A 117609-nucleotide genomic window follows, 5' to 3' on the forward strand; every position below is an offset into this window, starting at 1 on the left:
GACACATTTTGATCCATGTATGGCTGGCTTAAGTGTTTCAGGATTCCCGGCAAATGTGTTTCACGATCACTTAATTACAGACAAAGGGGACTAGGGTGGATTTATGCACTGTAGCAATGTTTTTGCTCAAAATAAATTTACTTAGCAAGAAGGTGGTGCCATCTGTGTGCTCATTAAAGTTAAATTCCAGGGAAAAAATGGCCCTTACAGTGAGACTCCCCTAGCACAGCAAGATTTCAACTCTTCAACATAAAATTAACTATGATAACCTTATTTATCGCCTCCTCAGGCTTTCTCCCAGCGGCAAGAGTCACTACCAGTCCCCAAAGGCTGCTTTCAACATTCTGTTCAATGGCCATACTTTGACTTCATCATATACAATGCAGGAATAGCAGTCCTGCATTGTAAGTGAGGAAGCTGAGGGTCCACAAACAATGCTGAGTGTTGGAGACAAAAAAAGGAAACAAGAAATAATGTAAAAAAGTATAACTGCTTTTTATGTCCCCCCTTGATGAATGGAACATTTAAGCAAGGGTCACTTTCTTCCTTTTCTTCCCATCGTTCTTTTTCAATTTTGACTCCAGCATACTATTAAATTCTGCAGCAGCTCTGTTGATATTTTTGGTGATCAAAATCCTGTATATTAAATCATGGCAAAACAAATATACCATGCTTCATTTGATAAAATATAGTCTTTGAAATGCTGCTACACACTGTTAGAGTAAACCATAAAAGTGTATGGTTAATGATATCATTATTAAACAATTCATACACCAGAAGACCAACATGGAAGATTCATTTTATCTCCTCAGTTATAGGATCATCCTAAACCGTAGGTTTTTGAGCAGTGTTCATATGGGTGACATCTTGAGAAACTCTAGGATGACACCCATAAGATAGATAAGTTTGTCCCTTTTTCAGTTGCAATTTGGTTGATTCTTCCACGTATGCAATCAAGCGAAACTGATAAAAGTGTGCCATTTTCTACATCGAAGGATGAGCGGAGAGATATACTAGTCCATTGAGTACCTTCTGGCATTTGACCACCAATTTGTTGAGTAACTATGGATGGTTGTACTTGGTCACTTATCTTGGTGTTCAATGTCACCTTTATAACATTACATGAGTGGATTAATTTCAAGTTGAAAGAAACACTTACTCCGCCATTTTCGGTGAACTTAAAATATTTATGGGCAAATTGGCCAGTGGAGATGAGTTGGATAATTTTATCTTGTGGCAAATCCTGACTGAAGCTCAAGAGTTTGTTCTTAACCGCTCCTGTGGGTAATCCAGTTGCAGACACTGAAGCTGTGATAGCAGTGGAAATTGCGGTGGGAATCCATATTAAGCTTAGCATGCTGATTCCAGAGTTTTCTCCAAAATATCGAACATTGCATTGTGCAGGAGAAAGGACTTCAAAACTTATTATATCTCCAGAATTCACCTTGGCTGCACTGGATCCTGAGATAGATGTATCTCTATAATTAACACCAGACTTAAAGACCTGCATTAATTCTGAATTGGATCCATTTCTGTTGATGTAAGAAAGGAGAGTAAAACCCTCCCGCACACAGGTGGGACCCATGGAGTAGAGAGCTTGCTGAAAAACAAATTTAACAACACCAGATTCAGTAAACTTGATGCTTCTTCCATCATGAGACAAGCTGATCATGTACGGGTCAGAAACAGATATGATCCTAAATGTTGGTCTGTAGTTCGTTTGGTAATGCATTGCTGTAGACATTTGAGCACTCATGGCCACTGCACCTGTATCATGAGACAACCAAAACAAACTAAGTGGCATGTTCAAATCATAAACATGCAGGTCTTTGCTTTGATTGCAGAAATGGTTTGGGCTTTTAAGAACCACAGATAAAGTCTGGCTTGGCTCAACTTCGGCAGCAGAACTTATACTTGTGCTCTGAAAATATTTACCATCTGGCTGCTCTATCCGCGAGCCACTTAACTCGTAGCCTTCCTCACTGTTGTTGAGTTTTAAAGAAAGCTGTAGAAAATTCCTGCAGTTATGTCTTACGGCGAAGTTAAGATCAACCCATAGTAACCCATGTTGTTTGAAGACGATCTGGTTGTCATCTGGTGACAAAACTTCACACTGCATTTTTTCCCTGATCTTCAAGCTGAGACCTGGGTATATCTGGGAGTTAGCCATTTTAGGTGAGGGCACCGACAGGCCAGCAGACCATGATTCGAACAACTTGCTCTCGCTTGCCAATGTGCACACAGTATCGCTGTCTGCTGTGCATGAAAAAGCAACAACACCTTCTTCACACTCTGAGCAGGCCTGGCATTCTTGTAGCTCTTTATTGAAAAAGTATTGATCGCCACAAAGCCCCAAAGCAGCATCCTTTTCAGGAACCCCTAGGCATCTGAAGCCACCTAAAGAGAACAGAAATCATATATTAGACTCACTGTTTAGATCAGAAGTACAGCCCTAGGCAGAATTCCACAAATTAATAACATCATACTCAAAAGTGTTTATGTCACTTCGGCCACAATATCAACCATAACTGACCTTATTGTTTTTACCTGGAAAAAGAATAAAACCAATGGCTTCACAATTAAAACAATGAGTGCTGCCTGATCAGACTGGAACTCTCAGGACACAAAGGTGTACATTTATTAACTTCTTCCGGCCCGCGCTATAGCCGAAAGACGGCTACAGCGCGGGCTCTAATTTCCTGGAGGCCGTCTTTAAACGGCCTCCCAGTGACAGGCTCCCCGCGCGCTCCCGCGAGCGTGCATCGGGGAAAATCTGTGCCGGCCGTGTCCCTTGGACACAGCCAATCACAGATCGTGGTGAATGGCCAATCACAGCGGCCATTTACCACGTGATCGGACCATGCAATGAGAGATGATCTCATATGTAAACATATGAGATCATCTCTCATCACCAGCTCTCCTTCCTCACACAGAGACTGCAGTGTGAGGAAGAGGAGAGCCGATCGGCGGTAAGGGGACACAGATGAATGTAATCAGGGCACTAATCACTAGTGCCCTGATTACACAAGAGGGAAAAAAATGCCATAAGTGCCCACAGTGCCCGCCATCAGTGCCCCCCATCAGTGCCCAAAATCAGTGCCCATAGTGCTGCCAGTTAGTGCCCATCAGTGCCTGCTCATCTAGGCACTGATGGGCTCTGACTAGCAGCACTATGGGCACTGAGTGTGGGCACTGATGGTGCTGCCCATCAGTGCTCATCAGTGCCGCCCATCAGTGCCACCCGTCAGTGTCCATCAGTGCCACCCATCAGTGTCCATCAGCGCCACCTCTCAGTGCCCATCAGTGCCGCCTCTCAGTGCCCGTCAGTGCCGCCTGTCAGTGCCGCCTCACAGTGCCCAGCAGTGCCACCTCTCAGTGCCCAGCAGTGCCACCTCTCAGTGCTCATCAGTGCCGCCTATCAGTGCTCATCAGTGCCACCTATCAGTGCCACCTATCAGTGCTCATCAGTGCGGCATATTAGTACCTCCTCATCAGTGCCACCTCATCAATGCCCATAAGTGCCACCTCATCAGTGCCCATAAGTGCCACCTCATCAGTACCCATCAGTGCAGCCTATCAGTGCCCATCAGTGCCGCCTCATCAGCGCACATCAGTGAAGGAGAAAAATGTATTTATTTTCAAAATTTACTCACAGAAAATAAGAAAAACTTTTTTTTTTCAAAATTTTCTGTCATTTTTCTTTTTTTTTTTGTAAGAAATAAAAAACCCAGAGGTGATTAAATACCACCAAAAGAAAGCTCTATTTGTGTGAAAAAAATGATAAAAATTTCACATGGGTACAGTGTAGCATGACCGCGCAATTGTCATTCAAAGTGTGAGAGCGCTGAAAGCTGAAAATTGGCCTGGGCAGGAAGGGGGTAAAAGTGCCCAGTAGGCAAGTGGTTAAAGGGAGATAAGCTGTGACAGTTGCTATTGCTGCTTATCTCAGCTGTCAAGCGGTTTCAAGCTGCGCTGAGGAGTGGAAATGACGTTTTCTGCTTCTCCTCACAGCTGAGTGAGAAATTGCCACTGCACTCAATACAAATGGGCAGTTTAATAAGGTGTGCACAAACACTGTGCAAAAGTTTTAGGCAGATGTGAAGAAATGCTGTAAAGTAATAAAGCTTTCAAAAATATATGTTTAATTGTTTCTTTTTATCAATTTACAAAAAGCGAGCAAACTGAAAAAACATCTAAATAAAATCAATATTTGGTGTTACTACCCTTTGGCTTCAAACCAGCATCAGTTCATACACTTGCACACTTTGTACATTTGCACAAAGTCAGAGATTTTGTAGAAAAATGGCAGCAGGTGCTCTGAACTGAGGAATCAAAATTTTAAATTTGGCTGAAGTAGGAGGCTGTTTGTTTGCCAAAGGACTGGAGAGCGGTCCAATATTGATTGTCTGCAGGCAACAGTGAAGCATAGTGGAGGTTCCTTGGAAGTTGGGAGCTGCATTTCTGTGAGATTCTGGAGATTTGGTCAGGAGGATTAATGGTGTCCTCAATGCTGAGAAATACAGGCAGATACTTATCCATCAAGTCGTACCATCAGGAAGGAGTGTGATTCACCCCAAATTTATTCTGCAGCAGGACAATGACCCCAAACATAAAGTCCTTGAAGTGGGAATAGAAGGATTTGAGGCAGCCTACATCCACAGAAGATCTGTGGTTAGTTCTCCAAGATGTTTGGAACAACCTAGCTGCTGTGTTCCTTTAAAAAAATTATGTGCAAGTGTACATAGAAGAATTAATACTGTTTTGAAGACATGGTCACACCAAATATTGATTTAATTTGCGATTTTTCTGTTCATTTATTTCCGTTTTGTTATCTGTTAAAAATAATCTATTAACACTCCTGTCTCTAAAAGCATTCATAACGTTACAGCATTTTTCACACATGCCTAAAACTTTGAGGGTGACCCTGTATGTATGTATATATATATATATATATATATATATATATATATATATATATATATATTGTAACAGGACGTCAAGTAAATGTGACAGGAAGTCAGGTAAATCTGTGAGTGTTGTCACAGATCGGAGATACAATTCACCAATTACTATAGGGTGTCGGCTGCAGAAGCCAGCAGAAATGTCTAAAGACGTTGAACAGACTTCAGCTGTTCGGAATGAGGAAGTTAAGGCTTCTATAATTTGTCCAAAGGAAGTCTAAGGATTGCTGCCTCCGGAAGCTGTCTCCTGAAGCTGTGTGAGCTGGGTAGAGGAGGACAGTCAGATATGTGCCTCCCGACAAGCTGTGTGAGCATGGGAGAAGACCCCCTGAAGTGATGTGCGCTAAGGAGGGTAACCAGTTGTGAAGACTTCTCAAGGTGAGAAAACAAACTATTTCTATGTGGAAGAAATAAAGGAATGTTTGCCATGTGAAGAGACAAGCAAAGGGACATTCTCAATGTGAAGAGTAAAGGGACATGTTCAATGGACATTTGTTGTAGGAAGATAAAACATGGACTATTGAATGTACGCTGTAGGATAAGAAAGTCTGCCCAACAGTAGGTTGGAGACAGACTCTTAGGTAGGTTCCAGTGTGAGAAGGTAGCCGCCCACAGAGGCAAGGATTTATTTTGGTGTTTTATTTTATTTTGCTGGTTTTGACGCTTGCAGTCTGGTGAAGAAAATTGCATTAATAAACCAAACTGTTGTTTGCAACCACTTCTCGGATATCTTCTTATGAAAACGCACCCCCCCAAGGGGTCATCCACGCCTACCACTGAGCTAATCCCTTACAATATATATATATATATAGCACCCTCCTAGGTAGGTGCTAGTGAGAGAGTATAGTTTTGAGCCTTGTCTGCTTACCAGAAGGGCTGCAGGTAAATCGATATTGTTCTCTGCCTACTAGATAGCAGGACTGGCTAGTAAGGTCTGCTCGTTGTGCCTAATATGCGATTCATTGTGTCTAGAGAGAGTTTCACACTGGTCCAATAGGAAGGCATGTTGGACATTGTGAGGAAACCTGATGAATGGATGCATAGGCTTTGATAAAGTCCTGGTGATTGGCAGAGGGCAGGTTGCCTCAGTACTTAACCGGTTGCCGACTGCGCACAGTATATTTACTGCGACAGTCAGCCCCGGCCAGGCAGAGTGACGTAGATCTACGTCACTCGCCTGTCACTGGGATTTGAGCTAATAGCGGGCGAGCGCGCGCCCTCGGCTCGTTCAGGGAGGAGTGCGGGTGTGTGACACACTACGATCGCCGGTACAGCGGGAGAAAGGCAGAACGGCTTATGTAAACAAGCCGCCTGTCATTCTCCCCTGTGTAAAAATGGAGATCAGACGGTTCTACTATGTAGAACCGTTGATCTCTGTTTTTACACTAGTAGACCTGTCCCACTACAGTTAGAATCGCGCCCCTAGGATACACTTAACCCCTCCCTGTCCAATACAGTTAACCCCTTCCCTGCCAGTGTCATTTTTACAGTAACAGTGCATATGTATAGCACTGATTACTGCAGTAATGTCACTGGTACCCCCAAAAGTGTCAAAAATGTCAGTCAAGGGTCCGATCTGTCCGCCGCAATGTCGCAGTACCGCAAAAAAAAATCGCAGATTGCCGCCATTACTCGTTAAAAAAAAAAAACACCAAAAATGACAAAAATCTTTCCCTTTGTTAGTAAACGCGATAACTTTTGCTCAAACCAATCAAAATACGCTTTTTGCGATTTTTTTTTTTTTAACCAAACATATGTAGCATAAAACAATTTGGCCGAAAATGTTAAAAAATTTTGATTTTTACATTTTTTTGGGGGGGAATTTCATATAAAAAAAGTGAAAAATATTGTTATTTTTGCAAAAATTACGCTCTTATTTTGTTTATAGCGCATGATCAAAAAATCGCACAGGTGATCAAATACCACCAAAAGAAAGCTCTGTTTGTGGGAAAAAAAGGACGTGAAATTAGTACAGCGTCGCACGACCGCGCAATTGTCCGTTAAAGTCACGCAGTAAAAAATCGCTAAAAAACCCTGGTCAGGAAGGGGGTAAAATCTTCCGGGGCTTAAGTGGTTAAAGATAATTTCATGCTCACCAAGTCATCTTAGGAAAGATACTTAATTCCCAAATTCACCTATAGTGGCAGGGTGAATCAACAGCCTGGCTGTACATGAAGATAGAAGTCCTCTAATATTGTGCATAGTTTATTCGGAGTATCCCACTTTTCCCTTCTCCCATCCCTAATTTATAATAAACCACATAACAACCAAATACCCCTGGACTAGTTATTGGAGCGAGCCAAGGAGGAGAAGTGGAAAACTGTTCATGTCAAGGTTGCTGCTGGTAACTCAGGGGGGACCCGAAAAGTGTGAAATCTGGCAGTTCTTACGGGGGGCAGTGCTACATTTTGGGGCGTCGACCAGGATACGCCCCTGGGTTACAGCAATGGTTGCTAACAGCAGCGGCCAGGCAGTCCCCCTAAACAATTCAATGCTTTTCCCAAGTAATGTGCTGGAGTGAAGAAAGTAATGTCTGCTCTACAGTGACCAGTGAAAGTGTACTGACAAGTTGTGTTTGCAACGGTGGTTGCTACGGGCAACGAACTAACATTTACCCATGAAACAGTATGTTTTCTATCTTCATGTACAGCCAGGCTGTTGATTCACCCTGCCACTATAGGTGAATTTGGGAATTAAATCTCTTTCCTAAGATGACTTGGTGAGCTTGTAATTATCTTCAGGATACTCTCTCTAGCATCCTCTTTCTATCCACCGCCGACACCCATCCACTGACTATCCTACAAATGGGGTGGCCCCCCTCAGGTCAGGCCCCTCGACACGAGTCCCTGTACTCACAATACTGTGGTCCCAGGGTCTTCTTAGGTCAAGTCATCTTAGGAAAGAAACTTAATTCCCAAATTCACCTATAGTGGCAGGGTGAATCAACAGCCTGGCTGTACATAAAGATTGAATTAACTATGCACAATATTAGAGGACTTCTATCACAGAATAATACATGCATAACAATATACATGATATTCTAGAGGAATAGGTAAGTTCAGTTCTCTCAGCCCTGGGTGCATTAATTTAGCTAAAATTTCTTGGGTGCGCCTATTTTCTAATTAGTTCTAAAATTCTGGAACCAAAACAAACAGCTGGAACTAGTAAACAAATGTGAGCCAAAGGGATACCAAAGGATATTTTTTATACTGAGCTTCCATCACGGAACACAGAAAAATCCATTAAACACCCTAAGAAGTATCACTCCACACGAAAGAAGATAAAAAAATTGCCAGCTAAAATATCTCTGATCATTACTAGCACTTCTGTATTATAACAACATTTGCAAAGCAATCTGGGCACCCCAATAGTAAAAAGTAACTTTACTAATACCATCCAAAAATGATCAAGGCCAATTGTATACAAGGTACAAACACATGAAACAAAAGAAAAAAAACATATTCAATACATCTCTGAATCATTTCACCATGTTTTATTCTTTAAAAAACTACTGAAATGATATACAGTATCTCACAAAAGTGAGTACACCCCTCACATTTTTGTAAATATTTTATTATATCTTTTCATGTGACAGCACTGAAGAAATCAGACTTTGCTACAATGTAAAGTAGTGAGTGTACAGCTTGTATAACAGTGTACATTTTCTGTCCCCTCAAAATAACTCAATCCACAGCCATTAATGTCTAAACCACTGGCAACAAAAGTGAGTACACCCCTACGTAAAAATTTCCAAATTGGGCCCAATTAGCCATCCCCCCCCCCCCGGTGTCATGTGACTCGTTAGTGTTAAAAGGTCTCAGGTGTGAATGGGGAGCAGGTGTGTTAGATTTGGTGTTATCGCTCTCACTCTCTCATACTGGTCACTGGAAGTTCAACATGGCACCACATGGCAAAGAACTTTCTGAGGATCTCAAAGAAAGAATTGTTGCTCTACATAAAGATGGCCTTGGCTAAAGATGATTGTCAAGACCCTGAAACTGAGCCACAGCACAGTCGCCAAGACCAAACAGAGGTTTAATAGGACAGGTTCCACTCAGAACATGCCTTGCCATGGTTGACAAAAGAAGTTGAGTGTACATGCTCAGCGTCAAATCCAGAGGTTGTCTTTGGGAAATAGACATATAAGTGCTGCCAGCATTGCTGCAGAGATTGAAGTGGTGGGGGGGGGGGGTCAGCCTGTCAGTGCTAAGACCACACGCAACAGACTGCATTAAATTGGTCTGCATGGCTGTCGTCCCAGAAGGAAACCTCTATTAAAGAAGATGCACAAGAAAGCCCGCAAACAGTTTGCTGAAGATAAGCAGACTAAGGACATGGATTACTGGAACCATGTCCTGTGGTCTGATGAGACCAAGATAAACTTATTTGGTTCAGATGATGTCAAGAGTGTGTGGCCACAACCAGGTGAGGAGTACAAAGACAAGTGTGTCTTGCCTACAGTCAAGCATGGTGGTGGGAGTGTCATGGTCTGGGGCTGCTAACACAGGGGAGCTACAGTTCATTGAGGGAACTATGAATGCCAACATGTACTGTAACATACTGAAGCCGAGCATGATCCCCTCCCTTCAGAGACTGGGCCTCAGGGCAGTATTCCAACATGATAACTACCCCAAACACACCACCAAGCCAACCACTGTCTTGCTAAAGAAGCTTAGGGTAAAGGTAATGAACTGGCCAAGCTTGTCTCTAGACCTAAACCCTATTGAGCATCTGTGGGGCATCCTCAGATGGAAGGTGGAGGAGCGCAAGGTCTCTAACATCCACCAGCTCCGTGATGCTATCATGGAAGAGTGGAAGAGGACTTCAGTGGCAACCATAGAAGCTCTGATGAACTCCATGCCCAAGAGGGTTAAGGCAGTGCTGGAAAATAATGGTGGCCACACAATATACTGACACTTTGAGTCCAATTTGGACATTGTCACTTAGGGGTGTACTCACTTTTGTTGCCAGCAATTTAGACATGATTGGCTGTGTGTTGAGTTATTTTTAGTGGACAGCAAATTTACACTGTTATACAAGCTGTACACACACTACTTTGTAACTGTAATTTCTGTGTTGTCACATGAAAAGATATAATAAAATATTTACAAAAATGTGAGGGGTGTACTCACTTTGGTGAGGTACTGCACCTGTTGATTTGCCAAAAATCAGTTGGGTTTCTGTTTGAGTTACCAACACTGCCTCTGCTGCACTGAAATCCCAATCAGTGTTGTCAGCCTGTAGGCAGGTGCCTAGTTATTTGTATTTTTCTACAAAAGGGTTAATGGTTGGTAATTCAGAGGTTCATGTTGAGATTTGATCTGCCTTCTCTCTCATATACGTGAGATGTAGTCACTTATAAAGACTTGGTTTACCTACTGTGTACCACCTTTTCTTTAAGCCAAACCCAAACACTTTAACGGCTCATGGAAATTTTTTTTTTCGTAGTACGCATGTACAGTTTCATGTACACTATAGGATTGTAAAAGGCATGGGACACCTCTGGGTGCCCCAAGGAGAATTGTAATGTGGCAAACATAGCGCCCTGCAGTGAGAAATGGGTATGGGAAAATTGCGTTAACAGTGGGAGGAGCTTAAAGTGGCATGGTTAATGAAAACAAAAGCATTCTTGTTCCTATAAAATATGCTTAGATTGCTGTGCCACAAGTAAGAGTCTCACAGACCCTTTGTCACTTTCGACAGGTGTAGTGCAACCCATCCAAATTAATGGGGTGCTTTGTAAATGCCCTGCAACTGCATGCAATGCACTTGGTTTCTGTGTGCTGGTGCAGGGATCAAGGTGTTAAAGCAGGCAATAAGGAGGGGATACAAAGTCTCCTTACTGCCTGTCAAATGCTCTCTGAACACGGATTGCTCTTCAGAGATCAAAGCGTGTGAGAATGAGCCCTAAATGAGCCCATACAGTGTGTGCTGCAGAGCACAGTGCACAGGTGCCATTGTTCTGTTGGTTATGTTTTTTTTTAAACCTGGAAAAATAGAGAAGGACCTGATTTCTCATGAATCATCAAACCATTTACAATGAAAATAAGCGTGTTTACGTGTAGTGCGCTGTGGCATGAGCGAGTCCTTAACTCAATCAGCAAGACTGGAACTGACAATCTGATCACTTTGGTTCATCAATCTACAGGATCCACAAGACATAACACTTATCACTTGACCTGCCAGTCAGAAATAGTGATGAGGAAAAGTTTGTTCGAACAAGCAAACTCCATTGAAGTCTATGGGACTCGAATGTCAAAAATCAAACGGCCTCATTTTGAAGGCTTAACTGCAAGTTATTGCTCCAAAAAAGTGTATGGGGGATCCGGGTACTGACCTGGGGAACATGTAGTAAGTTTTTAAAAATTATAGTTTTTAAAGGAGCAGTGATTAACTGATTTTAATGCGGCTTATAGTGAGACTATAAAAATGAAAAATTCCTTTAAATATTGTTCCTGGGGGGTCACCTTAATTTGCCTGTAAAGTAGCGCATCTGTACGATGTATGTAGCCTGCTGCAGCAATACTGACATTTCTAAAGGAAAAAATGTCATATACAACTATACATACAAATTTCAAATCACATGAACTTGTCATACAGGTGCAGGAAAATCGGGCCTTGGTTGTTGGTGGTGCCTGAACACTGCAACCCCTCGCAGTTACTCTTGCTGGGCGCAGGAACAGGCCCTGCTGGTAGAAATTCCACACCAATTTGAAATCGCATGTGCTTGTCATACAGGTGCAGAAAAATTGGGGCTTGGTTGTGGGTGGTGCCTGAACACCACAACCCTTCAAAGTCACTCTTGCTGTGCACAGGGACAGGCCCTGCTGCTAAAAATTCCATACAAATTTGAAATCGCATGTACTTGCTATACAGGTGCAGAAAAATTGGGCCTTGGTTGCTGGTGGTGCCTGAGCACCGCAACCCCTCACAGTTACTCTTGCTGGGTGCAGGAACAGGCCCTGCTGGTAAAAACTCCATACCAATTTGAAATCGCATTTAATTGTCATACAGGTGCAGAAAAATTGGGCCTTGGTTGTTGGTGGTGCCTGAACACCGCAACCCATCGCAGTTATTCTTGCTGGGTGCAATTTTAAGTTGGCAAAGATCAAGTGCTGTATGTGTTCTTATCAGTGATCTAGTGGGGGCGCTGTGCTGTCATCTGACCTGGCCAAGGGTGGGTGTCAGCTATGGTAACCTGCTGGAGTGATGGGGACCTGGAAGGTTAGTATCGGCAGGAATTGAAATTTAAATTGGGCCTTTGGTTTTGGTGGTGCCTGAACACTGTAACCCTCACAGTTACTCTTGCTGGGCGCAGAAACGGTACCTGCTGGTAAGAATTCCATAAAAATTTGAAATCACATGTACTTGTCATACAGGTGCCAAAAATTGGGCCTTTGCTGATGGTGGTGCCTGAACACCATAACCAACTTCTCACAGTTATTCTTGCTGGGCGCAGGAACGGGACCTGCTGGTAAGAATTCCATACAAATTTGAAATCTCATGTGTTTGTCATACAGGTGCCAAAATTGGGTCTTTGCTGTTTGTGGTGCCTAAACACCATAACCCCTCACAGTTACTCTTGCTAGGCGCAGGGACGGGACCTGCTGGTAAGAATTCCATACAAATTTGAAATTGAATGTACTTGTCATACAGGTGGCAAAAATTGCACCTTTGCTGTTGGTGGTGCCTGAACACCGTAACTAACCCCTCACAGTTACCCTTGCTGGGTGCAGGAACGGGACCTGCTGGTAAGAATTCCATACAAATTTGAAATCTCATGTACTTGTCATACAGTTGGCAAAAAATTGGGCCTTTGGTGTTGGTGGTGCCTGAACACATTAACCCCTCACAGCTAGTGTTGAGCGAACACGGACTGTATTATTCGTGTTCGTACCGAATAATTGGATTTTTTTTACCCGAACACGGACACGGACACTTTACTGTATGTTCGGGTAAAAATCCGTGTTCGGTCGTTTTATTTCCGGGTTTTGCATGCTTTGGCGCTCTTTTCATGGCGGGCTTTCAACAGCCAATCAACAATCGTTTAACTGGTGTGCCTTAAGCCATCCCAGCCATGCCTGCAAATGTCTTAGTAGCTGTGATTGGCCGTCTGAAGCATGTGACCAAGTCTTTATAAGTTCGAGGCAGCCGCCGCAGCAGCGTCATTCTGCTGCTTAGCTAAGGGACAGAGCACACATCAATGTGCTGGCTGCTGATTAGGGAAAGATAGGCAGGAAAAAACCATTTGTGTCCGGATAGAATTGAGGGACAGGTCGGAGTGTTTAGGCAGGGCGAGTTGTAGGCATTTTAGGGATAGAGTCTGCTGAATTATAGGGTCAGTGTCTTCTACAAACTACAATCAATATTGCTTTGTGGGGGGTGGGGTGAATCTGCACTCAATCCTGATCTACGATCTCTTCTCAATCCTGTTAGGGACAGAGTCTGCTGAATTTTAGGGAAACTGTGTTCTACAAACTACAATCGATATTGCTGTGTGGTGTGGGATTGGAGATAGGCAGGTGTCAGTGATCCACATCCATTTTTCTGTGTGTGAGCTGCAGTGAACACAATCTTTTTGGGCTGCAGTGAACACAATCTTTTTGGGCTGCAGTGAACACAATCTTTTTGGGCTGCAGTGAACACAATCTTTTTGGGGTGCAGTGAACAAAATCTTTTTGGGGTGCAGTGAACACAATCCTTTTTGGTGTGCAGTGAACACAATCTTTGTGGGGTGCAGTGAACAAAATCCTTTGTGGGGTGCAGTGAACACAATCTTTTTGGGGTGCAGTGAACAAAATCCTTTTTGGGGTGCAGTGAACAACATCCTTTTTGGGGTGCAGTGAACACAATCTTTTTGGGGTGCAGTGAACAAAATCCTTTGTGGGGTGCAGTGAACACAATCTTTTTGGGGTGCAGTGAACACAATCTTTTTGGGGTGGAGTGAACAACATCCTTTTTGGGGTGCAGTGAACAAAATCCTTTTTGGGGTGCAGTGAACAAAATCATTTTTGGGGTGCAGTGAACACAATCTTTTTGGGGTGCAGTGAACACAATCTTTGTGGGGTGCAGTGAACACAATCTTTTTGGGGTGGAGTGAACAACATCCTTTTTGGGGTGCAGTGAACAACATCCTTTTTGGGGTGCAGTGAACACAATCTTTTTGGGGTGCAGTGAACACAATCTTTGTGGGGTACAGTGAACAGAATCTTTGTGGGGTGCAGTGAACACAATCTTTGGGGGGTACAGTGAACACAATCTTTTTGGGGTGCAGTGAACACAATCTTTGTGGGGTGCAGTGAACACAATCTTTTTGGGGTGGAGTGAACAAAATCATTTTTGGGGTGCAGTGAACAACATCCTTTTTGGGGTGCAGTGATCAAAATCCTTTTTGGGGTGCAGTGAACACAATCTTTTTGGGGTGCAGTGAACAAAATCCTTTGTGGGGTGCAGTGAACAGAATCTTTGTGGGGTGCAGTGAACACAATCTTTGGGGGGGTACAGTGAACACAATCTTTTTGGGGTGCAGTGAACACAATCTTTGTGGGGTACAGTGAACAGAATCTTTGTGGGGTGCAGTGAACACAATCTTTGGGGGGTACAGTGAACACAATCTTTTTGGGGTGCAGTGAACACAATCTTTGGGGGGTACAGTGAACACAATCTTTTTGGGGTGCAGTGAACACAATCTTTGTGGGGTGCAGTGAACACAATCTTTGGGGGGGTACAGTGAACACAATCTTTTTGGGGTGCAGTGAACAACATCCTTTTAGGGTGCAGTGAACACAATCTTTGTGGGGTGCAGTGAACAACATCCTTTTAGGGTGCAGTGAACACAATCTTTGTGGGGTACAGTGAACAGAATCTTTGTGGGGTGCAGTGAACACAATCTTTGGGGGGTACAGTGAACACAATCTTTGTGAGGTGCAGTGAACACAATCTTTGTGGGGTGCAGTGAACACAATCATTGTGGGGTGCAGTGAACTCAATCTTTGTGGGGTACAGTGAACACAATCTCATACTTCTGAAGATTTGAGGGTGCTGCCTGTTCCATACTCCCCCTACTCCTCATCTAGCCTTTTAGGGGTACAAACAATAGTAATTGGGGCCTAGTGTGGTTGTGTACGTGTGATATACATACACTTTTTTTGGATCATATTTTCTATTCCGCTATTTAATCAAAAACCTTTGGGGATCAGTTAAATTGGGGGATAGTCTGTGTTGGTACGTGTGAGAGAGATCCACCTTTCCAAGTTGTTGGGGTTCATCTCATACTTCTGAAGGTTTGAGGGTGCTGCCTGTTCCATACTCCCCCTACTCCTAGCCTTTTAGGGGTACAAACAATAGTAATTGGGGCCTAGTGTGGTTGTGTACGTGTGATATACATACACTTTTTTTGGATCATATTTTCTATTCCGCTATTTAATCAAAAACCTTTGGGGATCAGTTAAATTGGGGGATAGTCTGTGTTGGTACGTGTGAGAGAGATCCACCTTTCCAAGTTGTTGGGGTTCATCTCATACTTCTGAAGGTTTGAGGGTGCTGCCTGTTCCATACCCCCCCTACTCCTCATCTAGCCTTTTAGGGGTACAAACAATAGTAATTGGGGCCTAGTGTGGTTGTGTACGTGTGATATACATACACTTTTTTTGGATCATATTTTCTATTCCGCTATTTAATCAAAAACCTTTGGGGATCAGTTAAATTGGGGGATAGTCTGTGTTGGTACGTGTGAGAGAGATCCACCTTTCCAAGTTGTTGGGGTTCATCTCATACTTCTGAAGGTTTGAGGGTGCTGCCTGTTCCATACTCCCCCTACTCCTCATCTAGCCTTTTAGGGGTACAAACAATAGTAATTGGGGCCCAGTGTGGTTGTGTACGTGTGATATACATACACTTTTTTTGGATCATATTTTCTATTCCGCTATTTAATCAAAAACCTTTGGGGATCAGTTAAATTGGGGGATAGTCTGTGTTGGTACGTGTGAGAGAGATCCACCTTTCCAAGTTGTTGGGGTTCATCTCATACTTCTGAAGGTTTGAGGGTGCTGCCTGTTCCATACTCCCCCTACTCCTCATCTAGCCTTTTAGGGGTACAAACAATAGTAATTGGGGCCCAGTGTGGTTGTGTACGTGTGATATACATACACTTTTTTTGGATCATATTTTCTATTCCGCTATTTAATCAAAAACCTTTGGGGATCAGTTAAATTGGGGGATAGTCTGTGTTGGTACGTGTGAGAGAGATCCACCTTTCCAAGTTGTTGGGGTTCATCTCATACTTCTGAAGGTTTGAGGGTGCTGCCTGTTCCATACCCCCCCTACTCCTCATCTAGCCTTTTAGGGGTACAAACAATAGTAATTGGGGCCTAGTGTGGTTGTGTACGTGTGATATACATACACTTTTTTTGGATCATATTTTCTATTCCGCTATTTAATCAAAAACCTTTGGGGATCAGTTAAATTGGGGGATAGTCTGTGTTGGTACGTGTGAGAGAGATCCACCTTTCCAAGTTGTTGGGGTTCATCTCATACTTCTGAAGGTTTGAGGGTGCTGCCTGTTCCATACTCCCCCTACTCCTAGCCTTTTAGGGGTACAAACAATAGTAATTGGGGCCTAGTGTGGTTGTGTACGTGTGATATACATACACTTTTTTTGGATCATATTTTCTATTCCGCTATTTAATCAAAAACCTTTGGGGATCAGTTAAATTGGGGGATAGTCTGTGTTGGTACGTGTGAGAGAGATCCACCTTTCCAAGTTTTTGGGGTTCATCTCATACTTCTGAAGATTTGAGGGTGCTGCCTGTTCCATACCCCCCCTACTCCTCATCTAGCCTTTTAGGGGTACAAACAATAGTAATTGGGGCCTAGTGTGGTTGTGTACGTGTGATATACATACACTTTTTTTGGATCATATTTTCTATTCCGCTATTTAATCAAAAACCTTTGGGGATCAGTTAAATTGGGGGATAGTCTGTGTTGGTACGTGTGAGAGAGATCCACCTTTCCAAGTTGTTGGGGTTCATCTCATACTTCTGAAGGTTTGAGGGTGCTGCCTGTTCCATACTCCCCCTACTCCTCATCTAGCCTTTTAGGGGTACAAACAATAGTAATTGGGGCCTAGTGTGGTTGTGTACGTGTGATATACATACACTTTTTTTGGATCATATTTTCTATTCCGCTATTTAATCAAAAACCTTTGGGGATCAGTTAAATTGGGGGATAGTCTGTGTTGGTACGTGTGAGAGAGATCCACCTTTCCAAGTTGTTGGGGTTCATCTCATACTTCTGAAGGTTTGAGGGTGCTGCCTGTTCCATACTCCCCCTACTCCTAGCCTTTTAGGGGTACAAACAATAGTAATTGGGGCCTAGTGTGGTTGTGTACGTGTGATATACATACACTTTTTTTGGATCATATTTTCTATTCCGCTATTTAATCAAAAACCTTTGGGGATCAGTTAAATTGGGGGATAGTCTGTGTTGGTACGTGTGAGAGAGATCCACCTTTCCAAGTTGTTGGGGTTCATCTCATACTTCTGAAGGTTTGAGGGTGCTGCCTGTTCCATACCCCCCCTACTCCTCATCTAGCCTTTTAGGGGTACAAACAATAGTAATTGGGGCCTAGTGTGGTTGTGTACGTGTGATATACATACACTTTTTTTGGATCATATTTTCTATTCCGCTATTTAATCAAAAACCTTTGGGGATCAGTTAAATTGGGGGATAGTCTGTGTTGGTACGTGTGAGAGAGATCCACCTTTCCAAGTTGTTGGGGTTCATCTCATACTTCTGAAGGTTTGAGGGTGCTGCCTGTTCCATACTCCCCCTACTCCTCATCTAGCCTTTTAGGGGTACAAACAATAGTAATTGGGGCCCAGTGTGGTTGTGTACGTGTGATATACATACACTTTTTTTGGATCATATTTTCTATTCCGCTATTTAATCAAAAACCTTTGGGGATCAGTTAAATTGGGGGATAGTCTGTGTTGGTACGTGTGAGAGAGATCCACCTTTCCAAGTTGTTGGGGTTCATCTCATACTTCTGAAGGTTTGAGGGTGCTGCCTGTTCCATACTCCCCCTACTCCTAGCCTTTTAGGGGTACAAACAATAGTAATTGGGGCCTAGTGTGGTTGTGTACGTGTGATATACATACACTTTTGTTGGATCATATTTTCTATTCCGCTATTTAATCAAAAACCTTTGGGGATCAGTTAAATTGGGGGATAGTCTGTGTTGGTACGTGTGAGAGAGATCCACCTTTCCAAGTTGTTGGGGTTCATCTCATACTTCTGAAGGTTTGAGGGTGCTGCCTGTTCCATACCCCCCCTACTCCTCATCTAGCCTTTTAGGGGTACAAACAATAGTAATTGGGGCCTAGTGTGGTTGTGTACGTGTGATATACATACACTTTTTTTGGATCATATTTTCTATTCCGCTATTTAATCAAAAACCTTTGGGGATCAGTTAAATTGGGGGATAGTCTGTGTTGGTACGTGTGAGAGAGATCCACCTTTCCAAGTTGTTGGGGTTCATCTCATACTTCTGAAGGTTTGAGGGTGCTGCCTGTTCCATACCCCCCCTACTCCTCATCTAGCCTTTTAGGGGTACAAACAATAGTAATTGGGGCCTAGTGTGGTTGTGTACGTGTGATATACATACACTTTTTTTGGATCATATTTTCTATTCCGCTATTTAATCAAAAACCTTTGGGGATCAGTTAAATTGGGGGATAGTCTGTGTTGGTACGTGTGAGAGAGATCCACCTTTCCAAGTTGTTGGGGTTCATCTCATACTTCTGAAGGTTTGAGGGTGCTGCCTGTTCCATACTCCCCCTACTCCTAGCCTTTTAGGGGTACAAACAATAGTAATTGGGGCCTAGTGTGGTTGTGTACGTGTGATATACATACACTTTTTTTGGATCATATTTTCTATTCCGCTATTTAATCAAAAACCTTTGGGGATCAGTTAAATTGGGGGATAGTCTGTGTTGGTACGTGTGAGAGAGATCCACCTTTCCAAGTTTTTGGGGTTCATCTCATACTTCTGAAGATTTGAGGGTGCTGCCTGTTCCATACCCCCCCTACTCCTCATCTAGCCTTTTAGGGGTACAAACAATAGTAATTGGGGCCTAGTGTGGTTGTGTACGTGTGATATACATACACTTTTTTTGGATCATATTTTCTATTCCGCTATTTAATCAAAAACCTTTGGGGATCAGTTAAATTGGGGGATAGTCTGTGTTGGTACGTGTGAGAGAGATCCACCTTTCCAAGTTGTTGGGGTTCATCTCATACTTCTGAAGGTTTGAGGGTGCTGCCTGTTCCATACCCCCCCTACTCCTCATCTAGCCTTTTAGGGGTACAAACAATAGTAATTGGGGCCTAGTGTGGTTGTGTACGTGTGATATACATACACTTTTTTTGGATCATATTTTCTATTCCGCTATTTAATCAAAAACCTTTGGGGATCAGTTAAATTGGGGGATAGTCTGTGTTGGTACGTGTGAGAGAGATCCACCTTTCCAAGTTGTTGGGGTTCATCTCATACTTCTGAAGGTTTGAGGGTGCTGCCTGTTCCATACTCCCCCTACTCCTCATCTAGCCTTTTAGGGGTACAAACAATAGTAATTGGGGCCTAGTGTGGTTGTGTACGTGTGATATACATACACTTTTTTTGGATCATATTTTCTATTCCGCTATTTAATCAAAAACCTTTGGGGATCAGTTAAATTGGGGGATAGTCTGTGTTGGTACGTGTGAGAGAGATCCACCTTTCCAAGTTGTTGGGGTTCATCTCATACTTCTGAAGGTTTGAGGGTGCTGCCTGTTCCATACCCCCCCTACTCCTCATCTAGCCTTTTAGGGGTACAAACAATAGTAATTGGGGCCTAGTGTGGTTGTGTACGTGTGATATACATACACTTTTTTTGGATCATATTTTCTATTCCGCTATTTAATCAAAAACCTTTGGGGATCAGTTAAATTGGGGGATAGTCTGTGTTGGTACGTGTGAGAGAGATCCACCTTTCCAAGTTGTTGGGGTTCATCTCATACTTCTGAAGGTTTGAGGGTGCTGCCTGTTCCATACCCCCCCTACTCCTCATCTAGCCTTTTAGGGGTACAAACAATAGTAATTGGGGCCTAGTGTGGTTGTGTACGTGTGATATACATACACTTTTTTTGGATCATATTTTCTATTCCGCTATTTAATCAAAAACCTTTGGGGATCAGTTAAATTGGGGGATAGTCTGTGTTGGTACGTGTGAGAGAGATCCACCTTTCCAAGTTGTTGGGGTTCATCTCATACTTCTGAAGGTTTGAGGGTGCTGCCTGTTCCATACCCCCCCTACTCCTCATCTAGCCTTTTAGGGGTACAAACAATAGTAATTGGGGCCTAGTGTGGTTGTGTACGTGTGATATACATACACTTTTTTTGGATCATATTTTCTATTCCGCTATTTAATCAAAAACCTTTGGGGATCAGTTAAATTGGGGGATAGTCTGTGTTGGTACGTGTGAGAGAGATCCACCTTTCCAAGTTGTTGGGGTTCATCTCATACTTCTGAAGGTTTGAGGGTGCTGCCTGTTCCATACTCCCCCTACTCCTCATCTAGCCTTTTAGGGGTACAAACAATAGTAATTGGGGCCCAGTGTGGTTGTGTACGTGTGATATACATACACTTTTTTGGGATCATATTTTCTATTCCGCTATTTAATCAAAAACCTTTGGGGATCAGTTAAATTGGGGGATAGTCTGTGTTGGTACGTGTGAGAGAGATCCACCTTTCCAAGTTGTTGGGGTTCATCTCATACTTCTGAAGGTTTGAGGGTGCTGCCTGTTCCATACTCCCCCTACTCCTCATCTAGCCTTTTAGGGGTACAAACAATAGTAATTGGGGCCCAGTGTGGTTGTGTACGTGTGATATACATACACTTTTTTTGGATCATATTTTCTATTCCGCTATTTAATCAAAAACCTTTGGGGATCAGTTAAATTGGGGGATAGTCTGTGTTGGTACGTGTGAGAGAGATCCACCTTTCCAAGTTGTTGGGGTTCATCTCATACTTCTGAAGGTTTGAGGGTGCTGCCTGTTCCATACTCCCCCTACTCCTAGCCTTTTAGGGGTACAAACAATAGTAATTGGGGCCTAGTGTGGTTGTGTACGTGTGATATACATACACTTTTTTTGGATCATATTTTCTATTCCGCTATTTAATCAAAAACCTTTGGGGATCAGTTAAATTGGGGGATAGTCTGTGTTGGTACGTGTGAGAGAGATCCACCTTTCCAAGTTGTTGGGGTTCATCTCATACTTCTGAAGGTTTGAGGGTGCTGCCTGTTCCATACCCCCCCTACTCCTCATCTAGCCTTTTAGGGGTACAAACAATAGTAATTGGGGCCTAGTGTGGTTGTGTACGTGTGATATACATAAACTTTTTTTGGATCATATTTTCTATTCCGCTATTTAATCAAAAACCTTTGGGGATCAGTTAAATTGGGGGATAGTCTGTGTTGGTACGTGTGAGAGAGATCCACCTTTCCAAGTTGTTGGGGTTCATCTCATACTTCTGAAGGTTTGAGGGTGCTGCCTGTTCCATACCCCCCCTACTCCTCATCTAGCCTTTTAGGGGTACAAACAATAGTAATTGGGGCCTAGTGTGGTTGTGTACGTGTGATATACATACACTTTTTTTGGATCATATTTTCTATTCCGCTATTTAATCAAAAACCTTTGGGGATCAGTTAAATTGGGGGATAGTCTGTGTTGGTACGTGTGAGAGAGATCCACCTTTCCAAGTTGTTGGGGTTCATCTCATACTTCTGAAGGTTTGAGGGTGCTGCCTGTTCCATACCCCCCCTACTCCTCATCTAGCCTTTTAGGGGTACAAACAATAGTAATTGGGGCCTAGTGTGGTTGTGTACGTGTGATATACATACACTTTTTTTGGATCATATTTTCTATTCCGCTATTTAATCAAAAACCTTTGGGGATCAGTTAAATTGGGGGATAGTCTGTGTTGGTACGTGTGAGAGAGATCCACCTTTCCAAGTTGTTGGGGTTCATCTCATACTTCTGAAGGTTTGAGGGTGCTGCCTGTTCCATACCCCCCCTACTCCTCATCTAGCCTTTTAGGGGTACAAACAATAGTAATTGGGGCCTAGTGTGGTTGTGTACGTGTGATATACATACACTTTTTTTGGATCATATTTTCTATTCCGCTATTTAATCAAAAACCTTTGGGGATCAGTTAAATTGGGGGATAGTCTGTGTTGGTACGTGTGAGAGAGATCCACCTTTCCAAGTTGTTGGGGTTCATCTCATACTTCTGAAGGTTTGAGGGTGCTGCCTGTTCCATACTCCCCCTACTCCTCATCTAGCCTTTTAGGGGTACAAACAATAGTAATTGGGGCCCAGTGTGGTTGTGTACGTGTGATATACATACACTTTTTTTGGATCATATTTTCTATTCCGCTATTTAATCAAAAACCTTTGGGGATCAGTTAAATTGGGGGATAGTCTGTGTTGGTACGTGTGAGAGAGATCCACCTTTCCAAGTTGTTGGGGTTCATCTCATACTTCTGAAGGTTTGAGGGTGCTGCCTGTTCCATACTCCCCCTACTCCTCATCTAGCCTTTTAGGGGTACAAACAATAGTAATTGGGGCCCAGTGTGGTTGTGTACGTGTGATATACATACACTTTTTTTGGATCATATTTTCTATTCCGCTATTTAATCAAAAACCTTTGGGGATCAGTTAAATTGGGGGATAGTCTGTGTTGGTACGTGTGAGAGAGATCCACCTTTCCAAGTTGTTGGGGTTCATCTCATACTTCTGAAGGTTTGAGGGTGCTGCCTGTTCCATACTCCCCCTACTCCTAGCCTTTTAGGGGTACAAACAATAGTAATTGGGGCCTAGTGTGGTTGTGTACGTGTGATATACATACACTTTTTTTGGATCATATTTTCTATTCCGCTATTTAATCAAAAACCTTTGGGGATCAGTTAAATTGGGGGATAGTCTGTGTTGGTACGTGTGAGAGAGATCCACCTTTCCAAGTTGTTGGGGTTCATCTCATACTTCTGAAGGTTTGAGGGTGCTGCCTGTTCCATACTCCCCCTACTCCTCATCTAGCCTTTTAGGGGTACAAACAATAGTAATTGGGGCCCAGTGTGGTTGTGTACGTGTGATATACATACACTTTTTTTGGATCATATTTTCTATTCCGCTATTTAATCAAAAACCTTTGGGGATCAGTTAAATTGGGGGATAGTCTGTGTTGGTACGTGTGAGAGAGATCCACCTTTCCAAGTTGTTGGGGTTCATCTCATACTTCTGAAGGTTTGAGGGTGCTGCCTGTTCCATACTCCCCCTACTCCTAGCCTTTTAGGGGTACAAACAATAGTAATTGGGGCCTAGTGTGGTTGTGTACGTGTGATATACATACACTTTTTTTGGATCATATTTTCTATTCCGCTATTTAATCAAAAACCTTTGGGGATCAGTTAAATTGGGGGATAGTCTGTGTTGGTACGTGTGAGAGAGATCCACCTTTCCAAGTTGTTGGGGTTCATCTCATACTTCTGAAGGTTTGAGGGTGCTGCCTGTTCCATACCCCCCCTACTCCTCATCTAGCCTTTTAGGGGTACAAACAATAGTAATTGGGAAAAAGAGGGGCGCACCGACCTAGTGCATTACCATAAAAACTTTTATTAAAATATTAAAAGGTGTACAATATACTCACAAGACTGGTGTGGTACAACACACATCAAGAATAGCATATACAGTCTCCAAGGTAGCCAGGTCCCAATAGTGACAAATGGGCATACAGATAGTCGCATGGGGCTGCTGTGGCTAGGCTGACGCGTTTCAGGGGCGAGCCCCCTTCCTCAGAGCCAGAAAAGATGCTGCTAGATCACAAGCCGAACGGTCAAAGACTAAATGGAAGTAGGCCCCACCTCTTCCTGCTCCACCCCAACCCTAAGGGCGGGACAGAGGGGAGGGGGGAAGTGAGAAAAGGGAAGAAGAGGGGAGAAGAGAAAGGAGAAGAATAAAACGGACACAGCAGCAAGAAGGAGAAGGGGGGGGAAAAGAAAAATGGGGATGCTGGGACAGGGAAAGAACATGGAAGGGGGGAGGGGGAGGGGAAGAGGGGAGGACAGAGAGGACACTTGTCCAGTCCGAGCCAAAACACACCCACCTTCCAAGGCCAGCTCGGACTATGTGATCAGCGGCAAAAGAAATATAATAGATAAAATAAATATACAGCAAATGAAACACTTGTTCGAACAAGAAAGGAGATAACAAATCAAATGTGACGGGTAATGCATTGTGGTCAGAAGTGGTATACATATATACGTATATACATATACACATGTAATAACTACACACGTATATATATACATGCACACATACATACATATACATATACATGCACACATATACACTCACATCAACAGTCAGTACTTTAGGTCTCTATTGGATCAGATGAGAACTCCACTGCTTATCCTGTGCATATCCACTAGCAAGCAGAGCAGTGTCAGCCACCCCTGGCCTACAGCCATGCAGGGGGGACACTACCCGTAGGAGCAGAGCGTATACAGCTAGCCTGGCATGGTGCAAGAGGATCTCGCTGGCCTCCACACACAAATAGTACCTGTGATCATGATGTGAGGAGGGTGCCGCTGGCCGGGACTAAAAGGGGTCTGCTGTATGTTGAAACATCCCTATTTGGATGGCTGCGTCCCTTCTCTGGGACGCACGCCAACCCGTACCCGGAAGTGAGAAACCGGAAGTGCGGGTGGATGCGTTTCACCCGCATCACTTCCGCCATCACTACGGGGCGCCGCTCGGACCATTTCTCTGCAGAGAAGCTGTATACGCTCTGCTCCTACGGGTAGTGTCCCCCCTGCATGGCTGTAGGCCAGGGGTGGCTGACACTGCTCTGCTTGCTAGTGGATATGCACAGGATAAGCAGTGGAGTTCTCATCTGATCCAATAGAGACCTAAAGTACTGACTGTTGATGTGAGTGTATATGTGTGCATGTATATGTATATGTATGTATGTGTGCATGTATATATATACGTGTGTAGTTATTACATGTGTATATGTATATACGTATATATGTATACCACTTCTGACCACAATGCATTACCCGTCACATTTGATTTGTTATCTCCTTTCTTGTTCGAACAAGTGTTTCATTTGCTGTATATTTATTTTATCTATTATATTTCTTTTGCCGCTGATCACATAGTCCGAGCTGGCCTTGGAAGGTGGGTGTGTTTTGGCTCGGACTGGACAAGTGTCCTCTCTGTCCTCCCCTCTTCCCCTCCCCCTCCCCCCTTCCATGTTCTTTCCCTGTCCCAGCATCCCCATTTTTCTTTTCCCCCCCCTTCTCCTTCTTGCTGCTGTGTCCGTTTTATTCTTCTCCTTTCTCTTCTCCCCTCTTCTTCCCTTTTCTCACTTCCCCCCTCCCCTCTGTCCCGCCCTTAGGGTTGGGGTGGAGCAGGAAGAGGTGGGGCCTACTTCCATTTAGTCTTTGACCGTTCGGCTTGTGATCTAGCAGCATCTTTTCTGGCTCTGAGGAAGGGGGCTCGCCCCTGAAACGCGTCAGCCTAGCCACAGCAGCCCCATGCGACTATCTGTATGCCCATTTGTCACTATTGGGACCTGGCTACCTTGGAGACTGTATATGCTATTCTTGATGTGTGTTGTACCACACCAGTCTTGTGAGTATATTGTACACCTTTTAATATTTTAATAAAAGTTTTTATGGTAATGCACTAGGTCGGTGCGCCCCTCTTTTTTCTTTTTTTGTCTTCTCTACCAGTGGTTCTGGATACCCTTGATCCTGAAGGGGGCAGCAAGACCAAACAGCTCTCTTTACATCTGAGTTTGTAGTGCACCTCTTTCTACTCCATCAGACAGCACTTAAGCGCAGGAGGTTTTGTTTTTTACTTCAATAGTAATTGGGGCCTAGTGTGGTTGTGTACGTGTGATATACATACACTTTTTTTGGATCATATTTTCTATTCCGCTATTTAATCAAAAACCTTTGGGGATCAGTTAAATTGGGGGATAGTCTGTGTTGGTACGTGTGAGAGAGATCCACCTTTCCAAGTTGTTGGGGTTCATCTCATACTTCTGAAGGTTTGAGGGTGCTGCCTGTTCCATACCCCCCCTACTCCTCATCTAGCCTTTTAGGGGTACAAACAATAGTAATTGGGGCCTAGTGTGGTTGTGTACGTGTGATATACATACACTTTTTTTGGATCATATTTTCTATTCCGCTATTTAATCAAAAACCTTTGGGGATCAGTTAAATTGGGGGATAGTCTGTGTTGGTACGTGTGAGAGAGATCCACCTTTCCAAGTTTTTGGGGTTCATCTCATACTTCTGAAGATTTGAGGGTGCTGCCTGTTCCATACTCCTGCTCCTACTGCTCAACCATCCTTTTAGGGGTACAAACAATAGTAATTGGGGCCTAGTGTGGTTGTGTACGTGCGAGATACATACACTTTTTTGATCATATTTCCTATTCCGCTATTCAATAAAAACCTTTGAGGATCAATTGAATTGCGGGATAGTCTGTGTCGGTACGTGTGAGATCCACCTTTCCAAGTTTTTGGGGTTCATCTCATACTTCTGAAGATTTGAGGGTGCTGCCTGTTCCATACTCCTCCTCCTACTCCTCATCCATCCTTTTAGGGGTACAAACAATAGTAATTGGGGCCTAGTGTGGTTGTGTACGTGCGAGATACATACACTTTTTTTGATCATATTTCCTATTCCGCTATTCAATAAAAACCTTTGAGGATCAATTGAATTGCGGGATAGTCTGTGTCGGTACGTGTGAGATCCACCTTTCCAAGTTTTTGGGGTTCATCTCATACTTCTGAAGATTTGAGGGTGCTGTCTGTTCCATACTCCTCCTACTCCTCATCCATCCTTTTAGGGGTAGAAACAATAGTAATTGGGGCCTAGTGTGGTTTTGTACGTGCGAGATACATACACTTTTTTGGATCATATTTCCTATTCCGCTATTCAATAAAAACCTTTCTAGGGCAAGATCTTAAATTACAGAAATATGAGGAGACCGTCAAATAAGGGCCGTGGCCTGGGTCGTGGTGCTGCTGGTAGAGCTCCTGTTGCAAGGAGAGGACGTGGTCGATCTGTGCCAGCTACACGCACAAGTGAAACACCTTCCTCAAGTGTGAGTAGGCGACAGAACCTGCATCAGTATTTGGTAGGGCATCAAACGCCCCTAGAAGTGATGAGGCCAGAACAAGTTGAGGCGATAGTAGATTGGTTTGCTGCTGACAGTGCCTCCAGTTCCTTCACATTGTCTCCCACCCAGTCTACTGCAGAAAGGTCAGAGTTGGCACCTGCAGCCAATGTCCAACCGTCTTTCACCTCACCCCCTTGCAAATCAGGCCAGCAGTCTGAGCCCCAAGCCATACAGCAGTCTCTTATTCTTTTTGAGGACTCTGTCAGCAGGGTTTCCCAGGGCCATCCACCTAGCCCTGCCCCAGAAGTGGAAGAGATTGAGTGCAGCGATGCCCAACCACTTATTTCTCAAGATGAGTACATGCAAGGATCATCGCAGCACGTCTCCGATGATGACGAAACGCAGGTGCCAACTGCTGCGGCATTCAGCATTGTGGAGACCGACAAGGAGGGCAGGGGTGAAGACTGGGTGGAAGATGATGTGGAGGACGATGAGGTCCTCGACCCCACATGGAATGAACGTCATGCAGGTGACCTGAGTAGTTTGGAGGAAGAGGCGGTGGTCGCACAGAGCCACCAGCACAGCAGAAGAGGGAGCAGGGTGCAGAAGCGGAGCGGCCGTGCCCTAGACACTACGCCCGCTACTGCCCAACGCAGCAAGGGAACGAGCGCACCAAAGTCAGCTCAAAGGAGTTCTCTAGCGTGGAAGTTCTTTAGAAAATGTGCTGATGACAGGACACGAGTGGTTTGCACCCTGTGCAATCAGAGCTTGAAGCGAGGCATAAACCTTCTCAACCTGAGCACAACCTGCATGATCAGGCATCTAAGTGCAAAGCACGAGCTGCAGTGGAGTACACACCTTCAAAACCAAGAAACGTCTCTGGCTCATCCTGCTTCCTCTTCTGCTGCAGTCTCGGCCGCTCCAGCCACATCTGTAGTGATACCGGCACCTGCCACCCCGCAAACAGACGATCTGTCAGCAACACCACCACCTGGGTCACCAACAACCATCTCCACAATGTCCCGTGGAAGCGTTCAGCTTTCCATCTCCCAAACACTTGAGAGGAAGAGGAAGTACCCCCCTACCCACCCGCGATCCCTGGCCCTGAATGCCAGCATTTCAAAATTATTGGCCTTTGAAATGCTGTCATTCCGTCTGGTGGAGACGCACAGTTTTAAAAACCTTATGTCGGTGGCTGTCCCACAGTACGTCGTGCCCAGCCGCCACTACTTTTCCAGGCAAGCCATCCCTTCCCTGCACAACCAAGTGGGGGAAAATATCAGGTGTGCACTGCGCAACGCCATCTGTGCCAAGGTCCACCTAACTACGGATACGTGGACCAGTAAGCACGGTCAGGGGCGTTATATCTCCCTAACGGCACACTGGGTAAATGCAGTGGCGGATGGGCCTGAGGCGGATAGCAATTTGGCGCATGTCCTTCCACCACCGAGGATTGCAGGGCGCTTCAGTTTGCCTCCTGTTCCTAACTCCTCCTACTCCGCTTCCTCATCCTCTACCGCCTCCTCATCCGGACAGCGTAACACCTTCACCACCAACTTCAGCACGGCCAGGGGTAAACGACAGCAGGCAGTTTTACAACTTGCCTGTTTGGGGGACAAACCACACACCGCGCAGGAGTTGTGGAGGAGCATGGAACAGCAGACAAATGAGTGGTTGCTGCCAGCGAGCCTCAAGCCCGGCCTGGTGGTGTGCGATAACGGGCGAAATCTCATAGCAGCTCTGGGCCTAGCCGGTTTGACGCACATCCCTTGCCTGGCGCATGTGCTGAATTTGGTGGTGCAGAGGTTCCTTAAAAACTACCCCGATATGTCAGAGCTGCTGCAGAAAGTGCGGGCCGTTTGTGCGCACTTTCGGCGTTCTCACCCTGCTGCTGCTCGCCTGGCAGCGCTGCAGCGTAACTTCGGCCTTCCCGCTCACCGCCTCATATGTGACGTGCCCACAAGGTGGAACTCCACCTTGCACATGCTGGAAAGACTGTGCGAGCAGCAGCAGGCCATAGTGGAGTTTCAGCTGCAGCACGCACGCGTGAGTCGCTCTGCGGAACAGCACCACTTCACCACCAATAACTGGGCCTCCATGCGAGACCTGTGTGCCTTGTTGCGCTGTTTTGAGTACTCCACCAACATGGCCAGTGGCAATGACGCCATTCTCAGCTTAACTATCCCACTTCTATGCCTCCTTGAAAAAACAATTCGGGCGATGATGGAAGAGGATGTGGCACAGGATGAGGAGGAGGAGGAGGAGGAAGAGGTAACATTTCCAAGGCTTTCAGGGCAGTCATTCGCAAGGGGCTCCGAGGGTGGGTTCCTGCACACGCAAACGCCAGGGACGCAATTGTCCAGCAGGGGCACAGTTCTGGAGGATGAGGAGGATGAGGAGGAGGAGGAGCTGGAGGAGGAGATGGAACCATGTTCACAGCAGGGTGGCACCCAGGCCAGCTCATGGCCATCACTGGTGCGTGGCTGGGGGGATACAGAGGACACGGACGATACACCTCCCACAGAGGACAGCCTTTCGTTGCCTCTGGGCAGCCTGGCACACATGAGCGATTACATGCTGCAGTGTCTCCACAACGACCGCCGAGTTGCCCACATTCTAACTTGTGCTGATTACTGGGTGGCCACGCTGCTGGATCCCCGTTACAAGGACAACGTACCGTCCTTAATTCACTCACTGGAGCGCGATCGCAAGATGCGCGAGTACAAGCGCACGCTGGTAGACGCCATGCTGCTGGCATTCCCATCTGACAGCGGGGCCACAGTGGAAGCACAAGGCAGAGGAGGAGGAGGAGGAGGTCGCCAACGCAACCAGGGCACCGCCAGCACCTCAGAAGGCAGGGTTAGCATGGCCGAAATGTGGAAAAGCTTTGTCAGCACGCCACAACAAACAGCAGCACCAGCAGCTCAGATGGAACGTCTTAGCAGGAGGCAGCATTTTACCAACATGGTGGAGCAGTATGTGTGCACACGCCTACATGTAGTGAATGACGGGTCTGCCCCCTTCAACTTCTGGGTCTCCAAATTGGGCACATGGCCTGAGCTTGCCCTTTACGCCTTGGAGGTGCTGGCGTGCCCTGCAGCCAGTGTATTATCTGAACGGGTATTTAGCACGGCTGGGGGCGTTATAACAGACAAGCGCAGCCGCCTGTCCAGAGACAATGTGGACAAGCTCACGTTCATTAAAATGAACCAGGCATGGATCCCACGGGACTTTTCCGTACCTTATGCAGAATAGCAATGGATACCGACCTTACCCACCCATTGTTCCATTTTTGCTCTTTCTCACTCTTTTGGGGTGTACCCTCATTTAAAATTTTTGAAAAGAAGCAGTGTTGGCTACCTCGTCCTCCTCCTCAGGGCCAGATTAATGTAGGGGCTATTGGAGCTGCAGCTCCAGGCCCCTACCTTTTATATAGGCCCCGGGTTGGCCATATTCACTGTTACCGCTCTTCTGTCACTTGTAAACACAGAAGTCTGGCTTCTATGCTCGCTTCCCCAGGCAGCACCCTCAGAACCTCCCCACACAGCGTGAAGGCCGGACAAGGAGGGACAGTTGGCGATGCATGGATGTGTTTATGGGCTTCAGAGACAGCATCCCATGTTGAATTAGGCATGCATGGCTGCACCCTTCCTCCTCTGGGTGCATGGCAAGGCACGGCCCTTAAGGCCCTTCAAAATCCTCAGCACCAAGCCCATGATGCTGTTAATCCGGCCCTGGTCCTCCTCCACCGCCGCTTCCACCTACACCGCCCATAGGTGTGCGCAGCCTATTGCATTAAGGTGTGCACCCCAAAGTTGAAATACACATGCATGTGTTTGCCAGCAGGGAGAGTAATGTATCGGGGCCATGTACCTGTAGGCAAGGAGAAATAGAGCAGAGCAGGTCCCAGGGAGATCTTTCCCATCTCCTCACTGGCAATGCTATGTGCCCTAGGTGATTAGGGTGTGCCCAGGCACACCCAGCACACCCTGTGCGCACGCCTATGTCACCGCCACATCCACCACCACCTCAACCTCCCTCCTACTCCATATGGGCCTCGTCCTTCAGAGATGAAGAAGAACATTGTTTTATTTTTCTGTTTTTTTTTGTTGTTTTAAGTTATTTCCCTATCCACATTTGTTTGCAGAGCACTTGCCATGCTCTTAATTACGTTTTGCTGCCATTTGCAGCACTCTAGCCCTTTCCTTTGGTGTTTTAGAGCCATTTTAGTGCCTTAAAGTTCGGGTCCCCATTGACTTCAATGGGGTTCGGTGTCCGGGAAAAGTTCGGTAAAAGTCCGGGACACGGACCCGGACTTTTTTTTAAAGTTCGGCCGAACCCGTCGAACACGGACATCTAGGTGTCCGCTCAACCCTACTCACAGCTACTCTTTCTGTGCGCAGAAATGGGACCTGCTGGTAAGAATTTCATACAAATTTGAAATCGCAGGTACTTGTCATACAAGTGCCAAAAATTGCGCCTTTGCTGTTGGTGGTGCCTGAACACCGTAATCAACCCCTCACAGTTACTCTTGCTGGACGCAAGAATGGGACCTGCTGGTAAGAATTCCATACAAATTTTAAATCGCATGTACTTTTCATACAGGTGCCAAAAATTGGGCCTTTGCTATTGGTGGTGCCCGAACACCGTGACCAACCCCTCACAGTTACTCTTGCTGGGCACAGGAACGGGACCTGCTGGTAAGAATTCCATACAAATTTGAAATTGCATGTACTTGTCAAACAGGTGCAAAAAATTGAGCCTTTGGTAATGGTGGTGCCTGAACACCGTAACCCCTCACAGTTACTCTTACTGGACGCAGGGCACAGGGACAGGGTCATTCGACATTTAAATTGTATGCACCTGTCATACAAGTGCAGACAAATTAGGCCTTGGGGTTTGGTGGTGACCTAAACCAAAAACATTTTTGGAAGCTAGCAGAATCAAGGTTGAGGAATAGGATAGGCAGCATACGCAGTCTTCAAGGTATGGCAGACCCCTAGCAAATTCAATCAGTTACATCAGCATCAGGGGCTTGATAGCTGTTGTTTATCCAGGACTGATTAATTTTGATAAAAGTCAGCTGGTCTACAGAGTCTGTGGACAGACGCACGCTTTTTTCCGCCACAAAATCTCCAGCAGCACTGACCGTCTGTTCGGAAAGCACGCTGGGAGCAGGACAGGCCAGTAGCTTCATTGCATATTGAGAAAGTTCTGGCCAGTGGTCCATCCTCAAGACCCACTAACCCAGTGGATGCTCAGCTGGAAAGGTCTCCAAGTCTGAAATTGCGCCTAGATATTCATGCACCATATGATGGAGACGCTGCCGATGGTTGCTTAAACCTAACAACCCTGGGTGCTGCTGAGGACTCAGAAACATGTCCAGAAACTGTTAACCTCCTAGTGTCTGGAAAGGTGGTACACAGGAAAGTCCTCCTCAAGGTGTTTCATCCTCTGCTCCCTCTGCAAAGGCAGGATGAGCTCTGCAACTTTACCCTTGTAACGTGGATCACGAAGGGTTGCCAACCAGTAATTATCCCTCTCCTTGATAGCACGAATCCTCGGGACCTTTTGCAGGCAATGCAGAATCAGGGAGCCCATGCAACGTAAGTTGGAGGAGACATGAGCTTCTGAGTCCTCTGGGTCACTAAGAATAAAATTGTCTGGAGCAACCTCTCCCCAACCACGTACAACTCCTGGGGTTTCTGGGGAATCAAAACCATCCCTTAAGACTGCTGTATGCTATCCTCTACATCCATGCTGCCGCAATCCTCCTCCTCCTCCTCTTCCTCCTGTGTGTTTTGTGACCCTGCATGAATGATATCTGCATAAAGGGGGCCTTGGGAGGAAAGGAAGTCCTCCTCTTCCTCCTGCTGTTCTGCCTCAAGTGCCCTGTCCATGATTCCCAGAAGCATGTGCTCCAGCAGGTAGACTAGAGGGATAGTGTTACTGATGCATGCATCGTCCCAGCTCACCATCCTTGTGGCCTCCTCAAATGGTGACAGGACGGTGCATCCTTTATCAAAAGCCACTGGCGTGGCGAAAAAAAGCCAAGCTCCCCTGACCCTGGCCTTTGTGCCATACTCACACAGGTATTTATTGATGGCCCTCTGCTGTGTGTGCAGCCGCTGCAGCATTGCCAATGTTGAGTTCTACCTGGTGGGCATGTCACAAATGAGGCGGTTGGTGGGCAGGTTGAATTCCCGTTGAATGTCAGATAAGCGAGCACTGGCATTGTACGAACAGCGGAAATGGCCACAGACTTTTCTGGCCTGCCTCAGGAGATCTTTGAAGCCTGGGTATCTGGTCAAGAAACTCTGCACCACCAGATTCAGGACATGTTCCAAGCATGGAACATGTGTCAAGTGTCCCTGTCGGAGGGCGGAGAGAAGGTTGGTGCCATTGTCACATACAACCATTCCTGGCTCAAGCTGTCATGGTGTCAACCATCTCTGAGCCTGCCCCTGCAGAGCTGACAGAATCTCTGCACCGGTGTGACTCCTATCCCCTAGACAGACCAACTGCAGCATGGCATGGCATCTTTTAGCCTGACTGCTTGCGTAGCCCCTTGAACGCTTAGGGAGCACTGCTGCTCACTGCTGCTTGAGAGGACAATTGAGCAGAAGAGGACATGGAGGAAAAAGAAGAGGAGGAGGAGAAGGTGGTGGAGTAGTCAGATGTGGCAGAACCAGCACCAGCTTTTTGTAAGCGTTGTGGCAAAACAAGCTGCAACACTGAACCCTGTCCTGCATCTTTCCTAGCTGCCAGCAGAGTTACCCAGTGCGCCGTGAAGGAAATGTAATGTCCCTGTCAATGTCTGCTGGACCAAGAGTAAGCAGTAATGTGCACCTTCCTGCTGAATGCTCTGTCCAACGAGGCCAAAACACTACCTTCCACATGACGGTAGAGAGCTGGAATGCCCTTACGAGAAAAGAAATGTCTTTTTGGTACCTGCCACTGTGGAACAGCACATTCCACAAATTTGTGAAAGGTAGCAGAGTCTACCAGATGATAAGGCAGCAATTGTAATGCTAGCAATTTGGCCAAGCTAGCATTAAGACGCTGAGTATGTGGATGGCTGGGACAGTATTTCTTTCTACAGTTCAGCAACTGGGGTAGTAAAATTTGCCTGCTGCTCAAATGAAGCGGTGGTGTACTGCTAGCAGATTGGGTGCAAGTCTCTGTGGCACTCATTGCTATACCATCATTCCTCTCAATGCAGATATTTGAGAAGACATGAGGTATAGTAGGGTTAGAGATCCCAGATGAGGAGCAAGGTGAAGTATGCTTGTTTTTATCTTGTGGCTCTTTCAGGTGCTGTTGCCAATGGACTGCATGGCAGGTCATCATATGCCTTGTCAAGCATGTGGTGCCCAAGCGGCTTCAGTCAGATGTTGCAAACAGCAACGCTGCAGTCTACTGCGCATGTGCTGAAAAAAGGCCCACACTTATGAACTTTTTGAAGTCCTGTTGGAGTTTGCAGCACCCTGAACCTGTGGAGCTCTGTGCTGTTTTGCAATAGGTTAGCTACTCCTATGGCGGCCCCTGGAGCACATCCTGCCTCGTTGGAGTTGTACCTCCTACTCCCCCTCACTTTCCTCCTCTATCCTGTCAGGCACCCAAGTACAGTCAGTGGCCTCATCATCCCCTCCCTCCTCGTCACTGGAGCAAACTTAGCAGTATGCTGCAGCTGTGGGAACATGACTGCTAGTTTCTTGTTCGTCATTGTCACCCCCTCTCTCTAGGCTCACGTTATTCCCTTCATCAACCTAAGAAATCAACATCACAGCTTTCAAATTGCTGCGCATCCTCCAGCAGCATGTCACAGACACTATGATCGAATAGTTCAGGTGACTCCTCCGTGCATGATGGTGGGGATTTACAGAAGGAGTGGCTGTGGAGAAGGAGCCTGTGGAATGGGCTGCTTTGGCAGCTGCGGTGGAAGGCAAACTACCATGAGCGTAGGTGTCAGAGGACGAGAAGGATGAGGATGGCTTATTTATTCACTCCACCAACTCTTCTACATTTTGTGGCTGAATAACACGGGCAGCACTGGAAAAAAAGGATGGGTGTGTCCCTCCTGTAGAGGATGCACCATGTCGATTGTGACCACCACTTTTAACTGTGGACACAGAGGCTGCTTGCCCGCTTTTTGTGGCCTGTGAGCGTCTGCCTCTCCTTGTCGGCCTTTCGGACATGATGTGGATTTTGTGGGGGGTTTTATTTTATTATATATATAATGCACTGCTGATATGTACTGAACTGATCGATAGATACTCCATGGCCTGATATCCAATCAATTGCCCTATATATAGACAGAGATCACTATAGGGTAAATGGAACTGACCGATAGATACTCAATGGCCTGATATCTAATCAATTGCCCTATATATAGAGATCACTATAGGGTATACGGAACTGACCGATAGATACTCAATGGCCTGATATGTAATGGCCTGATATGTAATCAATTGCTCTATATACAGATAGAGATCAATATAGGGTATACAGAACTGGCCGATAGATACTCAATGGCCTGACATCTAATCAATTACCCTATAAATTGAGAGAGAGATCAATATGGGGTATACGGAACTGACCGATAGATACTCAATGGCCTGATATTTAATCAGTCGCCCTATATATAGATAGAGATCAATATAGGGTATACGGAACTGACAATAGGTACTCAATGGCCTGATATCTAATCAATTGCCCTTTATATAAATAGAAATCAATACATGTTATACGGAACTGACCGATAGATACTCAATGGCCTGATATCTAATCAGTTGCCCTATATATAGATAGAGATCAATGTATGGTATATGGTCTATATACTTCACTATCTGATCTCTTAACCTGTAAAAAGCACAACCTTCATCCCCCCCCCCCCCCCCCAACTCACTGCTAGCAATGTCTCTAATTAGACTACACTGCACTGTCTGATAAACTGCAAATGACTCTCCTCTCACTACCTCAAAACACAATCCTCTCCCTGCCTGAAAAACACGATCCTCTCCCTGCCTAACTCACTGCTAGCAATGTCTCTAGACTACACTGCCCTGTCTGACAAACTGCAAATGACTGTTCTCTCCCTGCCTCAATCACATTCCTCTCCCTGTCTCAATCACTTGCTATCTCGACACCCGCACAGTCACACTACAGGCTATGGCTGTGCGAGCAGCCTTTATATAGTGTGGGGCGTGTACTTAGCCCCTGAGCCATGATTAACTAAAGGCAGCCTGCCTTTGTCCAATCATGGCAAAGATGATTTGATTGGCCAAAGCATGGAGGTCAGGGTGCATGCTTTGGACAATCACATAAAGCACTGCACGTGCCACACGCGCAGTGCATTATGGATGCAGGCTTTTAAATTTCCCGCGAAGAAGCACATTTCTTTGTCATTCGACGAACGAGCGAAGCTCATCCCTAGTCAGAAATATCTTTGATATATATACACAGTATTTATATGTGTTTATACACTGCTCAAAAAAATTAAAGGAACACTTTGAAAACACATCAGCTCTCAATGGGAAAAAATCTCATGCTGTATATCTATTCTGATATGGACTGGGTAATACTGTATAAAGAACAAAAAGAGGGTGCACCGACCTTGTGCATTACCCAAATGGAGTATATTAAAATGAAAAAAGAAGAAATATACTCACAAACCCTAAAATAGTTAAAAGCATATGGATCCATAATAGACCCAAAGCAACCAGGTCATCAGGACAGTGTCCAGCACGCTGGAGGACCTTCCAAAATGGCTGACGCGTTTCGAGGGGAGACCCCCTCTTCTTCAGAGCCAGTCTACAGTGATGCACTCACACATATAATATAGAGGTATATATATATACAGTATCTCACAAAAGTGAGTAAACCCCTACCATTTTTCTAAATATTTTATTATATCTTCTCATGTGACAACACTAAAGAAATGACACTTTGCTACAATGAAAATTAGTGAGTGTACAGCTTGTATAACAGTGTAAATGTGCTGTCCCCTCAAAATAACTCAACACAGCCATTAATGTCTAAACTGCTGGCAACAAAAGTGAGTACACCCCTAAGTTAAATGTCCAAAGTGGGCACAATTAGCCATTTTCCCTCCCGGTGTTCTATGACTCGTTAGTGTTACAAGATCTCAGGTGTGAATGGGGAGCAGGTGCGTTAAATTTGGTGTTATTACTCTCACTCTCTTATACTGGTTACTGGAAGTTCAACATGGCACCTTAATGGCAAAGAACTCTCTGAGGATCTGAAAAAAAATAATTGTTGCTCTACATAAACAAGATAGGGACTGTAGGTTTGTTTCTTAGTTGAATTTGTTTGTATGTCGGTACAGGTACATTTTTTAAGTGTAGCTCCAGACAAAATAATAATTTTTAGGTTTTTTGGATAGCATAGGGAAGGGTTAACACCCCTGTAACATTTGTTTTGCTGTGTGTGCCCCTGTTCAGAAGATTTCACCTATTCACCAAATTTTGGGTTGTTGTGGAAACAAGGATTAGTGATAAAGCTTCAGTGGAGACACATTTTTCCCATAAGAACTCTTACAGGAGTAATTTTCCCTTCCTAGGGGGAGATTTCCTCTCACTTCCTGTTGTCTCCCTTCGTTTGTAAGTAGGAGTCATTTGTATGTCGGATGTTTGTAACCTGGGGGCCGCCTGTATATATATATATATATATATATATATATACACACACATACATATACACTGAACAAGATTATAAACGCAACACTTTTGTTTTTGCCCCATTTTTCATGAGCTAAACTGGGGGGGTGGGGGGGGGGCTGAAAACCAGTCAGTATCTGGTGTGACCACCATTTGCCTCACGCTGTGCAACACATCTCCTTCGCATAGAGTTGATCAGGTTGTTGATTGTGGCCTGTGGAATATTGGTCCATTCCTCTTCAATGGCTTTGCAAAGTTGCTGGATATTGGCTGGACCTGGAACACGCTGTCGTATATGCCCATCCAGAGCATCCCAAACATGCTCAATGGGTGACATGTCCAGTGAGTATGCTGGACACGCAAGAACTGCAATGTTTTCAGCTTTCAGGAATTGTGTACAGATCCTTGCAACATGGGGCCGTGCATTATCATGCTGCAACTTGAGGTGATGGTCGTGGATGAATGGCACAACAATGGGCCTCAGGATCTCGTCACAGTACCTTTGTGTATTCAAAATACCATCAATAAAATGCACTTGTGTCTGCTGTCTATAACATACGTCTTTTCATACCATAACCCCACCGCCCCCATGGGCCACTCAATCCACAATGTTGACATTGGCAAACCGCTCACCCACACAACGCCATACACGCTGTCTGCCATTTGTACAGTGAAAACAGGGATTCATCCATAGAGAGAAAACACTTCTCAAAAGTGCCAGACGCCTTTGAATGTGAGCATTTGCCCACTTAATTTGGTTATGACGACGAACTGCAGTCAGGTTGAGACCCCAATGAGGACGAGGAGCATGCAGATGAGCTTCCCTGAGACGATTTCTGACAGTTTGTGCAGAAATCCTTTAGTTATGCAAACCGATTGTTGCAGCAGAAGTCCAGGTAGCTGGTCTCAGACGATCTTGGAGGTGAAGATGCTGGATGTGAAGGTCCTGGGCTGCACACGTGGTCTGCGGTTGTGAGGTCGGTTGTACTGCAAAATTCTGTGAAACGCCTTTGGAGACAGCTTATGGTAGAGAAATGAACATTCAATTCACAGCTCTGGTGGACATTCCTGCAGTCAGCATGCCAATTGAACGCTCTCTCAAACTTGCGACATCTGTGGCATTGTGCTGTGTGATAAAACTGCACATTTTAGAGTGGCCTTTTATTGTGGCCAGCCTAAGGCACACCTGTGCAATAATCATGCTGTCTAATCAGCATCTTGATATGGCACACCTGTGAGGTGGATGGATTATCTAGGCAAAGGAGAAGCGCTCATTAACACAGATTTAGACAGATTTGTGAACAATATTTGAGAGAAATAGGCATTTTATGTGATAGAAAAGTCTTAGATCTTTGAGTTCAGCTCATGAAAAATGGGGGCAAAAATAAAAGTGCTGCCTTTCTAATTTTGATCAGTGTTATACTGTATACACACAATCAGATATACATATATATTTTACTAGAACAAGCCCCCCCCCCAGGCAGTGTGTGCTCCCTCTCCAGTGCCCGAAAGTCATTATTCTAGACCATTGCATTCAGGGGGTATTTAGCCTGGTAGTCATCCCCAGTGCACTTGGTGTCAACTGGTGTGGTCAGGCCTGGCAGGGAATATCCCCCTACAGATCACAGTAGACTATCCAATACAACTTTGCAAAACAGGGAAGTGGAAGACGTGCCACAAAGGACAGCTTTAGGGGGTGACACAAAGCACACGGCAAACACAGTGAAGGCGGCCATGATGCAATAAGGTCTGGCAGGAGCAGCATAGCCATGCAAGGGGGCACCACACCCCAGCCGACTCTCATCCCCTATATTACCAACACAACAGTGCAGCAGCTGCCACCATACCCTGTAGTAGGCTCTGCAGATGGTACAATCTAGCCATTGTCACTGGGAGGGGAGAGGCTGTCATTTTGTCATAAATTAACTAAAGAATGGAGCAGAGGGAAATGTGATCATCAACCAAATCTTGCAGCTGTTATTATAGGAACTCAGGCACACTCTGCCTATGCTGAGCTTGTGGAGCCACAGAGTGGTCTAAATATTGTGTCCAGACATCTGGACTTTGCAGGTGAATCCTGGACAGGTGGCAACCCTAACATTACCCTGTATTGGGATTCTGACACCGGATACTTACTACAAGGGAGAAGATAATGTTATGTTTTTCTGTATGTTGCACCATAATGTGTTCCCATGGAAACTAGTAACGAGCTAAATGAACAACTGAATTACTTCAGTAAAAAAAGTTCTGGTTAAGAACATTATTTGGTCTGATGAGAGAGAGACTGAAGAGAGAAGAGAGAGAAAACTGAGGAATGAAGTGTACATTTTCAGGTTAATCTTGGTTTTGTAAAGCAGCCTTTCTCAACCTTTTTAACATGGACAACCCCTTGAAATAACTTGGCTCCAGGGAACCTCTGCTAATAATTATTAAATTTACAGCTCACAGTACATTAGTGTGATGGTCAGTGGGAAAAATGCTCCTTAGTTGTGGTCATTAGGAATAATCTCCCCTTACAGATCCCTAAAAAGATCATTGGTGTCAGAGGTTACTCATCTGAAAAACAATAAACTCTTATTTCTTACCACTAGCCACATTTGGAGGAACTCTGGGGTTATCAAGAACCCTTGGTGAGAAACCCTGGTAAAAGGTAATTGGGAAGAAGGAGCAACCAGCTCAGGAAGGAGCGCTGTGGCTGGTAATGGAGGTTCCGTAGATGGGGGGACCTCAAGCAGCTGAGTCTGTATCTTAGGGCCCACTGCGGAGCAGAATCCTCCTAGGGACTGGGCCTGGAACCACAGTATCCAAGGCAATATGAACAATATGTGGTGGTTCTCCTCTTTGCCTTCGGGCTGAACATGACTAGATGTAGTAAGTGTGATGAGGAAATGGTGGAGGAAAATCAGTTCCAATCAAAATTATTCTGTAGTCAGTGCTGGTATTGATGTCACCAGCAAGTGAAAGGATGTTATCCTTCCATATGTGGGGCTTTGGTGAAGTAGTTTGGCCTCCGGCCATGAGGGGAGCACTGAACTCATAAGTAACAGTACAATATGATCAGCATGCAGTTATCCCATGCTAGCAAACCCTGGTGTGTTCTCTGTGTTGGATTACGGAACACTTCCCCCTTTGCTATGGATAAGGGAGAGGAGATGTCATGTAGTCTAAGGTTTGGTTCACACTGTGTGCGGAGTGGCTCACAGCAGGGGGTCTGGTGCGTCCCTGTTCACCGTTTCAGGTCCGAATTTGGTCAGAATTTTTGGCTGAATTCAGACCTGAAATGGACCAGAAGACACACAGGACCCTTCTCCAATTCGCTCCGCAGCTGACCTGAAGCTGTGTGAGCTGGTCACAGTCAGCTGGCATGCGAAACGGATGCAGGGAAACCTCATCCAATTTGCGCCAGTGTGAACCAGCCTAAATGAAAAGAATCACGTAAGGCTGAAAACACTGCTTGAGATTTCTGTGCAGCGCTGTTAGCTCATACTGTACATGTTAGGAGCTCCCTGAGTTTATGACAGATCGGCAGGTATTTTTATGTACTTGCTGTATTTTTAAAGAGACAAAACTTGGGGAAATGTGCATGTTTCGAAATATGGTGCATATAGTTTCATATTTCTTTTTTGCCCAAACACTTCATAGGGCTTTCAGAAAATAAAAGTCAGTAGCTACAAGTACTGTAGCTGCTGACTTTAAAGAAACACATGCTAACCAGCCTATTAAAAATCAACTCTGTCTTGGGATGTGTGATATTTATCCCAGGAGGCTGCACACAGGGCGGATGGCCCGAGGACTATTATCCATGTATAGGCAGGAAAATATCTATTAAAAAAAAAAAGGTACCCCCCACAAACAAAAATGATATAACATACAGATATATACAAAGAATTCCTGGCGCTGGAAACTGGATAATCAGAGATCCCAAAACCTGTGGTGTCAAGCTGAATAGGATGGACGGCCATAGGTAGAGTGCCAATAAGTCAATGTCAGGGGTGCAGCTGTCCCATACTCAGATCCAGCTGAGAAAAGTACAACACAACAAATTGATGGGTTTGTAAGCGCTCCCCAAAATAATGACAGGTGGGCACATGTGTGACATTTATCAATTGTGATCATTCATCATGAGTTTTTATCTGTGACCTCAGTGCCCACCTGTCATTATTTTGGGGAGCGCTTAAAAACCCATCAATTTGTTGTGTTATAACACACAGATACATTTGCCAAATTACAAGTCCACAAATAATTCCTACTTTTCAAAGAGGCTTTTATATTCCTTATTAGTAAACCAAGGGTAATTATTGCTGACTAAGGTCTCTCAAGAGATCAAGAAAAGCACAAACTGCAATAATAAAGGTTCTTCAAGTTCACTCTAGTATTATGCTTGAAGAAACACACCTATGTTTCTGTAGTTCTCTTTATGAATTAATTAAAAAGTTAAAGTGTGCATAAAGCAAAACAATATATTTTTTGTAGTTTTGGACAGAGTATTAGAACCACTGTCAGGTTTCCATTGCTGTTATTACAGATACTAAGAAGCCAATTGTCAATTGGCTTCCCCATTCTTGATCTTCAAATACCTATAACATATACAACCATAACAAGAAACCCTTCTATGAAAATCTGAATAAGAGTATATTTTACAGTATATTTCATACTGTATATTTTAATGGGTTTTTTTTTTTTTTTTTTTTAGACCCAGTTGCAGGGAATAAAAAAAAAATGATATCTTTCTTTATAAGGTTTATAAAAATCTTATGTATGTTGGGTATTAAACACAGACAGTAAAACAAGAAAAACTGATGGGTTTTAAACATTCTCTGTTCTATCCAAATCTTAAAAAATGGTTGTGGCTTTAGATACACTTAAACCTTTGTAATTAAAAGTGTATGGAAAAACATAACAATTTGGTCTCCTTGGGTAAACCATTTACAACAGCAAGATTTGTGTAATTCTAATTTGTAATGTGATAACCCTGAGAAGTTTTCCTTTTTTGATAAGTGTTTGAGGGAGGAGGACATAAGGATAACAGATTGTGGTTGGGAAAGGGAACGGTGGATTGCTTTGCCTTTTGTTTTTTAAAAACATTTTAATAAAGTTAAGCTACTTATAATAAAAAGAGTACCTGGAGTATTTAGGCATTTTATCCTCTCTCCGCATATACTTGGAGAATCCATGCATTCGTCCCTGTCCTAGAAAAGAGCACAGTAAATGTCAATGAATTTTTAACTTTGTTACATTGTGGAAACATTGCATGCAGGGCTGCTGCTAGAAATCCCAGGGCCCGTACAGCCTACCTGACCGCCCTCCCACCCCCGGCAAAAATATCAAAATTATATTATCATAAAAAATACACAAAAATCATCATGAGCGGTCACAAACATAACGTTACTTACAAAATTCCTGCTAAATCTAAAACATTAAAAGTTTATTAATAAAGCTGTGTGTGTAAATGAGGTCTTGGTCCTCCTTCACATGAGCTCTGTAGCCTGTACAGTATCAATCAGTGTTTATTTTTAAATGTGGCTATTGCTTCCAGCATCCTATCCCAGCATAAATCCCTCCCCCTCAAAAAAAAAAAAAATGCACTAATCAGCACATTTATCCTCTAAGCATAAATTCTGTCTATAAGCCAATACTCTCCCCAAACAAATCTTTGCCCTCCCATATCAATTCCCACCCCAATTCCCCCTCCTATCAGAAATTTCCCTCACCCCCCAAAAAAATTACCCGCCTAGCACACATCCTCTTTTTTCTCAAATTCCCTATCCTAGCACAAATCCCCCAATCCCTCCTTCTAGCACAATTTCCCCCCAATTTCTCCTAGCACAAATTTCCCCCCATCCCCCTCCCAGCAATAATTTCCCCCAATATCTCCTCCTAGCAACCCCCGAATACCCCCTCCCAGCACAAATCCATCCAATCCCTTCACTAAGCACCAATTCCCCCCCCCCCCTCCCAGCACAACCCCCCCAATCCCTCCTACTCACACAAATCCCTCCCAATCCTGCCCTCCATTCCTCCTTCTACCAAATCCCCCCCCCCCCTCCCAAATCTTCATTACACGTCCTAGCACAGAGATTGATAGATTTCTCTTAATCAGCACACAAGTGTATAATTTTAGCCCTTTACCAACCACCTACTGTGCAACTAATGGGTAACCTGGACTATATAAGATGTGTATTTGGAAAATACTATTCTTTACTTGCCTTCCCTAATCAGATGCTCTCATTATTCAATGCATTTCTGGCTTCAGATCACAGAACACTGGTGGGTATCCAGTTGCAGTTGTAACCAGCCAGTGACCCTTGTGATTAGACACAGTAATCACATGGAAAAAAAATGACAAAATGATGTAAATGCAAATCTGAGCCTTCTTTCTATATCACTTCATCTATTCTAAGGGAGACAGAACAATGTTAAAATTTAAATTTACATTATATTGTCAAAAGTATTGGTACGCCTGCCTTTACACGCACATGAACTTTAATGGCATCCCAGTCTTAGTCCATAGGGTTAAATATTGTTGGCCCACCCTTTGCAGCTATAACAGCTTCAACTCTTCTAGGAAGGCTGTCCACAAGGTTTAGGAGTGTGTCTATGGGAATGTTTGACCATTCTTCCAGAAGCGCATTTGTGAGGTGAGGCACTGATGTGGACGAGAATGCCTAGCCTAGCTGTATTTCATCCCAAAGGTGTTCTATCGGGTTGAGGTCATGATTCTGTACAGGCCAGTCAAGTTCCTCCACCCCAAACTCTCTTATCCATGTCTTTATGGATCTTGCTTTTTACACTGGTCCAAATCATTTGGTGGAGGGGGAATTATGGTGTGGGGGGGTGTGTTTCAGGGGTTGGGCTTAGCCCCTTAATTCCAGTGAAGGAAACTCTTAAGGCATCGACATACCAAGACATTTTGGACAATTTCATGCTCCCAACTTTGTGGAAACAGTTTGGGGATGGCCCCTTTAAGTTCCAACATGACTGCGCACCAGCGCATAAAGCAAGGTCCATAAAGGCATGGATGAGTGAGTTTGGAGTGGAGGAACTTGACTGGCCTGCACAGAGTCCTGACCTCAACCTGATAGAACACCTTTGGGATGAATTAGAGCAGAGATTGTGAGCCAGGCCTTCTCGTCCAACGTCAGTGCCTGGCCTCACAAATGTGCTTCTGGAAGAATGGTCAAACATTCTCATAGACACACTCCTAAACCTTGTGGACAGCCTTTCCAGAAGAGTTGAAGCTGTTCTCACTGCAAAGGGTGGGCCAACTCAATTTTGAACCTTACAGACTACGATTGGGATGCCATTAAAGTTCAGGTGCGTGTAAAGGCAGGTGTCCCAATACTTTTGACAATATAGTGTATATCCTTGTTTTAAAGAGACCTTGCTGCTAGACCATTCATAAATTATAAAGGTAAATAAACCTTCACACAAAGTTTCCTTACCATTTTGACACCACCACTCAAATCTCTGTACTTACCCAGTTTATAGCACTAAGGATTGTGGTCATTGTTTACAAAACTCTGCCAGCTTCTATACCTGACGTCTGGGTATGCATCTACCAAGACCGAGATGCATGCACAGGGACATTAGGTCAAGAAGCCAGCAAAGGAATAAAAACAATGCCACAGACCTTAGAGGTGAAAACTAGGTAAGTATTGGAGGCTAGACTATATCTCTTTAGGGTGGTGGGGGCAAAGTATAAGGAAACATTATGCAAAAGTTTTCTTACCCTTTACAGTATTTTATGCATTATATTTACCTGTAAAAGCCTCCATTGTGTAGACATCCAAAAGCCCCAAGGCTCCTGCTGGGTGCCACCATCCTAGATGTGATGTCAGCAGCCCCAGCATAGTCAGAGCTGTCAGTCAAGTGACACTCTAAAGTATTACCCTTCACTCAAACAAAATATAAAATATTATGTAGGGAGGGGAGGAGGAGCTTGGCCAGTACAGACATTAATTAGACACTCCCAGAAGAGGAGAGGACTATACTGTGCAAGGAGGGAGGGGGCTATGCTAGGGAACTAACTTGTCCTGGAGCAGTCAAATTTGCTAGAAAGTTCAGAGGAACTTGCAGGTAAAACAGTCCAGGTAATAATTCAAAATACTTCCAACAACAAAGAGTTTATTAAAAACTAAGTAAAATAATGTGTTTCAACTTAAAAAAAAAACAAAATAAAAAAACTGCAATAATAATATAATGGTCACTTTGTAATATTAATATTGTATTTCTTTCCTTATTTGAGATTGTAGAGCTGTATTTTACGTAAAGGTTTTTATTAACTCTTTGTTGCTGCATATATTTTGGGGCTTTTATAATAGTTGCTGATTCATCCTGCTATGTAGGATCGTATGTCTCTGTGGTTACATCAAAAGCCACGCCCCTTTACAGTTAGAAGCACGCCCCTAGGGACACACTTAACCCCTGGATCTCTAATAAAGTTAACCCCTTCCCTGCCAGTGTCATTTTTACAGTAACAGTGCATATGTATAGCACTGATTACTGTAGTAATGTCACTGGTACCCCCAAAAGTGTCAAAAATGTCAGTCAAGGGTCCGATCTGTCCACCGCAAAGTCGCAGTCCCGCAAAAAAAAAATCACAGATCACCGCCATTACTAGTTTAAAAAATAAATAAATAAAAATCACATAAATCTTTCCCATAGTTAGTAAACACAATAACTTTTGCGCAAACCAATCAAAATACGCTTATTGCGATTTTTTTCACCAAAAATATGTAGCAGAAAACAAATTGGCCTAAAATGTTAAAAAATTTTGATTTTTACATTTTTTGGGGGGGAATTTCATATAAAAAAATTTGAAAAATATTGTTATTTTTTCAAAATTGTCGCTGTTTTTTTGTTTATAGTGCAAAAAGTTAAAATCGCACAGGTGATCAAATACCAACCAAAAGAAAGCTCTGTTTATGGGAAAAAAAGGACATCGATTTCATTTGGGTACAGCGTCGCACGACCGCGCAATTGTCCGTTAAAATCATGCAATGCCGAATCACAAAATAGGCCCTGGTCTTTGATCAGCCAAATTCTCCGGGGCTTAAGTGGTTAAAGCTAAAATTACCAACACCGCAAGAGTTAGCTGTTCTTTAAGTCTAGGGATGCCTGAGTCTGGAGTAATACTTACATTGCTGCCCACTCTGGCAGGCTCCCTCTGTCCCGCTCTGACTCCTCTCTAAGTCCCTCCCGCTGTGGTTTGCCTTTCAGCCTTCTCACACAGGCCTTCACATACATATGTGCATCCTAACTGCATGTTTTTCTGTACATGTTGGGGGATCTTTGATTTTTTTTTTTTTTAAACTGTTTTATTATATTTGATTATTTATTCTTATGGCAGAGAAAAATAATGTTATCATTGGCAATAGACTACATCCAAGGTAACATGAGTAAAACAAGTTGTGGGTGGTGAGCCTCCTAAACTGTAAATCATTTGAAATCAGTACAACAGAGCTTTTTATTCACCTGGCAAATTCGGTCAACATTTTCCGTGCAGTCGGACATTTGGAAAAATCCAGCCGGACACAGAGTACATTTTTCACATTGTGGAGGCGACTTTTGGAAGCTGCAAAACTCATCACCTGCACAGGGGCCACAGTCCGGCAGAGATGCACCAGCGCCGACATCGATAATATTGGCATCCACATCCATTTTATGCACAGAATAGTTTTTCTGGAGGTGGTTGCGGACCTGGTTCTGCAGACCTTGGATATGAGCTTCGAAGTACTGCTGAATGTCCTCCTGCAAGCTTTGGAAGGACATCTGCTTCACTGTGTCAAACAAGATGCTGTACTGGACTTTGATCATGTCCATTTGCTCATACATCCTCCTCTGTTGCTCAAGGATTTCCCGCTGCTGATTCACTAGTATGCTCTGCTGTTCTGACAGCTTCTGTTGCAATTCAGTTATAGTCTTTTGCTGGCTCTTTAGGGCCTCCACAAACTTCTCTTGTCCTTTAGCGAGCTGAAGTTGGAGGATCAAAGCATCTTCTGATGGGACCTCATTCTCCCCTGTAAGATGCACAATTTGCAGTTATTTACATTGTTCCCCTCTTGTGGGCCTAAAGCCTAACTCCTGGCAGATAATAAAAATGTTTACATTAATATTTTTAACTCAACTAGCCTATGTGTCTAATTTTGACTTGGTATCAGACTCTTGTAACCCCTGTTCAGTAGTACTCAGACTGAGCAAAGAAAGAGGAGTGAAACCTAATGTTGCAGCTCTGCTCTTAATAATGGTGTAAATAATATCCGTGTGCAACCTATTGCATAATTACTGAAATTGTGCAAAATAAGCCAAAATTGTGCAAAAGATATCAATGTGCAAATATCGCAAGACAAAGCAACAATGCAATCAGTGAATTCATAAGATATAAAAATTCATAAGATATAAAAAATAGTCCATATAATCAATGCATTGTCCATCGGGTGCAGAAAAAAGTGCTTCTGTGCTTCACTTATACACACGAATGGGGTGCTCCCCCTGTGGTTATCTACTTACCACAACTCGTTTGGTACATATGCATTCAGTGTAGATCCTATAGTGTAGTCACAGCCTCTTTCTGACAGCCTGGGATCCACAATCAAATGTGAGAGATCCTATGCGATGGTTCTTCTTAGATTCCGAGTCCCCTCATGAAGAATAAAAAACTATCCATGGTGAAGTACGTTCAATTAAAAGAATTTATTGGTGTAGAAATTTACTTACAAAGATATAAAATATCGAGGCAGATAGACCACGGCTCAGTGGTTCGCTACTCCCGCAGCGTGCGCTTCACAGGCCGGAAGTGACGTCAAGGTACGCTCAGCCAATCGCTAGACGCTCAGCCAATCGCTAGACGCGTTTCGCCATCCAATCACGGCGTCTTAGGAGCTACACTGAATGCATATGTACCAAACGAGTTGTGGTAAGTAGATAACCACAGGGGGAGCACCCCATTCGTGTGTATAAGTGAAGCACAGAAGCACTTTTTTCTGCACCTGATGGACAATGCATTGATTATATAGACTATTTTTTACATCTTATGAATTTTTATATCTTGTGAATTCACTGATTGCATTGTTGCTTTGTCTTGCGATATTTGCACATCGATATATTTTGCACAATTTTGGCTAATTTTGCACAATTTCAGTAATTATGCAATAGGTTGCACACAGATATTATTTACACCATTATTAAGAGCAGCGCTGCAACATAAGGTTTCAATCACTTTAAAGGCACTAGCACTTTAACTTGCAGCAAGCAGCTATTGATTGCACATATACTTTAAATTATTTGAATTATTTAAATTATTTAATCAATATACGCACAATACTTACCATAAGCGCGAGGTTACACCGTTATACAAAGAAAGGAGAGTACTAAAGCTGGTTTTGCCCTGATTGAATTTCAAACAGTTGCTGATGAGCTGGTTGAAATTTTAATGGGTGTGCCAGTCAGCCCCACCCGCCCAACATCCTTTGATTGAAAAATGTTGGTTGAACAGCAGCTGCATCCAATCAGTGGCAGTTGCTGCCACCGACTGTCAGAATACAATAGCCCAGCAGCGTGTATATATAGAGTGGATGGGGGAACCTTTTAGATCTTTTTCAGCCAGCAGGGTTAATACTGTATGGACAATGTATTGGGTATTTACAGTTCTGCAGCCAAACTGGGATGATACCTACTCTATATTTGTTACATGTCCCCCATTCACATAGTAAAACTTAAAAAAAAAGAAAAAACTGAAAAACTGCACCTTTTGAGATGCTGGGCACCTTTTGAGATGCTCTTTCTGGAACTTTCAGTAAGGTAAAATTCTACATAGTTCTCTGTGTTATGAGGGGGGATGTGAAGCTGTGCTTACCACAATTACCCTATCTGGAGGCAGATATCTCATCAGTTGTATTAGATTTGTTTGTCTTAACAAAAGGTTTAAGCCAGCCATAGATGGTTCGAATCTCAGCCGATTTAGCAGGGACCGGCCGAGATTTGAACCATCTATGGGCAGGCTGAAAGTACCCAAGTCCAGCATGTCTGATTCTTGGCATGTGATTTTTTTGCCAGCCATTAGCAATAATCACTGTGTTCTACCTGCAGGCACGGCTCCACATGTCCCCACCAAAAGCTTCGCGGTCACAGGTTCCCCATGAACACTGACTGTGCTGATGGGGGGAATGAAGCGATTTTCTTTCCTGCAACCCATGGATTAAGCAAATCACAATCTATGACATGCCCTAGGAGCTTGACTTTTCCATGTTAATGAGAACTGGACTCAGCAAGTCCCCAGCCCAGCTACTGGGACAGATCATGCTGAGCTAGCTAAGAAATGCTTGCAGTCAACCATGACACCTTCTTCTCAGGAAACATCTAAATGGTAAAAAAAAATATATATTATTTAATTTATTTAGGTTTGCTGTGCGAATAGGAACACATAACGAACATATAGTGGGGTTTTCTTAAATTTGACTAGAAAAGTGGAAATACCCGTTAGGAGCAAATCATTGACGCATATGCTCAAAAAGGAAAATGTGTGTAGGAGGAATGGGGACAGTGAACAAAGGAATGACTCGTCTTTATGCTGCTACTCCTTCACTGTCCAATCACAGACCTGGAGCAGGTAAGTGACTAAGCTGTTTTTCTAAGTTGCAGTAGAGAATAGTCAAGTCAGGTGTCCACAATTGTTTTGCCACATGGTGTATCTTTTTTTTTTTGTCATATTGATAATCTGTTGTCATTTTGTCTGGTTTGTACAAGCAGTAGCAATTATCATGTCTGCATATACAAAACCTGATGCATTTACTATCTCTAACTCCATCCACCAAGACTTAGGAAACACAAAAATTGCATACGTGTACTACTAGTATCGGGTAATGACATGACATGCAGAGATCATAACATAAATATCATTTGCAAGGGGGAGGATTCAGCCAATCATGTTAGCTTCTATTATAGCTGTCTACAGGCATTATTGAGGGATTTATTTTAAATGACAGTACATGTTTTATCGGCTTAAAAAGCTCATTTATACTGTGACGTGAACACAGCTCAGTCTTTTGCTCCCTAGAATGTAATTCTCGCATTAAGTGACCGTCTAATTGAAAGTTATATAGATGGAAAACATCTGTGTGCACACATGAGCCTTGGGGCTAATATGAACATATGTTTTGAAGACACAGAACAGACGTGGCCGCAATTATATCGGTGGCGGATCAGACTCAGCTGCTTCGGAATGCATAATACCCCAAACTGCAAATGCCCCCAGACTAATTCGCTACCAGCAAAAATAACACTGCGTCATCAGTAAGAATTCAGATTCTACAGCATTAGTAGTAACATAAGCCATTTTTTTCATTCATTCAATTCTAAAGAAAGCCACCTGCAGACACTAATGATCATGAAAAACATGGCAGCTAAACAGGGTAAAATGTTGTGGTAAAAGCCTACAGGTTCCCATTGAATGAGCCAGTATGGTTGTTCCTACAGAGCTCCCATCACCCCACATAAATCATTGATGTTCTTTCTCTCAGGATTTAATAGAAGCAATGAGCCATGAGAATTCCAATCTGGCTAATCCTTGTACTGCAGGTCCTCAGGTTTAGCTTTCTCTCCAGCAAGGATAACAATGATCAGCAGCGCAATGTTGACATTACCAAATCTCATTCCAACTCTTCCGAGACTGGCAGTCACATGCAGCAATGCTTTAGATTAGGCATTACTAAATAGCAGACCACTGTCCACACCTGGACTGAGTGACAGTTCTATTTGGACCACCAGCCAGACCTGTAGGTTCCACCTCTTCACTGCAGTGAATGGTTGTTAGGACTGCCTGTCACTAAAAGAGGATGCTGCAAAGGAGACACCTGATGTCAGGGGGCACTCTATTGGTGACACCTGATATAGAGGGATCACTCTGATGGGGACACCAGATGTAAGGAGACACTCTGATGGGGATATTTGATGGAGGGGGTTACTCTGATGGGGACACCAGATGTAAAGAGACACTCTGATGGGGACATTTGATGGAGGAGCACTCTGAGGGAAACACAATGTAAGGTCACACACTGAAAATTGCTAATAGATATTATTAAAAGGTTATGGAATTTGTACTTTGCTTATTTTTTGATAGACATAAAATAGTTATATATATTAAAGTGGTTGTAAAGGCTGCAGGTTTGTTAACTTTCTATGCATGAAGGTAAAAAACCTTCAGTGTGCACCTCCCCCCTCAGCCCCACCTAAATACTTACCTAAGCCGGATTTCTCGATCCAGCGATGTGTACGAGACTCGAGACTCTCCCGAGTCTCTCCCAAGTCTCTTCCTCCCGATTGGCTCTGTGTCTTATTAGTGCAGAAAGCCAGCTTGGGATCGAGCACACACGAGTGCCCCAACAGCAGGTGGCTTGCTATGGAGGCGCTTGGCAAGGGGGAGGGGCCAGGAGTTCCGGCTGCGGGGCTCCAGAAGAGGAGGATCGGGCTGCTCTGTGCAAAACCACTGCACACAGCAGGTAAATATGATACTTGTGTTATTTTTTTATAAATTTTTCCTTTACAATCAATCAGTCATAGCACAAACATGAGATTCGGACCTCTGCTGAAAGGAAACTGACTGGAGCTCCTTAAATTTTAATTCAATACTCCTGCTTTAGATGATCTAGTGCAGATATACAGCTATGAGGTTGTAGACATGGAAAGAGTTCTGTTATTGTTCATGAAGAAGCTAAGACAGATCTTGCTAAATATTGCTTAGACACAATTAAAGTAGAACTAAAGCCAAAACATTTTTCTTTTTCATTCTGGATAGAGTAGGGGAGGGCTATAACTGCTGTCTATGCCCCATTGGGGAATATTTCCCCTAACCTCCACTAGTATTAGGCCTGAAACTGAGTGAAACTAATAAGAGTGCCAACATACCTGAGGCAAGTAGAAGAGGCGGAGTTGGGAAAGGAGGTTAAAGGATTTATTTATGTATTGAACTTACCTGATTGGTGATTGGAGGCATCGGGCGGGGCGCTCAGGGGGTGGTCCTTGGTGTGAGAAGAGGAGGGAGGATTCCATACCCCGCAAATTACCTAGATTTGGTGGGACTGTCCCGAGATTTGAACTAAATCCCGGCATCCCGCAAATCCAGGCTGAATCCCAGGGCCCAGTTCTAGAACTTCAAGCACTTTTCTCCACTAATTAAGCTGGTAGGGACACTAGCACAGGCACTTGGCCTGAATCTCTTGTTTCTCCTCTCTATCCAGACCCTTGGCCTATGATAGGCAGTGGATGGTGTTCATCTCTCCCATGCTACATGCCTAAAAACAAAAAAACAAAATACAGACAAATGATCATTTGTCATCATAATGAGGATCTCTGGGGTCCCTTGCCCCTGGCCCCTGGCCCCTTCCTGTGTGTGCCAGCCCTTCCCATCCCCTAAGATCTGCACTGCATAGAGAGCCACCCGCAGATATATCTGAGCACTGCCCAGCCCAGGGATCAGCTGAGTGCCTACCACTGCTTCGTACAGGGGCATGCTGTCTGGTATATGAGGGCCATAGAACCTAGTATATAAGTTCTATAAAGCCTGGTATATGGGGGGCATAACTTCTGGTTATATACCAAGTTCTATGCCCACCTGCCCCTCCATAATACCAGGATGTAGACCCCCATATACAGTGGCCTACTCCGTCCATATACCAGGCTCTATGCCTTTCATTCAACATACAGTCTGGTATATGGGGGTATAGAGCCTGGTACATGGGGCTATAAAGCATGATTTATGCATACTTCCCAAGCTTCCTGAGATTTGAACAAAATACCTGCATCCCGCAAATCCGGGGTGAATCAGCAAGTTTCAGCACTTGACTCTACTAATTATCTCCTCACAGGCAAGTGTCACCAGAAATAGTGTCCTCATTGGAAGATTTCCCCTCTACTATTACTGTTTTAGTGAATTTATTCCTCTCTCAGAAGAGGTGTTAAGTCATAATGTGATAACTATAAAAACCTTAAATGGTCCAAATGGTAAACTTGGTGCAAATGGGGCACTGTTTCTGTATGGAGATTAAGAGGCTTAACCGCCACATGCAAAAATTTGTCTTTATAGCTGTAAAATGTGGAACAGACTTCTTCAGGAGATTTTTCTAGCCCACTCAGTAGTTTGTTTGTAAAAAAATAAAAGGCGTTAATCTTTCTCAACATACAGAATATATAATATGATATAATTATTATAACACTGAAGATTGCTGATAGTTAAATAATTGTTAATTAATAATAACACTGTAGATTGTTGATCCAGAGAACTCTGAACACAGCACACCCCTGAACTCTGCACTGTGTGCATAGGGCCCCCCCCTGAACACCGCACTAAACCCACTCCTGGTATTTATTGCCTCTTTAAGAACCTCCCCAGTGCATGGATACAGTATCTCACAAAAGTGAGTACACCCCTCACATTTTTGTAAATATTTTATTATATCTTTTCATGTGACAACACTGAAGAAATGACACTTTGCTACAATGTAAAGTAGTGAGTTTACTTCTTGTATAACAGTGTAAATTTTCTGTCCCCTCAAAATAACTCAACACATAGCCATTAATGTCTAAACCGCTGGCAACAAAAGTGAGTACACCCCTAAGTTAAAATGTCCAAATTGAGCCCAAAGTGTCAGTATTTTGTGCGGCCACCATTATTTTCCAGCACTGCCTTTACCCTCTTTGGCATGGAGTTCACCAGAGCTTCACAGGTTGCCACTGGAGTCCTCTTCCACTCCTCCATGATGACATCACAGAGCTGGTGGATGTTAGAGACCTTGCGCTTCTCCCCCTTCCATTTGATGATGTCCCACAGATGCTCAAAAGGGTTTTGGTCTGGAGACATGCTTGGCCAGTCCATCACCTTTACCCTCAGCTTCTTTAGCAAGGCAGTTGTCGTCTTGGAGGTGTGTTTGGGGTCCTTATCATGTTGGATTACTTCACTGTGACCCTGTCTCTGAAAAGAGGGGATCATGCTCTGCTTCAGTATGTCACAGTACATGTTGGCATTCATGGGTCCTTCAATGAACTGTAGCTTCCCAGTGCCAGCAGCACTCATGCAGCCCCAGACCATGACACTCCCACCACCATGCTTGACTGTAGGCAAGACACACTTGTCTTTGTACTCCTCACCTGGTTGCTGCCACACACGCTTGACACCATCTGAATCAAACAAGTTTATCTTGGTCTCATCAGACCACAGGACATGGTTCCAGTAATCTATGTCCTTAGCCTGCTTGTCTTCAGAAAACTGTTTGCGGGCTTTCTTGTGCATCATCTTTAGAAGTGGCTTTTTTCTGGGACGACAGCAATGTAGACCAATTTGATGCAGTGTGTGGCGTTTGGTCTGAGCACTGGCAGGCTGACCCCCCACCCCCCCAACCTCTGCAGCAATGCTGGCATCATACGTCTATTTAAAGACAACCTGGATATGGATATGACGCTGAGCATGTGCACTTAACTTCTTTGGTCGAACATGATGAGACCTGTTCTGGGTGGAACATGTCCTATTAAACCGCTGTATGGTCTTGGCCACTGTGCTGCAGCTCAGTTTCAGATTCTAAGCAATTTTCTTATAGCCTAGGCCATCCTAATGTAGAGCAACAATTCTTTTTTTCAGATCCTCAGAGAGTACTTTGCCATGAGGTGCCATGTTGAACTTCCAGTGCCCAGTATGAGAGAGTGAGAGTGATAACACCAAATTTAACACACAGGCTCCCCTTTCACACCTGAGACCTTGTAACACTAATGAGTTAAGGAGAAAGGAGAAGCAGCCATCTGCTTGACCTGGAATCTATATGCAGCCATTGGTGATGTAAATGCTGGTTAGGTTTTTTGCCTTCCTCATTAGAAACTGTAGGTTTAGAGTTCTGTGTACACAGGTTTTTTTTTAAAGTGTTACTAAGGTCTAATTCCTCTTGAAAATGCTGTCCCCACCCCTCCGCCTACTTATCCTGCATAGCTGGTGTAGCACCCTACAGGTAGGTGCTAGGTAAATATATAGTGGGCCTTGTCTGCCTAACAGCAAGGCTGTGATTTGTTAGGTAGGGTGTCAGGACTTCCAGATGTGCCTGCTAAGGGGAGAAGTAACCCCACTGGCTCCTGTGAGAGGTTTCTCATAGGGCAGTGTGGGAAGCCCAATCAGGGGACACATCCCTGCTTGTAACTACCCCAGAAGGCAGATTAGACTGCAAAGGATTCTGAGAGTGGGTATAAGTTTGAGGGAAGTGCGTGACACGGTGTCTTTGGTGGGAGCAGAGTCCCAGGAAGGAGAGGGCGGCTGTCTCTCCTCCTGTCTGAGGAAGGTGGATGTCTCGGGGTGTTGCCTGAGTATCCAGAGAGAGTGCTGAGTTGAGCTGAGGGGATCCGGTGTGCCGAGAGCCTGCAGAGAGAGAGAGGGGTCCAGTCCCAGGAAAGCCTACACAGGTCGTGAGTACTGAGGATTGCCCCTGGGTGTTCGCCTGAAGTTAGAGGGGACCACTCCGGATGAGATTTGGGGATCCAGTGTCAGCTAGCTGTAAAGAGGGTGCCTAGGTTGAGGACCCTGAAGTTGTAAAGGGGGCACCGGCAGTCTGAGTTGTACAGAGAGTGTCAGTAAAGGGACAGTTGCACAGAGTTCTACAGGATACTACCTCAAGCTGCACCAAGCGGGGGACAGTATTTAGTGACTTGCACAGCACAGCAGTGTCAGGAATTCTACAGTTCTCAGTCTTGGATCTACAGGACTATAAGTCGGGGATTCAACACTTCAGTTATACAGAGTGTTCTCAGAGTCAGTGAGCGTTGGCTGGCGCCTGCTGGCGTCAAGGAAGCGCCAACGGGCATTTTTCAGTAATAGAGTCCCACATGTAATTAGTTGAAGCCTCAAGGAGTATACCACTCATTCCCTTCTCCCATCCCCTTTAAATTAAATAAAAAAAACACGAACAAAGATGCCGGAGTTGTCGCTGCTTCAGTTATCACACCCAGGGCCACAGCTCACATGGGCTGGAGAGAGTGCCGATTCTAATGGCAGACCCACATCAGGCCACAGGCCTGGAAACCTTGCTACACTTGTATGAAAAGGAGAAGTCTAAAAACCCTTTTTTTTAATCTGGTCCAATCTGGTCACATGATCTAGCAGTTTAAGGGGGCACTCAATAAAGGGTTTAAATTTCCGGAGTCGTGACATCATGCATATGCTCCTACTGCCCATCTGTTGTCAGTGATCCCTCCTCTCCTCTGCAGCTGCCACTCCGTGACAGAGGAGAGCTGGAGCTGTTGGATCATGTGAACAGACCAGACCGGGTTAAAGTAGTGCTTCTGCCCCCCCACGGAAAAATTAAAAGTCAGCAGCTACACATACTGTGGCTGCTGACTTTTAATATTAGGACACTCACCTGTCCTGGAATCCAGTGATGTTGGCACCCCAGCCAATGTTTCCATCGGCTCTCGGGTGCTGCTGCCGCCATAGCCTGTAAGGGAAACCGGCAGTGAAGCTGTGTGGCTTTACAGCTGATTCCCTACTGCGCATGTGTGAAGTGTGCTGCGCTTTCTGAATGGCCTGGCGAGGGGGGAAGGAGGAGGGGGGCCAGACTTCTGATGAACCTTGCTGCGGCGAGGTCCAACAGAAGTGGGGACAGGTACCTATCAAAAATAGGTACCCGCTTCCCCCCGAAAGGTGCCAAAAGTGGCAACGGAGGGGGGGAGGAGACAGATAACTGGAGCATCCTCTTTTAGACAATACAGGATAGGAGGAGGAGAGGGGAGGCAACATGTTAAGTAGAATTGTTATTAGCCTTTTCTTCCACTTCTTTACATTTTTTATTGGTTGAATTCAATGGACTTGGGTCTTTTTTTTTTAATCTGAATAACAATTTACACACACACATTCACACATACAGACGCACACACACACACACACACACACACACATTCACACATACAGACGCACACACCTATCAAGTGTCATAGCAATCAGTTAACAGTGAATAATTAAACTGTCACTCAGTACATCACATGGAAAATACCCCAGGGAAAGCAACCTGATATTCTGAAAAATAATTCTGCCTTTCAGAAGATTTTACTTCCAGTCCCCTGGTGCCCCGGACACATAACTCAAGAAAATTCTGTACAGAGGATGCAGAGAAGAAAACACTAAAGCAATCTCATTAGGAAGTAGCTGCAAGAGAGGGGAATCAGGCAAAATAAACACATAAACCCTTCTCTAATAAACCCAATCTCCTGGAGGGAAATCAAAGGCTGCAGATAATTCCTTAATTTTTTATAGATACTGCTACAAGTGTTTTTTTTTTTTTTTTTCCAAAATCTGAGAGGGTAACAAGAAGCCATGATAATCTGCACACTGCAATACCTCCTAGCAACCAATCATATTTCAGTTTACAGCAGATAGATCTGTGCAAGGTTACTTTAAAAATGAGAAATCAAAACACATTACATGTACTAAAGCAGCCATTTTGAAGCAGGGTGCCCAGCCACAAACAGGGGGCCTTCAAGTTTCTTCAGGGGTGCCTTGGCGAAATACCTTAAAATTGCCCAAAAAGTGTACACCAAGCCAGCGGGTGGAGCAGGCCTGTCTTTTAGTTACATGAAGCCACAGGTTTTCATTGTGCATCATTACAATGACATCATCCAATGGTAAGGAGGACATCGGGTGGCTGCCCAGCATCCTTGTGTGCCTCTCTCTGCTAGTAATAGGGTCACATTAGCTGAGAGAGAAACTGAGGGAGAAGAGAAACACTGGAATACTAGTCAGTACCATTGTGTAAAGGTGTACGCTTTGGAAGAAAAAATCCCTGTTGGACCTGCCCTGATAACGCACGTGAAAATCATGTCTCATGGAAGCTTCCAGAGAGAAAGAGGCAGATAAAGTAGTCACTGTAATCCCATAAATCACAGGTGGCAAACACAAGGCCTTAATCCGACCCGCAAGGTCTTGTCATATGGCCTGCGCAGCGGCCACCTCCTGTTCTCACCAGCTGCTTTCTGCTGTCACGGAACAGGTCTCCTTGGCAACAGGAGTGAACACGCTCTCCTCCTGCACTCTCCTCCTCAGTCTCCCCAGCAGCCCTGGCTGTGTGTAGCTGAGCGCATGCGCTGTCGTTTCAGGCATGGCCTGTCAGTGGCAGAGGTACCTGGCGGCTCCGGCGGCTGTGTGTTCTAATTTGCATCCTGCGGCTACATCTTGATGACGGGCATTTGAGGACTTGTAGCAATAGTGGCCATAAGAGCATTCTTGTAAATGCCATCTTAAATCAGGTAGAAGAGAGTACAGATGTGAGGTTTGGAAGGGGGGGGGGGGGTGTGGAGGTGTGTAGGAAGATGTGCTTAGAGGTGGGATGGGGGCAGAGTGCTGGGTGTAGAGGTCAGAACTCAGAAGGAGGGGTAGAAATGAGATGTTGCACATTGGGCACAACGCACCCCTGAACCTCTGCACTCTGTGCGTAGCGCACCCCTGAATCCCTACACTCTTTAGGTAGCGCAACCCTGAACCACTGCACTCCATATGTAGCACACCCTTGAATCCCTGTACTCCGTATAAAGCACACCCCAGAACCTCTGCACTCTGTACGTAGTGCACCCCTGAACCTCTGTACTGTATACGTAGCGCACCCCTGAATCCCTTCACTCTGTAAGTAGCGCATCCCTGAATCCCTGCACCCTGTATGTAGCGCACCCCTGAACCCCTGCACTCTGTATGTAGCGCACCCCTGAATCCCTGCACTCTGCATGTAGCGCACCCCTGTACCCCTGCACACTGTATGTAGAGCACCCCTGCACTCTGTACGTAGCCCACCCCTGAACCCCTGCACTCTGTATGTAGCGCACCCCTGCACTCTGTATGTAGCGCACCCCTGCACTCTGTATGTAGCGCACCCCTGCACTCTGTATGTAGTGCACCCCTGTACTCTGTACGTAGCCCACCCCTGAACCTCTGCACACTGTATGTAGCGCACCCCTGTACTCTGTACGTAGCCCACCCCTGAACCCCTGCACTCTGTATGTAGCACACCCCTGCACTCTGTATGTAGCGCACCCCTGAAACCCTGCACTCTGGACATAGCGCACCACTGAACCCCTGCACTCTGAACGTAACCCACCTCTGAACCCCTGCTCTCTGTATGTAGCACACCCCTAAACCCTGCCTTCTGTACGTAGCGCACTGCTGAACCCTGCACTCTGTGCGTAGCATAATCCTGACGTAATCCTGAACTCTGCACTCTGTACATAGTGCAACCCAGTTACAACTGGCCCTTTGAGGGCAACCGCACTGCTGATGCGGCCCGCGATAAAATTGAGTTTGACACCCTGCCATAAGTTATGTGGAATAAAGAAATCATTACTAAGTAAAATATTACTATGAAATTATTTTAATCTTTGCCGTGCATCAAGTTTGTAAATCCTTCAAATCACTTTAAAAAATGACTTTTTTTTGGAGAGCTTGCAGAACAATTCCCCACTTGTCCCTTCTACTGGAGCAAGGAATCCCGCTAAACCATCCCTGCATAATCTCCCATATGTTTCTGAATATATTAGCAGGACTGAAAGGTCTAATCTTTTCCTCCCTCGGGAGCTGTCATCCAGTTTCCTTTTATGAAATCAGCTTCAATCACTACATGATTGACTGATAGTTTTGTAACTGAAGATAGCACAAACCTTCTCGCATCTCTGTAACCTGAATGAAGTCATTTAGACTAGCCATTATGGCTATGGTATGCTAAGGGTTTTCATAACCTGTCTGCAGAGTAAGCGAACCTAGAATCTGAAACCTATTAAATTATATGTAACCCCTCACCTTGTACAGCAACCCATTACGTTTAACTAGTTCTGGACCGGAAGGATTTGCCCCTTTAATAACCAGGCCATTCGGCACTGCGTTACTTTAACGGAAAATTACGCGGTCGTGCGACGCTGAACAGAAAAATAAAATTGATGTCCTTTTTCTTCCTATAAACAGAGCTTTCTTTTGGTGGTATTTAATCACCTGTGCGATTTTTATTTTTTGCTATAAACAAAAAAAGAGCGAAAAATTCTGAAAAAAAAAAAAACACAATTTTTTTCACATTCTGGTATATAACATTCCCCCCAAAAAATGTAAAAATCTAATTTTTTTCATCCTTTTAGGCCAATTTGTATTTTGTTACATATTTTTGGTAAAAAAACATCCCAATAAGCATATTTTAAATGGTTTGCGCAAAAGTTTATAGTGTCTACAAAATAGGGGAAAGATTTATGTCATTTTTATTTATTTATTTATTTATTTTACTAGTATTGGCAGCAATCTGCAATTTTTATGGGGACTGTGACATTGCGGCGGACAGATCAGACCCCTAACTGACATTTTTGACACTTTTGGGGGGAACCAGTGACATTACTACAGTAATCAGTGCTAAAAATATGCACTGTCACTGTAATAATGACATTGGCAGGGAATGGGGTTAACCTAGTGGGTGATCAAAAGGTTAAATGGAGGGAATGAAGGGAGTGTTTACTAACTGTGGGGGGAGGGGCCTGCAAAATTACCATAGAGACCTGTGATCCTATATAGAAGGATCACAGGCGCTCTGTGATCATTTCAGAGAGATGAAGAACGGTCGGCACGCCCTCGCCCCCCAGCACCAAGCGTGTGACCGACGTAGTACTACATCGTTCCACGCAGCCGAGCCAGCCAGTAAAACTGCAGCAGGCAGTCAGCAAGTGTTTAAAAAAAAAAATGAAAGGCAAATCATTTGTGTATACATATAAAAAACATTATGAATACCATGTTCCTCTTTTTTTATATGGGATTAGATTGACTTTGTTTTGAGCTACAAAAGGAGTTTAGAGACCTAGGGGAGAAGAAACAGCAGCACAGTCATCTTCCCAGTGAATGGCTGTGTGTGTATGTGGAGGGGGGGGGGGGGGTGTTGTGGCATGAGAACACAAGTCTAATCATTGGAGGAGAGCAGGCTAAATTCCCAGCACAGCCAGAAAACTGACTACGCTGTCCTCTCCTGCCTAGTGTGGTCAGTTTTAATATGTAAGCACAGGGGCTGGCAGGAACACTAGAGACTCAACATAAAGGAAGCAATACAATAAATAAACTATTCACTGTGGAAAACAAATAATGCCTGGCAGCTTTTACATATAGGTAGTATAACAAACCCAAATAAACATAAAAAAGACAAAATGTATAGCGCCACTATATAATAAGCAATACGAGGAGAACAGGATACTTTTTCGAACAGGTACATGGTACAGTAGGCACATTTTGGGAAAATGAAATATTTAGGTAACACATTTTTTAAACCAGAAGTAGGCAACCTTCGAGAGATGGAGATCTACTTGAACAACACTGGTGAAGTCAAAGATCACCGGGCACAGTGTCCTGTTGTTAGGGCCGGTTCACACCAGAACGCGGTGCCATGTGTGTTTCCTGCACCATGTTCAAAACGTTCTGCCTATGTGATCTTCTGCGAGTGATAATACATTGTTAACCTCGAACGTGGATCGACAATGCAGTGTGTTAGTGGACACAAGATCGCATGGTAAGGCAGTATCATGCAATTTGGCACAGTGCATTTTTGAAAGTAGTACATGCACTACTTTTTGTGCAGTCTGATGCAATCTGCAGCCAGGGCCGGGTTTACATCTCAGGAACCTATAGGCAGAGAAATTAAGACCGACTTTTTTTTTCTTGATAACGTATTTTTACTTAGAACAAAAGTAAAATAAGTATTACAAGAGTGCAGGGTTTAGGAGTGCATTATGCAGAGAATGCAGGGTTTACCCGTGCATTACGCATAGAATGCAGGGATCAGGAGTTCACTGCACTCCTAATGTAGGGTTAGGAAGTGAATTACGTTCAGAAAACAGGTATCAAGAGTGCGTTATGCTCACAATGCAGGGTTCAGGAGTGCGTTGCGCTCAGAATGCAGGGTTCAGGAATGAGTTGTGCTCAGAATGTAGGTTTCAGGAATGTGTTGTGCTCAGAATGCAGGGTTCAGGAGTGCGTTAGGCTCAGAATGCAGGGTTTGGGGGTGGGTGATGCAAAGGGTGGTAGAGAACACTGCTATGGGGGTGGCCCTGCCCCCTACACATTGCCTCCCCTGCCCACACATACACACAGCAGTGACCTCTGCCCCCCCCCCCCATCTCTTCCATTGCAATGTCCTACCTGTGTACACAGCGGAGAGGAAGAGGCAGCACAGTTCTGGAGCAGGAGCTGGCAGAATTACTTTTCATATTAGCAAGCTGGTGATTGGTTGCTTAGAACCACCCTGTGTCCTAGCAACCAATCACCTGCGGTTTAACTTACAAAACTAATTTGGCCAGCTCCTCCTCCCACCCTCCATCCTGAGCTATGCTGCCTCCCATTCTTCGCTGTTCCCTGATGATGATGACAGTGGCAGCAGAGGAGATGGAGAGGGGGGGGGGGGGAGACCAGGACATAGAAAACCCTGCTGAGGAGACTGGGTGGAGAGAGAAGGACTGGCAGCTAGAAGGCGCTGCAGGAACCTGTTTGTGGTCTTCCTATCACTTGCCCGCAGTCGACAGGTAGACCGCGTTCGATGGGTTGCCAACCCCCGCTTTAATCCATAGGATGAACAGACACCATACAGCTGAACATGTTTAATAGCATTTTTTTGCCACTTAAATGTAAGATCCTGGTACTTTCAGTACCTTCTAGCCTCTTACTTCCGGGTTACGTTCCACCATTCAGGTAGGTGGAACGCATCTAGCTGCATGTCTCTTTAACAACTGATGATGTCATCACTAGGCGCCGCTCTGAGCAGCTATTTCAACCGACGGTCTGCACTCACAAGGTGTTCGTGCAACCGCTCATAATACAAGCCTGACTGACGCTGCCGTATCCTCTAGCTATCTTCCCTATACCTGGACTGTCCGGAGCCTCGCTACTTGATCCTTACCCTCGTTCACCAGCTTGTGATAAGTACCCCGCAGGGGATCCCTTCCTACCAAACCACTTGCTATATCTTTCTGCATAATAAGAACTGTTACTAAGCTCTAAGATACATGCTCTTCACCATCTATCACCTGCATCGTTACCTAGAGTGTTAGCTCTTGAACCTACTACCACCTGTAACCTATATCCTTGTATTTGCTTAGCATCTCCTGTACACTTCATCTGTTATCACCTATCACCTATTACTTGTACATGATTGCTATCTCTCCTGCATACTATCTATCACCATCTGCTATCGCTCCTGCAACATTACTACCTGAGTGCTTATTATTAATTGCTATCACTACTCGGGCCTATCCCTTCAGTATATCACCTCAATACTATTGCATAGACATCTATCACTCCAACAACATCTTCTCTGAGTGTTTGTGTGTGTGCATACTGAAGCAGGCTGAGCCACTACGATGAGTCAAGAGAGTTGGATAAGGTGATTCAACACATCTCTACACGACTACTGAGTGGAAATTCTGCAGCTGCAAATCCAGTTCACTAAATCAAACCCCAGAGCGTTACAGATTGCACGAACCAGAAAAAATGGATTCAGCAGAATTAGCCACTCATGTGATGCACCTAACACAAAAGGTAGATACATTACTTGTTTCTCTTACCGAAGTGCAAAAAGAAAATCAGACTTTGAGACAGCAGGTAGCCCGTGTATCACAGCTCACTGCTGCTCAACCCCGTTAGCCCAAAATAAACCCTCCACAAGTGTTTACAGGTGATCGGAAAAAATTTAGTGAATTTAAAAACGCATGTCAATTGCTTTTTAATTTAAAACCTCGTACTTACAATACAGGCCAAATTAAAGTCTGTACCACTATATCATATATGTCAGGTGATCCAAGGGCTTGGGCAGACTCCTTCTTTGAGAAAAACGATCCTCTTCTCAACTCCTATCATGCGTTCTTAGCAGAACTTTCTAGCCTGTATGAAGACCCAAACAGGCAGAGTACTGCTGACACCCAATTGAGGGCTTTAAAACAGGGAAGAAGACCTGTTGAAGACTTTGTAGCAGAGTTCAAGAGATGGACCCTAGATTCAGGGTGGAATGACGCATCTCTACGAACCCAGTTCAGGCTCGGGTTATCCGAAGCCGTAAAAGACGAGCTTGCCCGAGCGGATTTACCTGGCACTTTGGATGCCTTAATACAACTCAGCATCAATATCCACAGACGGTTACGAGAAAGGAAGGCTGAGAAAATGGGAGTACCATTACCCAATCCTTCTTGATTTTCGTCCTCCGACCCTACTCCTATGGAGGTAGGAATTATACGTCCAACATTGTCGTCTGTTGAACGAGCCAGGAGAAAATCTCAAAATCTCTGCATGTATTGTGCATCCGCTGATCATCTGATAAGCGTCTGTCCCCTTGTCCTCAAAAAAGAGGGTGAGTGTTCATATGTATTACTGGGGGGATTAACGACTTCTTTTTCTAATCCCTATCTTTTCATTCATTTGATCTTACAGTGGGACCAAAATAGAATCACTACCAAGGCTATGATCGACACAGGATCTTGTGGGAACTACATTGACACTAGTTTTGTTGCTTTGAATAAAATACCTATTATTTCAAAACCTATTCCTGTCTCTGTCAGTTTAATTAACGGTATTCCGTTATCTTCTGGTCCAATTACCAATCAAACACAAGCACTTCTTGTTACTACTAACGAGTCTCATGTTGAGACCACCACGTTTGATGTATTACCTTCACCACATTTTCCCATTATTTTTGGGCTTCCCTGGTTACACATACATCAACCAAACATTGATTGGAAAACGCGGACACTAACCTTCCCCTCTCACTATTGCGAGACCACGTGTAACCTCCAATCTTATAAAAAAATCCTGTCCATGGTGTCGGATGAAATCACACCACCACCATGCTATCAGGACTTGTCTGAAGTCTTCCTTGAGAAAAATGCTCAAGTATTGCCTCCCCATAGAGACTATGATTGTTGTATCGATCTACTCCCTAACAGTAAACTACCTTTCGGACATGTTTATCCTCTATCTCAGGATGAACTTTCTCATCTTAAGGAATACTTAGATGAGAATTTAGCGAAAGGGTTTATTAGACCCTCTACTTCTTCCACAGCTGCAGGACTTTTCTTTGTCCGCAATAAGGATCTAAGTCTTAGGCCTAACATTGACTATAGGCAGTTAAATACTATTACAATAAAGGATCGCTATCCTTTACCTCTCATTCCGGAACTCATTGAACAAGTGCGTGGAGCCACTTACTTTTCAAAGTTGGACCTAAAAGGGGCTTACAATCTCATCCGCATCCGTGATGGGGATGAGTGGAAGACGGCATTCAGAACTAGATACGGACTATTTGAATATCTCGTGATACCCTTTGGATTGTGTAATGCTCCCGCAGCATTCCAACGCTTTATAAATGACATCTTCAGAGACCTACTCGATGTTTGTGTTGTGGTATATCTGGATGATATACTCATTTACTCTCAATCCTTGTCTGAACATGTAAGACATGTACGACTTGTGTTGTCCAGATTACTCGCACACAATTTATATGTAAAGCTGAAGAAATGCCTATTCCATAAGGAAGAAGTATTATTCCTAGGATACATCATATCAAAGAATGGCATTAAGATGGATATGAGCAAGATATCGTGTATTCTGGATTGGCCTGTACCAACAACTCGTAAGGCATTACAACGATTCCTCGGGTTCTCAAACTTCTATAGGAAGTTCATCAAGAACTTCTCTTCTATTGTAAGACCGCTCACACAACTCACAAGTGTGAAAAAAACATACAAATGGTCTGAAGAAGCAAATAAAGCTTTCCGCTTGTTAAAATCAAGCTTCACTTCTGCTCCCATACTACGCCATCCAGACCCATCCCTCCAATACATCCTAGAAGTGGATGCGTCAAATATGACTGTAGGAGCAGTTCTTTCCCAACGACCAACAAACGCTTCACCACTTCACCCAGTTGCTTTCTTCTCTAAATCACTAAGTAGCCCAGAGGTGAACTACCCAGTAGGTGAAAAAGAGCTGCTTGCCATAAAACTGGCACTTGAAAATTGGCGACATTTACTCGAAGGTACCCGGTTGCCAGTACTCATATATACAGATCATAAGAATCTCCAATACCTTCAGATCAACAAGACCCTTTCCCATCGGCAGGTATGGTGGTCATTATTCTTCCTAAGATTCAATTTCTTAGTGACCTACACTCCTGCAGATAAAAACAAGAAGGCGGATGCGTTATCACGGTTAACCGAAGATAACTGTGCTGAAATCCCTTCACTTCCTATAATACCCCATGATCGTATTATTGGTGTTGTCCGTTCCTTAAAGGAAGAGATTCTGCACAGTCTAGGACTGGATTCACCACCACCACAACTAAGTGCTGATGCAGAAGGCTTCCTCTACTTTGACAACAAACTCTACATACCTCCTGGTATGCGTACTAAAATTTTAGAACTATCACATGACGTACCTATGGCAGGACATATGGGTATGACTAAGACATTTAATTTACTCACCAGGCAATTTTGGTGGCCTGGAATGAAGACGTCTGTACAGAAATTTGTTTCCTCATGTGACATCTGTGCAAGGTCCAAAATTGACACTACAAAACCATTTGGTCTACTTTGCAGTCTACCAATACCCAAAGTTCCATGGGAAGTTGTGTCTCTAGACTTCATAGTAGAGTTACCACCTTCCAAAGGATTTACTACCATCTTAGTGTCAGTGGACCATCTGACAAAGATGGCACATTTCATTCCTATTCGCAGACTACCTTCATCTAAGGAAACAGCGGAATTACTGGTGAAACATGTGTTCAAACTACATGGAATTCCAAAGACTCTCCTATCTGACCGGGGATCACAGTTCATCTCTAAGTTTTGGCAAGCTCTATGTCGCATACTGCGTATTGAGCGGAAGCTTACTTCCCCTTATCACCCACAGACCAATGGACAAACTGAAAGAGTCAACCAGTGTATTGAACAATATTTGCGTTGCTACACCTCATACCTACAGGATGATTGGGTGGACCTCCTCCCTTTGGCGGAGTTTGCTTATAATAATGCAACCCACAGTACTACTAAGCAAAGTCCGTTCTACCTAAACTATGGGTTTCATCCCACACTTCTTCCACCACGCATCCTACCATCAAGTAATCTAGTAGCCTCTGACTATCTCACCCAAATAAAAGACTCTCTGGATTTACTTAACACCACCATATCACATGCTCATAGCCAACAAAAAAGGAATTACGACCTTCGTAGAAGACCTTCTCCTCAATATACTATTGGGGATCTTGTCTGGCTATCTACAAAAAACTTGAAGTTAAAAATTCCCAGTAAAAAGCTTGGACCTCTGTTTTTGGGACCTTTCCCAATCGAGAAACTCATAGGAACGTCTGCGGTTCGACTCACATTACCGGCAGATCTTAAAATACATCCCATTTTTCACGTATCGCTATTAAAGCCACATATACCCAACCAAGGGATTAGACCTACCATCTTACCTCCACCTCCAGTACAAGTTGAAGGTGCAGAAGAATTTGAGATTAGGGAGATTTTGGATTCTCGTATCCACAGAGGAAAACTCCAATATCTCATCAGATGGAAAAACTATGGACCCCAAGACGACACCTGGTTGGATGCTTCTGACGTTCACTCATCCAGGCTTATACGAAGATTCCACTCCAAATACCCTGAGAGACCAGTACTATAGGCCTTCTGGAGCCGGCCTTAGGGGGGGGGGGGTACTGTAAGATCCTGGTACTTTCAGTACCTTCTAGCCTCTTACTTCCGGGTTACGTTCCACCATTCAGGTAGGTGGAACGCATATAGCTGCATGTCTCTTTAACAACTGATGATGTCATCACTAGGCGCCGCTCTGAGCGGCTATTTCAACCGACGGTCTGCACTCACAAGGTGTTCGTGCAACCGCTCATAATACAAGCCTGACTGACGCTGCCGTATCCTCCAGCTATCTTCCCTATACCTGGACTGTCCGGAGCCTCGCTACTTGATCCTTTACCTCGCTACCTGATCCTTACCCTCGCTCACCAGCTTGTGATAAGTACCCCGCAGGGGATCCCTTCCTACCAAACCACTTGCTATATCTTTCTGCATAATAAGAACTGTTACTAAGCTCTAAGATACATGCTCTTCACCATCTATCACCTGCATCGTTACCTAGAGTGTTAGCTCTTGAACCTACTACCACCTGTAACCTATATCCTTGTATTTGCTTAGCATCTCCTGTACACTTCATCTGTTATCACCTATCACCTATTACTTGTACATGATTGCTATCTCTCCTGCATACTATCTATCACCATCTGCTATCGCTCCTGCAACATTACTACCTGAGTGCTTATTATTAATTGCTATCACTACTCGAGCCTATCCCTTCAGTATATCACCTCAATACTATTGCATAGACATCTATCACTCCAACAACATCTTCTCTGAGTGTTTGTGTGTGTGCATACTGAAGCAGGCTGAGCCACTATGATGAGTCAAGAGAGTTGGATAAGGTGATTCAACACATCTCTACACGACTACTGAGTGGAAATTCTGCAGCTGCAAATCCAGTTCACTAAATCAAACCCCAGAGCGTTACATTAAAGTGCAGCTGAGGTACACAAAGAAAACATTGCTAGAAGGTAGAATTGTTTTTGGCAGAAGATAAATGCAAAGTCTCTCCTCCCAAAAATGTTTTCCCTGGCTTCTAGGAATGTTTTAGTATGTGTGCACTCTCTGCAGTGCATGAACGATACAGTATACTTCCATGGCTCATTCCTGTAAGATACCAACAATAAAGTCCGGGATGATGTAGTTGTTGGGCACATGTGCAGAAGTTACATCATCAGTGGCTGCCCAATGGTAGAAGAGAAACAACACTGGATCTGGGTGAAATGGCAATCAATTACAGTAGCAGCATTGGGGGTAAGGTGCCTACAGCGAGCCTGGACCTGAATCCTTGCACATTATGGCACCCAGCAGACTTAAATTCACCCTGTCATGACTAGGTCTTTTGAAAGCTAAGCGCACCTTTTAAAACTTAAGCATCTACACACACCTTTCTGGCAGCCCATATTTTCACATTTCATTGCTTTGCTGCTCCCTGGCCACTACAGGACCTGGCAGGAGGAACCAAAGTGTGCATAGTAAAGAGCAGGTATTCAACACATCGGACATGGACCTCCGGAACATAATTTTCATCTTTAATAGATTTGTGGTGATCGCTTTAAAGGAAACCTGTCCTATGACAATACTATGTGCAGGCTACTATTGCTGGCTGCCGCTCAATTCAATAGCTGTGAATTACTGGCCAGGAACAAACTTGTTGCAAACATGTCAAAGGGAAATTAGAACTGATTAGTACTGAAGCCATTGAATCAGCATGACAGCCAGGCAACTAACAAAGATCTTTAAGGATAGTCTACAGACGGGTATGGTGCCAGCCGATTAGAAAAAAGCCAATGTGGTACCAATATTAAAAAAAGGGCCGAGATATATCCCGGGTAACTATAGGCCGGTCAGCCTAACATCAGTAGTCTGCAAGATTTTGGAGGGGATGTTAAGAGACTACATACAAGACTTTAGTAATGAAAACGGTATTATAAGTAGTAATCAGCATGGATTCATGAAAAATTGTTCTTGCCAGACCAATCTATTAACCTTCTACGATGAAGTGAGCTGCCACCTAGATAAAGGAAGGCCTGTGGATGTGGTGTACCTGGACTTCGCAAAGGCCTTTGACACCGTTCCCCCACAAACACTTACTGTACAAACTAAGGAAGGTAGGTATGGACCATAGGGTGAGTACCTGGATAGAAAACTGGCTCCAGGGGAGAGTCCAGAGGGTGGTGATTAATGGGGAGAACTCGGATTGGGCGGGTGTGAAAAGTGGGGTCCCCCAAGGTTCTGTCCTGGGACCAATCCTGTTTAATTTATTCATAAATGATCTAGAGGAGGGGATATCTAGCACAATCTCGTTTTTTTTCGGATGATACTAAACTAAGCATTCCAATATCTTCTATGCAGGATGTGGGAACCTTACAAGCGGACCTGAACAAAATAATGGGGTGGGCAACTACATGGCAGATGAGGTTTAATGTTGAAAAATGTAAAGTAATGCACTTTGGCGTCAGAAACCAGAAAGCAAGCTACTCACTAGGGGGGAACCTCTGGGTGAGTCTAGGATGGAAAAGGACCTGGGGGTACTAGTGGACAACAGGCTTGGCAGTGGCATGCAATGCCAAGTCGCTGCAAGCAAAGCCAACAGAATACTGGCATGTATAAAAAAGGGGATTCACTCCAGAAATAAAGAGATTATTCTCCCATTCTACAAGACTCTGGTCCGGCCACATCTGGAGTATGCTGTCCAGTTCTGGGCACCGGTCCTCAGGAAGGATGTGCTGGAACTGGAGAGAGTCCAGAGAAGGGCAACAAAAATAATTAGGGGAATGGAGGACATCAGCTATGAGGAAAGACTACAAGCACTGAACTTATTCTCTCTGGAGAAGAGACGCTTGAGGGGGGATATGATATCAATGTGCAAATACTGTACTGGCGACCCTAGCATAAGGAACAAACTATTCAGAGAAAGGGAATACAATAAGACATGGGGCCACTCACTAAAACTAGAGGAAAAACGGTTTAACCTTAAAATATGTAAGGGGTTCTTCACTGTCAGAGCAGTAAGGATGTGAAATTCTCTTCCACAAGCAGTGGTATCAGCAGGGAGCATCGATAGTTTCAAAAAACTATTAGATGGCCACCTTAAAGACCACAACATACAGGGGTATACAATGTATGGTTAACAGGAAAAACACACACACACACATCATAGGTTGAACTGGATGGACGGATGTCTTTTTTCAACCTCACAAACTATGTAACTATGTAAAAAAAAAAAAAAAAGAATAGCAGTAGCAGCCTCCCTGCTTCTTTATATGTTTCTTTATCACAGTAAGTAAATATCACACCTCACTACATTATCCTAAATGTAAATGTCTTTACTTCTGATAAACTGTTGTAATTTTTACATAAATCAGCATTTTACTTTTGTTTATTGGCCCCTTTTTATCTGAACCCCTGGCAGGTTTAAATAATAATTGATGTGGTTAATGGTGACTGTTGGACAAAGTAAGCTCACGTCTTAATTACTACACAATGTCTACAGCTCTTTTATTCTGTCACTGACAGATAATAATTAGTGCTGCATGTTCCAGCAAGTCAGCAGCACAATGCAGTACACTTGCCACCCATCCATGCTGTCCAGGGGCAGTCCAGATTTTGGAAATTTGTATCTTTCAATGTTTCTGGAAATCTCCTGATTTTGACCTCATAATAAAATCCCATATTTAAAGTATTTTGAGTTGTCAACTTTGCTTTTTCAGCTATCTTCAGGCACACCTAAACCTTACAGCAGTTATGTCTGATTCTAAACTTGTTATTGAAAATAATTAAAAGAAAGTTAAGGATCCTACAGGCAGATTTTCTTCCCCTTCTGTGTCATGATTTTGTATTTGTCTGAAGTCTCCTAATTGGCCCCTTTTATTTTTGTACAGTTCAATATGTTGTCACTCTATAAAAAAGGATAGTAAAAACAATAAAGAGTCAATGACTGCTACTGGTAAATGTGTGACTTCTAACCTATTGCTTTATTAAAATAAGTTACTGTTAAATGCTCACTTAACCTAAAACGCAGTTCTTTGTTCTTTTTTTTTTTAGATATCCAAAAATAAATTTTAATTAGTGTTGAAAAACTTTAACAACATCAGTGCTGACAACGACATGCACTGATGTTCTATATATTTAGTCAAATTAAAGTTTTTCTTTCACCATCTTTTAATACTACAGTAAACCCCCCTCCATTGTGGGGGTTATGTTCCGGACCCAGCCGCGAAAAGTGAAAATCCGCGAAATAGAAAAACCCTATTAAAATGCATTGTAGGCATGTTTTTTTTACTGTCATTGTACGTGTAAAAGCATTTTAAGGTCTTTACACTTTTAAAACAATAGAAACTCATTTAAACACATAAAAGATACTGAGAGACATAGCAAGAGCTATGGAAAACAGGAAAATATTTCATTTGAAATGATTTATATGGTGAAATAACATTACAAAAAAAAAGCAATATACCGGGACTGCAAAAACTGAATCGCGATGGAGCGGGGGTTTACTGTATTTCCACACAACTCTTCTATCATGCTATTGGAGCACACTGCTTTCAGGCTATAATATATGACAATACTAAGCAACAGTCCACAGCAGATTTGGCAGAAAATGTTAATGCGCAATAAAGAATCTAAAGTTGTGTTCATTTTATGATCCTTTCAATTTGTGAAGTAATTAAGCTTTTTAACTTATTTGTAAGGTGCAATTACTATTTCAGATTTTATTCCTGAAATTATGCATTCGGTCAATACATTGGGCACTTACCTGGCTTGATATCACAGGTGAGCTGAACTCCCAGTGGAGCTCCTCCCAGTTCTGCATTGGCGTATTGGAATTCCGGGACTTCACCAATGAAGTGTGCCGCTCTGTCTGACAAACGCACAATACCCTGCTGCCCTTCTGCAGGTGGGCATCCTTCCCCGGTGCACAAAACTCTACCCCGAGACTTCATGCGGATCCGCAGGGGCAATTTGCATTCAATTCCTTTGCAGTCCCTGGTGGCATTGTTGTTCAGGTGTGGAGCTCCTCCCCAAGTGTCTGTGGTACCAGAAACATCAGCTCTTGAGGATGCTGAGGGCAGCTGACTAGCTCTCCCAGGTTGTAAAAAGCCATCGCTGCTAGCTATGTGTTGGGATGAACGAGAAGCTCTGCTGGCTTTGACTGGGCACCTGGTGCCCACACATGGTTTTTGTTGGTCACTGTCTGCGGAGCCGCTGGTACAGGACGGACCCCCTGGGCATCTCTCCGCAGGGACTTCATAACACACAAGAAGGAAGAACAGACAACTCAGTCTTGCAGAGGACTGCCAACTCACCATTGTTACCTGCAAATCAAAAAATAAAAATTAAGAACCTTAACTGTTACCCAGCAGCCAATTTAACATAAATACTCTGGAGTCAAATGCATTATGACATGCTTGCAACTTCTCTAAACAGCTGTGCTGAGATCTTTGGAGAATACAGCTGCGAGCAAGTTCACATCTCTGTGTACTCTGTGACACATAAAGTGCATTCTTCCATGCAAACAAAATAGAACCTCTTTAGTGTCTCTACATAAAAGCTTTTCCAGCATGTGTTTGCAATTGTCTCTGTTTTAGTGTTCTTGGATTCAAGTATTTTTCGTTAAGCTAGAATAGATTTGTAAAGAGACCTTTTTATGGCAGGAATACCTTGGGAAGGCTTGCAGGGTCTAGTCTTCTATGCTGTTACCTCCAATTAATGACTTATCATCTGTGCAGAGCGCTCGCTCTATCCAAGAAAGTGTGACCTCTACAGAGCTACAGGCTGGAGAATGTTATGTGCAACATTCCTCAGATTTCATTAGCTTCAAATTTCTAAGAGACCACCCATTAACCCTCCCCTCACAAGCCTAAATTGTTCTGCAACTTACCTTAAATGAAAGTCTCCTTCTGCAAGTTCCCTCTATGATTCTTCATTTATATACTGTACAAACAGCCATGCTGGTTTGTGAATTCCATGTCAGCTTTTCAGCCCTTCATTCAGAGTGTCCTGGGTTCCCCCATGCTGTCACTTTGATAGAGGAGAGAAGAATAAGGTTAAGTGTTAGTGACTCCCTCGAATGTAAATCCAAGTTTTAGCCTAATTATGGTAGCCAGGGGCAGGAATGCTTTTCATTGTGTAGTCAATCTTCTCTTTCAGACTGAAGTTGGTAAAACCTTTTTTTTTTTTCATTACTCTGCAAGGTTCAGCTATACTCAAGATGTTTAAGAGCTATTGGGTTTCAAGACCACTTCCTGCATTTTTGTGGGGATAGATAATTTACTTACAAAAACAAAAACAGAAGCCAAGAATAGGTATATCTTCAACTCTCTCCGTTGACTTCCATGTAAATGAAAACATAAGGAGGAATATTTCAACATGTCTATTCGAGGAGAATTTCCTCTTTGTTTTCAATGGGGGCAGAACAAAGGATCCTGAAGTGTTTCCATGCCAAGTGCTAAATAAAAAAAATTTGGAAAAGGAATTCTCCAGACCTTGTTTAATTTACCATATATCAAATAAAGTCCATGGCTCACTGGGGGGCTCTACAAACATGTCGTGTAAGACATCTCAACAGAGAATGACTGTTCCCTTTTCTGGTTGAGTTTGGAGGATGAGCCAAGGCTCCTTATTGTCTAAGCCAGTGTTTCTCAACCTTTTTTCAGTCAAGGCACCCTTTAAAATTATGGACAATCTCAAGGCACCCTCCAAAATTATGGATAGTCTTAAGGCGCCCCATTCTAAAATGTAAAAAACTATTCTGATAGTTTTACATAATGCAGCAACATCAATAAATGTAGGACACCCAACTTTAAAGGTGATGTATTCTTCCAAAGCAAATATACTTTTGCAAACTGGTACTGCCTAGTATTCCAGTGTTTCTCTTCTCCCTCAGTTTTTCTCCATCACTTAGCTAATGAGACCCCAAAGCTGATGGTGAGAGGCAAGGGTAGGTCAAACAAGGAGGAAGTAGGAAATGGACATCCTCCTTATCAACTGATGATGTCATTGGTCGTTAGGAGGTTGGCAGCTAGAAGGTTGTGGCTTTGTGTAACTAAAAGGCAGGCTTTATCCACCAACTGGCTTGTATATAATTTTGGGGCAATTTTTAGGCATTCTGCCAAGGCACCCCTAAGGAAATCTCAAGGCACACCAGGGTGCCTGGGCACCCTGGTTGAAAAAGGCTGGTCTAATGCCTCATACACACGCATCGATAGTTGGCCGTGAATTTTCGGCCAACGTTCGATCGGCCGATTTTAGGCTTGTTAGTATGATGCTTTCGACAACCGACTCAGACTTTTCGGCCAAATAAAATCTGGTGTGCAGGCTATAAAATTTTTGTTGGCCGTCACCACAACGACCGATTTTCCATCAGTCAGTACAGATTTCGGCAGACAAAAATCTGATGAGCAAGACTGGGCATGCTCAGAGATGAAAAAACACACGGAAAGTAAACCATCACATGACATCACTTCTGAAGTAGATTTTTGTTGGCCGAGAAAATTTGTGTGCAGTCTAGAGCACATTTCAACCAAAACAACAACACTGGACAAAAGTCGGCCGATCGGTCGGCCGATAATCGTTGCGTGTGTACGAGGCATAAGTCATGTATGATGATACTTGTAATTGTTAAATGCATGGGTTGTATGAAAATAATAAATTGGAAGCCCCTGAAAACTGAAATTCAAACCTGTTTGGTAATTTCATTATTTTTCCAAATCGACACATTTTTTGGTTTTCTTCAAAGCTAATGGTTAAAAGAAAAGTTTGGGTTTTAAAAAAATAAACAATCATACTCACTTAGATGGCTGTAGCACTGATCCCAACTGTCCCCTGCTGCCTCTAAAACCAAGAGCTGAGCGATCAAACACTGCTGATTCCCCAGTTTTTGGTCTTTAGCCTGTAGAGAGCTGATGACTGTTAGTCACTGGCTCTCTGCTCTGTCCCTCCAGCGCTCAATGGAGTGCTGAGCTGTGGAGGGGGCTGAGAAGCTAAGTCAACTGACAGACCAGCCATATGGGTGGATATTGACTGTAAAGTCTGGATCTTTGGCCAGTCTGAACTGGCTAAGTGACGTCAGCCAACAGTGGGTTTAGCCTGCTGTCAGCTGAAAACAGGTCACAGGAGTGCAGAACGAACTGCACTCCTATAAACAATAGTAGAAGCATAGCCAACATAGTTTTGGACATACTTCAAAAGCATCATCAAGTGAAAAGAAATCTCTTGAAAGGGGAGGGAATTTCCCTCATAAAAAGTTGGAACAATGGAAAAATCAAAGCGCGCTTGGGCTTTAAATGCGTTTTTTAAATTCTTAGCCTCTTGTAGTCAAAAGCAGACTTCATACAGGGAGGGATGTAGAAGCACTGTAAGCCAATCAGCTTAAAGCAGTATTGAACACAAAACCAAAAATTTAATATATTAGAGTTTACCAATCATTAGATGTGGTGGCTGCATTTGTTTTCTTTTTTAGGCTTTTTTCCCTCTGCTTTCACCAGGTGATCTGGCCAGTAACATACTTGTTTTATTAGAATACGTACACTATGGATGAAGGAGCAGCAAAAGGGGAAAAAAAATGCAGACCGCCAACACACAGCTTGTCTCGTCATGTCACAACTGAGGGAGCAACGGAAACACCATCGGACAGCCGCACTTGTAACAGGAGGGTTACATGTACTAGCAGATTTAGACACATTAAACAAATGTAAGCCAAACTCCAGCTAACACTTTTTAAGCAGGTACAGCAACAGTTTTTTTCCTTTTGGGATAAAGGTTTTACATAATTAAATAAAAGCTGATCATTACCCCTGTTATTGTTAAATGGTGTGCCTCAACCTTCTAACTGCTACATCTGCAGGATAGCTTGTTCTGTTGAAAAAGAACAGACTTACTGGCAGAATCAGCAGGTAAAAATAAAAGAAAGAAAGCCTGGAATCTGGAAGCACCCTTCACCAATAAAGGGGCACCCAACCCCCTCTTCCCATGTTAAAGAGTAGGGGGCACATAGTACCCCTACTCACCAACTAACAAAAGGTAAATTGTAAATAAACACAATTTTTGACAAGTCTTTTAATAAAAAACAAAAGTCTTACAATGTTCATCTATTGTCAGTCAAATAAGCTAATGGGAGGAAGGTATCCAATAGGAGACCTTCTAATGATTGGAGATATGATGTGCGGTACCACATCCTTTAAAAACGTAAGCGTACAAAGAGAAACATAGCTATAGAAAGAGAGGACTTTAAGGGTACCACACAGTCAATGTTTTATTCTAAAAGTGTTAAAAACATATATGATGTTTAAAAAAGACAACAATATTACACTTAAACATTGCAAGTACATGAGAAACCATTATATGTCATCATTCATCAGCCCCATCAGACTTGGACAATGGAATGCTTGCTGTGACTGCGACGTGTTTCATGAGTCCATGCCCGCTTCATCAGAAAGATAGCCACAGTCAAGCTCTGTACTTTGCATGTAAAACAATCATAAATAAAGTGATGCACACAACCACCAATCATAAGCTTTCTGGGACAGATAGGTCAGCTCCTCCAAGGTGAATCCACATAAAGAAGTAAGAGGGATGCCCAAAACCACTACGAAGGAGACTCAGAGTGGACTAACCTTGGAGGAGCTGAAATATCTGTTCCAGAAAGCTTTTGATTGGTGGTTGTGTGCATCACTTTGTTTATGATTGTTTTACTTGCAAAGTACAGAGCTTGACTGTTGCTATCTTCCTGATGAAGCGAGCATAGACCCGTGAAACGCATTGAAGTCACAGCAAGCTTTTTTGTCTTTTTAAAATGTAATATAATAGTTTTTTAACATTTGTAGGATAAAACAATGACTTTTGTATACAAATGCATGGTACCTTCAAAGCCCTCTCTTTCTATAGCTAGGTTTTTCTATATCTATTACTAGTCATGTGATCCATGGAAACAGATCCATGTCAATCACAATGTCCGACACTCGTTGACCGGCTAAAAGAAAAAAAAACTCAGACCATTGACACACAGCTTGTCCTGCTGTGTCACTCCTGCCAAAAGACAGATCTGGCAGATGAAAACTGATATAAACAAAGGGTCAGGGTCTTTCGACTGACGTCATGGACCATATACTGTATGAACATGACCATATATGGTCCACTATAATACAAGTGGTTAGGTCCAAACCTTAAGCTCATCCTTAGAGTGCATTTATGATCACATTCATTTTTGCCATATTCCAACTGTTTTCTTTCCTCTGGTTCTGATTTTTTTATAGCAGAAATAATAAACTTATGCGCGATTTTGAGGTAAGCGATCAGATGGATCTTCCCAATCAAAAAAATATAGATGTGGAACTCCTCCAAGCAAGCAGCTGATTCTGATAGTGTCACCACTGATCACAACGTAATTAAAAAATATAAAGATCAGCGCTCAACTTTTCAATAGGGGGACCACTAGATCTAATATAAATGTGTATAGAAAAGAGGTGTCTTAAGAAAAATAATGAATGGTGGTCAAATTAATGAATGTGTCAATAAAAGTGTGTTCAAAATTTTGAATGTATGGAGTGATGATAGAATAAATAAATGTATACAATAATTCAAATAAACATCCAATCAAAAATACAATGCTGAGTGACTGTTCATGCAAACCAAAATCATGTGTGACTCTTATACGATCAAATAAATACAACTCATAAAAGTGTTGAACATGAGTGACAGTGACAAAAATAAAAACACCTAAATATAGCAATATTATGCTAAAAACGTGCTTCAACAGTCCATAAAGTGCATATATTAATTTAAAAAATGGACATGATGACAGTCCCAAATGAAGTCAATAAAGTGCAGTGTGCCAAAAAAAAAAAAAAATTCTTTCTATATATAGTGATCTTTCCAATCAACTCTAAAGGTGAAAAGTGCTCTTCAAACACAGCAAGGTGAGTGTATCCCGGTGAGCATACAATCCAGACCCCGAGTGCAGTGGCCGCTCACCTCCACAACACTCAGATTGAGCGTTATATATAACAATCCTGGCAACCCTTTTCAACTTGTTCGCTAACAACCCAGCGTGCTCCAGCAGCAATGGATAAAATAATGGAGATATCGCAGCATAGGAAGCTCAGAACTGCCTTAGTTCCTGTGTTGGTACTTAAAAAGAGAGGCTCTCATGGTGCAGAAACGTAGGGTAGTGTTTATTAACAAAAATAGTAGTGCAGGCTACTCACATTACAGTAGATAAAACAAAGCAGATAGTGTCACAAACCGCTGATGCGGTGCGATCCGAAGCTAACGGTCACGGCCGAAGACCGGAAGTGACGTCGGTACGGCTTACCCTGACGCGTTGCGCTACGAACACCCGTAGCTTTCTCAATCTGAGTGTTGTGGAGGTGAGCGGCCACTGCACTCGGTGTCTGGATTGTATGCTCACCGGGATACACTCACCTTGCTGTGTTTGAAGAGCACTTTTCACCTTTAGAGTTGATTGGAAAGATCACTATATATAGAAAGAATTTTTTTTTTTTTTTGGCACACTGCACTTTATTGACTTCATTTGGGACTGTCATCATGTACATTTTTTAAATTAATATATGCACTTTATGGACTGTTGAAGCACGTTTTTAGCATAATATTTAGGTGTTTTTATTTTTGTCACTGTCACTCATGTTCAACAATTTTATGAGTTGTATTTATTTGATCGTATAAGAGTCACACATGATTTTGGTTTGCATGAACAGTCACTCAGCATTGTATTTTTGATTGGATGTTTATTTGAATTATTGTATACATTTATTTATTCTATCATCACTCCATACATTCAAAATTTTGTACACACTTTTATTGACACATTCATTAATTTGACCACCATTCATTATTTTTCTTAAGACACGTCTTTTCTATACACATTTATATTAGATCTAGTGGTCCCCCTATTGAAAAGTTGAGCGCTGATCTTTATATTTTTTAATTACGCTGATTTTTTTATAACCCCCCCCCCCCTCCCTCCCCTCAAAAACAGCACAACTGGAATAGTTTGCTTTTACATTCTTTATGTCTCTTTGAAACTTTAGATTAATCCATTTGAACAAAACAGACAGGGAAAGGGAGAAAGGGCGAGGACACAATGATCTGACTCATTTAAGTTTGTGTGAAAATTTCATCCCAAGCTATTGAGCTCTGTTAACGAAAGGCTTTTTTTTTAGCAAAGCAAATAAGGAAAGCCTGAAAAATATGAAAAGAAGTCAAAGGGCTCGTTCAGATTGCCAGATTTTGCCCAGGGCCGCTTATCAGTCCCTAAATGCATATAACCACTCTGATGTGGACTACATATGAACAGCCATGTCGGCCTGAAATTGCTTTGTATACGCTGCTGAATGCGGCTAAGCGCAAACACCCAAGCGTACCCATGAATGAGAAACATTGATTCTAGACAGTGTATGGCCCAAATCGGCAATGTGAATGAGACCTAAAGCTATACCTGCTGGCTCAAATTAGAATATAAAATATGCTTAATCAATATTTCATATATACTTGGCTAACAAATGTATGTTTTAAATGCTAACCATAAGAAACAAAGGAAAGTAATTTATATACAAAAGCTCCATTCATTCCTTTAGAGGTTGCCCTTTGTTACTGACATAAGAGCTTAGGAGATGTAAACATGTTTATATAGCTCAGACTAATTCTATAAATCCGCCATGCTCCACTGCAAGAAAACACTGTGGTTTCCGCTTCACTGCATCTCTTCTATAAGCCCTTTCCAATGAATTTCATACAGAGATATTCAGACAGGCACCTTAATATCTTAGTTCTGCACTCCTAAGTGATTCAACACTAAGCAGTTTGAGGCAGGGAATGCAGCGATGTTGTAGCGTTGTGGCAGATACATACAGAATCTACACCTTATTATAGCTAATGGACATTTAACATATTTGTTACATTTTTTAAAAATTATGGATTCTAAAGTAAAACTATAGTACACTCTTAAGCAGGGTATACACACAGAGTTGTTAAACAAAAAAAAAAACCTCACAGATTCCCGCATCCACACATTGCAATATGGATGCAATGACCTCCCCTGCTGTGCTATTGCAATCTGACAGCAGGACTCTCCCCTCTCCCCCTTGTCAAGATACTCAGATCAGCGCTGTAGCCATTAGCTGCAGCAGCTGATCAAATGCTGGTTTTCCAGCAGGACAGTTAGACAGTAGCCGGTTTAACGATCGACCTCTGTTGAACAGCGGGGACACAGACAAGGAGGGAGGGACAGTGAACAGCAGGATTAACCATGTTTTTTTTGCAATCTACAGAAAACTAATGTTCTAATAGAAAAGTGAGTATGAACAGAATGTAATATAGTATATATTGACAGTTTATAATGATTTGGGTTTAATGACACTTATAAAAAAAATTTAAAAAATAACATATACAATTGGTAATAAACAGGGGGACCAGAGAATGACCCCTGATCACTATACCGGGGAAGGCCCCGTCTAAGGGGCAATTTAGCCTCCCTGCATCCCCAACACTGGCAAACCGACCCGACAGCAGGCTCTTACACAATGTGTGTTTTCCCCCAAGTCCGCTCTGTGACTGCCCATAGCCTAGGAACAGTCCTTCCTTTTCCTCTCTCTAGAGCCCTGGTAGTGCTGGGATCTGTAGTTTCAGTACCAATGTGTAGTAAATGGTTCAGTCTCCATGGGGACTAAATCCCCTAAAAGTCATATTTCCTCCAAGTAGGCTCTGTCCTTTTCACAATCCACATCATAGTTTCTTCCTCCTCTCTGTAATCCTGGATGGTTGGCAAGGCTTACACGGCTAAACACAAAGTCCATCAGTAGCAGCAGTGACAACAGCCCGGCCCCTGCTGCCAAACAGAGCAGCCCTCTAGACCAGAGCAGCAGTGGACCAGTGGCTGCACGTTTGTACAGGCATTTCTGCAGAAGCCTGAGGCTTGAGCATTTTTTTAAAACTAGTTTTAGTTCATGGAAAGCTAGCTACTAAGAACTTCAAAAGCGCAATATGTGTATTTTTATTAATTTGTCAACCATTTTTCCATGTATTTTTCAAATGCTCTCACTGATGTTTAATGGGGTCAAAAATGCTTGAAGTTTGTAGCTCAAAAAAAACTCTTATAATTATTGGAGCTACAAGCTTCAGGCAACACTGCTGTTAGGATTGAGTTCACCTGCTGGTGGCACTGTGCTGCTCTGGGCTGATTGCTGCAGTTCCAGTGTCCACCAGCAGGTGTCTCCCAGAAGCCAGCAGGTTGCTATGATTTCTTACACCTGTGTTCAGCTGGCAGGTGGCTATTTAAAGAGGAAGTAAACCCTCCTCTGTAACTTGTACCTATAGGTAAGCCTATGATAAGGCTTACCTATAGGTACTGTAAATATTTCCTAAACATGTAGGAGATATTTACCTTACATGCAGCCAGTGACGTCACTGGCGCATGCGCTCTGAAGGAACGGCCGCTGGTGCCGTTCCTTCAGAGTCCCGTGCCGCGACCGTCGGCTCCCGCTCTCAGATGGCCGGATGCCGCGATCCCGGAAATCGGGCGACTGGACATGTCGCCCGTCAGACAGGTAAGCGGGCGGCACGGCGGAGGCTCGTTCTAAGGTAAGTATTTCATAATGAGCTAGTATGCAGTGCATACTAGCTCATTATGTGTTTCCCTTTCAGGTTGCAAAAAAAAAAAAATGTTACGGGTTTACAACCTCTTTAAGGCTGCTCCTTCCTTTCCCAAGTGTGTCACTATTTTGATTGCCTCCTTGCTGCCAGAGCCTAGTTTCTGTGATCCCAATACATATCCTGATCTATCCTGTACCCCTCTGCCTTACCCTTGCTCTCTGCCCTAGTACCCAGTCTTGTTTCCCCTCTTTCCCTTATTCCCTGTTACCCTTGTCCCTTATATTGTATATATTTGTAGATAGCCAGATTGTTAGGTTCATTAGTTATTTTTGTCTTGTTTGCTGGAGTTACTTATGTTCACTGTTTGCTGTGTATGCTTGTTTATGTTGTTCACTGTAAATAAATCTCACTTTAAGGTTATCTATATTGTTTAGTCTCAGTTTCGTTAATTGTTATTGTGATATCCTAGTTTCTACATTGCACTCCTCCACATTATGTCTGACAGGTAAGAACCAGGAAAAATGAACAGAGCTCCTATGATATACCATTACCAACCTTCCCAGAAAAAATTGTCAAAACACAATATTTTTGCAGGAGCAGAACATGGCTTGTGGGGAGGGGCAGCGGAAGTATACATTCGGAGACCAGATGCAATAACGCAACTGTATTGTAGCAAAAATCAAAACAAAAGCAACAACCCAACGGGCAGACAACCCAACCGGGTGCACCCGCAGGATGTTGCAGATAATAGGGTAGCAGCAGATCTTGGATGCTCTGACAATGTCTGTCTCCCCAGGGGGGATGGTATGCGGCCTGGCTGTTCTGCACCCAAGCAGGAAGAATAGCGTGTCCCTGCACTTTCCCTACTCCTCTGGAACCTCTGCCTACCGATATCACTGTCCCTATCAGATGTATGATCTGTCCCTACACTACTCACATGCAGAATGCTCAACAAGCCTGGGAGCGAGGGCCTTTAATAGGCTCTGCCTGACCAAAGATGGCTGTCAGAGTCACATTGCTTCCCCAATGACCCAGGAAACCATAAAGAAAACATGTTCCTCCTGACTTCCCCTGCCACTTCAAATCCACTGCAGTCGAGTGCCATCTACAATGGAGAAAATAGACTACAACTAGCTGATGCAAAACATTTTCAGCATCTACCTAGAAAGTGGGCCATTTTCAGGACCTGGAAGATATGTTACAATTGAAAAAAGAGAGAACTGCCCTGCTGAAAGAGGGACACCTGCAAACCACACATGTAACGGCATTAAAAACAGGGGACAATACACTCAAAGTGTTGTCAAATGCTTCTCCACAGTGATCTCCCTCCACCAAACTATACTCTCACCAGAAGAGTGAGAATAAAAAAGGAGCCTTGTACTGCTGCTAAGCAGTATTGTGGATATGTGGTCCACTGTCCTGGTTCCACGATCACTTCCAATGGGATATACACTGTGTAAGGAAGCTCACCAACGGGAGCCAGAATGTTGCTCATCTAGTGTAGTATTTATTGAATAAAAGAAAGGTACATGTACACATGTGTAAAATGGTCAGAAGAAGAACACCTAGCAGCGCAAATACTATATACAAAAATATATATGTGTCCCAAAAAAAAAAAAAAGAAATCTATATATATAGTGTAGATAAATCAAAAATATTCAATTTTATAACTTGGAAGTCCAAAAAGTGATAAATATTGCACAGTCCCGGGAAAAAACTGCTCAGTTTAATTCATCATCCAATGAAGTGAATCCCGTTAATGGAGTATGATTCTATCACCATTGGCAAAAAATGTTTGATGAAAGCCAGATTCACTGCTTTATGAATATATATACCCCTTAATCTCCTGCCTAGAGAAATCTCTCTCCCTTTCTTAAACTAGAAAGTAAAGGTTTTGGCTGGAGTTTCACTTTAAAGCTACAAAAAAACCTTTGCAGTGTGCAACTGTTAAAACATTTTTTTATCCTAAAAAAATAAATAAATAATAATTGATCATGTTCCTTTAATGCATGTTAACACAGCACAGTGCTTGTGCTTTGTAATTTGGCCCACCGTATCACCTAAAAAACCTGGCTGATCCTGCCAGTTTCTACCCTGTAAACTGACCACGGTATATCATGGCTGCTGAGCCCTGACGCCGTGTTCAGTTTACATGCCTCTGTCATCGGCAGCTCTCCTGTCCTTCTCTGTACTCCTCTCCCCCCTCCTCCCTGCCTGTCTGCTCCTGTGTCAGTGCCCGCCGCCTCCCCTTCTGCTGCTATTAAAACTTTTTTTTTTCTCTAAAATCCTCTCTGTTCTCTGATTACAAGTGCTCCTGTCTCTGTGTTTTATAAAAAAAAATCTGCCTTTACCGCATTTCAGAGCGGCTCCTGGTGATCACGTGACGGGCAGGCTCTCTTTCTCCTCTCCTCCTTTTGGCCTGACGTTAGCAAGGGAATATTAGCCCCGCCCCTGCATCTGTCAGGCAGGGAGAGGAGAGACCTGGCCAGTCACATGATCGACGGGAGCCACTCTGAAATACAGTAAAGGCGGCATTTTTTTTATAAAGCATAGAGACAGGAGCATTAGTAATCAGGGTACAGAGAGGATTATGTAAAGTAGGTCAACTTTAAATGCTTGTTAACTCCACGGGAGCTTACTTTACTCCTGCCTCCAGGAGGCTTCCTCCATCTGTGCAATCAGTCCCTAGAAACATTCCCTCTAAGGTGCTCCCTGTCTATGTCGCACACTGGTGTCATCAAGTACAAAATCATGGTGAGAGACCAACTACAGGGAGATCGCTGGTGTGTCTGGGAGACCACCTAGAGAGAAGGAGTTTGCTAGTGTGAGGAGTAAGGTGAGTATCATATCTTATTCTGCATCACATAGAGCAGTATTTCTCAACTTTGTTTTCACTCACTTTTCACTTTAAAAACATGCAAATCTCGAAGAACACTAGTCTAAATTGTAAATAATGTAAATATTACTTATCAATCAGAACCCTAAGCCTAAGACAGTGCACACAACCATCTTGATGAAATTGACTTCACATCAAAAGCCCCCCTTCACATCAGAGGAACCCCATCACATCAGAGGTCACCCTACATGTCAAAATCCCCCCATCACATCAAAGCTCCCCATTTTTTAGAGGCCCTGCATCACAAAGTCAGAGGCTCCCATCACATCAGAGTCCCCTATTACCACAGAGTTCCCCATTGGATCATAGAGTCCTCTCATCCCTCTCTGATCCAGGGCAAACTGCATACGTTACTTGTGGTACCTTGGTGGAACCCAAATTGCACCCTGGTTGAGAAACACTGGCCTAGAGTTAACAACCATTTACCGTTCCTATGCGGATGGGGGACACCTGCAAGGGTAGTCTTTTGTAATTCTTGAGTTGAGCTTTAATCAAGGACCTTGGCTTTGAGAGGGTTATGCAAATTGTATTAAGCTTAAATCTCAGTTTAGATGGAAATAGTTATTTGCAGAGTTTCTCCTCTTTCAAAAGACTATTTCTGTAAACCAGCTTGCAAATTACGTTATGCAGCCAGCTGAGAGAAGATTATAATATTTAAAGCTTTTTTTTTTTAAGTTTTGAATTGAGAGGTATACCCCTGTTTGAATTTTTTCCCATCTGTGTCCTAGTGAGGAGATTCCCATAACCAAAACAGGAGTTGAAAGGTAATCTCTTCAAAGTGAGGGAATCCCTGATTGTAGCAGTATCACCAGAACTAGGGTTCTCATTGGAAGATTTCCTCTCTATTCCTATTCTGTGACAACCCACAATTTTGGAATTTCTTTAATTGGTGGTAATGATAAACAAGAGAATTAGAAAGGGTTTTCTAGAAAGTTTTGCTTTTAGTCTTTTAGTTGTACTTTAACTCCAGGTTACTCATATTTGTTGGAAATGAGAATAATTAGACCAGACATTTCACAGCTACAATTAGAAATGACCGCTCGGTGAAATGTATTTAAGCTGGCCAAACACTTGTAGATTTTCAAAGAACCGTTCGTACAAACATTCATATTAATGTAGAGCTTACCCCTGGAGGGGCTACTGGAAATATACAGGTCTCCCTTACCTGTTAAAAGGCTGTCAGCCTTGCTATCAGCTCTGGAAGGCCAACAACAAAATTCAGGCTAAGTCTAGGGGTGACTTTTGAAGTTTTATTGCAGATCTTGAACATAGGCAAGAAGGAGGGATGAAGATCCAGGATACTCAAAAATTCATGCAGGTTTTGGAGGACATATTCTCAAACAAAGTCCTGTTTTAGCAGAATTGGGCCCATCAGTAGCAGCTTCAAAGTAATGCTGGAGCTTTAGACGAAAGGTCGTACTTATAATATCCAGAGGCAGCTCCCAACCAGCTCCCCTGATCCTCCTTAGTATATGATTTCCCTCCCCAGCCCCAGCTTCTATGGGTAGTGTCCTCTAGCAAGTCCACTTCAATCCAGCTTCATTCAGGCCCTCAGCCATAGCACATGCAGAAGCCCAACAGCAGTAACTCATACACGTGTTGCCTCCTGGAGGAAGGGGACCCCAGGAAAGAGAGCTCTTATCAGATCCTCCCAAACATATATCTTCTCCCCAGCCACATCTTCTGGGACATCTTCCCATGTGATTAACTAGGGCCAGATAATAGTTCAGAAACTAGTGACTGACCCTCCCACACTATTTCTGGAACATTTTTTCAGAGCCAGGCAGAAATAATTAGCCACCAGGTTTAGGGATGAACCTGATCAGACCTAAAAATAAATTGCAGCTCAGCTGGTTACAGAAAAGCCATACACTAAATTTAGTTGGCCCAGGGCAGGGGCACTACACAAAGATTCTAAGTACATTTGATGACTTTACAAATGTTGTTTGAATGTACTTCAAAATTGTATTTGCTTTTAACATTCAATTTTAGAATAAATATGCTTTCCTGAAAAAAAAAACACTGTTAGAAATTTCCGGCAGCCGGCTCCTCTGTGCGTGCCACTTCAATGGAGTGATCTAAAGCGGGAGGTAAGGAGGATTGACACATTATTCATATACCCCCCTTGAGAGATGATATGTTTATTAGGGATGATCGAACTTTTGAAAAGTTCGGTTCGACCAGAACACCCGAACTTCACGAAAGTTCGGTTCGGATTTCAGAACCCCATTGAAATCAATGGGACCCGAACTTCTGTAATCAAAAAACACAATTTTTAAGCCCTAAAACCCAATAAATGCCCCTAAAAAGTGCCTAGGGTTCTGGGTCATGCCCCAGGGACTATTAATCACACAAAAAAAAGTTCTTAAAAATTGTCATTTTTGATAAAAAAGCCAATTATTGAAAAATTAAAAAAAAAAAAAAAAAGAGATTTTTTGATTTTTACTTTGGATTTAGTATCTGGGGGGTCTAAAAGGTGTGCATGTGAAGTTTCAGCTCTGTAGCATGTCCAGAACCATGAAAAAAAAAAAGATAATTTTTCAGTAGAACAGGGATGTGGTTCGGGAGCCTCCTTTAACTTTAACACCTATATGATCTTTTTTTCTGGTTCTGGACATGCTACAGAGCTGAAACTTCACAGGTACACCTTTTAGACCCCCCAGACACAAAATCACACAAAAAAAGTTCTTAAAAATTGTAATTTTTGATAAAAAAGCCAATTATTGAAAAATTAAAAAAAAAAAAAAAGAGAGATTTTTTGATTTTTACTTTGGATTTAGTATCTGGGGGGTCTAAAAGGTGTGCATGTGAAGTTTCAGGTCTGTAGCATGTCCAGAACCCCCCAAAAATTAGCATTTTCTTATAATTTTTATTAGAACAGGAATACGGCTTCTCTACGGCGCTTTTTCTTGCATTTATCGGGCATTTTTGGAGGCAGGCATGACTTTTTTTGGATTTAGTGTCTGGGGGGTCTAAAAAGTGTACCTGTGAAGTTTCAGCTCTGTAGCATGTCCAGAACCAGAAAAAAAGATAATTTTTCAGTAGAGCAGGGATGGTGGGACCCCTCTTTTACACTTATATGATCTTTTTTTGGGGTTCTGGACATGCTACAGAGCTGAAACTTCACAGGTACACCTTTTAGACCCCCCCCCAGACACAAAATCACACAAAAAAAGTTCTTAAAAATTGTCATTTTTGATAAAAAAGCCAATTATTGAAAAATTAAAAAAAAAAAAAAAAAAGAGATTTTTTGATTTTTACTTTGGATTTAGTATCTGGGGGGTCTAAAAGGTGTGCATGTGAAGTTTCAGGTCTGTAGCATGTCCAGAACCAGAAAAAAAAAGATCGTTTGTATTAGAAAACTTTAAGCACAGGAATATGGCTTCTCTGCTGTAACACCTTGCCGGTTTAATAGCAGGCATTTTTTTGGGTTCTTTGCAGTCAGGAAAAACATCTGAACTTGTGTATAGTAGTACTGTGCACAAGTTCTGATGTTTTGCCTGCCTCCAAAATTCCCCAAAAAATGCCAGCAAAAACACACCTGGGCATTTTTTTTTTTGACGCTAGCGTTTTTTTTGGCATTTTTTGGGGTTCTTTTGAGGCAGGCAAAACATCTGAACATGTGTATAGGGGGGATATATAGACATATATGTCTGAATATATACCCCTAGACATATATAGGTGTGATAGTAGCAGAAATAAATGCTTGCGCTAATGAAATCATTTACAGTAATATATTTCTGCTACTATCACACCTATATATGTCTCGGGGTATATATTCAGACATATATGCCTATATATACACCCTATACACATGTTCAGATGTTTTGCCTGCCTCAAAAGAACCCCAAAAAATGCCAAAAAAAACGCTAGCGTCAAAAAAAAAAATGCCCAGGTGTGTTTTTGCTGGCATTTTTTGGGGATTTTGGAGGCAGGCAAAACATCAGAACTTGTGCACAGTACCACTATACACAAGTTCAGATGTTTTTCCTGACTGCAAAGAACCCAAAAAAATGCCTGCTATTAAACCGGCAAGGTGTTACAGCAGAGAAGCCATATTCCTGTGCTTAAAGTTTTCTAATACAAACGATCTTTTTTTTTCTGGTTCTGGACATGCTACAGACCTGAAACTTCACATGCACACCTTTTAGACCCCCCAGATACTAAAATCAAAAAATCTCTTTTTTTTTTTTTTTTTTTTTTTTTTTTTTTTTAATTTTTCAATAATTGGCTTTTTTATCAAAAATGACAATTTTTAAGAACTTTTTTTGTGTGATTTTGTGTCTGGGGGGTCTAAAAGGTGTACCTGTGAAGTTTCAGCTCTGTAGCATGTCCAGAACCCCAAAAAAAGATCATATAAGTGTAAAAGAGGGGTCCCACCATCCCTGCTCTACTGAAAAATTATCTTTTTTTTCTGGTTCTGGACATGCTACAGAGCTGAAACTTCACAGGTACACTTTTTAGACCCCCCAGACACTAAATCCAAAAAAAGTCATGCCTGCCTCCAAAAATGCCCGATAAATGCAAGAAAAAGCGCCGTAGAGAAGCCGTATTCCTGTTCTAATAAAAATTATAAGAAAATGCTAATTTTTGGGGGGTTCTGGACATGCTACAGAGCTGAAACTTCACATGTACACTTTTTAGACCCTCCAGATACTAAATCCAAAGTAAAAATCAAAAAATCTCTTTTTTTTTTTTTTTTTTTTTTTTTAATTTTTCAATAATTGGCTTTTTTATCAAAAATGACAATTTTTAAGAACTTTTTTTTGTGTGATTTTGTGTCTGGGGGGTCTAAAAGGTGTACCTGTGAAGTTTCAGCTCTGTAGCATGTCCAGAACCATAAAAAAAAAGATCGTTTGTATTAGAAAACTTTAAGCACAGGAATATGGCTTCTCTGCTGTAACACCTTGCCGGTTTAATAGCAGGCATTTTTTTGGGTTCTTTGCAGTCAGGAAAAACATCTGAACTTGTGTATAGTGGTACTGTGCACAAGTTCTGATTTTTTGCCTGCCTCCAAAACCCCCCAAAAAATGCCAGCAAAAACACACCTGGGCATTTTTTTTTTGACGCTAGCGTTTTTTTGGCATTTTTTGGGGTTCTTTTGAGGCAGGCAAAACATCTGAACATGTGTATAGGGGGTATATATAGGCATATATGTCTGAATATATACCCCTAGACATATATAGGTGTGATAGTAGCAGAAATATATTACTGTAAATGATTTCATTAGCGCAAGCATTTATTTCAGCTACTATCACACCTATATATGTCTAGGGGTATATATTCAGACATATATGTCTATATATACCCCCTATACACATATTCAGATGTCATGTCTGACATCAAACATGTCCTCAAAAAAGCACTGGCAGTGGCAGCCCCTGCAGCATTAAAAAATGCTTGCTGGTGAGAAGCCACATTCCTGTCCCGAAGCAGAGAAATGATCATTTCTCTATAGCGGTCACCCTGCTATGGAAGGGTTTTGTCACCCTGCCATAGCAGTCACTGTCAGTTAACCCTACACTACACTACGGTCCCCTGACACTTAACACTTTCCCTACAGAAACTAAATTTTTGAAGCTAACTTAAGTGTAAAGGAGCACTCTAACTACACTAGATATCCCTTTCCTCACACTAAAAATAGCTAAATGACACTTTTAAAGTAAAATTAACAGAACTGCTTCCACTCTCTTCCATGTCCAGTATAACAATGCTGGGAATATGGCGGGGGCGATCTTATATACTGGGGGGCGTATTCACTAATGATTGGTCTAGGGACCCCCTAGTCACTCCAATCACATTCCTAGCATTCTTCTGCCCCCTCAATTGGCTTTTGCTAATGGTTCTGGTCCAATCACGGGCTTTTAAAGCCCATTTCCTGAAGCATTGCATTTTGGGCGGTTCTGGTTGCCGAATTCCGAACTTTTTGGGCAAAAAGTTCTAAATTCGGCCGAACCTCGAACACCCAATGTTCGGGCCGAACCGATGGTGGACCCGAACCGTTCGATCATCCCTAATGTTTATATATTTAGTAGACTCATGTTTCGGAATTGAGAGCATTCTGATTTTTCGCCCTGTCAATCTCATCCTCACTCAGAATGGGGGCAATGATGAGTGGGAGATGATTTGACTTATACATATCATTATCATTTTGTCCCCCCATAATTAATCGTTTGGGATACATTCCCTAGCCCCCTTATCTTAACCCATGAACAGAGTTTTTCTGAATATGTGGGGATTTTTTTGATACTCACATTTATTTCTATATTCTTGGCCAAACCTTAAGTAATATCTGGCATTTTTTCACTCACCCAGATGCTGTATATATTTCCTGGAATTCACCATCTAAAGGATTCATAGTATCTGCTGTTTTTGTTGCTCCATTGAGGTACGGTTCAGTCCACACCAAACATGTCTGTCCCTATGGTGGGTGTATTTGCGCCTCCTGTGGGGACAGTCTGGGGATTATGATTTCCATATGGGTGTTTGAAGCACACCTAGTTGAACTACTACCTGATATATGCCTTTAAGTGCAAAGTATGGTGAGCATTTATGCATTCTTGTGTGTATAGTTGTATATACCACATATTTTTCATAGTGTGTATATATATATTTATTGTGATTTTTCTTTTGTTCCTTTCAAGCATAGAAAAATTGGATTTTTTTTCTTTGTGGTTCCTGATGAAGCAGCTATTGGTTACACCAATCTGTGAAACGCGTTGAACCTCATTCTTATTTTTTATATTATTATTTATTATTCTTATCTTATGCTTTTTATGTCACCATTTACAGTTTATACAGTCAGTAATTATGATGCAATTTTTATATTGTTTTTAAGCAGTTTCTACTTTAATAAAACTGATTCTTTTATACATGCTCACCTTATTATTGTCAGTCTCAGACCCTTCGAAGTCCTCTAACTAGACACTATCATGATTGGGTCTTAAGACCATGTGATTGTATGCCAGTATCTTCTTTTTCTAGTTCTACTGTTAGACATTTCAAAATCAGAAGACTTCAAGAGCACGTGAAAAAAAATCCATCAAATTTTCTCATCACTGCAGTCAAATGAATGTCAATTTGATCCCACTAATGACTATCTAACAGGCTCCTAAAACAAACAATTTTGAACATAGGATAGTGTATGACCAGCTTTAGGATGCAGTCACTGCACATAAATTAGTAAGATGTGGTTTTCTGTTGATAAACATGGTGGAAACAGCTTGATGAATTCTTTCATTTGATGTATTGCCCCATTAGGATGTTCATGTTGCACCAAAATAGTAAATGGACATAAAAGTCACAGTTTTAAACATTTTACAATGTTTGAAGTTCCGTCCACATCTTGCACAACATACGTCTTGCACAACATAATCTTCCATATCAAGGTGTAACAGCTGTTTGACATATGTGTGCCGGGTTAGTGTCCATAGTTTGGTCCTAATCTTCCCCGCTTCCAAGTAAATACACAGAGGCCATAGATAGTATACTTTCATCTCCACTTTAAAGATGAGCTTATCTTTGTATTCAGTATTAACAATCAATTTCCTATTGAAAGCTTTGTAGAACAAAATTCCAAAATCAGATGACTTCAAGAGCACACACCGTTCAGCTCCCATAGGAGGACGCTGGAATTTAAATTCTGCAGTTATAGAGAAGCAATAGCTACCTTTGCAGGAGATATTTCAGAACGACTGGCTTTTCAGTGCTTTGATTGGGTCATGACGTAACCAAGCCACTGTTCCATAGGAATTGGAGCTTGTTTACAGCCATTAATTGGAGTATGGGAACTGAGGTAGCCAACATGTCATTCCTGCTGGATGGACCATCAATAGAAAGAAGAAATTATCAAAATATTTTTGGACACTGATGAGCCCATATTGTAGTAATCCTCAGCTGGTATTAGTTGGAGATGGGGACACGCTGTAAACATGTTGGGGAAATTTCCCTTCACATTTCTTCAAAGTGTGGAGAAATCAAGTCTTAGCTACAAGTTCAACAGGTGTTCCCATTGGAGGATTTCCCTTCACTAAAAAATGTTGGATTTAACATCACTTTCTGCCCAGGTATAAATGGTAACCAAGACAAATGAAAAGGGGGAATCCCCCATCAGGGACACGGGCAGTAATTAAAATCCTGAGAAAAGCTCTAACACTTCCCTACTCCATTCAAAACTATTACAATGTTGTGGCAAAATATATACTTTAGGGTACATTTTTTCCTAATATATACATTTTACTAGCTTGCTTTTCCCCAATTTTGTAATTGCAATAAAACACATCAATGTAAAATGTGAAAACTATCCCTTCCAGGGGAGCTGCATAAGGGTTAACTGTTTGTTTACAGTGCAATCAAACAGCAACTGTTCCAAACTATAACTGGCCTTAACAGCAAGGAGCACATGGAAGGGTGACACACGTTAAACAAAAACAAAGAAAAATTCCGAAGAGAGTATAGTTTTTGGGTCTTTCTGCTTACCAGAGAGATTGCCAGATTGCCAATTAGATTGCTCTCTGCCTACCGGAGAGCAGGGTCCATTGGTAGGGTCTGCTCAGGTGCAGCTCAGCTTGTCTGAATGTTTCACACTGGTCCAATAATGAAGCATATTGGACAGTGGGAGGAAACCTGACAAAAGGGCACAGGCATTGTTACAGCCCTGGTGATTGGCAGAGGAAAGCACCTCAGTGAATGTTGAGTGAGTGTATAAATGCAAAGGGCACATGTGCTTGGGGTCTTCGGCTGGAGAGCGGGGTTCTGAAGGGAGGGGGTGGCTGCCCCTCCTCTGTAGAAGCTGCCATGTGACCTTGGGTGGCCACCTCTCACGAAGTATAAAAATATAAGAATTTTCCTGGATTTGGTGCAAGACGATCTTCGGAAAATCAATTGGCAGGATATGGGGAAGCCTGACAATCTTTCTAGGTCCCAACGACGAGCACTCAGGGAACTGGAGACAGCACCTAACCTAGTGATCAGATGCAGCGACAAGGGCGGTAATGTCGTCTTATTAGAGGAGGACATGTATGAGAGGAAAGTGCTGCGACAATTAAATGACACAAGCACCTATACTAAACTTAAATGTAATCCCTTTCCCTCCCTTGTCATTGAACTGAACCAAAAAATCAAGCTGGCTAAGGAGGTCAACTTGGTTTCCAAAAAAGAGGCAGACTATCTCCTTGTCAGGTGCTACAATGTGCCCACTTTTTACATCATACCAAAATTGCACAAATCTCTAACCCAACCACCTGGAAGACCGATTGTCTTTGCTATTGGTGGTCCGTTGGAATGAGTGGGTAAATTTGTTGATGCCCTGATAAAGGAGTTAGTTACTGAACTCCCCTCTTATGTACAAGACACTAGGGATGTACTTAGCAAACTTGTTGATTTCCATGTTCCCCCTGAGGCAATATTCGTGGGTATTGATGTTGAAAGCCTCTACACGTCAATACCGCACGAATGGGGCCTACAAGCTGTATCCCATTTTTTGGAACAAAAATTCCCCAACCTCGGAGCTCATAACGAGTTCGTGGTTGAGATTTTGCAGTTCATGCTGGACAACAACTGCTTCCAGTTTCTTTCCTCGTTTTTCCAGCAGACCAGAGGTACCTCGATGGGGGCACCGTGGGCCCCGGCCTACGCGTGCCTCCATCTGGGACTCTGGGAGGAGCAAATTGTCTACCCATCCCCAATGTACCTCGGCCACTCCCTCATGTGGCTGAGGTACATTGACGATGTATTGCTCCTATGGGGGGGAACTATGTCAGAGCTGGAGGCATTTGTTGACGAGCTGAACTGCAATAATAGAAATATAAGATTGACTTACACAGCCACCATGAACGATTTACCGTTTCTCGACCTCCTAATCTCACGCGTAGGGCCTATGATCAAAACTACCACATATCGCAAGGCAACTTCAGCTAACACATTACTCTGTGCGGATAGCCACCATCCAAAATCGTTGATTAACGGCATACCCGTCAGGCAGTTCCTCCGTCTCAAGAGGAACTGCACGGACGGTGCTGATTATCAAACAGAGGCTAGAGACTTGTACAAACGCTTCAGAGAACGCGGTTATTCGCACAATACTATCCGGCGTGCGCGTAAGAAAGTAGGGTCCAGACAGAGGTCGGAGTTACTCCTCACACGTAGGGGTCCCCCACCTCCATCTGAACCAACCCAACAAACCCATCCGAGGATTTTAACTAGGTACGGTACGCAATGGGACCAAGTAAGATCTGTGATCACCAAACATTGGCAGGTCCTCACCTTGTCACCTTTGATTGAAAAAATTGTGGGACCCAGACCCCTAATTACCGCTAAACGGGCCAGAAATCTCAAGGATAGCCTGGTACATTCTGAGTTCGTGAGAACTTAAACACCACGCAGTTGGTTAACTTCTTTGCCCCCTTTAGAGGGATGTTTGCATGCGGAAAATGTTCTGTGTGTAAACTTGTGAATTCCAAGACTTTCTTCAGCTGTGATAGGAGTCAAGAGTTTACCATAAACAGTTTCATAAATTGCCAAACAAAAAGGGTCATTTACAAACTTAGATGCCCATGCAATAAAATATACATTGGGAAAACCAAACGTCAATTAAAAATTAGGATTTTGGGGGGGCGTGGCCGCAGCGAGACTGCATGGACGTCTGAGTGTGTAGCTCCGCCGGACCAGGGAGAATATCGGCATCCATCGGCGCCCTAAGGCTTCGTTTCTCAGCCAGACCGTCCCCGATCGACTGCTACACACCCCAGCCTTCCTGCCTGATGGCCAGAAAGAAGAAGGAGACTGGCCACCCGAGGCAGCTCCAGCACTTTTTCATGCCCCAGGACAGGCCGCGCGGCCAAGATGGCGGCGGTGGCGGATCTCCGGCCTCGACTAGCGGGACGTCCCATTCCTCGCTCAGTCCTCCACAGATCTCAGCACAGAAAGCGGGCCAACCTCGATCACCAGCAGCATCAACCCCGATGTCCAGGAGCCCGGTCAAGAGCAAGCCCAGACTGTCGGAGGGGGCACCGGCGGAGGTAAGCCAGGGGGATCTGTCCTCTATGGACTCCACCAGGGAGCTTCCCCCTAACTTTGACTCCTTTCCTGCTAGTGACAGACCGGTTTCTGAGGCTAGGCTTAAGGACATGATGACATCCCTGCGGGCATCCATGCACGCAGACGTCATGGAATGTGTCAGCGCATTTAAAGTGGAGGCCAGAGCCCTGGGGGGTCGCATGGACAGAGTTGAAGCTAAGATGGGGGAATTTGCAGCATCCCACAACGAGCTAATAGATGCCCATTACTCCCATGAGGATGAGATCGAAAAGCTCCAGGCCAAAATAGCGGATATGGAGGACCGCTCCAGGCGGAACAATGTTAAAATCAGGGGGGTCCCGGAGTCTGTACTCCCCGGTGACCTGGATAGCTATGCACGTGCCTTTATCCTGGCGGTCCTCCCGCAAACCCCTATATCTGAGTCGGTTATTGATAGGATCCACCGCCTGCCTAAGCCATCCTTTCTCCCTGATGAGATTCCCCGGGATGTCATTATGAAGGTGCATTTCTACCATGTGAAAGACAATCTTATGTCAGTGTTCCGGAGGAAGACCCCCATTCCGGAGACATACTCCAGGATCCAATTGTTTGCGGACCTATCGCAATATACATTGCAAAAGAGGAGAGCCCTGCACCCGCTGACAAAAATCCTCAGAAATCATTCCATAGTTTACAGGTGGGGGTTCCCTGTTAAACTTGCAGTAACCTACAACAATAAGACCCACAATGTCTCCTCCATGCAGGAGGGCCTGGATTTGCTCCGGACATGGGGTATCCTCCCTGATCAGGACCCCGCCCCGCGGGAGCCCTCTGATCGCATATCTCCGCTGTCTGAGGAATGGCAAACGATCACACAAGGCAAAAAAGGGAAGAAAAAGGCCAAGGGACAGCCCACCCAGGCTGCTTCGCATAATTCCTCTCCCTGAGTCTGGCCACAGAGCTCGCATACTTTTCTCCCCCCATGATTTTGTGCAGTATACCTGCTCACGAGACTTGTTTCAGTTTCTCACCCGTTAATAGAGCTACTCCAATGAGCTCTTTCGTTTTAATATTCTTTGTTTTCACCTTGTTATTTTGTTTTTCTGGTCAGCCGAAATATGCCTGGTTTTGCACACATCAACATACCCTACCTGCAGCCGGAGCCCGCAACCTTGAATGGGAGTCCCTGTCACCGCTCTTTAGATGTAATGGCCCAGGCAACATTCTCTATTCTTCTACTTTCCTACCATGACTGTAACTGTTACATCCCTGAACGTGCATGGCCTGAATCACCCCGCCAAGCGGGCGTCAATGTGGCGTGAGGCCTTAACCCTCAAAAGTGATGTCCTCTGTATACAGGAAACCCACTTTCATCGTTCTGCAACCCCTACACTGTCTCACAAGAGTTTCCCGCACATATTCATGGCTTCAGCTGATTGCAAACGCAAAGGAGTCCTCATAGCCGTCAAAGACACAGTGGCCTTTTCACTGCGTACAGAAGTTCCTGACCCCAACGGTCGCTACCTTTTGCTGCAATGTGATATCAATAATGCCCCCTTTACAATTTTGTCCGCCTATGCCCCCAACTCACACCAGCCGCGGTTCTGGAGGAAAATGTTCCGCTTGCTGGACAAACATAGATATGGATCCACGGTTGTGTGTGGGGACTTCAATATGACAGCTGATCCGTCCTTGGACATCTCCTCCTCGCCTAAACGTCGCCCTCCTGCCCTTCAATCCATGTTGCACGAGGTGGAGATGTTTGATGTCTGGAAATGTCATCACCCGGGGGAACGTGACTACTCTTTCCACTCCTCCAGATACAATATGTACTCCCGTATTGACATGATCTTGGTTGACAAACATTTGCTGCAAATGACTGGGAAGTCTTCCATCCATGACATTGCCTGGTCGGACCATGCCCCTGTGTCCATAACGATACAGGAGGCTCGTTCTCCAGGCATGGCCTACATTTGGAGAGCAAACACTCAGGTCCTGGACACTCCTCAATATGCCTCTCACCTGGAGAGGCACCTTGTGGAATATTTCTCACATAATGCGGGTTCAGTTTCTGACCCAACGGTAGTATGGTGTGCCCATAAGGCCTTTATCCGTGGAATTTTTATTAAATTGTGTGCACGGCTTAAGAGGCAGAGGACGCGGCAGCTGGACCATATCTTGGCTGAGATTCGCAGATTGGAACCTATAAATAAGACCACCCCAAACCCTACTTTGTCCCTTCAATTGACCAAACTCAGATCTGACCTGCGCAGTATGTTGATAGCGCAACAGGACAAATATTTTAGGGCCCTCAAACTCTCCCACTACTCAGTGGGTAATAAAGCCGGGAAGCTACTGGCCTCCAAGCTCAAGGCTAGGCGGGTCAAGGATAGGATAGCCTATCTACTAGATCCTGTGACCAAGGCGAAAATTCTAAACCCTCAAGATATAGCAAACACGTTTGCTAGCTATTACGAATCCTTGTACAATTTAAAAGATGACGCGTCCACCCCCCAACCGACGGAACAGCTTATCTCCGATTTCTTAGCTTCTATTGACCTGCCTGCGCTTTCCCTTCCCCAACTGCAAGCTTTGAACGCCCCGATAACACAGGCTGAAGTAGAACGAGCTATACAAACACTCCCTTCTGGTAAGTCCCCTGGACCAGATGGTCTACCCAATCTGTATTATAAGAGATTCGCACAAATACTCAGCCCCCATTTAGCCTCGATGTATGCGGCTGCGGTGTCCTCTGCCTCTCTACCTAGGGAAATTCTTCAAGCACATGTAGTAACGCTACCCAAACCAGGGAAAGAGCCGGTATCCCCTCCCAACTTTAGACCGATATCCTTGTTAAATACCGATGCAAAGTTGTATGCCAAGGTCTTGGCTCTTAGACTTCATCCCATATTGCCTGCTTTTATTGATCCGGACCAATCCGGATTTGTACGTGGTCGCCAGACTTCTGACGCGACTAGAAGGGTTATAGGGCTTATAGACAGGGCGGGATCTGGTCGGGTGCCTTCTCTGCTGCTCTCGTTGGATGCGGAGAAGGCATTCGACCGGGTTCACTGGACCTACATGACGGCAGTGCTGCGGCGGTTTGGCTTTCATGGTCCCATTTTGAACGCAATTCTAGCGTTGTACTCTAACCCATCAGCGAAGGTTTACACCTCTAACATGTTATCGACAGCATTTGACATAACCAACGGAACGAGGCAGGGCTGTCCACTATCCCCATCTATCTTTAATTTGCTTATTGAGCCACTGGCGGCGGCAGTTAGATCTTCCCCCCACATAAAAGGCCTTGTGACCGCCTCGGGCTCCCATGTAATTAATCTTTTTGCTGATGATGTAATCATCTTCATGACGGACCCAGAGAAGTCACTAGCCACCACACACTCACTACTGCAGAGATTCAGTCTGATTTCCTATTACAAGGTGAACTTTACAAAGTCCCTGATCCTGCCTTTGGGCCTTCCCCAGCCGCTTTGTCGTAAATTGCAACAGAAATACCCCTATACCTGGAAAAGGGACTATATACCCTATCTGGGTATCCTATTGACCCCTAAAGTGGATCAGTTGGCTATAACTAACTACCCCCCTTTGATTACCAAGATCTCGCAGAAATGCCAACGAATAGCAAAAACCGAGCTCACATGGTCGGGACGCCTTGCCTCGTTCAAGATGGTTCTCCTGCCCCAAATTCTCTACATCTTTCGGTCCTTGGTAGTCCCAGTTTCTCGTGGCATTCTCAACTCCTTGCAAAGGGCACTGAGGGGGTTGGTTTGGAGGGGGAAGAGACCTAGGAGCGCACATTCGTTCCTTATCAAACACTGGTCCGCGGGGGGGATGGGTATGACCGACATCAGGGATTATCTCCTTGCCTCTCATCTGACCCAACTGCGCCATTGGGTAGATCCCGGATCCCATGCAATTTGGAGCGCCATGGAGGCGGATGTCTGTCCTTCCCATCCTCTGCGGACGATGCTCTTGGCAGATGTATGGAACCCCGTGCCACTGGAGGGACTGCCTATTTCGGTCAGGGCCTCATTGTTGGCATGGAGGGCGTTCGTAAAACAGGACATTCCGGCCCCCCTGGAGGCGCGGGTTCCCGTGCCGCTAGGGGTGCTGGAAATGGCCATACCCCACTCGTCCTTTGGGGTGTGGAGAAACAAGGGTATTAACAATGTTGACCATATCCTGTCAGGCGACACTCTCAAATCCTTTGAGGATCTGCAGAGGGAGTTTAAACTCCCGGCCTCTGAACACTATAGATACATACAAGTGGCACATCTTTTCCGATCATTGACGTCCCCGCATATCCACTTGCCTTCGAGAGGTTGGTTGTTCATGTTGGGCAATCTACGCTCGGTCAAGGGCACATCCCTATTCTACAACCTGTTTCAAGCCAAAATGGATTTTAGCGCATCCGCTCCTTTCACAAAATGGGAGGCGGATCTAGGGGAATTGTTTACAACTGACCAGTGGAAAATAGCCTTCCGCTCCATCAAACAGTCCTCCTCCTGCACCAATCACTGGGGATTGTCCCAGAAGATCAATTTGCGTTGGTACCTTACTCCCTATAGATTGTCCAAATTTATTCCTGATCATTCGCCATTATGCTGGAGGGGATGTGGCGAGGTGGCCCACCTCCTACACGTCTTCTGGTCTTGCCGACACCTTACTAATATATGGAATGCACTCTTCTCCATGATATCGGATATCTCTGGGCTCCCTACCCTGCCCTCTCCAGCATTGGCGATCTTGAATGTGGGGGTCGAGAGGTTCCCTTCCGATAGCAGCACCATAGTTACCCACATTCTATTGGCTGCTCGCAGCCTGGTGGCTCAGAAGTGGAAATCTAATATTGTGCCCCAAGTCTCGGACGTTATTGATAGAGTCAAAACTACCTTTGAATATGAACGCCTACTTGCCTATAAGGCCGGTCGCAGTGCCAGATTCGATAGGGAATGGTCTAAGTGGTCCTCCTGGCTCAAGGGTAAAATCTAACATTGAGTAACCCCAATATTGAATACTTTGAAATTGATGTGTTGATAATTCAGCTGACCAGCTGTTGTTCTGTTGTTATGTTGTTAAGTTGTTAGTTGTTATACCTTCTATTCCAATTTCCATTACTCCTTCGTTTTGGTAATACTGGAGATGGCTATTGACATGCTTCCCACCCCCTCCAACACGTACACTATGCCCTATCTCCCCCCCCCTTCATGCTACCCCAATTCAGGTACTCCTTCCTTCCCCTCTTCCCTCCCCCTTACTCCCCCTCCTGTTTTTCCCTCCCTCCCCCCCTCCCTCCCTCCTCCTTCCCTCCCCCCTTCCCCTCCTTCACGTCTTCTTCCTCCCCTGCTCCTTTCCCCCCCTACCCTCCTCCTGTCTCGTCCCTCTCCTCTGAGCCCCCCCCCCTCTCCCATTTCTACCTCCCCTATCTACCTCCTCCCTCCTCCCCCTCCCCTTCCCCACACCTCCTCCTTCCCCCCCCCCCCCACCCGTCTCCTTCCCCCCCCCACCCCTCTTCCTCCTCCTCTGCCCACCTCCCCTGCCCCCCCCCTTCTTCCCCCCCCCCCTTCCTTGAAGACTATGATTGTGTCAATTGGCTCCTCTCCTGCTTGCAGCGTATCAGGTCGTGAATGTACATCTGTGTATAATGATGCAATTATTGTCCGTGTTACGCCACTCTGAAGTCTTTGTATTTCCCTTTTAAATGCTGGATGTTATTATGCTTGTATTGCCTCAATATTTAATAAAAATCTTTAATGGAAAGAAAAAAAAAAAATTAGGATTTTGGAACATCTGGCCGATATACGGAACAAAATTGACAATAAAACAATTCCGTTGCACTTTTTGGAGTGTCACGGTGCCAACCCAGATGGACTTTTATTCCGTGGTATCTACGCCCTCAAACTATCTGCTAGGCCTGGGGACTTTGACACCGTGCTACTCCAAAAGGAAAAATTATGGATATACAAAATGGGGTCTTTGGCCCCCATAGGCCTAAACGTAGAGTTTAGTTTGAAACCTTTCTTGACTTCCTAATGTACTCCTGACATTCCTCTATCCCCTATCCGCGCTCTTTTTTGAGTTTTTTTGATCGCCATCTCTTTTTCCTTAATGCTCTATCTGTACACTAACTTATATGCATTTTGGCTGTTCTGGCTTTCCATTTTTGAGTCCGTTATGACTGACAAATGAGATACATAACATAAAAACTCTTCAGTGCACTAGGAGCTTCCCCCTCCTAAACACAGACTTCGGGCATCACCCACTTATATAATAAGACATTATTATTATATAATAAGACATTAGGGCATTTCGTCACCCATACCAGATATCACGGGTCATGCGGCCATCCGACATATTTTCTGGCGGCCTCGTGGCACTTTTTCTGTAGGAGAAATCTGGCACCTACGGTGATTTTATCGACTGCCCTTTCCATTCTTGTCCCAGTCAATAACGCTATCTATGTTTTTGCTTACCTCCGAAGGGGGTTAAAACAAAATTATGTAATGAACGATTCAGCCTCCCAGAAATGGCTAGCCTCTAGGCAGCCGCCTTGTATATGACAGTGTCCAACTGATCTAACCTATGAGATATCTCTGGCTTAACCTCTCTTTCTTGACCACTTATGATATTTATTATTGGTTTGTGCACCTCTGCACAGGGACACTTGCTGGCACCAGCAAGCCTGTGCAAAGTGCACACCAATCATAACTTTAGTGCAGGCGAGCGCTATGTCGCTCAGTATGTGATGCAGCACTGGTGACATCTTGGTCTTTTTTGTTTTGCCTAATTTGTTCAGTTCATTCATTCATGCTAGTGTCAGCTCCCGTGTTTTGGTTTGCTACATTATGCTAATTGTTGACCCTCATGTTTTTTCAATTAAATTGTTTCACCCCTGAGATGAATCATGCTTTACTACACTTATTTACTGTCGCCTACATATTTAGGAGTTTTTTTACTCAGTAACTAGAGTAAAATGCTGATCAATCTCAGGGGTGCAATATCCATAGATAAACGCTAGGAGGAGAGGGATGTTCACTTTATAATTACTTAGGTGACACACTGATACTAAGTGGTCAAATCATGTCTGCATCCACCGTCGGTCTTCCCTTGATTAAAGGCACCTGTGTCTAATCTGCTGATAGACAACGGATCACCATAAAAGTGAACACCCATCCCCTCAGTAATCAGCTCTGATGAAACCGACGTCTGGTCGGTGAAACTAGTCAGCTGCAGCGTTACTTGGATTGCACCAACTGAACCCACCTCCTCGGGGCACTCTGGACCCCTCCATCACCGGCTCAACTCAGGCTCCCCCAGCGTACTGCTCGCCACACCGGATGTGACGTAGGGCCGACATCAGCGGACCCATTCGTCGCTACTCAGAGCGAGGCTTGAGCCAAGTACAGAGGGGAAGACGCCGACGGAGGATTGTTGAAGCCGGCGGGGTCCTGCCACCGCACATGGAGGTATGAACTTTATCCTTACATAGCCCATATTTACAACGGTGCATACGGTCTCTCCCCAGCCCAGCACGGAGGACTCCATTACTGTTCATCCCCGTACACCACATGGTCTGATTGCATCACCCAGTGGACAGGTGATATCTCATGCACCAGACCCGACGGCTGCCATTGGAGCGAAGTGCACTGTTTTTCTGGGCGGCCAGCATCTTCAGTGATATCACCATTCATTGCAATATTCATCCCTGTGAAAACCCTTGCTTGTCTATCATGCCACAGTGATATAGTCCATGACCGGACAATCCTTTATTGCTGAATATTGATCTTGGACTTTTCCCAGGGGATTTCACTCTACTCCAGTTGGTTGTTGACACAGCGCCACTGTCCCACCATTCCTATTTCCCAGGATCATCTTTCGCTGTGCAAACACCCCCACATGAGCTGAGTTTTTCCATGTTGTCTTATTCAACAGGTGATTCCACCACATGCTGTGCATTATACTACTTTATCTATGTTTTTGGGTACAGTTGCTGCATATCCATTGTTCTTATGTGGTTTTAATTGATTTTATCATGTCCTGTTTTCACATATGTTATGTGTTCCTTCACCAGGCATAAGTGCCTAAATAAATATTGTTCTATTTTTCACTATTCCGAGCACCTCGGTCATTATTTTTAGTGTATCATTGGCACCTATATTTGATCACCTCTTTCTGGTGAATTGGCTTTGGATCCTCATCTTTTGGATCCATCCAATCCACATACCCTAGTTTGTTTCAGATTTTCTCTATTGGGATCAATAGGTGCCTTTTCAGATACCCTCGAGAGTGTCATTTCTATAGAGGCCAATTAAGGAACCTACTCTTATTATATTTTTTTCTGACCTTGGGTGGTTGGCCTGATGCCCTGAAAGCCAGATAGGAGCTGAACCCAGATGTCCTGCAGGGCTGATTGGAAGGGAGACACTGGAAAGGATCTGATTCTGCCTACAGTGAGTTTAGATCTGTGTCATGGGGCCTGTCCTGCGAGGGCCATCCCTTCAGCTAGAAGAGTCAGTGGACAGGTGTCAGTCAAGGGGATGCTAGAGAGTGTCCTGAAGATAAAGTAATTGCATCAAGTCTGCTGACTAAGAAGACTTAAAGTGGAGATCCACCCATTTTAACAAGTTGAAATGTACATAATCCCCTTTAAATATGCTTTTACCAATGCAAACAATAAATTTTTTTTTTGTAAGGAAATACCGTTTTTCTTCTTTATTCATCTGCACTTCCGGGTCCTGCTGCCTTTCAGTGATTACGTCACTCGGCGATTCGTAAGGGACCCTGGGATAGCGGCGTCGTGTATCGAAGCAGCCCATGCAATTCGCCTAGTGACAAAATCTCGTGTTATTTCCAGTTCTCAGGGATGTATTGCATTCAGTCCGTGCTCCGCCCCGCCTCCTCTCAGTGAGCTCTACGGGATATAACTCTTTCAGTCACTGAGAGGAGGCGAAGCGGGGGGCGGAGGCGGGAGCGGAGCGCGGACTGAATGCAATACATCCCTGAAAACTGAAAATAACACGAGATTTCATCATTAGGCAATTCGCAAGGGCTGCTGGGACAGATGATGCCGATATCCCAGGAGCCCTTGCGAATCGCCAAGTGACGTAATCACCTATAGGCAGCAGGACCCGGAAGTGAAGATGAATAAAGAAGAAAAATGGTATTTCCTTTAAAAAAAATAAATTGTTTGCATTGGTAAAAGCATATTTAAAGGGGATTACGTACATCTCAACTTGTTAAAATGGGTGGAACTCCACTTTAAATTCCTCCATACAAGTGGCAGTATGGTCAAAGCTGTGTATCTGCTTCCACAAGTAATCGGGTTGGGCCAAGTGAGGGGTTGTCCTTATCTACTGTGAATAGTTCAGTTGGAGTATACCACTATTCCCTTCTCCCATCCAAGATCCACAATAAATACAAAAGGGGGAGGGGACGGCTGTCCCTCCTCTGTAGGAGCTGCCATGCAGCCTTGGGTGGTCGACCTGAGGGCATGAAAGCCATATAGGAGCTGAACCCAGATGTCCTGCAGAGCTGACTGGAAGGGAGACAACTGGAAAGGATCTGAGCCTGTCCTGTGAGGGCCATCCCTTTAGCTAGAAGAGTCAGTGGACGGGTGTCAGTCAAGAGGAGGCTAGAGAGTGTCCGGAAGATAAAGTAGTTGCATCAAATCTGATGTTAAGCTACATTCACACCTGAGCATAGCGTCTTTGATCGCTTTTCCGGCGTTTTGTTGTGTGTTTTAATGTGCGATTTTGGAGTATTTTTATGCACAACTTGCACATTTTTATGCAGCGTTTTTGAGCTTTGGTGTTTTTTTTATTAGCCAATAGAGAAAACTGTCATCTGTTGCATCATTTTTGCAAGGTATTTCAGATTTTTTAGGTTTTCCCTTAGCTTTTATTTATTTTATTATTAATATTATTTATTTATTTTTCATTAGGGTTATGGTTTTAATACTACTACTACTTCTAATATTAGTAGTAATAATAATAAATGAATAAATTAATGTACAATAAATACACAAATTAATAAAAAAAATTATAAATAAATAGTAAATATATTCAATAAATTAATGCTAAGTAATAGTAAATAAATAATTACCCCTAACCTTAATCCCTGACCTTTACAAAAATAAAATAATAATAATAATAATAAATAACTAAACACCCTAACCCTAACACAAAATAAATAAATAAATAGAATATTATTATTATTCATTTGTTTTTGTTTTTTGTTCAGGTTTGGGGTTTTATTATTATCATTATTATAATTATTATTAATAATATTTATAATAGCATATTTCATATTTTTTAAGTTTAGGGGTAATTATAATTTATTTATGTAATATTACATATTATTAATTTATTTTATTTATTTATGATGATTTTTAGTTATTTGTGTATTTAGTTTACATTTATTTACTCATATATTATTGCAATTTTATTTTTTACATTTGTTTATTTGACATGTATACCCTTAGTGAAGGCGCCAACCTACAAAATGTGAAACTAACCACTAACTGCCACCCCTTTAAGTGCACACAAAGCCAAAAAAAAAAAAAACAAAGTAAAGTAGGCACTGTTAAAACAAAATGCCTTTTGTGAAATGTGCCTAGCCAACAGGTCTATATTGAAAAATAGACATAAATTCTATTGTAAGGTATCATGTGTATCCTTAAAAACCAAAACGTAAATAAAATAAGAATAAAATGAAAAATCAAAATAACAGTGGTATCAAAATCTGTGAACAAATATTGATCTATAAAACGTCCTGTTCAAAATACTTATTAGTGACAGTCCATAAATAAATGCCAATACTAATAGCGATCTTCAATCCCAGTGACCACAACCAGTGTTCCTCTTCAAAAACCAATTAGTGCTCCACCAAGTGCAAAACAAATAATTGCGCTCACCAGAGTCCCCAGATTCCAAGGGACCACAAGGCTCAGCAGTTTTTAAGGATGCACATTATATTTTTTTCATTTGAGCAGAAAACCGTGCATTCATCTCTATGGGAATAAAAATATGCCAAAAATGCTCAAATCTGCCTGATTTGAGCTACAAAAACGCAGAACTTTTTTGAGCCTCAGGCATTTGGCTTCAGGCGACTTGGAGTAGAGATGTGAACCATCTCCATAGAGAATAATTGATTTTTTTTCCTCCAGCATTTTGGAGCCTCAAGTTACAAAATGCTGAGATGTGAATGAAGCCTTAAAGAGAACAATAAGCCTTAACCACTTCCATACAGGGCAGTTACACCCCCATCCCGCCCAGGCCAATTTTCAGCTTTTAGCGCTGTTGCATTTTTGAGTGACAATTGCGCGGTCATGCAACACTGTACCTAAACCAGATTTATGTAATTTTTTTCCCACAAATAGAGTTTTCTTTTGGTGATATTTGATCACCGCAAGTTTTTTTCTTTTTTGCTAAACAAATAAAAAAAGACCGAAAAGATTTTTTTTTTTCAGGTTCGCGGCGGGTCCCATTCATTTTAATGGCAGGCGAACATGAAAAACCTCCAGGTCATATTTGCAGCCACAAAATACTTACTAGCTGTGCGCACATAGTCCCACAACATGGACACTGACATACCAGAAGTATTAAGCGAATCTGCGATCGACAAGCATTCTTTTTTTATCTGCGAAATTTTGTCAATTCAGGAGCGCATGAATGCCATGGAAGAGAGGCAATGCCAGGCTATGAAGGGGGTGCAGGAGATGATCCTGCTATTGGAAAAGTTGCCATAATTTTTTTTATTTTTTTATAATTTATATAAATCCTTTATACAGTTATTATTATTACAGTGTATTTTGTTTTTTTGTAATATTGCTCGGTTTTATTGTAATAGCTCGGCCTAAATCAGCCAGAACTGACAGCAGCCGGTAAATATATGTCAAATACCTATAGGGTCCATTCACACGTCTGTAAAATGGGTCCGCATCCGTTCCACAATTTAGCGGAACGTTTACAGACCCATTGATTTTCAATTCCAGTCTGAAAAATTAGGCATTCACAGGATAAAGAAGTAAGTGTCGGCCATTACAGGCCCCAAAAATTAGCCCACATGCATTCACCTGACAGCAAAGAACTTTGTATTCTGTGGCTGGAGGTACATTAGGCATTCATAGGATAAATAAGTGTCGGCCATTACAGGCCCCAAAAATTAGCCGACAGATTGTTCACCTGACAGCAAAGAACTTTGTATTCTGTGGCTGGTGGTACATTAGGCATTCACAGGATACAGAAGTAAGTGTCAGCCATTACAGGCCCCAAAAATTAGCCCACAGGCATTCACCTGATAGCAAAGAACTTTGTATTCTGTGGCTGGAGGTACATTAGGCATTCACAGGATAAATAAGTGTCGGCCATTACAGGCCCCAAAAATTAGCCGACAGGCGTTCACCTGACAGCAAAAAAAGGTTGTATTCTGTGGCTGGTGGTACATTAGGCATTCACGGGATACAGAAGTAAGTGTCTGCCATTACAGGCCCCAAAAATTAGCCCACATGCATTCACCTGATAGCAAAGAACTTTGTATTCTGTGGCTGGAGGTACATTAGGCATTCACAGGATAAATAAGTGTCGGCCATTACAGGCCCCAAAAATTACCTGACAAGCGTTCACCTGACAGCAAAGAACTTTGTATTCTGTGGCTGGAGGTACATTAGGCATTCACAGGATAAATAAGTGTCGGCCGTGTCACTGTGTGTAGCAGAGGGAACGCAGCAAAAAAGAAAAAAAAATTCTGCTGTACCCAAATACACTATTATGAAAGTATATATAACACCCCGCTTCAGTCTGTCGTTTTTGGGGGGTGACTGGTATATCAAACCGGTTATAATACTTTTTTCTAATTGCATTTGTCACTCTTTGTAGTTGTAGTATCGCTGCAGAACCGCTCACCAGTCACAATGCTGCACAATACAATTCCATTATAATATGCTTTCTATATTAGAAAGTATATTACAAGTGTATTACACCCCTATATACTGCACACCAAACAATAGTACACCTACATCAGTCCTTAAAAGGACTTTTGTGGACCTATTAGCTAGCAATTTGTGTCACTAACAGTCTGTCCCTGCTCCACACAGCAACCTCTCCCTACACTGACAAAAGACAGAATGTAAAATGGCATGTGCTGAAATGTCTCAATTGGCTGGCCTGTACCACCTGATGGATGTGTCATGGGTCAAAGTTCTTCACAATGTAAAAGAATATGGCGGTCGCGAATATCACCATATGTTTGCATGTTCAGCGAACAGCGAACGAGCAAAGTTCGCCGCGAACTGACCGCTGGGCGAACCGCAAGGTCATCTCTACTTTTCAATGCTTTGATTGGGTCATGATGTAACCAAGCCACTGTTCCATAGGAATTGGGGCTTGCTTACAGCCATTAATTAGATTATGGGAACAGAGTTAGCCAACATTTTGATGGTTAAAGTGATTCCTAATAGAGATTCCTTTATCCTGCTGGTTAGTGGGTTGAGCTGGGAATTTTTCTTTGTTTTTGTTTTGATGGACCGTCAATGGAAAGAAGAAATTATCCCAATATTCTTGGACACTGATGAGCCCATATTGTTGTAATCGTCAGCTACTATTAGTTGGAGAGGGGTGCCCACTGTAAACATGTTGAGGAATTTTCCCTTCACTACCTGTTCTGAAGGGCATCAAGAAATCTGGAAATGTGGAAAAATCAAGTCTTAGCTATAAGTTCCACAGATGTTCCCATTGGATTTTCCTTTACCAAAAATTTCGGATTTACCATCACTTTCTGCTCAGGAATAAATGGTCACCAAGACATATAGAAAGTGGGAATCTCTCCCATCTGGGACACAGGCAGTATTAAAACCTGTTAAAAGATCAAACCCTTCCCTACTCCATTCAAAACTATTAAAATAGTTGTGGTAAAAGATATACTTTAAAGTTAATTTTTATCTGATATAAACATTTTACTAGCTTACTTTTCCCCTATTTTGTAACTGCAATAAAGTACAACTCTGGAAAATGTGAAAATTATTCCTTGCAGTGGGGCTGCAAAAGGGCTAACTGTTTGTTTAGTCTAGGGGAAAGGAAAAGCAATATCCTCCACTCCTCTGAAAGACAGTGATCTGGCAATGGACTGTCCCTTGGTGTCAACACATCCAATGCAGAGCTATAAACCCTGCACTTGTCTTGATGACGTCAGGACCTTAGACTGCTGGAGCATAGGAAAAAAAGAAGCTGTGGTACCCAGTCTATCAGCACAAAGGAGCAGAGAATCTGGTAAGTAAATCTTGCTTAACAAGTTTCCTAGACCTAAACATGCAATTCAGCCTTAAAAAGTGGGCAAAGCCCCACTGCAAAGGATAATGTTTAATTTTTAGATTTCCCAGAATTGGACTTTAAAAAAAGATTAGCCAGCAAAGGTAGCTCAGTGCAATTATTGTCTCTTGCCTAACAACTGTTGAGATGAGTTAGCAGCCACACAAGGGACGTATTGATTTAATTCGACTAATAGACTGCATTGTAAGAAGAACCAGTAAAGCACATTGCACAACCATTGTGGAGCACTGCCATGCTGAAGGCACTGCGTATATATTGACAATACATGACTGCCCCATGTAAATATATACTCACAAAATACATATATTTGGAAACAAGTTTGGTCCAAATAAACAATTTAAAGTTAACTGAAACATGGGAATCAGCTTTATATACTGTCCTACCTTTCATTTTTGGCTATTTCCCGCAAAATAGACATAAAACATGTATGGCTATAGACTTCATGGGAAAATTCCTGGGGCAGGTGGCTTTCTTCTTTTAAATGAACCGGTCAACTGTACTGAGGATGCTTTCAGATGACTGGGTGAATAGGCAGGGCACTGATGAAAGGTAGCATAATTGCTCATAATACAAAGAGAGGGGATGAGCAAATGAGAGACTGTTAAAATGAACTGTTACTTTGACATTAACCATATCATAACTACAAAGTGTGGGAAATTGAGCAGAACAGAAGGAACTGGCAAAACATCAAAACAAAACAGTTCATAGAAGCAGATGGCTTGTGTCAATTAATTTATTCCATCATACTTTAAAGTGAACCTGTTGGCCTTTTGAACTGGCTCTCTTCCAACCCCCAGGTGACAACTCTGGTATATGAGCTGCCAATCACCCAGTGCCAGCACTGTCATGTGACAGAAGGGCGTAGGAACCCACTCTACTTCTTTGAAAGACTGACTACAGTGGTGGGGAATCAAATGGTCTCTTTAAAACACATGCACCGTTAGCTCCCCAGGTGAAGTCAGTCTTCTCTCTTTTGCAGCGCTAGAAGCACCAGTAAGATCTTCAGCATACCCTCTAAAGGGACACCCTAGTGACATAATATATGGCTAGGATCTTCAGTATCCAACACATAAATGTGTTGGACACCTGCGTCAACCTGATTCTAGTCTCTGTAAATATTACTAATGTGTCCCATGAATGTGTTGGACACTTCCGTCAACCTGATTCTAGTCTCTGTAAATATCACTAATGTGTGCCTAAAAGCTGATGCCTAATATCTTAGCTGTGCTTAAAGTCCTGCAAATGAGCAAAGACTGAATCCACTGGAGGTTGTAATGGTAAGTGTAATACAATTTTCTTTATCATACATCACGGGACACAGAGCTGGTAATAATTACTATTTGGGTTATACGCTACCTTCAGGTGAATGGACACTGGCAACCAATAGACAGGAAGTTTCTCCTATATAACCCCTCTATAGAGGAAGAACATCAGTTTTTTCGCCAGTGTCTTGAAGGTCGTGATGCCTAATATCTTAGCTGTGCTTAAAGTCCTGCAAAAGAGCAAAGACTGAATCCACTGGAGGTTGTAATGGTAAGTGTAATATAAATTATTTCAGAGAGACATTGTCATTAAGATACATGTATTCTAGAAGTTTCTTTAACCTTCCCCACCACATTTCTGGTGTATTTCTATCAATGGAAAGTGGTGGACACTTATTTCTGCAATGGTATTTATAAATGTCACTGCAGTAATAACCATCAAATGGCCAGTGCGCCCATTAATGCCTGTGAACTAAACTTCCTCAATACCAGCATGTTTCTTCATTTCCAAAAAATGTGGCAAACAATGAGATGACCTTGTAGTGTGTACTTTCCAAAAATGGGTCATTTGGGGAATTTTTGTGCAGTCCTGGCCATTGTATTTTAACTACTTACCGCCCGCACTATAGCCGAAAGACGGCTACAGCATGGACCTTAATTGCTGGGAGGGCGTACATTGATGTCCTCCTGTGCACGAGCGGCCTGCACACTCCCTGCGGAGTGAGCCCGGCTTGCTCTGTGATCAGCGAGTCCATGAGACTTGCCTGATTACAGATCGGAGTAAGGGAGCGGTCCCGTCCCCTTACCACGTGATCAGCTGTCAGCCAATGAGGAGGAAAAAAAATGATCGCCGGCTGCTGTCAGAGGGACATCAGTCCCGAAGAGGAGAGAACAAATTGTGCACACCAGTGCCACCTACCAGTAACCACCAGTGTCACACACCAGTGCCCACCAGTGCCACCTACTAGTATTCACAAGTGCCCACCAGTGTCACACACCAGTGCCCACCAGTGCCACCTACCAGTGCCCACCAGCATCACCTACCAGTGCCATCTGCAAGTGCCTACTAGTGCCACCTTCCAGTGTCCACCTATCAGTACTCACCAGTGCCACCTATCAGGGCCAATCAGTGCACCATCATAAGTGTCACCTACCAATGCCTATTATTGCCCATCAGTGCTACCTATTAGTGCCCATCAGTACCCATGATTGCTGCCTAATAGTGCCCTTCAGCGCCACCTACCAGTGCCCTTCAGTGCCGCCCATCAGTGGCCATCGGTGCCACCCATCAGTGCCACCTATTAATGCTGCCTTTTCAATGCTGCCTTATCAGTGCCACCTTATCAGTGCCGCCTTACCAGTGTTCATCAGTGTCGCCTATTAGTGCCCACCAGTGCAGCCTATCAGTGCCCAACAGTGCAGCCTATCAGTGCCCATCAGTGCAGCCCATCAGTGCTGCCTTATCAGCGCACATCAATGAAGGAGAAAAATTACCTGTTTGCAAAATTTTATAGCAAACTATAAAAACTGTTTGTTTGTTTTTTCAAAATTTTGGGGTTTTTTTGTTTGTTCAGCAAAAAATAAAAAAAAAACCCCAGTAGTGATTAAATACCACCAAAAGAAAGCTCTATTTGTTTGAAAAAAATGATAAAAAAAAAAATTTTAATTAGGGTATAGTGTTGCATGACCGTGCAATTGTCATTCAAAGTGTGACAGCACTGAAAGCTGAGAATTGGCCTGGGCAGGAGGGGGGTTAAAGTGCCCTGTAGACAAGTGGTTAACAAAAATAAGAAAAACATTTTTTTATTTTTTTTTTACATTTTCAGTCTTTTTTTCTACGTATACATCCAAAAAAAAAGAAAAAAAAAGCAGTGGCCACCAAAAGAAAGCTCTATGTTTTAAAATATGGTAAAGATATTAAAACAGAGCTCCACCCAAAAGAGGAAGCTGATTGCCTGATTCCCCCCCCCCCGCCCCCTCTGCTGCTACATTTGGCACATTTCAGGGGGGGGTACCTTGCTTTGACAGGTACACATTCCCACTTCCAGGTCAGTTTACCACGGCAAACTGAGCTGGAAGTTCAGCCCCCACAGTCGGCCCATTCACAGAGCGCAGCAAGCTTGGCGCATGGCGCCGTAGGGAACCATTACTGCCGGTTTCCCCTAGTGGAGATGCCCGCAGCAGCATCTGATAGCCGATTGCAAAATCGGCTCAGGTGCCGATATCACGGATCCCTGGACAGGTAAGTGTCCTAATATTAAAAACCAGCAAATACAGTGTTTATAGCTGCTACCTTTTATTTTTTTTTTTCTGAAGGAGCCTGGAGCTCCGCTTTAAATTTGTTTGGGTACAGTGTTGAATAATGGAGTTAATGTCAGTCAAAGTATCACAGCATTGGATGACCGGTTAATGAAAGGTAACACAGGCTGATACACAAGTGGCAACTGAAATGACAACCTTATCTTAATACCACTCACCCCTTAATGCAGACCACCTGGTTTCATACTTACCTTCAGCCCCAATCCAGCGATTCTCACTGTGCCGTCCTGTCTGGCACCTTTGTAAAGAAAACCCTCTGCAGCCCCGTTCATTCCTATAGAACAGCTGTACTCTGCAGGACCGCTGGAAGCCGCTATGAGCAAGCCAAATGGTGCACGTACAGGAATGAATGGTGCGCAGTGCGCAGTGTGAAGAGGAATGGGCTGAAGGTTTTACTTTTTAAGGTTGTGTTGCACGGGGCAGGATCACACATCAAACATCACTGGTTTGGGGATGAAGATATGTGGGCGGGGTCATCTGCACCTGTGCACATGTGAACAACCAAACATTAAAGCAGTTCCTTGACTAATGCCCCGTACACACATTCAGATAATCGGACGACTTATCGTTCGCATTTTGTTGCATGATACTAACATCGAATTCAACAATGCGTACAAACCGTATGATTTTTGTCGTACGATTCTGGAAAAGCTTCCTGGTTGCTTAGCTATGTATCAGATGGTGAAAAACAAAAACAATGGCAGCCAGGCTTTTTGGGGGCTATTTTAGTGTTTCTGAGTATGCGCGGTTTTTGACGATCGATTTTTAGCAGACGCATTGTGTACTGGTGAAATGATTGTCGTTCGCGAGGCTGTCGTACGACAGAAGTTCTCCTGTTTGTCCCTTCGGATTTTGTTGGACCAACTGTCGTCATCGGCTGTCGGGCTGTCAAAAGCTGTGAACTAACGATCAGATTATCGTGCAATCAGGTCGAAAGCTAGTTTTGTCGTTCGATTATCTGAATGTGTGTACGGGGCATAAGGGCTCATGCACACAGGACATTTAAAAAATGCCAGCGCTGCTGTCAGGAAAAAGCAGCTGTAAAAACACGCTTTCAGACGTGTTTTTGACTAGCGTTTATAGGTGTTTATGTGCGGTTTTTGGCGTTAGTGTTTTTGGTAGTTTTTACAGCAAAAACACTCTCTATAATGTTAAAACATCTAAAAACGCCAAAAGCTGCTAAAAGCTTGAAAAGGAGTAAGTAAAGATAATGATGCTTAACTGTGTGTACTCATAAGTGAACATACATAGCTCTAAAGGACCATCTGAGACTGCATATACAACATGAGTGAAAAAAATACATAGAAAAAAATATATTAAAACAATAAATGCAAACTTACATTGAATGTGACTGTGCCCAACACCAATTGTATAAAATGCTTCTTGATGCATATAGCTTCTTATTGCTTCACAACGGTTGCTCAGAGGGTAAACGGTAACTCACCAGAGGTGTTTGACCCCTTTTTACAGAAGGTCAGAATGCGCTTTTTGGAAAACCAGATTGGTTCCTGAGCTCACACCATTCCACTCCAATGGTCTCTGGGGTTATAGCTAGGAAGTGATGATGTACTCCACCAGAGACACAAAGAAGGACTTTATAGTGTAGTATGTTTATTGATGTTTAAAAGATGGCATAAAAAAATATATTGTACTCACATGTGTGAGTGCCTGAGCCTGGCACTAGGAGTCTACAGCATGTACGGATGTGGCCTGTCAGTTTAGCGCCAGCGTGCACTCCATGTCTCGTTATCAATACTAGGCCTTGGTAGAGGTCACATGGGAATCCGGAAGTGATGAATACCCGCTCCAACATACATTTCACTGTACTTGGCATCTTCAGGAAGTAACGAAGCGCCATTTCCAGTTTGCATTTATAATGAGAGAATGGATTTGACTGGAGGACAGGGACGAACTTTAGGTGAGAATTTGGCCTCAACCACACCATGTTCATCCGCACATGCTGGATAGACCCAGATGTACATAATCCTGTTCGTTTATATTAAAAATCCAAAAGGTAAAAAATGATATACTTAAATATACAACACACATTGATCAATTGTTTCATAACCCAGTCTGGTATACAGGTTGTAAAATATCCTTATTAAGAGTGAGCATACCATATATAGGGAGCCCTATACATTGACTCCCTCTACTAGGAATCTTTGAAATTGCACCTCCCAGGGAATGTATGTTAATAAAACCCCTATATAAATTGTAATTCCTCTATATATGATATTAAAATGGAATAACATAGAAGAATATGTGGGGGTACAATTCAGTATTATAAATTAAATAATTAGTTATAAAAAAAACTTAAGATATAATGGACAAAAATTATTATTTGAAAAAAGGGGAATGACAAAATCTCCCCAATAAAAAGGGAAGGACTCCCCAGTTTTAGTAAACCCATTACAAAAATGAAAAAAATCCATAGAGGTTTACATAGAAAACTTTTAGCAGGAAAAAAATCAAAAATCAGTCATGAAACATTTTAAGTCTATATCAATGTTTGGGCCCTGGGGGGATATAATGATTGGAGCCTGTATATCCATTGGGTCCCCGTTTAAGAGACTTTCTTAGTCATGTCTATGCCCCTCCAATATGGACGAACCTTATCTATGCCCCAAAATCCAAG

General features: G+C 43.4%; 1 protein-coding gene across 1 annotated transcript; it reads right to left on the bottom strand.

The window, feature by feature from the left end:
* Positions 1-528: 528 nt before the first annotated feature.
* Positions 529-74456, bottom strand: LOC309556781 (uncharacterized protein; the record flags this gene model as incomplete). Its single annotated transcript, XM_082259278.1, is given in 6 exon segments — positions 529-2397; positions 42998-43064; positions 47350-47894; positions 73286-73844; positions 74411-74434; positions 74436-74456. Coding segments are annotated over 6 exon segments (2736 nt in total). The 3' UTR covers positions 529-877.
* Positions 74457-117609: the final 43153 nt, after the last annotated feature.

The sequence above is a fragment of the Pelophylax lessonae genome (genome assembly GCF_965119305.1).
Source record: "Pelophylax lessonae genome assembly, chromosome: 5".
NCBI classification, from domain to species: Eukaryota; Metazoa; Chordata; class Amphibia; order Anura; family Ranidae; genus Pelophylax; species Pelophylax lessonae.